The sequence below is a fragment of the Symphalangus syndactylus genome, chromosome 4 (genome assembly GCF_028878055.3).
Source record: "Symphalangus syndactylus isolate Jambi chromosome 4, NHGRI_mSymSyn1-v2.1_pri, whole genome shotgun sequence".
Classification (NCBI taxonomy): Eukaryota; Metazoa; Chordata; class Mammalia; order Primates; family Hylobatidae; genus Symphalangus; species Symphalangus syndactylus.
In genome coordinates, this window is record NC_072426.2 from 72,288,584 (window position 1) to 72,410,479 (window position 121,896).

Sequence of the window (121,896 nt, forward strand, 5' to 3'; positions counted from 1 at the left end):
TTAAATGTGGAGTGAAGGGATGAGGGAGGAAGAAAATTATTGAAAGGTTTCATGGTACAGGGAAATGTTCTCAGAATTAGGACTCTGAGTGCCAGAGAAGCCCAGAAAAAAATGTGGGTTGGCATAAAGGTGACTCATTAGCGACAAAACATGATGTAGACAGGCAGATGCAGATTTTGTAAGGACTGTAACTTAAGATTACCTTGAGAACGTTGTTAAGAACAGCAGTCCAAAGTTAATATACAAAATTGAGTAGGAATGTGAGTTTTTTAAAGAACAGAAAATCACAATAAATCAAAAATTGTGCAGCCTGGGCAACATGGTGAAATGCTGTCTCTACAAAAAAATATATAAATACAAAAAATTAGCTGGGCATGGTGGCACATCCTGTAGTTCCAACTACTCAGGAGGCTGCGGTGGGAGGATGGCTTGATCCAGGAAGGCAAAGGTTGCAGTGAACCAAGATTGTACCACGGCACTCCAGCCTGGGTGACAGAGTGAGATCCCATCTAAAAAAAAAAAAAAAAGAAATCATAAATTGTGAAAAGCTGACAAATACCGCAAACATATATGCTCTAAAAAATAACATTCTTTTATTAACTGCCTGATGCCACTTTATGATGCTGTCATTCTGATTTCATGTCTGTATACTTTTTGAACACCTCTTTGTAAAACAATTTTATAGTATTTTCTACAGCATGAAGAGATGGCTAATTCAGTCACGTCCTCTAGCATGATGGATCAAAATGTGGTTTCGTAATTGATAGTTTAGAGAGGTTTCTTTCATCTACGCAACCACTATTGGCAATATAGGCAATAATACTATGTACATTTTTAGGATAGGTGTCAAATTTGAAAAAAATCCTCTTTCAAGTTTCTTTCATATATGGACTATTAAAACTGTATTTTCTCCCTACTTACAGCACCATAATACTAAAACTAAAACTAGCCCTGAAACTACAGGAATTTTGATCATCTCTATTTTGTGCAATTCTCATTAAAAAAGAACAAAATGCATGATGCACTTATCATTGTATATGCTTCATTATCAAGTATAAATCCTGACGTGAGAGACCTTCCATTTGGGTTCAGCAATTAGGAAAAGCTAATTTTTCACTGACAGTTTTATATATCTGATGTTTGAAATAATTTACCTGCACATGGCTCAGAACATTTCAAACCTTATTTATCCTGCTAGATAGTGTGGGACTCAGTTATATCTCCTTCATGTCATGATGGTGGTGAGTTTCTACACTGGGTGGTAGAAGTATTCCCTGCAGTATTCTCATACGGGGATGACTAGTAGTAACTTAGCTGTACTCAAAAGAAACCACAATCTACATATATAAGCCCCTAAACCAAAATGAAATGTATCCCCAGTTCAACTTCCCCTTAACCGGATGCCCAAAATGTCCATGAGCTCTTTAAAGCCATCCAAAACAAGGGGAAGTATGATAGTAGAAAGAGGCAGTTGCCTTGACAGACTTTAGTTAAAATATCTTACTTTTGAAAAAAAAGTATGACCACATTGTGCGGATCCTTCTCAGGGCCTTGGAAGGAGCCGGGGTAAGTGAGGAGGAGCCAGGGTAAGCTCAAGGCTCATTAGCTTCTTGGTCAATTCACCCCTGTATCTAGGAGTCACTCAGATGTGAACCCTTTAAGGAGACTGCTCAGGAGAGAGAGCTGAGGGCAAAGAGAGACATGCTCTGGGCTAATGAGGTTTCCAGATCCAGAGCAAACTCTTACCACTCAGTCCTTGCTATTGCATAGCGAAAGCCCTCTTCTACATTTTTAATTTCATCTGTTTTTTAAAAAATCTTACAGGTTTGGCCAAGCGTGGTGGCTCACGCCTGTAATCCCAGCACTTTGGGAGGCCAAGGCAGGTGGATCACCTGAGGTCAGGAGTTCGAGACCAGCCTGGCCAACATGGTGAAACCCCCGTCTCTACTAAAAAAATACAAAAAATTAGCCAGGCTTGGTGGCGAATGCCTCTAGTCCCAGCTACTAGGGAGGCTGAGGCAGGAGAATTGCTTGAACTCGGGAGGTGGAGGTTGCAGTGAGCCGAGATCATGCCACTGTACTCCAGCCTGGGCAAAAAGAGCAAAACTCTGTCTCAAAAAAAAAAAAAAAAAAAAAAATCCTGCAGGTTTGCAATGGGAAACAGTTTGGTAGTTTCTCAAAAAGCTAAACAGAGAATTACTGTAGGGTCTGGCAATTTCACTCTTAGGTATATATACCCAAAGGAATTCAGAGCACAGACTCAAACAGATACTTGTAAGTCAATACTCATAGCTGTGTTATTCAGCATAACCAAAAGGTAAAAACAACCCACGTGTCCATCAACAGATGAATATATGAACAAACTGTGGTATATGCATGCCAAGAAATATTATTCAGCCATAAACAGAAAAGAGTTCTAAAACATGATACAATATGGGTGAACATTAAAAATATTACACTAAGTAAAATAAGCCAAATAGAAGAGGACAGATAGTTTATGATTCCACTCACATGAAATATCCATAATAGGCAAATTTATAGAGCTAAAAAGTAGATTAGATGTTACCAGGAACTGGGGAAAGGGAGGGGGGATGAGGAATTATTGCTTAATGATATCCAAGTTTCTATCTGGGATGATGAAACAGCTTTGGACATAAATACTGGTAATGGTTGTACAACATTGTGAATATAATTCATGCCACTGAATTGTACACTTAAAAATTGTTAAAATGGTAAGTTTATGTTCTGTATATTTTACCACAATCAAATAATAGAAAAAAAGAGCAAGGTAAGATTTGAGCATCAGAAATGAATTTGTCCAGATCAGGTTATTCATGCATAAAAATTTCTGACAGAAATTTTTGCATGAAAATATTTACCCAAGATGATCATAACAGCTGAGGGGTAGTGGCACGTGCCTGCAATCTCAGCTACTCAGGAGGTTGAGATGGGAGGACTGCTTAACTCCAGGAGTTCAAGATCAGCCTGGGCAACACAGTGAGAACCCATCTCTAAATTTAAAAACAGATATAAAATGATCACAATCTCTTGAATAAGAATTCTATAGACCTTACTTCACACCAACCACATGTATACCCAAAAAACTCTCGCAGATTACTGAGCCAATGAAAATGAGTATTAGGCTGGGCGCAGTGGCTCATGCTTGTAATCCCAGCACTTTGGGAGGCCGAGACGGGCGAATCACCTGAGGTCAGGAGTTCGAGACCAGCCTGACCAACATGGAGAAACCCCGTCTCTACTTAAAAAAAATACAAAATTAGCTGGGCTTGGTGGTGCATGCCTGTAATCCCAGCTACTTCAGAGGCTGAGGCAGGAGAATCCCTTGAACCTGGGAGGCAAAGGTAGCGGTGAGCCAAGATCACGTCATTACACTCCAGCTTGGACAACAAGAGCTAAACTCTGTCTCAAAAAAAAAAAAAAAAAAAAAAAAGAAAGAAAAGAAAAAAGAAAGAAAGAAAATGAGTATTCATCTGGGGTATATTCACCAAACCTCCCTACACTTGTCAACAATCTATTATGGGTGGATTACATGGCAGTGAACATGTAGTTTGGAGAGATGGTGTGGGTTGTATTTACCACTGTTTGCCTTCTAAAAAAGAACAAACTTACTTGATGGTGATTCAGCTGGCCTGATTTCCTTCAGACCCTGAGGTGCCTAAGGTCTGTTTAATGTGCCTCAATGTCTGTCTGTTTAGACACCGACAGCCAGCTGGAAAAGCAGGGAGGACCCAGCACCTAATACCGAAGCCCGGGCAAGCTTGCAGTTTCACCCTGAGCCTGAAAGCACTGATGATGAGAATCCTTAAGTGGATGGGAGATACATGTGCTACTAGGACATTTTGAGTCATCTCTCTAAATGTATATTCATTCGCCATTCCTGCCTCCCATTCCTCCTTTCCCCCAGATCCCAGTTACCTCTCAGTTCCTTTATCTAAGACTCAGCAGTGTCCAAGGGAGAGAATATAGTCATGAGTTCTATATTAGTCCGTTTTCACACTTCTATAAAGACATACCCAAGACTGGGTAATCTATAAAGAAAAGAGGTTTAATTGACTCACTGTTCCACATGGCTGGGGAGGCCTCAGGAAACTTATAATCATGGCAGAAGAGGGAACAAAGACCTTCCTCACACGGTGGCAGGAAAGAGAGAGCTAGCAGGAGCAGGGAAAACTGCCTTATAACACCAGCAGATCTCGTGAGAACTCACTCACTGTCACGAGAACAGCATGGGGGAAACCATCCCCTTACTCCAATGCTTCCCACCAGGTCACTCCTTAAAAACCTGCAGATTACAATTCAAGATGAGATTTGGGTTGGGACACAAAGCCTAACCATATCAGTTTCTTAGTTTCTGTTTCTGGTTGGGTCAGTAAATCCCCTTCCTCGTCCCTCTTTTCTGCTCATCACTAGAGACAGAAACTAAAACCATGGATTCAGGCTGCTGAAAGCCTAAAACAAAACAGAACAGAACAGAACAACAACAACAAAATAAGGTGAGTTGGACAAGTTTGATAGAGACTATATTGGGTAGGGTGAGTTAAGTAATGTTTGATTCTGAAACAAATTCCAAAATGGCTTAGCACAATAAAAGTTTTATTTTCATTCAAGCGAAATCTGATGTGCTGGTTCCTATTAGGCAGGTGGCTTTCCATGTAGTCACTCAGGCATCTGCACTCCTTCCATCTTGTGGCTCCACCATCTTGTAGGGCTTTCAGGTTCTCTGTTAGATTCAGTGTATGTGACCAGTAGGCAGGAGAGACAGATGGTGGAAAATGGCTGAGGTTGTTTCCTGGAGCCAGGCCTGGAAGGGATGCACATCACTTTTGCCTATATCTCATTGGCTGAGACCCAGTCACATGACCCCCACCTAGCTGCAAAGGAGTCTGGGAAATACGTTCTGGTGAGTGCATAACAATGTCTCTGCACGGGGAGTTTAAAAGTCACGTGACCAAATGCCTTTTCCCACCTTCTGTGCTATTTTATCCTCACTCCACCATCATAAGACAGGAATAGTCTTGCCTTACAAGAGGAGGAAATGGAATCACAGAAACCTCGAATGGAGGACTGAAGCCTGGGTAAGGAAGCCTGGGATGTCTTGACTCTGTGTGCCCCTCCACCTTCCTGGCTGGGTGCCTGTGGTGTCTTCTTTCGTGACCTGCTCTGAGTTTCAGGGCAGGCTAGGACAACCTCTTCCCAGAGGGAGATCAGCTTGGAACATCTGGGATCCATATGCTCCTGGCTTCCTTAATAGCTCTGAGTGCAATGCAAGGTATTGGTCTTAAGCCCTGAAATCCTGCCTGGTCTGCTTTTTGTCTCTGAGAGATCTTCTGTCCCCTTTTGCACTATTTGAAGGTGGATTTCAATGGACACTGCCTTCTATAACAGCTAACAGGGAATTCTCAGTGGAGGCCAGTTGATTTTGGAGCAATTCCTGCTGTCAGTCCTGCAAAGCCCAAGTTTCCTGACCTATGGGGCATGATGACAAACCCATCTGCTTTTGCAGTTAGTCATTTGAGGGGCTTAATTGTAAAACGTTTGTCTAACATTAAGCTGAGATGGTGCACAGAAAAGGATACATTTATTTGACCTATCATCCCACTCCCTGCCCTCTTGTGAGTCTGCTCCAGGACCAAGCAATGCAGGTTGCCAGGATATCCAGGACACATTTAGCAAGAAACGCCTTTTGCCCTCTGTCTGTGTAGATCTCCATCCAGCCATCTGTCTTGGTATTTTATTTTTCATGAAAGTGATCTTAGAGATGAAGTTGGCCTCCACCATGTGATCATAATTCATAAAGTGAAGAGCCATATTAAGACTTGGGGAGATTAATAAATGGTCAATTCATAACGGATTTCTATGGGAAACCAAAGTGTATGGTGTGCAACTTTAACTTTCTGAGGTTGCAATCAAGAACTGCATGCCTCTGAATGTTCTTTCCAAAGTATCCTTTAGTCGCACATAGTCCTGACGTAGATGGATTGTATGCTGACTCCCAGAAAGATTCTTTATGTTTTTACGTAGTTCTATTGCTAAAGTTGCCTTACAAATAACTGTGAGAAAGTAAATGTTACATCAACACAGCATATAAAAGCAAGAAAGCTAAAAAATACAATTGCTTTAAGGTTAGGGAATGTAGATTTCAAATGTTCAATGAAAGGGATAAGATGTGTATTCCTGTTTTCTATTTCACTATTTCTGAACATATGGGCATTTAGATTTGCTTTCTCTGTACCACAATGAAGAAGGAAGGGAGGTGCTTTGGGGGGGATGCTTTCAAATGTGCTCATCTGGCCAAAAATGGGGTTTATCTCCTCACATAGCCAGACATCCTGGAGGTAGGAGGGTGCCAAGGTTGGTTGATTCAGTGGTGCAAAAGACATGATTTTTTTACTCTGCAGTCCTCAGGCATTCCCCCCTCATAGCCACAAGATAGCTGCTGCAGCCCCAGACATCACATCCTCACACAACTATTGCTAAAAGCTTCAATGTCTTTTCTCCTCTTATCAGAGAGAAAGATCTTTGTCAGAATCTCCCAGTAGACTTCCACTTGTATCTCATTGGCCTGAACAAGGTCAATTCTTATTCCTAATAAAATCATTGACTAAAGGGAATGAAATTATCATAACTGATTTAGACGAGTGATTTTCAAACTTCAGCACGATTTGGAATGTACTTGTGGGGTAGATTGCTAAAATATAGATTGCAATGCTCCACCACCAGGGTTTCTGAGTCAGTAGATTCTAGTAAGTTGTCCTGTAATTCTGCTGTGGCTAGTCTGGGAATTATACTTTGGGAACCACTGGTTTAGATTGATTTGATTCATTTTCTAGTGCTAGGGAAAAGTCACCTTTACTGAAATCTGCTCTGAAAGCAGAGTCAAGGTTGGGGGAACTAGGAAAAAGCATTAGGATAAATGAGTTAGTGAGAGAAAGCTTATTAGGCAGGCACCCAGCTTCATCTACAATATATATTTTTAAATGTTTTCCTCCATTTTTTTGCCTTCTTTTCAAGACCACTGCAGATTAGACGGTTTTCATGAAATATTTTCATTAATTTGATTCCTACAGCACGTCCTTTTCCTTTGGGACTAACACAAATCCTAAATCCATCACTGTGTACTGCACACACTAAATTATGTAGAGCTTAAATTATTTCTCTCAATATCTATTACCTTTTGCCCTTCTCTGTAAAATGTTATCAGTCTTAGTGTTTGTTCAGTCAGCCAGCTTTATTAGATCCATCTTAGGTTTCTCACCATCCTCCTTAGCTCTCCCCAATCTAAACGCTTCTGTGTCATCAGCAAATTTTTCCACATGGCCATTCACTGCATCCTCTAAGTCATTAGCAAGTATATTGCACTAAATCACCGGAACTGCTAACTTGAACTTCGTGTATTAGCAGCATCTGAAACAACGATACCAAGACTGGCAGCACGCCTAGATCAGTGATTAAGTTTCTTGGGTGAAAAATAAAAAATATATAGCTCATATTTGATTCCATTCTTTCCTGCGCAGAGTTTGCAGTAGATTTATTGTGTTTGTGTTATTGTGATTGTAGTGTTATATGTAAGAAATCTTTGCCTAACCCAAGGCCAGAATTATTTTCTCCTATGTATTCTTTTAGAAATTTTCTAGTTTTTGTTTTTATATTTAGATCTCTGATCCATTTTGATTTAATTTTTGTATATAGTGCAAGGATTGAACCAGAATTAATTCTTTTGCATATGGATATCTATTTTTCTATCTCCACTTGTTCAAAACATTATACTTTCTTCCTTGAATGGTCTTCATACTTGCGTAGGTTTATTTCTGGATTCTCTCCTTTTTCCTCTGTTGATCTTGTTGTCTGTCTTAACACCAATATTGTACTTCTTTTAATTACTCTGTTCTTAATTACTCTGTTCTGCTAATCTATTTATCTCTCTTGATGCAATACTATAGTATCTTAATTACTGTAGCTTTATAATAAATATTAAAGTAAGATAATGTAAAATATTTCTTCCCTTTTTTTCCAAGTTGTTTTGGTTTTCCTAGTTCCTTTACATTTTCAAATGAATTTTAGAATCAGCTTGTCAACTTCAACAAAAAATTTCTACAAAATGGATTTTGATTGTAAATTTATGTTTCTGTAGATTAATTTGGGGGAAATTGGACATGTCAGCTAGACTGGGCATCTGACACATCAAACTGGTAAATCTATTTATTTAGATGTTTCACTTCTGTCAGCATTGTTTTGTATTTTTAAGTGTACAGGTCTTCTACATATTTTGTCAGATTTAACTCTAAGCATTTCACATTTTTATGCTATTGTAAATTAAATGTTTAAAAATTTAATTGGTAGTATACAGAAATAACTGATCTTTGTATATTAATTTTATATCCTGTGATATTTCTAAAACTGCTCATTAGTTTGAGTAACTTTTTGTAGCCTCCATAAGAGGTTTTACATAGTGTCATCAGGAAATAAAGACAGATTTACTTCTTTTTCTATCTGAATGTCCTTATTTCTTTTTCTTGCTTCATTTATCTAGTTAGAACCTCCAATAAAATACTGAAGAGAAATGGTGAGAGTGAACATCCTTGTCTTTTTCCTGATATTCAAAGGAAAGTATTCATTCCTTCACCATAAATGTTAGCTATAGGCTTTTCATTGATAACCTCTTTCAGTTGAGGGCATTCTCTCTGATTCCCAGTTTGCTGAGACTAGGAACTCTAATTATACATATATTGGGCCACTTAAAGATGCACTACAATTCATGGATGCTGGTGGAGGGGTTGTATTTTGGTTTTTGTTTGTTTGTTTGTTTTTTAGTGTTTTTCCTCTCTATTTACTTTTGTTTTGTTCCTACTGCTGTGTCTTTACTAATCTTTTCCTGCATAATGTCTCATCTGCTTTAATCCCATTCAGTGCATTTTTTAAAATCTCAGATATTGTAATCCTCATAGAATTTCACTTTTTGTGTTCTATTTTCCATGTCTCTACTTATCACACATGATCTTTCCTCCAATTTCTTGAACATAGCGAAACAGATGATAGTTTAAATACATTTGTCTACTAATTCTGTTATCAATGTCATTTGTGGGTCAGTCACTTGGTTGATTTCTTCTTCTGATTGTGTTTCTTGCCTAGTAATGCTGATTGGATGCCAGACATTGTAAATTCTACCTTTTTGGGTGCTATATATTTTTGTATGACTGGAACTACTCTTAAACTTTATTCTGAAGCACAGTGACATTACCTGGAAACAGTTTGAGCCTTTCAGATTTGCGTCTAAGGTTTGTTAGGCAGAACCAGAGCAATGTAGTCGGTGTCTAATTTTGCCATACCACTGAGGCAAAATACTTCTGAGTGTTCTACCTAGCACTTCATGAATTATGACATGTTTTGTTCTGGCTGGTGGGAACAGGAACTGTTTCTGGCCCTGTGTGATCCCTGGAAAGTGTTCATTTTAATCCTTTTGGGTAGTTCTTTCACTGAACTTGGACATTTCCTCACATCCACGTGCTGATCAGTTGTCAGCTGAAGCCTCATGGGAGACCCTCCGCATGTTTCTGGAATTCTCTCTCCATATAGATCCCTTCTTTCCTGCCAAGTTAATCACCTTGGCCTCCCCAGACTCTCATCTCTGGCTCTTCAACTTGGAAAGAATACCAGGATCTGCCTAGGTACCCTGATTATAATGCTCAGTTGCTTGGTCAAACACTAGTCTAGATGTTGCTACAAAGGTATTTCATAAATATGAATAACATTTATAATCAGTTGACCTGAAAGAGATTACATTTGGTATTATAGGCGGGTCTCATCCAATCAGGTGAGGCCTTAACAGCAAAAACAGGTTTCTCAGAGAAGGAATTCTCCCTCAAGACTGTAACTTAGAAATTCTGTCTGAGTTTCCATCCTTCCAGCCGGTCCTATGAATTTTGGACTTGCCAACCCCCATAATCATTTGAATCAATTCCTGAAATGTATCTCCATGTGGATAAATCTAGATCTATCTTATAGATAAATAATTCTTACAAATATGTTGGCAGTTCATCCTACTATAAACTTGTAAGTTCTCCAAGGAAAAAGACTATGCCAATTCTACTCACTCCTCCTCTAACTCCAGCATCTAAGCAGAGCTGGATGCATAGTAGGGGCTCAATAAATAATTTTAAAATATTTATAGTGGGTGAATGAGGGCCCTCAGGCTCTAATTATCTCCTAATTAATAGAGATAATTAGGAGTGAATGACAGCCTGAGGTCCCTCATTCACTCACCATAAATATTTTCACAGAGGCCTTCTGGGGACAATATCTCAAACCAGGCATGGACAAGTTAAATGTGTGACAGCAGATTCCCTGCACTAAGCAGGACAATTGTTATTAACAGTTCTTTTGTTCTCTCTCAGTTACTTTCCTGTACTCCCTACCATGTATTTACTTTACAAGTAAGTGTCGCAAACTATGTATGTGTGTATGATTTCTTTTAATCGCTTCCAGAAGGTTATCATTCATAAGCTGCAATGTACAAGTCCATCTTTTAAAATGAAGCACATCTTCTCCTAAAGTATGTTGGTGTTTATATTAAACGAATACATGCATGCAGCTTCAACAGTGGAGGCCATATGGACAAGTGACAGATATTATTTTCTCACCCACTTCAAGTTTGCACACTTCCTTTCTAAATAGGACTGCCCCTAAACCTTCTTCCCCTTCACCTTCTCCCTTCACTGAAGCAGACATTGGGCCTAGTGAAAAATTTAGGGGTCTGGGCCGGGAAAGTAAAGTTGGGAGACCAAAGCAGGGGCAGCATGAGGTTGGACTGATAATGAAGGAAAAATAAAGCCCCAATTTTTGGGGGAGGTTTTTGCTGGGTCTTTTTAGAGACAAGGTCTTACTTTGTCACTCAGGCTGGAATGCAGTCATGTGATCATAGCTTACTGCAGCCTCAGTCTCCTGGGCTCAAGCTATCCTCCTGCCTCAGCCTCTCCTGAGTACCTGGGACCACAAGCGTGTGCCACCATTCCTGGCTAATCTTATTTTTTTAATGTTTTGTAGAGATGAGTTCTCGCTGTATTGTTCAGGCTGGTCTCAAACTCCTGGCCTCAAGCAGTTCTCCTGGCTCGTCTTCAAAAAGAGCTGAGATTACAGGCATGAGCCACTGTACTCAGTCCCAAATTTTTTAGACTGAAAATCCAGGGCAATCTATACCCACCAGCCTGATTTACACTTTGCAAAGTGGGATTTAATAGCTATGCCTTTTCACTCCAGGGCTTAGAAAATTAAGAGAGTAAGAAAGGAATCTTTTCAACAAGGGGAATATCCTTTCGCTAAAAAATATTTGAGTTTTTCTTTTTCTTGCAGTGCTATTTACACTATCACCATTAACAAACCCTGGTATTTGTGGCAATGTGTTTTCACTATTAAGCATCTAAACAGAGATTATGAAGTGGGACTTTAAGCAGAAAATCTATGTTCACCTTCATTCTACCAACCTATTTGCTTGAGTAGATGTATGTATTAATTCAGTTATAGAAATAGTAACTTAAATAATGGATGAGCTCTTATCACTTTCTGTAGACAAAGAGATTTAAGCAACAGGAGAAAAGGCAATTGTATTCATTCTAGTAAACATTTATAATTTATAGTGAAGAGAAAGAAATTGAGAATAACAATAGGAAAATATTAGATATTTTAATTTATCCACTGTTCTGTTTCTTTTCACAGTGGATTTAGGAAATTGAAATGTGTAAGCCAAAGCAGCTGAAATTTTAAGTCCTCAGGTATTCTGACATATGATTATTTCAGTCACATAAAAATTTAAATTTCTTGCTTTGGAAAGAGGCAAGATAATGGGAATAAGAAAAAAGACACTCTTATAATCCAAGGATGAATTTTAATATGGTGCTTGATTTACTCACCTAACCATCATGATTTGATTCATGCTATGAAACTGGCACAAATAAACACTAAATGAGGCATTTTAGAATAAATTTAAGATTGAAAGCTTTGGTAGAGAGGGACCTATACTGTATATCATTTGGTAAATCTCATTTCCCTGAAATTTTTTACTTTCTTTACAGTTTTATTGGCTTTTTCTGGCCAGTTTTTATTCTCCATAGTTGAATCATTATGACTGTTAAAAAGAAAGCCAAAATTCATGAAAAAACATATAAAAGAAGACTAGATTAATTTTGAAATTATGGACACCCCAGGAAGCAGTAAAGTTAGCACACCTGGTATAAAACATACTTGGACTATTTTCATATTTAATGAAAAATATATTCCACTGAGTATTAACACTAAACAACACTACCTAGAAATCCATTAATAGTTTTCCAGTTTATTGGAAGATTGAGGTTTTACTATTCCCAGTATTCAGAGCATTATATAAAAATGCCTTTAAATTTCAACAACTAATCCTGAAGTCATGCCAAATTACTTCTTGCCCCCAATTAGTGGAGTGTACCATTAAATGAAAATATGAGAATTTCAAGAATATCCACAGAGACACTACAAATTACATAGATATTCAATCATCTAATATAAGATGGATCTATGGCCAGAACAGGAAGATTCTCTAAAGAAAGTGAAATATTTATTTAAAGGGCCAGTGGATCATGGGACACATGATGGGTTTGTAATGTTCAGTGAAATGTTATGTTCTCACTTCAAGGAGTGTGAACTGTCCAATTTCCTCTAAACAGAATTTTCATTGTTCGACAAAACCAACTATTACACTATACCAAGAAATAACAACCTAATAAATAGCGATAAAGATGGATTTTCCCTCCACCCTGTGAAACTTCGCTGGAATTTCTTGCTTCTCTTTTATGTAAGGGATTTCTTTTTTCCACCATTCTTCTTCTTAGTGTGATTGGTTTGTATCATTTTTGAACATGCATTTTTTAAAGAAATATCAGATTAAAAAATTCTCAGCCATACATTGTCTCATAAAGATTGCACTATGATGAAAACCAGACCCAGATTGTAGGTCTGCTTTCTTTTTTTTTTTTTTTTCCTGAAACACAAACAAGAACAATTTCAATAAAAACATTCCACTTCCCACCAGGGACACTGACGATGGTAATTCAGGTATTACCCTATCTGCAAATATGCATCTAACACACGGGGACTGCATGGAAGTATTTTAAAAGCTTAACCTAAGATTTTCGTATTAAGAATGGAATGTCGTATCTTTTGATTCCATAAAACCCTAATTTTGAAGAAAGGCACCTTTTAAAATGGTCTGGGTAATGACCTGGGACTGCTAACAGGTATCCTATTGAATAATAAGCTCACTTGTTCCATGTTTAGCAGTAGGGAGATGGTACTCAAAGATAAATGGAAAAGGCTGATCGCGGCAGCATTGTTAATAATAGCCACCAACTGCATGCAGCTTGACTGTCCACTGGGGGAAACTGATGAAATAAGTTGCAGGATGAGGGGAGGCTGGTGGAGGGGTTAAGAGCACAGAGGGTGGAAACCAGCTGCCTCATCATGGATCCTGGTCCCACCACTTACGAGTCACACCTTAGGCAAGTTACTTGAACATCAGTTTTCTCATCTGTAAAACAGGGATAACAATAGTGGCAAACTTGGCCAGGTGTGGTGGCTCACGCCTGTAATCCTAGCACTTTGGGAGGCCAAGGTGGGTGGATCATGAGGTCAGGAGTTCAAGACAAGCCTGACCAATGTGGTGACACCGTGTTTCTACTAAAAATACAAAAATTAGCCGGGCGTGGTGGCACGCGCCTGTAGTTGCAGCTACTTGGGAGGCTGAGGCAGGAGAATCACCTGAAACTGGGAAGTAGAGGTTGTAGTGAGCCAAGATCATGCCACTGCACTCCAGCCTGGGCAACATAGCAAGACTCTGTCTCAAAAAAAAAAAATAGTGGCGAAGTCTTACAGTTGAAGTGAAGTGTGAGATACAGTTTCTAGTGTCGCTAGTGTTCAGAACAGTGCCTGGCACATAATAGATACATAATAGATATGTGGAACAGGTGCAGTGGCTGACGCCTGTAATCCCAGCACTTTGGGAGGCAGAAGCGGGTGGATCATGAGGTCAAGAGATTGAGACTACCCTGGCCAACATGGTGAAACCCCATCTCTACTAAAAATACAAAAATTAGCTGGGCATGGTGGCGGATACCTGTAGTCCCAGCTTCTCAGGAGGCTGAGGCAGGAGAATCACTTGAACCCAGGAGGCGGAGGTTGCAGTGAGCAGAGATTGTACCACTGCACTCCAGCCTGGCAACAGAATGAGACTCTGTCTCAGAAAAAAAACAAAACAAAACAAAAGATATGTGTTGAATAAATATAAAGAGCTGGCCAGAGTGTCCAGCCTATAGATGTCATGCAGATGGTAGCTATTATTATGGTACATCCATGCAAAATGGAATATTAGACAGTAATTGTAAAACTTTATGTATCACTATGTAAAAATAGGTTAAAATGAAAAATAAGATAGAAAAAAGCATGTATAAGCTGCTACAAACTTTATACAAAAATGGCCAAAATGGGTATAAAATGTACAAGTATTTTAATATACATGTATACACACACGCATGCACACACACACACAGCCTGGAAGCATCCACAGGTGCTGGTATGCCTATTTTCCTTTGCACACTCTTTTTACTGTTTGAATTTTGACCACTTGCCTATGTGGGAAGATCATCTTCTAGGAAGCAGATTCTGAGTTGAGACTAGTGTGTCAGAAAATTATTTGCTCTTGAAATCAAAACCTGTGGAGGGGAAGAAAAGGAAGCAGGATTGGGCAGATGGAGAAGTTGATCTACTATGGATTCCCAGCCAAGGCCTCAGGGAGCTCTGAAGCTGGGATAGCCCCTTGGAGTTGTCCCAAGATGGGACAAGGGGCCAAGCCCTCCTACCTCCAATTGATCAGTACTGGCTGCAAGCTGTCCCTGGAAGGGGGCAAATCCTCAGAGAGATTTTCTTCAGCTAAGGCAATGCCCAAAGAGGGTTGACCATCCAGAGCCTGTTCCAGCAACACCCCCAGCAACTGGCAGGTAAACTCTTCCTTCCTAAAGGGAGACCATGTGGCACATTACAGAATCTACTACATCATTCATTCTTTCAATAAATGAACAACATAGCTGTCAATTTATTTATTTATTTTATTTACTTATTTTTTTTGACAGAGTCTCGCTCTGTCGCCAGGCTGGAGTGCAGTGGTGTGATCTTGGCTCACTGCAACCTCTGCTTCCCAGGTTCAAATGATTCTCCTGCCTCAGCCTCCTGAGTAGCTGGAATTACAGGCATGTGCCACAACACCCAGCTAATTTTTGTATTTTTAGTACAGACAGGGTTTCACCAGGTTGGCCAGGCTGGTTTCGAACTCCTGACCTCAGGTGATCCACTTACCTCGACTTCCCAAAGTGCTAGGATTACAGGTATGAGCCTCCACTCCCGGCGCTATCAAATATTTAATTTTCAGTGTCAATGGTGAAAACACAGAGGTAGCCCAATTATGGGGAGCAGGTAGCCTCTGTGATGTGATTTAAGGGGTGCCATAGGGCTACCTGCCCTTCCCCCAAGTTTTTTCTGCACTACCCTGCCAAAAGCACATGAAGTTTTAACAGTTTGTTAAGGGATGGCTTAAGGCAGTGCTTCCTGGAGAAATTTATTTGTGTTCATTAACTGCCTTAATAGGTTACTCAATAATTGTTTCTTATCTATCAACAACTCAGAAAAACATGGACTTGGCTAGTAGAGAACAAAACATTGAAATTGTCCAGTTTTCCTAGCTTAGACGTTACTACTATTAGTAGGAGTTTAGGGTCGATTCTCTGGACAACCAAAGGAGCATGAATAGAATACAGAGAAATGTTCTACAAAATGGGTTGTGTGCACTTGATGGGGCGCAAAAGACATCTGCTGGCTCTTTCTTGGTAGTATAGACGTTTGCAATGGAAAAGAAATTTGAGACCCTCTACACACCACATTTTGCCTTTAAAAAAAGAAAAGCAAGGAAGAAATAGATTTTCTAGTATCATATTTAATAAACATATGGAGGCTCCCTTATTTGGTCTGTAAGCCAGACAGTCTCATTTCAAGGACAGTACAGGAGAGCTGCAGTGAAAAGCCCTAACACCACAACAGAGATGGAGGGGACAAAGGTAGCTTCACTTTTAGCTTCTTGTAATATTTTGCCCTTCACTCATTCTTGGAGAACTACATTGCCAAAATTATTTAGTTTTTTAGATTTTTTTTTTTTTTTGAGACAGAGTCTTGCTCTGTTGCCCAGGCTGGAGTACAGTGGTGCCATTTCAGTTCACTGCAACCTCCATCTCCCGGGTTCAAGCAATCCTCATGACTCAGCCACCCTAGCAGCTAGGATTACAGGTGCACGCCACCATGCCCAGCCAGTTGTTGTACTTTTAGTAGAGACGGGGTTTCACCATGTTGGCCAGGCTGGTCTCAAACTCTTGACCTCAGGTGATCTGCCCCTGTCTTAGCCTCCCAAAGTGCTGGGATTACAGGTGTGAGCCACTGCGCCTGCCCCCCAATTTTTTTTTTTTTTTTTTTTTGAGATGAAGTCTTACTCTGTCATCCAGGCTGGAGTGCAGTGGCGCGATTTCAGCTTACTGCAGTCTCCACCTCCTGGGTTCAAGTGATTCTCCTGCCTCAGCCTCCCAAGTAGCTGGGACTACAGGCTTAGTCCCACCATGCAGGGCTAATTTTTTGTATTTTTAGTAGAGACGGGGTTTCTCCATGTTAGCCAGGATGGTCTCGATCTCTGGACCTCAGGTGATCTGCCTGCATTAGCCTTCCAAAGTGCTGGGATTACAGGCGTGAGCCACCGCACCTGGCCTATTTAGTTTTAGCTAGACAAAATGATTATGTGGCATTGACTATTTGGTGACATGGTATCTTGGATTGGATCCTGGAACAGAAAAAATATATTGATGGAAGAACTGGAGAGATACAAATTAAATCTGTGGTTTAGTTAACAGTACTGTACTGGTGTCAATTTCTTAGTTTTGATGAATATACTATGGTTATGTTTTGATGAATATACTATGGTTATGTTAGTATTCGAGGAAGCTGGGTGAAAGGTGTATGGGAATTCTCTGTTCTATCTTTGCAATCCTCTGGTAAACCTAAAATTCTTTTGAATTAACATTTCTTTTAAAAATATATTTGAAATATAGCTTTTTAACATGCATTATTGTTACCAACAAACATTGAGCCATGGATAGTGTTGCTTTGCAATATCATAAACTAATTTGAAATGAAGAACCCACAATATTAAAATTAGCCTCTGGTGTTGTTTCAAGTGTAAAGTCGTGTGAGTCTCAGGCCAGTATTTTAAAACTTCTTATGAAATATTTATACATACTTAGCAACCACTTTTGAGATTTCTTATCTAATAGCAAAGCTACTGTTGAAGAAACTGTTGCAGTATAAACCAGTGAAATCATTTACATAAAAGCATAGTAAAAAATTAAAGTGCCCTCTTTAGTTAGAAAAATCTTTTGGACACAAATCACAAAATGTTAGTAAAAATGATAAACCACAGGGTGGTTGCTGAATGGGTTGTTGCTGAATGAATAAAAGTTGAGATGCTTCCAACATGATTCCATAACTGAGCTGCTAGATTCTGTTTGAATAATGAAATACACGAAGAAATGCTTTTATATGGCTTGCCAAAGAAAAGATGTACCAGAAAAAGATATTCTCAACAGTAAATGACTTCCTTAATTTAAAAAATGGGGAAATGGGGAGGAGGGGTTTACTCACATGAGTCTACCCACTCAGGGAGTAGCTTCTTTGATGGAATTACAAAAGAAGAGACACCAGCTGGGCACGGTGGCTCACGCCTGTAATCCCAGCACTTTGAGATGCCCAGGTGGGCAGATCATGAGGTCAGGAGATCGAGACCATCTTGGCTAACACGGTGAAATCCCATCTCTACTAAAAATACAAAAATCAGCCAGGCATGGTGGCAGGCGCCTGTAGTCCCAGCTACTCGGGAGGCTAAGGCAGGAGAATGGTGTGAACCAGGGAGGCGGAGCTTGCAGTGAGCTGAGATCTTGCCACTGCACTCTAGCCTGGGCGACAGAGCAAGACTCCGTCTCAAAAAAAAAAAAAAAAAAGAGACATCAAGGGGAAATCCACAGGCATGGCTCCTCCTGAAACATCCGTTCGCTGCATCATCAGCTATGTGGATATCATTGCTGCAAAAAGTTGAACCAGAAATCCACAAAATGTTACAGGGTGTCATCAGTGTGTTTACTTGATTGAAAAATAGAAGTAGAATCTTAACGAGATGGGGAATAATGGTGAAAATCTTTTGTGCCCTTGGAGGGTTAAAAGTTATTTCATGGCAAAGCACTTAAAAGTATTGTTAAACTTGAGACAGATACGCGTTATTCTTTTATATATACAAAGGTTCCAATTTGGCTGGCTTTTTCTGAGGCCAATACACTATTCATCAGATATTTCCAAAACTATGTTTAATCTGTCCATTTGAGATAAAGGAGAGGAGAAAATAGTGTTACAATGAGGGAGAAAGTAATAATTGTTGAAAGAAATTCATGATATGGAAAGAGCTCTTTGGAAATGGATGCTTGGAAATATTCTCAAATACATGCGGGTTTTGTTGCCAAAAACAATGTAAAAACTCATATCTGTAGACATTAAAAACCCCGGAAATATAATTTTCTAACCTGCCCCAGTTTTTTTTCCATGTGAAGAATTTTATCATGTTTTGAAAATGTTTGTTGGAAATATTAAAAATGTCAAATCTTCCAATTAGTTTGCAACAACCACTCTTTGATATCTAGAAAAGCAGAAATTTACCAGCTCATAAGACACTTTGGCATAATTAGTGGATGGAATTTAGAAATCAGTCTTATAAGTTAGTAAGGAGAGTCTTCTAAAAAGATACTTCTTGTACGTGAATCTACATACAGTATTTTTGTGAAGCATATTTGAATCTATTATGACTATTAAAATATACTGAACTTGGCCAGGTGCCTCATGCCTGAAATCCCAGCACTTTGGAAGGCCGAGGGGGGCAGATGACTTGAGCCCAGGCATCTGAGATCAGCCTGGGCAACATGGTGAGACCCAGTCTCTACAAAAAATTCAAAAATTAGCCAGGAACCGGGGCGTGCGCTTGTGGTCCCAGCTACTCGGGAAGCGGAGACAGGAGAAGGCAGAGGTTGCAGTGAGCCAATATCCTGCCACTGTACTCCAGCTTGGGTAACAGAGTGAGACCCTGTTCCAAAAAAAAAAAAAGAAAAAGAAAGAAAAATATATATAGAGAGAGAGATAATTCAAAATCAAGATCACAAATTGTGTTTGATCTTGCTATGCCACAAAGTGCTACACCAAGATTTTCACTAATCAAAATTTTTAAATCTTATTTCAACTTTTTTCTTTAAAAATATTTATTTTTTATATTTTATAGTGTTCATAATACGTTAATATTTAATATTTAACATAAAATAGTAGCTATTAAAGCCTGGTGACATATGTAAATAAATATAGATGTTAGATAAGAAATATTTTAAAAGTAAATATATTAGAAACACATGCTCAAAAGTGTTTTCTGATGGAGCACGTGATATGTAGTCTTTTATAGAGAATAGCCAATCAGAAACAGCAAAGAAAACGGGTTAGTTTAGTTCTTTATAAAATCTATCAGAGAAAATATACATAACACACCAACCCTAAAGTATACATTGATCCTCTGTTGCCAAGGAAGCCAAATTGGGAAGCCAATTACATAAACGTTTTTAGAACTGTTCAACAAAGTCGTCCATTTACCTTTGGTTAAAAGTCAAATTCTTGGAGCACAGCCCTAGAGACGCTGATTCAGCAAGATGAGTATAGACCCAAAAGTCTGGATTTTTCACAGCACTGAAATAACTCCTCATTTTGAAGATGAGGAGAGTAAGATTTAGAGAGTTAACATGACTTGGCCAATGGTATGTGGGGAGTTCACCAGCCAGAGCCAGGGCTAGAGCCTCCCCAGCCCTGTTATTTCGCTGTGCAGTGCCCCCCTTTGGCACATCCTGCTCCTCAAATGAAACTCTGGTGCCTGACTACTTAGATATTAGCAGATTGGAGGAAAGCAATCAAGGGACTCCAATTTCAGCGCTTCAGCTAGAAATCACTCGTCACTTGCAAAATATCCTTTGAATTTTCTGATGAGACTAATGGCCACAGCACTTTATAGAGCTAAAAACAAAAAGCTATTGTTAGGTTTGTTATTGTTGCCATGTTGCTAGGAGAGCCTCTGCGATGGAATGTGCCATTTAATACAAGCTTTGCTTCTCTGGTACAACCCTACCATGTTCAAGGGCCATGGCCCAGGTGCAAGGGGAGTGAGACCATACATTGCAAGGCCAAGGCCAGAACAGCAAGAGAAAGGGGAGATTTCCTCTTGGGCTTTGTGGGAGAAGAATCAAAGACTAGCACACAAGTCCTGAAATCACAACAGAGTTCTTCAAATTTAAGAAATAAGCATACATGAAAATTCCAAATGTTATGCTGCTTTGCTTTTGTGGTCCCTAAACCTGCCCATTGCTCATCTGGTTATAGCAAACAGCAGTAAAATGGTCCTGAAATGTATAAGACCATATTTTGTTGGAAATAGGCCATGCGCTGGCCCCAAGTTTGATTTGCTGCTCTTGGAAATACTCCAAGCATGGTGGTGGTATGAGAGTGGGATATTCACCCAAACACCTAGTTGATCAGATCAGCAAATACAGGCAAAGAAGGTGGCAGATGAACAGAACTGGATACACGTGTGTAAGACAAGTGACAATGTCCTCAATTATATGCTGGAATGAAAAGCACATGTCCACCTCTTCAAGCACCTGAATTCCAAATGCCATCACTTTCCTTTGTTATTTGCATCCTAGAAAATACACCTCCAAGGATAATGTGTGCATATATATACATATATTTCCAGGGTGAGAGAAAGCATGAAGAATAAAGGGAGAATTGACATACCATTTAACATTTTTGAAATGTTTTAAAACTGCCATTGGGAAAATCGTATACCTCTTGCTTAAAAAATGACACATTTTATTTAAAAATATTCCTGCATTTTTTATTTCAGGGGAAGGGGAGGTAAGGGCTGTTGTTTTGTAAAACCTCCCAAGGCTGAGCATGGCTGTCATTTCTGGAGTCTTTCTGCTGAGGCCATTTCTCCTGTGACCATGGGCGAAAGGGCACAGCCGCGTGCCCCCACACCTGCTTCTGAATTCTGAGCACAGGCCAGAGGAGGGGAAGGGCAGGTTGTTTGCAGAAGCAGAGCCGACCCTTGGGTAAAAATGGGAAAACAAAAAGTGGTCAGGATAGATTCCAGAGTAGTTGGAGTTATAGGGAAATCTTCACTGCCAGTGTTCTCTAGATCCTCAGCACTACGCCCTGGCCAGCCCCTAGGTCATGGAGCCCCCTCTCCTGCCCTGGGCTGGCCACCTCTCTCACTGGATGAATGATGTGCTCTGGCTCAAAGGCTGAGGGGGCAGGTGGAGGATGCCTGCCGCGGAACGTGGGTGCTCCCTCCATCAGAATCTACTCACTGGGAGAGGATCTGCGGCCGTCACCTCCAGCCCCGGTCCTGGTAGGGCTGTTGGAGAAAATGGTAATGTTTGCATGGTCACTGGGACCACAACTCAAGCGTGGAGGGGACTGGAACAGGATGGGGTGAGGGGTTCCAGGTTCCACTCAGCTGCCCAAGGGCTGGAGGGATCTATGGCCCTATCCCTAAGGGAGGAATGAAAGCCTTTGCCTTCCATGAAAGGATTCGAGGGGTCTTAGGACCTTCTTAGTGGCCCTGAGGTCATGATGCTAGTTTGTGCTGTGCTGTGTAGGCTGCCATTGTATTTTGCTATTGTGGGAAAACAGAGGCAGTGCAAGGACTAAGGAAGAAGAATGTAATTCTGTTGGGGGCTTGGAAATCCCCAGCAGGGGCCACCCGTGGAAGAGGACACCCCAAGTGCCTGCCCTGGGCCAGGGGAGAAGAAAACAGTGCCCAAGGCCTCGGCTTCTCCACTAAGCACCTGTTCCCTCTGCAAGGGGAGAGGGCCACCAGCCGAACCAGCGTCACCTTCCTCAGATCCCAGAACTTGGGCTCCAGAAGCAGCAGTCAGAAGCTTCTGGAGCAGCTCATAGACCACTGGCCCAGGCCTCCTGCACTCTCTGGTGTCCTGTAGCAGCCTCCCGCTGAAACTGTCCTCTCACTGCTTCTGTAGAATTATGCCACAAGGGAGAAGCATCTGGCAATGCATGCGACTGGATTTTTCTTTTGTTATAATGAGAAAGTGAAGGAATACTCATGGGCCAATTTGTAGAGAGACAGACAGAGAGAGAGAGAGAGAACATATTAAATGAGAGAGAGAGAGAGAGAACATATTAAATATGCTATAAGGAAGGTGGTCTCTCATTTCACTGCACATTGTTTGGCAAAGATGATGTCATTTCATTCACATGTCGAAAGTAATTGGTCCCTTACCAACCACCTATGAAATTAAGAGCATTTCACATAGATAGCTGGAAGATTCAGGGAGCACGGTTTTCATTTACAATTATTTTCAAAGTGAAATGTTTGCCAGACTAAACAACAAAGTTCTTTGCTTGTTTCAAGAGTCCTTTGAGTGTGAATCATGCCTTGATAGACTATGTTTTTTCATTTGTAGTCTTCACTGAGTCTCCGAATGATGGTGCACCTAATTAGTCATCACCAGCACGTTATTACTGGAGATAGACAACCCAAATCCAAAGTCTTCATGCATAGTTTTCTGATGGAGTTCCTCAGACACTCTTTATTTTTCCAGTTCAGCTCACAGTCTTGGGCATCAGATGCTTTTTCTCATCCTCTAACTTTGTCCCCATCTTTTCTAACAAAAACACAATTACTTTTTGCTCTCAATTCAAGATTCCGGGACTAGTAAGATGATACCAGGGTTGGATATCCACTGAACAGGAATAGCCAGAAAGATCCAGGAACTGAAATTGGGTTAGCAGATTAGAGCTTCGGTGACCCTGAGAAGTTGAGCCCCCAAACCATGGCTGTACCCTAGGAGAGGCGGAGCCAAGGAGTTTGGCATCAGGCAGATATTGCAAGCCCGAGAAGGCAATACCCACAATCCAGGAGCTCAGAAATGAGAGATGCAGCTAGGTAGCAAACACAGGGTGTGGGAGCCAGGAATAAGCCAGAAAGAGGCTGGGGAAAGGCCCCATGGCTGTCACATGCCTCCCACCAGAGCCAACTGGAATCCTACCTGTGGAGGCTGGGCCCACTGGGGACCCCAAGCAGCACCCACAGCCTGGAGTGTAAAAGTGTGTGGAAGCAGCAGGCACCTGACAGCAATTGCAAGGGAGCAACTATTCCACGTTTCTTGACGCATGCAGCAGTTCCGAGGTGACGTGTGTAAGCATTCTCAGCCTCATTGGGTTCTTCTGTACATCAACTGTAGTGACGCTTGCATTTCACAAAACATGTGAAACTCAAGGTGGCTGTGTACAAACATGAAGAAGAAGGGATGCAATATTCAGCTCATGTAGACGAAGTATCGTTTCATGTGGTGACAGGGTAGCTGGCAGTGATAAAGAGTCGTGAACTTTCGGGGAGGCATGACAAAAAATTATTGTACATAGAGCAGAAAGTCAGAGAGCAAAATGCAAAGATCCCAGAAGCTCTTTTAGAGCAATGCTTCCCAGCCTTTTTCTAATCCATGGCATTCAGAGAAATTATCATTTTTCTTTTTTTCTTTGACATTTATTTTAAATTCCGGGGTACATGTGCAGGATGTGCAGGTTTGTTACATAGGTAACTGTGTGCCAAGGTGGTTTGCTGCACAGATCATCCCATCACCTAGGTATTAAGCCCAGCACCCATTAGCTGTTCTTCCTGATTCTCTCCATCTTCTCGTCCCCACTCACAGGCCCCAGTGTGTGTTGTTCCCCACCATGTGTCAGTGTGTTCGCATTGTTCAGCTCCTCCTTATAAGTGAGAACATGCCATGTTTGGTTTTCTGTTCCTGGGTTAGCTTGCTGAGGACAAAACGTGGCATGAGGATAACATGTAACAGAAGCATAACATGAGGCTTCTCGCTCCATCCATGTCTCTGCAAAGGACATGATCTTATTCCTTTTTACGGCTGCATAGTATCCATGGTGTATGTGTACCACATTTTCTTTATCCAGTCTATCACTGATAAACGTGGCATGGGTTGATTCCATGGAGAAATGAATATTTTTCTAAGGCCCTCTTGGATAAAGATTTGCTTGCAGCCGAAGGCAAGAGGTTCTGGGTTTCAGCCCTTGGGCACTTGCCTGGATGCCCTAAGGGTTAAGTTGGGGGTTAAGGGCAGTCACTTTCTCCTCACACTTGGAACTCATTCAAGGCTCTAAGTTGAGAAGCTCAATTTTAGAAGACTGGGACGGAATAAACAGAAATGAAGCACGTCCCAACGGACTTTGGATCAATCTACAAAAACCCATACCTGCTGTGGGCCAAACTACATTTACACTAGGTGTAAGTTCCTGCTCTCAAGGAGCTCCCAGAAGAGGGAAAGAATGGAGACAGAAAAGCACTTGTTATGATGAACTAACCATGACCCACGGGGTGCGATGAGAAGGCGAGTTTATTCTTACCTCCACCTCCTTTTAGAGTATTTGCTAAGGCCCACCCTTTCGCAGTCCTGGGGGAAAACTCAGGGGCCCATAGCTTTTCTGGTCACCTTTAGACATTAAAAGTGTCCCAGTTGCTTAAATCTCAAAACATCAGCTCTTTCCAGTAATTAATACGTTGAATCAAGTGTAATAATCAAAAGCGTCATGCTTCATTTAAGGGTAAAACTTCTCCTGGCCCCCACCCCCATTGCATTGAGGTTGGAGTGCAGTGGTACAGTCACGGCTCACTGCAACCTCAAAGTCCCAGGCTCAAGCGATTCTCTGCCTCAGCCTCTACAGGCCTAATGGCTGCCACAGCCAGGTGCTCACTCCAGCTGGTTTCTGAGTTCCCCCAGCATCAGATCGGAGAGGAGAGAAGGAGGATGAGCAAAGGCCTGGAGGCCAGGGTCACAGCAGCTAGAGGCCAGGGTTGCAGCAGCCCTTCTCTTGTGTGGTGCCTTCACAGGTTCTTCTGAGACCCTCCAACTCTCCATTCCCTACTGGGCCACGATCCTGGGGTTGTCTCCCCTGGAGCCCCTTGGGTCCCTGAATGCATCTCTTCTGGCTGCTTGCTTATGGCTCTTCCTCAGCCCAGGGGAATCTGAAGTCACTTCCTACTGGGGCTGCCTCACTCTCTGTTCCCTCTTACTCCCTCCTTCCCCTGAACGGCCCTCACCATTCATGGGAAGCATGATGAGTCGTTTGTACCCAACTGTGAGTGCAAGCTGACCCCAAAACCACAGAGCAACCAACAAGCCAGGCTCCCCACTTCTCAGCCAGACACCAGCCCACTGCGTCCCCCGGGCGTCAGGAGGCACCCCTACACCTTGGCTTGAGGTAGGGCAAGTGACCTCATTCTTTCTTCCAGGTGAGGCCACAGCAGAGCTTTCCTCCAAAAATTCCCTACTGTAAATCTCAATTCTTTTCTTGGCCTCCCTCTCATCTTTTATAGTCTGGAGGTGGGTGGTTGGCTGAGACTACAAAACTGGTTTCCATAAGCACTTTTTGCAAATCTTGCATCTCACTTTGGAATGTTCTATCTATTTCTTTGGGGCCTCACTTGAAACTGAGACGAAAATAATTCCAATTTAACACCTAGTACAGATAGAGCATCCCCCCTTTCTGTTTCAGAACATAGCACATATAGAAAATGATGATATTTGTGTGGTGCTCTTGGGTAACTGGATGTGCTGTTCATGGTGAGAGCTAACTGGCCAGGAGCTCCACCTGCTCCAGTTGCCCAATGTGGACAACTCAAGGCCTAGGGGTGCAAGCACAACCTATTTGCAACATGCCAAGTGCAGGGTCTTCACAGGTTCTCTTGAGACCTTCCTATTCCCCCTCCCCACTGGGCTATAATCCGGACCCATGGCTGTGTTGCTTGTTGTTGGTTGGGAAGCTGTGTGGCTAGGCTGTGGACGAGGCTGGAAGTGATGCAGAAGGATAAACGATTCATTAGAGCTGTAGCATCAGGCTACCTAGAGGTGGTGATGCCTGAGTGGGGTCTGGGTTTTGAAGTATGAATAGGAGTTCTCTAAGCAGCTGCCTTAGTCTGTTTTCTGTTACTTAAAACAGAATACCTGAAGCTGGGTAATTTATAAAGTAGAGAAATTCCTTCCTTCCCTCCCTCCCTCCCTCCCTTCCTTCCTTCCTTCTTTCCTTCCTTCCTTCCTTCTTTCCTTCCTTCCTTCTTTCCCTCCTTCCTTCCTTCCTTCCTTCTTTCCCTCCTTCCTTCCTTCTTTTTCTTTCTTTTTTCGAGACAGGGTCTCACCCTGTTGCCCAGGCCAGAGTGCAGTGGTGCAATCATGGTTCACTGCAACCTCAAACTTGCAGGCTTAAGCAATCCTCCTGCCTCAGCCTCCCAAGTAGCTAGGACTACAGGTGTGTGCTACAATGCCAAGCTAATTTTTAATTTTTTGGCAGAGAATGGGTCTATTATCCAGGCTAGCCTTGAACTCAAAGCCTGAAGCAATCCTCCTGTCATGGCCTCCCAAAGTGCTGGGATTACAAGTGTGAGCCACCATACCCGGGCAGAAATATATTTCTTACAGTTATGGAAGCTGAGAAGTCCAAGGTTGAGGGGCCGCCCCTGGTGAGAGCCTTCTTGATGCTAGGGTCTCTGCAGAGTCCTGAGGTGGCACGGGACATCACGGCATGCTAGATCAGGTCTCTTCCTCAGGGACCAAGGTCCCACATGAGTTTCGGAGGGCACAAACATTCAAACCATAGCAGTAGCCACCCAGAGCAAGGACATTCTGGGGAACACAGTGTTTGGTGCAGGGGGAGCACTCAAGCATGTGATGGGAAGGAGGGAAGTGGCTGGATGGGAGGCTGGAGGCTCCATCCTGGGCAGCCCTTTCTTTCAAGACCTCCTCACGGCTGTGCCCTGCAGCAATTTCACCTCAGCCTCATTCACAATTCTTTCTCCTTCTTCTCACATCTAATTAATTACCAGGTTCTTGTTTTAGTCTTTTAACTATTTTCCCATCATCCCATTCCTTCCAGTCCCACACTCACTGCTATGGTCTTCATTGTCTTACTATTGTGAAGGCAAACATCACACACGATCCACCTTGCCCCGTTCCCCTCCGCCAATCCAATTTCTATGCTGTAGCAGCAGTGATGTTAAAATATCAGGCCAGGATTAACCACCCCCTCCAATCATTTTACTTCTCACTCAGTGAACTCTCCTTCCTTCCTGTAACCTGCCCAGGCCCATGCACTTTCCCCAATGACTTCATCAGATCTCCACTCAAATAGCACTCTATCAGAGACCCTCCTATAAACGACAGCACCCTACCTCCAAGACCCCGTTTCCTTACCTGGCAGCATTGATTGTCACTCGACATGTTGCATGTTTATTTCACTGTTTGCCCCAGAAGAATGTGAGCTCCTGCTGGAGGGAGCAGGGATTTGATCTTGTTGCTTGATGCCTCTCCCATGCCTCATTGGTAGGAGGCCCTCAGTGATAGTTGTTAAATAAATGAGTGCGTAATCCCAGCAGTGAGGCCGAGGCAGAGGATTGCTTGAGGCCAGAAGTTCAAAACCTGCCTGGGCAACATAGCAAGACTCCCGGCTCTACAAATAATTTTTAAATTAGCCAAGCATGATGGCTCACACCTGTAGTCTCAAGTACTTAGGAGGCTGAGGCAGAAGAATCACTTGAGCCCAGGAGATAGAGGCCGCAGTGAACCATAATCACGCCACTGCACTCCAGCCTGGGTGACAGAGTGAGACCCTGAGTCTATAAACAAACAAATAAATAAGTGAATAGAGTGAGGTGTGAGAAGACAAGCAAACTCCGGCTCACTTTATACTTACAGTTTCTTTGTGACATATAAAGCCATCCTTTTTAACAGCAACCATTCAATATTTATTGAAGATTCACTCTATGAGCAGTGCAGTGCTAGCTATTTTACGTGTATTATCTCAGTCTCCACAATAACCTATGAAATAGGTTCTGTTTCTAGCATCCCTTTTCATGTAATGTGGGTCCTTATAGTAAATGAAAATATGTAATAATACATTAAAACATCAGTAATGTACACTTTACATTGCACACACTCTGGCAACTTGTTTATTTTTTCAGACCTTTTGCTGTGTACACATACACATACATATAGTTGACCTGGAGTTTGTGTATGTTTTTATTTGCTTCTTTCTTGTTTTTGCTATTTTACAAAAATGAGGTCTCATGATATATATTGTTCCACAAGGTGATGTGTCTCAGAGATTTTTTTTTTCATGAAATTTACTGACATGGACCTCATTGTTTTTTTTGACTTGCATATGTAGGATACACTATGGTGCATTTAATCTCTTCCTACTGATTGACATTCACATTGGTTTTTTGGTTTTGTTTTGGCTGTACTGTGTTACAAACAATTTTGCAATCAATCAGTCTTTCTATATTGTTGATTGGGGCCCAGGTATGTAAGGACGTCAGGAGGGAGATTCCTAAATGTGAAATTGCTAGGTCAGCAAACGTGCACGTTCTATTTATTTATTATAATCTGATACTAGGGTTGTGGTCTCTGTAGCAGACATGCCTTGCGGCCAACCCACATCCATTCCCAGCTCCTGTCTCCTGCGTCTGTCCCAGCTCTTTGCCTGAGGCTTTCTCGGGCTGCAGAGCTTGTTCTGTCTGTGTCTGAGCCATGGAGTTAAGGCCTCCCGAGCAGCCTTCAATCAATGACCCACAGGAATTGATGGCTAAATACCTCCTTGGCTGGGTGGGTTAACTCAGGTGCATGTTTCATGCTGGATCACAGTTTCCAGTTGCCCACAGTGGTAACTTGATTGACAGCACGCTCTTCATTCACTCCCTCTCCTGCCCAGTTTCCCTTCCTTAATACCCCACTGATATTTCTTAGGATGACCCCCCAAACAAATGCTTACACTCAAATCCTTGTCTCAGGGTCTGTTTCTGGGGAACCAAAACTAAGAAACTCTTATTTATTTATGAAAAAAAGTAAAGTTTGTTCTTTAAATAAAATTGATGCATATACTTTGTTTTTTTAAGTTTATACTTAAAAAAGTCTTTGTTTTTATAAAGAAAGAAAATTGAAAGTAAACATCGTCTTCTAACCCAAAGGTTAATAGTGTCCTTAACAGTTAATAGTGTCCTTCATTTCTTCCCAGAGACATGATTATACAAATAAATATACACACATCCTTTTACATTTACATAAATGGAATAGCGCTAAACACGATGCAGCTGGCCGAGGTGGCTCACACCTGTAATCTCAGCACTTTGGGAGGCCGAAGTGGGCGGATCATGAGGTCAAGAGATTGAGACCATCCTAGCCAACATGGTGAAACCCCTGTCTCTACTAAAAATACAAAAATTAGCTGGGTGTGGTGGCGCTTGCCTGTAATCTCAGCCACTCGGGAGGCTGAGGCAGGAGAATCACTTGAACTCAGGAGGCGGAGGTTGCAGTGAACCGAGATCCAGCTACTGCACTGCAGCCTGGCAACAGAGCGAGACTCCATCCCAACAACAACAACAATAACAACAACCAAAACAAACACGATGTTTGGCACCTTTACCCACTTAATGATACATCTTGGAGAATGTTGATACTTACATAGACAGAGCTTTTAGTGGCCTTGCATTTTAGAGCCACACCACATGGTTTTTAATCAGTCCACTATTAGAGAACATTCAATTGTTTCTAATAGGCAGTTACCACCATGCTGTGACAAATATTTTTGTACATATATTTTAGGTCATTTAAAAAAATTTTAAATCATAACAGGATTGCTAGGTCAAGGTGTATGTGCATTTTGTTTTTGTCTTTTAGACATTACTGTCTTTTCCTCTTCAAGTAGGCTGCACTGATTCATACTTCTACCAACAGTGTCTGAATGCCTGTTTCCCCATACCTCCTCAACAATGGGTTCATCAAACATCTTAATATTTACTAATCTGTTAGGTGAAATAAGTATTTAATTATTTTATTGTGTGTTTCTTTGAGCATCTGTTCATATATTTATTGTCATTTATGGTTCATCCGTGAATTATCTGTTTCTATCCTGGACCAATTTTTCTATGGGATTTTTTGGTCTTCTTCCGTTTGGTTTCCAAGAGCTTTTATATAGGGTATGGCTATTAACCTGGTAGGTATGGTACTTATATGTCCTCCCATTCTGTGACTTTTCTTTAAGTTTGTTTACTAATAATGAAATATTCTCTTATACAAGTGTTTTACATTATTAAATCAAGTCTATTCATTTATTTTCTTGGTTTCTGAATTTTATGTGATGCTTGAGAAGTCTCTTCTCCAATTTTATAAAAATATCCATCTGTGTTTCTCTTAGCTCTTTCATTTTTACATTTACATCATTAATTCATTTCGAGTTTATTGGTGTTTGTTGTGTTTGAAGAAACTACAAAGAAACGAGAGTGAAGCAAAGAAGATAAGCCTGGCTTAAAAGTGCTGAACAACAGTCAGTGGCTTATGCCTGTAATCCCAGTGTTTTGGGAGGCCAAGGCAGGAGGATCATTTGAGGCCAGGAATCCAAGACCAGCCTGGACCATAAACCAAGACCTCATTTCTTCAAAAAATTACAAAATTAGCTGAGTGTGGCTGAGGCGAGAGGATCCCTTAAGCCCAGGAGATTGAGGCTGCAGTGAGCTGTGATTGCGCCACTGCACTCCAGCCTGGGCAACACAGAGAGACCCTGTGTCTTAAAAGAAAAAAAATGTGCTGAATGCTTGGGTGGTGGTATTGGGGAGTTGCCATTGATCAGGACCTGCTAAGGGGTTTTCTGTCATGGGGAAGGTGGTCCAGGGTCATTTTCCAGGGCTATTATCAGTGTGTGCCAGAGCTAGCATGTACTGGCTCATGAGTGCCAATTTATGATGTGTTATATGTTATACAGCCATTCTTATAAGTTAAATCCTATTACAATATAATTAAATAAATAATATTTTCCAAAAAGGTAAAAACATTTAAAATCTACCACTTCCAAATCATTTTACTATGTTGTCTTCTTACATATGCCTCTGAGGTTATTTACTGCCATTGTATCTATGCAGTGGAAATAGTACATAATGTTGATATAACATTTGTTGCTTGAATTGGCCATGGTGGGAGTATTTACACCTTGGATCTTGGCAAATGCTACCAGTCAGGGTCCTTTTTTTTCGTTGGAGATTAGCTGATAAGCATTTACCAGCACACCCCTGACTTCGCCTGTCTCCAGATATGCTTATTCAGGGAAGAGGCAGGTGTGCTGGAGAGGAAACCCCAGCATCCGTTAGAGAGTCAGACTTGAGAACAGTTAGGTTCTGCCCAGTCCTACCACTCTACGATTCCAGGATACTCGTGATTATTCTGCATGGCTACATTGCCAAGGGGAATTTAGCTCAGAAAAACCTGCTTTAGGGGATTTTTCCAGAGTCTCCACATTCTTAACCTGGATCTCATTTTGGTGTAATTCAGCCCTCCGATGAGTCGTGCACAGGATTTTCCCTGCAATGTCTCAGATTTAGATTCCAACATGGCACCTCAGACCTATAGATAGAATTATTTATCATCATTCATCTGTTTTCCATTTAATATTAAGTGTTCTTAAAACATTTGACTCTCTCTAAATGCTGTCCAAGTAGCTGCAATGTATTGACATTTTTACTTACTCTCTTCCACATGGCAGCTTACATTTTGCAGAGAGCAAAAGAAGGTTGGGAAAAACAGGGTTTGGGATCTCACACCCACTCTTGAAATAAGGGAAGCATTATTTATCCCAGTTATGAAGAAGAGCCTTTGTTTTATCTTCGTAAGTCGGTTTTTTTAAAGAGCTAAAAACATGTAAAATACATAAAAATCACAGGAAAAAATGTATGGTTCAAGTGGCTGTTATATAATTGTATGAGAACCTTCTCACTGAGAATATGAGAAAGTTACTTTTTCTGCTTCAGTATTTTATTTTAAAGATAGAGAGACCTTGTAAGTGTTAGCATAAATTTAGAAATTCCTACTAAATCAATTATAATAATAATTTTATGTCTTGCTCATCCTGAAACAGACCCATGTACTATATTAATAATGTTTTGAAGGACACATTTCATCAAGAGCTTTAATTATTTTTTACAAATATACCTTGGAAGTCATTTTTGCCCACATTTCACAGATGGTTAAATTGGTCTATTCACTGGCTCTGAAACATTCCAAACTAATTTCCAGCTTCTCTCCATCTTCCTACCTTAGATGCCATCCCTCCTCTTTTCCATGGAATCATCTCCTGTCTTCAAGATTCTACAGTTTTTCCATAATTATTCCCAAGTTGTATGATGCATTGCTTTTCTGGACTTATAACAATTTTCCATATCACCCATTTGGCACCTGATTATTATACTTTCTCTTGTAACTTACACTGTTAGGCAATTTCTACTGTCTTTACAGTTGACCCTTGAACAACATGGGTTTGAACTGCATGGATCCTATTATATGTAGATTTTCTTACATCTCTGGCACCCCTGAGACAGAAAGACCAACCCTTCCTCTTCCTTCTCCTTCTCAGCCTGCTCAACGTGAAGATCAAAAGGATATAGACCTTTATGATAATCCACTTCCACTTCATGAATAGTAAACGTATTATCTTCTCCTTATGATTTTCTTAATAACAATTTATTTTCTCTGGCTTCTATTATTGTAAGAATACAGTCTAGAATACATATAACCTATAAAATATGTGTTAATTGACCGTTTATCGGTAAGCCTTCCAGTCAACAGTAGGCTATTAGTAATTAAGTTTTTGAAGAGTCAAAAGTTATACATGGATTTTTTATTGCAGCGGGACTCAGTGCCCCAACCCCAGTGTTATTCAAGGGTCAACTGTAGTTTTACCTCAACATTCAGACAAGAGGTTCTGATTCTGAGATGTGTAGACTCCCTTGGGACTTTAGAGAAATTGGTGATATCATAAAATTATATGTAAAATTTTGTGTGTGCTAATGTGCCTTTTTAGGGGCAAAATTCATTATTGTTATCAGATTCTCAAAGGGATTTTTGACCCAAGAGTCTAGTCTCCTGGAGGAATGTAATTATATGATATGCTTCATTATATTCTTCACAATATCTTCAATAACTCAGTTGAGTAATTAAATGGGCACAGGACAGATCTAATGTTTTCACTTACTTGCCATCAATTAACATCTTATTTTCCAAACCATGGAAGAGGGACAAAAACTTTTCTATTTCCATCTCACAGATGTAATGAACATATATGAAGATAATAGACGTGTCAAAGTTTTGAAAAGTTAAAAACAATACCTTATGGTTATGATAGCCCATGTTGAGAGATGCTCTTGGCCTTCTGCACTTCCAGAATTCCCCATGATTTTTGTTACCTTTTCTGAATCTTCTTCTAGAGCAGCAGAACTTGGAAAATGTCTTCTCCCTTGACTCCGACTTCAGCAGCATTGATCTCCAATACCACCTCTCACCTAATAGATTGTTAATAAAAATTTCTTTATCCCCTGTTCATTACTCTCCATTCTTTGACAACTTTAAGTCCTGATTAATTAACACTGTCCACAGTACTATTCATATTATAATTCTTGGCGGCTGCAATATTCTTGCAGATGCAGCTTCTAATATCCTGGCTCCTTATTCCCGGACCTTCACTTTTCCAGTGATGTCCTCCACTCCACTTTAGCCACCACCTCCCATGGTCAAACCTAGACCTTGTCTTTACCAATAACTACAATCCTTCTGTTGTAGGCAGAATAATGGACTCCCTGCCCCACCCCACACCAAAAATGTCTACTTTCTAATCCCCAGAATCTGTGAAAATGTTACATTACATGGCAAAGGGAAATTGAAGTTGCAGATGGAATTAAAGTTGCTAATCAGCTGACCTTAAGTAAGGAGACTATGCTGGATTATTCAGGTGGCCCCAGTATAATCACAAAGGTCCTTAAATATGGAAGGCAGAAATGGAAGAGGTCAGAAGGGTGTTCTGGATAACTCTACCCGCTATCACTGGATTTGCAGATGGAGGAAGTCTGCCACAAGCCAAAGAATGTGGTTGGCTTCTATGTCCTGGAAAGGACCAGGAAATGGATTCTCCCTAGAATATCCAGAAAGGAACACAGCCATGTCAACACCTTCATTACAGCCCAGTGAAATCCATTTCAGAATTCTGATCTCTAGAACTACAAATCACACATTTGTGTTGTTTTAAGCCAATAAATTATGATAATCCATTACAGCAGCAGGAGGAAACACATACACCTTCCTTTCATTAGCAGATGAGGCCAAGGTTGCCTTCATGCAACCCACTCTATTTTTGCAATTTACTTCCTCTAGTACCCAACTCTGATAACATTTTGATCCCACTACATCCTGCAACCCATTGATCCTATAACCTTTTTACTGCCTCTCATTCAACTCCCCTCTGTTTTTCCTACTTGAGCAGCTCAGATTCGATGACCAAGTGCTGGAATCACTCACCTGCAGCTCTCAACTGCAGAGTAATTCAATTAACCCAACCCTCTTCCTATCTTGTACTTGAATCTGCTAGTTGAATATGGTTGGAAAAAAACACACAGCCAATCTGATTGGTCTTTCAGTCAATGACTCTAATATCACTTGGGACCTTAGTGTGCCAGGAAGTCCTTGCTGGGAATTCATGATCCTTCCCTCTGTAACTTTCCTAGGAGACTATTTCACAAATTGTCTTCTCTCTGGAAATATCCAAATTCTTTTTCTCTACCTTCACTCTCTGCCGATTTTGTGTGTATGTAACCTTATTTCTTATTCCACTGAGAAAACAGATGATCAGAAGAAGATTTCCTTAAATCCCCACCACCCTACACACCCACTGACCCACATACACGTCTTCCCTCCCATAGCTGTGAACCATTGGTGAGGGCATCTATGGAAGCTCTGCCCCCCCCCCGCTCCATTGCAGGGAAGATTCACCAGTCACATCTCCTGCTTCTGTCTCCTTTGGTCCCACGAAATCACTTTTCTCACTCTCCACTGGATCACTCTCATTGGCATACAGACATCCTGCTATTTCTCCTGTCTTAGAAGAACCCTCTCTGGGCCCCACATCCCCCTCTGTCCCTGCCCTATTCCTCTGCCCCCTGAGAGATGTCTGCACCCCTCTCCTCCTCCCATTTTCTCTTGAACTCACTCCAGTAGGGTTTTTGTCCTCTCCTCTCCCCTGAAACTGCTGTTGTCCAAGTCACCAAGGCTCCCCCAAGGCTAAATCCAGTCATCAGTTTCCAGCCCTCATCTTACCTGACCTATCAGTAGCACCAGATACCATCTTTGGTCTGGATTCTTGCAAAACGTCTCTAACTGGGTTCCCATCTCCTGCCTTTGGGACCGTGCAGTCTATTTTCTACTGGGCAGTGGAGGATTTCTGTTTCATTTTGGTTTTAGTGAGTCACATTAAGTTGCTCCTCAGCTAATCACACTCTAATCACTTCTCAGCTCCCTCAGGTAAAAGCCAGACTTCTCTCAGGGGCCTTCAAGTGCTGTATAAAATGGCCTGAGGCCCCTGCCCTCATCTGCAGACACGCCGTGGGCTCACTCTGCTCTAGCCTCGGACCTCCTGGTGGCTTCTCAAACTCACCAAGCACCTTTCTCCCTCAGAGCCTCTGTCCACTGACTGTGCCCTCTGCCTAGAACAGTCTTCCCCAGAGGCTGGTGTGGCTTGTTCGCTTCTCCTTCCAGATTTCTGATCAAGGTGGTGTTCCTGACATCCTCCAACACGAAGAAAAAGCACCTTCTGCTCTGCCCCACCCCTGCTTCTTCACTTTATCTTATATTTTTTCCATGGCATGTATCATTATCTGAGTTTTATATATATAATATTTATATATATAATGTTATTCTGAGTTTTATATATATAATATTATTCATATAATACATTATATACTAGTACAGTCCTATGTCCCATAATGACATTCTGGTCAAGGACGGACACATATAGGACATTAGTTCCATAAGATTCTTATATCATTATTTTCCTGTACCTTGTCTATGTTTAGGTATGCCTAGATACACAAATATTTACCATCGTGTTCCAGTTGCCTAATGGTGTTTAGGACAGCTACATGCTGTGCAGGTGTGTAACCTGGAAGCTATGGGCTACACCACACAGCCTAGATGTGTAGTAAGCTAGACCATCTAGGTTTGTGTGCACTCTGTGATATTCGCACAATGACAAAATGGCCTAATGATGCATTCCTCAGAACATATCTTCATTAAGTGAGCTGTGGCTGTATATAATATATTGATGTAATATATAATATAATATATAATAATTATGTAACATATATATATATTAAATGTACGTATGGATACATACAGTATATATATATGTATGTGTGTATTTGTATGTGTGTCTGTCTACATACGCATGCATAATTATTTCCCTCACCAACTAAAATATAAATGCCATTGAGGCAGGGAGTTTGTTTTGTTCCTGGCTACACCTCCAGCACCTAGGAAAGTGCCCTGTGTAGCATTTAATAAGTTTGTTGAATCAATAAAAGAAAGAATAATGAATGAATGAATTTAAGTAAAGTTGAACACACACTCAAATGGATCATAGCTTGACTGTAGATCTTTGCTGTCATTGTTTTGCAGCCAGGCAGGCAAGATGAGCTTCTCCTAGCTTTGTGTGTGTCAGCTTCAGCACTTATCAAATATTGATAAGTTTGATCTTGGGAGTTAGTCTATCTAACTAATGTATTTCAAACCTCAAGAGGCATCTTCTCTAGGGAAGTCCTAGAGTCCTGTGATGTCACCACTACCTAGATTTCTTTGTTGTCTTTTGACAATCTTCCCTTAAATGCACCCTTCTCAGGGGATAAAAAAAAGGAATAGAAGTTAATTATTGATGTTGTCAGTGAATGTTTTCTTGGATATATGTGAAAATCATTGCCTTTTTTCAGGAGAAGCTTACCAGGGTAAAGAAGTACTGTGTTCTCCACAGTGAAAGCGAGAAGCTCAATTCTAAAACACCATTTGAAAATCACGTCTGTCCAATAAACAGTGTATAATGATTGGGATACCCTAATACCATTCTTATATATACTAATGGATGTGCAGAAATACACACTCCTAGAAAAATTAAATTAAGTTAAATTTTTCTCTTTCATTTTTAACTTCTTTAAGCCTCAAAAACCCAAGAGTGTAGGATACATTTATAGCTGGGTTATTATAGCTATTTTCAGTTTTAACTATTCCATGTTTCCATCCTCTCACAAGGAAATGTTAGCAATTCATGGTTAATCTGGGCCATGAGCAGAAAGAATTTTTTCCCTTTCTCTTATTTTGAGGTAAAGGAAAAATTTCTGTAGAACCATATGTTTTTGGAAACACTGGACTTAGAGAACACTTTGCGGTGCAGAACTATGAAAGCTTGAACAGACCAAACACTGCACTACTTATATCCATCCCTCCGAATCAAAGAGTAGATACAGCACACGTAATAGTGGGAAACTGAGGTTTGCCAGGGCTTGGACAATGTGTTTATGACCAATTCAAGGGATCTTAAATGGTGGATAAGTTATTTTCAATGTTTCTGTAACTCTTAAGTGCAGGAATGATGCTGCATGATAGTTGACCAACAATGGTGAGTGTTAAGAATTCCATTCATTGGGTATTAATAGCACCAGGATTATAACTGTCTTACACCCTTGCTTATTTCATAATCTATTTCTGGAACTGGAGATTTGGAGGTTTGCCAGGTCTGCAATCCTGTCAAATTTGACTTGATCAGTGGGAGCCAAGCGCATTAACCCAAAAGATTCAACTGAGAGGCAGGGGTGGAAAAGGAAAACTTTAAGTCTAAGTTTGTTGGAACCCTGCACAAAAGGAATTGTACAGTCTAGACAACTATCTGGGAGAGTTGCTAACAACTTGAGAATAGCTGAATGGCCTGATATGGGAATTCAGAGAAGTTTATGGCAAAGTGAGTGTTAACTAAAACTATATCATTCATTCATTTATTCATTCACTAACAAAGCTATAATAAGCACCTACCTTGTGTTTGGCAAATGGCAGAGAGCAGGTGTGTATGTCAAAATTATTTTGGGGTATAGAGATTTAAGAGGGCCACAAGTGTGATGAAAATGTTATCCAAAAGGGCCTGATTCCACTTTTTAGCTGCTTGACCTTGGATAAGTTGCTTAACTTTTCTGAGTCTGTAGAATGGGAATAATAACTCTCAGGTTAAAAGACTTCCGAGGATTTAGTGAGACAATTCTATGAACAGTAAGACAATGACTTGGAAAGCATCTCACATGGTTCATGGTCCATGAAAGGCATTCAACAATGTATGTTTCTGTCCTCTTCTCCCAAGAAAGGTGTGTTAGTCTGTTCTGCATTGCTATAAAGGAATACTTGAGACTGGGTAGTTTATTTTAAAAAAGAGGTTTATTTGGCTCTCAGTTCTGCAGACTGTACAAGAAGCATGGTGCCAGCATCTGCTTCTGGTGAGGGCCTCAGGAAGCTTCCAATTATGGCAGAAGGTGAAGGGGGAGCAGGTACATCACCTGGTAAGAGAAGGAGCAAGAGAGATGCCATGTGCTTTTAAACAACTAGCTCTTGCGTGAACTAACTCATTAGCACAGGGAGGGCACCAAGCCATTCATGAGGGATCCGCCCCCATAACCCAAACACCTCCCACTAGGCCTTATCTCCAAAACTGGAGGTCACATTTCAACATGGGATTTGGGGGCAGGACAAAAGATCCAAACTATATGAAAAGGAAATGGCTCTGAGCAATTCCCAAGGGAGGTAGGAAAGAGTCCTGGGAAGCAGGTCTGGCTCTGAGAAATGGCACTCCTGGATTCTGTGTGGTGTATATAGAGAAACACCCTATGCTCCCCATGAAATGCACAACTCAGTGTTTGGGTTGAGGTCCTTGGACCTTATAGGTTGACAGTGGTGCCCAAATGCTTCCCTTTGCTCACAGCTGAAGAGGAAAAATTTGAATTGTGACTGAAGAAAATGTCAACTGTAAATGCAGCCTTTAAAATTGAGTCATATGAAAGAAGTCATTATTTGAAAAAGATACTTGCACACGTGTGTTTAAAGCAGCACAATTCACAATAGCAAAATCGTGGAACCAACCCAAATGCCCATCAGTCAATGAGTGGATAAAGAAACTCTGATATACATATCAGTATATATATATACATATATATATACACATAAGTGTATATATATACACATATATATACATAAGTGTATATATATACACACATAAGTATATATATACACATAAGTATATATATATATACACATAAGTATATATATATACACACATAAGTATATATATACACATAAGTATATATACACATAAGTATATATATACACATAAGTATATATATATACACATAAGTATATATATATACACATAAGTATATATATATACACATAAGTATATATATACATAAGTATATATATATACACATAAGTGTATATATACACATAAGTGTATATATACACATATGTATATATATATCAGTATATATATATCAGTATATATATCATATATATCATATATATCAGTATATATATATCATATATCAGTATATATATCATATATATCAGTATATACATGTATCGTATATATATCATATATATTATATATATATCATATATATCAGTATATATATCATATATATCAGTATATATATATCATATATATCAGTATATATATATCATATATATCAGTATATATATATCATATATATCAGTATATATATCATATATCAGTATATATATATCATATATATCAGTATATATATCATATATATCTATATATATCATATATATCAGTATATATATATATGATGGAATACTACTCAGCCATAAAAAGGAATAGATTAACAGCATTTGCAATGACCTGGATGAGATTAAAGACTATTATCCTAAGTGAAGTAACTCAGGAATGGAAAACCAAGCATTGTATGCTTGTTATGCATCGTATGATATGTGGGAGCTAAGCTATGAGGACGCAAAAGCTAAGCTATGAGGATGCAAAAGCGTAAGAACAATACAATGGACTTTGGGGACTTGGGGGAAGATTGGGGAGGGGGGCGAGAGATAAAAGACAACAAATATGGTGCAGTGTATATTGCTCAGGTGATGAGTGCACCAGGTTCTCACAAACCTCCACTAAAGAACTTACTCATGTAACTAAATACAACTTGTACCCCCAATAACTTATGGAAAAATAAAATTTAAAAAAATTGTGTCGTATGTAAAGTGACATGCTGGAGAAGGATGTGCTTTGGTCATTTCTGAAAGTCTCCACCAACTGCAGGTTCAGGAAACATTTTTTATTGGCATCAGGGAACTCCCGGTCTCAATAGGACGACATTACCAAAGCTGGAGTCTCTGTTTGGTCCCACAGTATAGCACAAAAGGCGCTAGAAACAGCAGGCGAGGCTGCCAGCAGCTGGGGCTGCCAGCAGCACTATCAGCAAAGCAGGTGTTTATATTGCCCTCTTGCCCAGTTCCATAAGCAGCTTCCCAGTGGCTTCTGGGGCTGGATCAAGTAGATTCTCTTTCAAGTTCCTGCCAGAAGGAACCAGGACCTCAAAAAATAACCAAAAAAAAAAAAAAAAAAAAAAGAAAAAGCAATCCAAATAGTGTCTTGTTTCTAAACTTCTAGGTATTTTTTTTCTCTTTTTGGAGACAGAGTCTTGCTCTGTTGCCCATGCTGGAGTGCAGTGGCACAATCATAGCTCACTGCAGCCTCAAATCCCTGGGCTCAAGCCATCCTCCTACCTCAGCCTCTCAAGTAGCTAGGCCTACAAGTGCACACCATCACATTTGGCTAATTTAAAATTTTTTCTGTTAGATGCAGAGTCTTGCTGTGTTGCCCAGACTGATCTTGGACTCCTGATCTCAAGCGATCCTCCCACCTTGGCCTTCCAAAGTGCTGGTATTATAGGTATGAGCCACTATACTTGGACCCAAACAGGTATCTGTTAAACTGGCTTTACCTTCACTTACCTTTTGAGCCTGAGAGTGAAAGGAGAACTGTTACCTGCCAAGTCTGCAGCAGAAGGAGTGAGTGTGGTAGCTGGATCACCAGCTCTGGGCTCCAGCCCACCCTTGTGGCTGGTACACTGGGGCAGGTTACACAGACTCTGCAGGTAACGAGGCTGAGCCTGAGGCTGAGGCTCAGCCCGAGGCTGTCTGCCTATATGATGGGGGAGAAATGATAATCGCTCATGGTTCATTGAGCTGTTGAGGGCTAAATGAGCTAATATGTGAAAGGGATCAGGACAGTCCTCGGCGCCTCTTTGGCCTTCCTAAGTTAACTCTCACTGCTCCATTGGCTGAGGAGTTCACTTATCACCGCCTGAGAAGAGGTGGCTGCCTGTATGGAGCGACTTAGATGCCTGAGGCCCTTTATGCCATGAATGGGACACAGCAAAGGGTGGGGTGAGAAGTGCCCTGGTGAGATTGGCCACCTTTTGGCTTTGGGACCTTGGGCTTGGTAATTAACCAGGCGTTAGCTTTCGTATCTGTGAATGGGGATGATGATATTACTTAAATCATAAGATTGTTGAAAGGCTTTGAAAAAGTGCTTACAACTTGCTTATCTTTGTAACTTGGCACATGCTCAGTGAGTATGCATTCTTTGCACTCTTCATCATCTTATCATCATCATCATCATCTTTCCCATCTGGAAATCACTCTGCACATTAGAACCACCTTGGATAAGACAGCCTACATAGGGACAAGTGAGGGTGAACACCGTTCCTTTTCCTATTAATATGTGATGACGGGTTTGTACTGTAAGATAGTTGTTTCTCAGACGACCCCATGAAAAACTGGGCAAAGGATATCAACAGACACTTCCCAAAAGAAAAAATACAAGTGGTCAATAAACACATGAAAAAATGCTCAACATCACTAGTCATCACAGAAATGCAAATTAAAACCACAACGAGATATCCTCTTACACCAGTCAGAATGGCTATTATCAAAAAGTCAAAAAGCAACAGAGGCTGGCATGGATGTAGAGGAAAGGGAACGTTTACACACTGTTGATAGGAATGCAAAGTAGTTCCATCTCTTTGGAAAACAGTGTGGAGATTTCTCATGGAATTTAAAAAACAGAGCTACCATTTGACCCAGCAATCCCACTGCTGGGTATCTACCCAAAGGAAAATAAATCATTATATAAAAAAGACACCTGCACTCATGTGTTCATTACAGCACTATTCATAATAGCAAAGTCATGGTGCCAACCTAAGTGTCCATCAATGGATGGCTGGATGAAGAAAATGTGGTCTACATACACCATGGGATACGATACAGCAGTAAAAAAAATAAAATGAAATATGGACCGGGCACGCACAGTGGCTCATGCCTGTAATCCCAGCACTTTTGGAGGCCAAGGGGAGTGGATCATGAGGTCAAGAGATCGAGACTACTCCGGCCAACATGGTGAAACCCCATCTCTACTAAAAATACAAAAATTAGCCGGGCATGGTGGCACGCGCCTGTGGCACTCAGGAGGCTGAGGCAGGAGAATGGCTTGGACCTGGGAGGCAGAGGTTGCAGTGAGCTGAGATTGCACCACTGCACTCCAGCTTGGTGACAGAGTGAGACTCCATCTCAAAAAAAAAAAAAAAAAAGAAAGAAAAAAAGAGAAATCATGTCCTTTGGAACAACATGGATGGAGCCGGAGGCCATTGTCCTAAGAGAACTAACTCTGAAACAGAAAATTAAAAATTAAATACCACATGTGCTTACTTGTAAGTGGGAGCTAAACGATGGGTAAACATGGACATAAAAATAAAATAATGGACATTGGGAACTCCAAAGACAGGGAGAGTAGGAGGAAGGCGATGGTTGAAAAATTAACTATCATGTACAGTGTTCACTGTTTGGGTGATGGGTGCACCAGAAGCCCAATCCCCATCACTATGCAATATATCCACGTAACAAACACGCACACGTACTCCCTGAATCTAAAATTAAATTAATTTTAGAAATATAAATTTAAACAGACACAAAAATAAACATAGAAATACAGTGGTTTCTGTGGAAGACCTGGAGCAGGGCGCTAGAGTGAAATGGGAAGAGCCCTAGGTTTGGAGACAAAAGCCTTGACCTTGAATCTTGGCCTTGCCCCTGCCGGCTTCCCCTGAACAGCTCACAACCTCTCTGTCACCAGCGAGATGTCTGAATGCACGGGAAAGGAGAAGGAGCAGGCAAGCTTTCACGATGGGGCAATAACAAGGCCCAAGACATCAGCAGAGGTGGGAAAGTCCAGCCCAGGCCAAAGAGGTGCCCTGGGTGTGGCTGCCTGGAGAGAAAATGCCTCCTGAACGCCCTGAACCCCGGCCTGTGAAGCGGTGCTGAGGCGACTGTCCTCAGCAGTGGCATCCCTTTGCCATTCTTTTTGGGGAAACCCCATTTTGTTCCAGCATCAGCTGTGGAAGGAGTGGAGTGGCTTCTGGGTAGCTCCAGATAAAGGACTCTGCAGACAGGAGGGCAATCCCTGGGCACACACAGCCTCACAGAGGGTCCAAGAGAAAGACAAAAAATGTTGCTCTTCCTTTCTCCCTCTCTGCTGCTAGATTAAGTAAATGGTCCTAATTATCAACTCATTCACTGAATTCCTAAACAAGGAACATAAAGAATCCCTTTACACACCACTCTCTTGAAAGGTTAGAGGGGCAAAACTAAACTCTATGGTAACAGCCCCAAGACAATCAAAATGTGCTGCCTGCCCCGCCCCCGCCCCCGCCCCCGCCCCAGCAGCTGTTGAAATGCCTCAGCCTCCCACTTCCCCAGCCTGGCTGGCTTCCCCTGCCCCGCATTCCTGGCAGGTCTAGGAGTTGAGAGAAAAATACACCAGAACAAGAAGTGCCTGGGTGTTCTCCAGTTCCTAGCAGGTGGAAGGTGGGGCTGTTCGGATGAAAATGGTTTTTACAGACGTGCAGAATTCAAGGGTGTTTCCCATTCAGCAGGCAGGGCTGTGCCAGGCAGTTCCTCAGAAACCCTGTGTTATGTTCTCGTGGGGACGTGTTTCTCTTTTTTTATGAAGTCCTCACTCTTTTCACCTGTGTTGGCCTCTGCCAACACCCTTGGCCGCCATGACGGTAGAAAGCCTTGTGTGTAGCCCTCTCTTTTAATTTGCTCTGGAATGATTCCATAGAGAAGCCCTGAGTCAAGGGCATTTCTCTCCCCATGTAATGCTGTTCTAGGCCTTGGGAGCTTACTTTCGTCTCTCCAAAATGTACTGTGAGGCACGAGGCACATGGCTTTTGCTTTAGATTTTTACCCAGAAATTATGGCATCGAATTTAGATACCAAATGACAAGTGCCATTTACCCTTGTAAATGAATTGGGCCATGGCTTATGTTTTACTTTTTCGCCCCGCATTCAGTCTCCATGGGGGAGAATATTTTTTAAAGGCTTGATGGTACTGATACTGAGTTGTAGAGTCATTCGCAGGAACGATTGGTAAGCGACTCAACTACAGTGGCGGCAATCAGCAGCTTCCATGAGTCCACTTTACTAGATGCGACAGCTGTCTTCATGTCTTTACAAAGTATTACAAGAATTAGGAAGTAGGTTTTGTAGGAATTCTAAATTGGGCAAGGCATTGTGGTGGTGCAAAAAGAATTCTTACTCCCCTCTATTAAAAAAAAAATCATGCTTATGGTTTCCACAGCTTACCTTTCTACTTGCTATAAAATGGATGAACTGCAGGGTGCCGATGCTTTTGTGCTGGCCTTCAGCCTCTAGATGCTTGTTGTTCCTAATCACACCTGAGGTCCCTCCTTGTCACCTGCAGCTGTCGGTCCCGTGGCTGTCTCTTGGGCCCTGCACGGGGCAGGCTAGAGATAAGAGGGAGCTGATGCCCCATAGCTCAGCAGCTCTTTGCAAATGATAATGGAGTTCAGGGAGACAACTCTGAGGTTGTTCCACGCCATTTCCCGCAGGTCCCTGCCAGACTAGCCCAGTGCCTGCAGTGTTTTCCCCCTCATTTATGCACCAATGTCAGCTTTCTCCCCTTCCCTGTCTCATTTCCCACCCCCTGCTGCTCCCTGGGATGATCCCAATGTGTCATCAGCCTCAAATCCTTGGTCTCAGGTGTGCTCCCAGGGGATGCAAACTAAGACATGAAGCTCCGCCTAGGACAAGTAGGGGAGGCCCTTGAGAGCCAGCAAACCCTCCACTGCTTGACCCACCCATGCTTTGAGACCCTGCTCCAGAGCTTCCCAGGGCCTCCCTCACCTGCCTCTGGAGGAAGCACTCTCGGTACTGGCTCCTCCTGTCTCCCCACTGCCCAGCCAAGCCAGCCCCCTCTCCTCCTCCAGAATGCTCTCCCAGACTACTACTGGGAACACTTCCTTTCTGGAACTTACATTGCATTTACAGAAGGTACCAAGAATTTAGCACCCGATGCTATGGTAATCCCCTCTATGTTAGTTCTACTTCCCTAACTAAACTGTCAGGTTCTGAAGGGCTGGGGATCATGGCAAATAATTTTTAATTCCGTTTAGTTTTGGGTTTGTATTATCCCATTCCATGCCTAGCATAGTTCTCATGACAGAATAGTTACTTAATTAGTATATAGATTCACTCAACATTCAGCAAATATGTATTGAGTACCTGCTATGTGCTAGAGGCTGGGGATATATTTCTCCCAGATTAACTGCTAGTTGGAATACAGACAATTAGGAAAAATAAATGACTAATGACATGGTATGTTAGGAAGTATTAGCAAATATCAAGAAAATACAGTAGGAAGACTAAAGAGATCCTCGGCTTGGAGGCATAGGGACGTTGTGATTTTATTTTTATGTATGTGTCTATATTAACAAAAATTGTTTATATTTCAGGTGTACAATGTGATTTTTGGTATGTTGATACATAGTGAAATGATTACTACAATCATGCAGATTAACATATTCATGTCCTCACAGTTTCCTTTTTGTGTGTAGGCAAGAACGCCTAAAATCTCTCTTTGCAAATTTCCAGTACATAATATAGTATTGTTAACTATCATCATCACAGTGAGCATTAGGTCTTTAGACTTACTCATCCTATATAACTGCAACTTTGTACCCTTTAAACAACTTCTCCGCATTTCCCCCACTCCCCCACCTCTGATAGCCATCATTCTACTCTTTGTTTCTCTTTGTTTCTATGTATTAGACTTTTAAAGATTCCACATATAACTGAGATCAGGCAGTATTTTTTTTCCTGTGTCTGGTGTATTTCACTTAGCATAATATCCGTCCTGTTCATCCATGTTGTCAAAAATGGCTGAATCTCCTTTTTAAAGGTGTAACAACATTCCATTATGTGTGTTTATATATATAATCACAATTCTGTTATAATATAAAGGATAACAAGTGTTGGCGAGAACGTGGAGAAAAGGGAAGCCTTGTGTACTGTTGGTGGGAATGTAAATTGGTACAGCTATTACGGAAAACATTATGGATGTTCCTCAAAAAATTAAAAATAGAACAACCATATGATCCAGCAATCCCACTTCTCGGTATATATCCAAAGGAAATGAAATCAGTATGTGGGAGAGATATCTGCATTCCCATGTTTATTACAGCATTCACAATAGCCAAGATATGGAAACGACTGAAGTTGTGATTTTAAACAGTTTCTGCAAAAAGCTGCATTGAAGAGATTACCTCTGAACAAAGACTCAAAGGAGAAGAGAGAACCAGCTCTACAAATATCTGGAGGGGCCAGGCAGCATGAACAGCAAGTACCAAGACCCTGAGATGCGAGCATGTCAGATACATTAAGGGGATAGCAAGGAGGGCAATGTAGAGTCCACAAGGACCATGGTAATGGGAGGCTGGAGATGCAGGAGCCAGACCCTGGGGGCCTGAGACCATTGCAAGGACTTGGGCTTTGCCTCTCAGTGCGATGGGGCAGGAGCAGGTTTTGCTGAGAAGTGACACCACCTGACTCACATATTAACAAGATCTCTCTGGCTGCTATGCTGACAATAGATTCTAGATCCACAAGGGGAAGCAGGGACACCCTTGACAGGGGTGAACTGCGACCTCTTCTTGAGAGGTGAGGGCAGTTTGGCTGGATATGTTTTGAAGATGGAGCCTACAGGATTTTCTATCGAATTGACGTGGAGTGTGTTAACTTAAATGCCTTGGTTTAGGTGGTATCTGTCAGGTTTTTCCATGGTAAATGATTGCTTTTCCTTCTGTAATTAATAAGTAATTTGCGGGGAGGCATGTTTAGATGATATAAATATCCTTTTCCTCATCAAACTTTTACTTGCTATCCTAAGCATACATGGAAACTTTTGCTTGAATCAATTATTACTATGATAGTTGTCAAACAGGGATTTTACGGACCCTGTGACTCATTCCACATTCATTAATTGGTACTCCATTGTAAGGAAGCTTTGTCCTCGCCCTTGATATTTATTTATGTGAATGTGGACTCATGTGTTCCTGTTTTGTTCACTGGGTTATCATCTATTAATGTCATTGTATATTTTGATGCTCAAAAATGTCCCAGATTTTTGGTCAGTGGGACACATTTCAAGCTGGTTCCTGTGTCCTTTTTGACATACCTCCATCATTCTTTAAACACAATACTATGTTCCAGGCTCATGATGGGCTCTTTTTGTCCTGTACCTGGAATCAACTGTTTCTCCAAGGATCCCTAGTTCCTTTTAGTGGAGAATGGTATTTAGAAACCAAGATCTGGGCATATTATGTATTTTTAAATTATGGAGTCTTTTTAGTCCTCCTTGCTACTGCTAAAATAAGAATTCTTATATCTTCATTTTAACAGTTAAACTTTACCTGAGCCCAAAAGAAAAAACATGAAATGTTAGAAGCTGTCAGCTTTAAGATGTTCTTCATATTGAGACACAAAGTGATGACCATTGTAAAATCCTAAGTGAAGCCTCTTGACACACCTGAACACATTTTGTGATATTTAACTATGGCAAGACACCGTGGTATTAACACTCTGTACTTATCCTAGGGTCATTCACTATCTAGAAACAATAGAATATGTTTAAAATCTTGTCCACAAAGGGGATCTAACTGTTCTTGGTTTTATTTTCTCCATGCATACATTACCTTTTATACTTCCACTGGTGTGCAAAAATGAAAGAAAGAGGCCTGAACAAGGCCACTTTTGCTCCATGATACCCGTTTTCATCACAATGATTACTTAACTTTCTTTGTGCTTTTCTCTCTCTTTCTAGGTACCAAGAAATACATAATCATTATAATAATTGCATGATGCAATCCACGAATGACTTTGACCTACGCTTTCTCAGCTGACCTCATGACAAAACCTTTTAAAATAGGCAAGGTCATTGTTCTTATTCAATTTACCAACGGAGAAAGTAACAGAAAGCCTCATTGACTTTCCTAAAGTTGCATAAATGGCAAATATGATCGGACCACTTTTTCTGACTAACACCCAGCTTGCTTTCCTCTGTGTCTCCAACCCTGACGGCATATTCGAATTAAAAGACTGGGGCCCAAGCCCCACCTTGAGAGGTTCTGCATCAACGTGTGGGGTGGCAGGCCAGCCTCGGCAGTTTTCACAAGCTTGCCGCCATGCCCATGGGCAGCCGGAGGTAAGTAGAGGTGAACTGTGTGGTGCACAGGTCCCCCACTGGGTCACAGAACAGGCAAGTCCAAAACCTCACACGTGTGACAGGTTGAACAAAGGGAGTGACTGTGACAGGGCCAAGGCTGGGCGGGTCTCAAAAGAAAAGGCTCCAAGCCTGGAGAGGCATAAAAAGGGTTCTGGGGACCTAACTGTGGCCCAGGCCCATGTGCCAGGGGCCTTCTCACCTGCTTCACTCATCCTCAGACACCACCCAGGTGCCTGGTTAGAGCAGAGCGGGGAGGTGGGTGCCACACTGCAACTCTTGTGCTCCCGGAAAAAGGAGCCATTGCTGAGTGGGGGCTTGCTATGTCCTTTCCTATTTTAGGCCTCATCCTGCTTGACGATGTGGGATTCTATTTCTCCACACTAGATGTGGAGAATATTCTCCTAAGTGTGAAGAGGGAAGTAAAACAGGAATGGGCACTTCCATCTGTATCTGCTTTCTATATCTTCTGTTACTCTTACTCCTAGCCACAAGCAAAGAATCCGTCCCTTTGTTATTTTTCTTGCTGTTATGGCTTTAAATGCCTTTGTCATACCTTTGGGATCTTTGCAGGTCTGAATTCAGACCGAACCTTTGCCTTTCTTTGACTTTTGTAGGTTTAGGCCACTCTGTCATATTCATTTTTGGTCAGGTTCCCTTGCTTCCATCCTTTACGCCTGCCCACTGAAACTATGAACTTGTAGATGAGCTACGTCTCTAATCACATGGTTTCTTTAGATCTCTTCCCTCTTTTGTCCTTTACAGGTTCATTTGTGGTTATATTGTTGGCTAAGTCCTTCCACTTCTCCTTTTAGAACTTCTAGTCTTGGCATGGAGCATCTTTGTGTTCAATCTTTGAACTTTCTTTTCCTAAATCTTGGGCCCAGTGGAAACTGGGTATTGTGAACTGTGGCCCACAGCCCCAGGCTGGGCTCAGCTTACACACATTTGATTTGGCAGATGTGTTATTTACAAAACTTTGAATCTGAGCTCCCTGTTTGCTCCCACCTCTTCCTACCATCGCATACATCTGCCTGCTTCATGCATTTTCTGTACCTGCCTGGCCGTTGTAGATATTTGAGTTTCTGATCTCTGCCTTAGGCAGTGACTGGTGTTCTTCCCTCTGTAATGATGTGCCTGATTTTCTGACCCTACTAAAGGCCCACTTCAGCAGCGAAGGTTGCAGAGGTCACACCGAGCCTTTGCAACACTGGCAGGGAGCATTTCAGACAAGAGCACAATGTGGCACAAGCCGCTACCCCAAGGCAGGCCTGACTCTTCACTGTCCTGGAAACTGACTGTATTCATGATCACTCGTTCATCTGCTCCCACTGGGCACCTTCCTAGGAATGTACTCACTCCCTGGCACTTCGTATCACGCTGGTTGACCCCAGCAGTGCCCCTTCCACCAACCGTACTCCTTTCCCAGGGTTGCCTCATGCTTGCATCTGTGTCCCAAAACCTGGCCAAGTGTCTCTGCTCCTGTCCTCCCCTCTCCTGTCTGGGAGGCTGGAGCCTCCAGGGTCTGGAGCCAGGCTCTTAGATGGGCCCCACTAAATATCCAAATTTCCACGTTTCTCCTTGTAGGATGCTCCTGGGGCCCTGACTGCTCTTCCACTTCTTCCACAGCCTTTCCCTGGGAGCCCCCTGGCATTCCTGCTCCCCTCCTGTTGTGCAGCTTCCAGGCCCTGACTTCCCATCCCCCCACTCTCTGGAATGGCTTGTTCCTTTGCAAACTGCATCCTGTTCTTGCTATTATGAAATCTAAGATGACTAGATGACTGATTGCTTTTCTCCAAGATTCCCAAAATGTCTCCCTCATCAAATGATAGTTTCTTGATGACCTCACTAAGTTCTGAACAGTCATGTACCTTCTTGCATTGGCCGACTCCCCACCTATTCTCGTGTGCAATGACAGCTGCTTTTCACAGCAAGCTCCTCAAACACTTCTTGATTTTATCCACAAATGGTTGCATGGTTTTTGACACAATTTTGCTATGTTTGGAACCCTGATTCTTTGAAAATTGGTTCAAACGACATTGCCAAACTTATTTTCTATCAGCCTTTCCCAAACCATTGCTTGTTGCCAAATCCTTGTGTTATTATCTTCGGCAAATAATTTACAAATTAGGGTATCCCAAAGAAAAACTCTGGCACCTTTTCCTAAATGGAAGGTAAAGCTATCATCAAGGGACACCATCGTGTGCAGACAGAACTTAATTAATAAACCTGGGATAATGATACTGGTAAATGGAAAGAGAACATTCTATGGCACCCCTAGCCTTAGCACATCTCAGCAGCAGAGCTTTGCTCAGTGGTGAGAGAAGCTTTCTAGAGGTACAACTTCCAGCGTACATTTCAGAGAGAACCCGCACACCATGCCAAAAGCAGTAAACTTGACATATTCAAAATGTTACATCCTTTAAGGTAAACCAGTTCTAAGTGGAGACCTTGGCCTCCTGGCTGCTGGTTGCTACAGGAAATCTTATTCACAGTGGAAAATGATGATACCTAAAGGACTAATAAAAAGAGGAATGAAAGTGGGAGTTTTTTCATGCCTTTAATCAAGGTTATTTTCATTTTCCTCTTCATGATTATTACCTTTCAGTAAATCTGCTCAGTGCCCAAGACCTCAAAATGACACAGCATATCTGAGAGTGCCTGGGTGACAGCGCCTGAGAAAAATCGAACACAGAGAGGACTGCAGCTCCCTGCAGGGTGCTCACAGGCCGCTATGCAGCTTCTGTGCAGGGTCCACTGCATTTCAGGGGCTGCTTCACTCCCCATGGGCCCCAACCAGGGGGCAGGGTGGATAATGAGGTGGCCAGGGCCAGCCCCTCTTGGCCAGGTGGTTATTCATTCTTGGCCAGGTGGTCAGGCTGAAAGGAGGCAGGGAAAGGGCTCAGTCAATTAGTGCTTCAGAAAATGTTGCAGTGAATCAGTGCCAATTCCAGACTGATTACTGTTACCCAAAACTTTTCCTCCCTGCCCAATCATTACGTCCTCCCTGGGGGTGAGCTCACAAGGTCCAGAGTTCTTTCAGTGCCTGGTTGAATGGAGCTTAAAACAAATAAGCAACAATACTTGGTCCATTTCATCTTTGGAGGGGTGGGTGAGGGTGGGTGGGATGCAGGGAGTCAGGAATTGGGGCTTCATCCTGTCCTCAGGGTCCCCTGAGCCTGCCCGCTGGTGTATTAGACACCCACTGCCCACAGCAGCACCCAGCTGGGATGCCATCACTTGCCCCCATGATATTCCTACATCTGTCAAAGCTCCTCGTCTCTAAAGGTTTTCAGGCTGAGTCCAAAGGCTTGTCAGGGAGATTGTAAAATGACTTCCTTCAATGGGAATGGGGGTCTCTTCCACATTTTATTTTTTTGGAGACAGGGTCTCTGTTGCCCAGGCTGCAGTGCAGTGGTGCAATCACAGTTCACTGCAGCCTCAAACTCCTGGGCTCAAGAAATCCTCCCACCTCAGCCTCCTGAGTAGCTGGGACTACAGACACATGCCACCAAGCCTGACTAATTCTTAGTATGTTTTGTAGAGACAGGGTCTTGCTATGTTGCCCAGGCTGGTCTCGAACTCATGTCCTTGAGTGATCCGATCTGCCCACCTCGGCCTCCCAAAGTGCTGGGATTACAGGCATGAGCCACCACGCCCAGCCCCCGCCCTCCAACCTTAAGATTACAAACTGAACAACCTGAACCTCTCTGGCCCCAGCTCCTCCTTTGTAAGATGAGGATAATAGCAGCTGCCTTTTCTGGTTGTTGCGAATAGAAAGAGAGAACACTTAGGAAGCGAGGTAAATGCTCAGCAAGTGTCGATCATTAGTATGATTCTCACTCAGCAGAGAGCCAGGCATTGCTATTTACCTCTAAACTGTTAGGAAATCAAGCCAAATGTGGAAAATTCACTGATACCCAGGATCCCTAAGGGGCATTGTCTTTTAGTTGCAAGAGTGGATATTCAAATAGCAAACGCTAAGAGGACATATCTCCTACAGAATAACTTTGTGATCATTTCCAAAGGAAAGAGAAAATCTAAGATTCCTCGTCTTCCAGGCCCAGAATTTAGGTCATGAGTTTATCTCATTCAAGTGCAGGAAGGCACATCTTCAACAGGGAGGAAGAAGTCCGATCCCAGAGACTTCACGAAGCTTGTCTGTGGGAGTGCAACAATAAAGGTGCTTATGTGAGACTTTTCATCATCAACTGGAGAATTTTCAGCAGCCAAACATTGAAGCCGTACTCAGAGTATTAGGCTGAATTTACTGAAGATTATTTGTTTTCTTTTTTGATGTTGCCCATGCAGCATTGCAAATAATAGAATCTCATTGTTAAACACAGCTCATTATTTTCTTCAATGAGCTAGAATCCAAGTTATGAGTAATGGGTTAGTAGTGATTTCACAGGCAGGCAGAAGAATAAAAAAGAAAAAAAGGATCTAAAAGAATACTATTAGCATTAATTATGTCTGTGCATTTCCCATTTGCAGAGACTTACTATAAAATATTTCTTTTTTTCCTTTTTCCTAATCGGATTGCCTACTAGATTTATAATCATAGAAGAGCTGTTTAGAAACCAATTCTTTATACAAGAGAAAATTCTAATTCTGAAAAATAACTATCTGGGATGTGTTATTTTATCTTTCTTGACTTATGAATGTGGTTATTGATCTCTAAATTGAATTTCCAAATCAGTGCCTTTTATAAAAATATGATATACTGTGGAAAGAGGTAGGAAATAAGCAGGAGGGAGGGAAAGGAAAGACAATTTGCAGAACAAACTCGAACAATAACTTTAATGGTCTTCATCCGTCCCTATAAACCAACAAATCATTTTCCCACAAGTCAGACTGTTACAGTAGAATTTGGACTCATTCTGCTCATTTTGGAGATGGTTACAAGTGCTCGGACTGGTGCCATGTTATGCATTTGGAAGAATGATTGCATTATAAAACCCATTCCAAGCTTCCCACTGTTTCAGCAATGGAAATAGTGAAGAACGTTTGGACTGATTTAAAATGTGAAGATCTAATTCCAGTATTGTAGAAGCTTTCTGCCACTCAAACATTCCCCCAAATAAATCTCAGTTGTGTGCCTAATTAAATTCTGATGTTAGGTTAAAAAAAAAAAAAAAAGAAGGGATCATTTTTTCTAATTGTAAGTAGTAACTTGCATATAGCTTGTAGAACTAGTCAATATTTAAATTACACCATTATTAAAACGCTAGGCTTAGCACCTAGCAGAAACTAACTAACTTCTATGGAATAGATTTGGGGACTCCATTTCCAGAAGTGTGGCTCTAAGATACCCTAAGTGACCCTCATGACTAAAAATAAACAAATACCAGATTAAATGTTGAAAGAACATTAGTTTAAATGCATTACTGAGCTGGCACCAAATTAAGAAATGTGCAGAGCCCCAAAGGGAATGAACACATGAATCTTGGAAGGTAGGCTAGTGTAAGAGTCCACTTATGTCCCCAAAGTGTAGCTGAACCCTGGAGATGCTAAGTGTCTTCTTTGATAACTACATAGAGTTCAGAGGACAAAAGATTAACCTTAGGGTCTGCCCAAAGGGGGATCTCATAGGAGACCCCATAATTGTCTGGACTGCTAAAGGCCCTAGTCCCAAAGCAAGGATGAACGAGCAGTAAACCATGATATTCAGAAGGAGGCAGAAAGAAAACTTGCTTGTCTCTACGCTGAACTGGAGGTGGGGAAAAATAAATCCCTTTCCTCCTTCTGAGGATTCGAAAGCACAAGCCAGCAGTCTAAATTCACGCTTCTTGAGTGGCACAGAAAAACTCAACCTGGAAGGCTCATACCTGTAACCCCAGCGCTTCGGGAGGTGGAGGCAGGAGGATCGCTTGAGACCAGGAGTTCGAGACCAGCCTGGACAAGATAGCAAAACTTGTCTCTACAAAAATAAAAAGTAAAATAAAGTAAAATGGTTCCAGGTTGGTGACTGAGAAGCAGGGGCAAATCCTCTCTAGAAGAATACCACTTCAACTTAGGCCTCAATGAATTCCCATATAGAAAATATTCCAGAACAATCAGGCAAAATTCACTAACATTCAAGGAAAACAGACATCACTGATGAAATTCATCAGGAAAAACAAACAGGAAACAAACTCACAAATACCTTATATATTGGACATATCAGGCACAGAATAACTTGTTTAATATGTTTAAAGTTAATATAATAATTGAAATAGAAAATTCAGTGGACTTTATAACAGATTAGACATGACTGATAAGAAAAAAGGTAATGGGAGATAAATCCAAAAGAATGAATAAAATCTGGAGAATAAAGGATGGGAAACATGAAAGAGAGGCTAAGATGCAAGAGGGATAAAGTTAGAAGGTTCAGGCCAGGCACGGTGGCTCATGCCTGTAATCCTAGCACTTTGGGAGGCCAAGGCCGGTGGGTCACTTGAGGTCAAGAGTTTGAGACCAGCCTGGCCAACATGGTGAAACCCTGCCTCTACTAAAAATACAAAAAATTAGCCAGGCGTGGTGGTGGGCACCTGTAATCCCACCTACTTGGGAGGCTGAGGCGAGAGAATTGTTTGAACCTGGGAAGCAGAGGTTGCAGTGAGCAGAGATCGCACCATTGCACTCCAACCTGGGCAACAAGAGCGAAACACTGTCTCAAAAAAAAAAAAAAAAAAAGTTAGAAGGTTTACTATAAACCTAATTTCAGTTCCAGAGTGAGAGAATACAGAGAATGTGAACTCTTCAAGGATAGACTTTTTTGGGTTGTTGAAAGACAATCCTTGGATGCAGTAAGCCCAATGAATTCCAACTAGGATACATTTTTGTAAAATCACACTAAAACCAAAGAAAAACAGAAGATCCTAATGGCAGCCAGAGAAAAAGACAGTTACAAAGAAGTGCAATTACATTAGCTGATGATTTCTAAACAATGATAGCTGGAGGAAAGGTGGAAGTCCATGACTTTTATCAGTATAAATTGTTTTTGCCTGTGATTGAACTCCATGTAAATGAGATCACACACTATGTAATTTTTTCTGTTTATTTCTCTCAACATTGTGTCTGTGAAATTCATCCCTGTGGTTACATCTAACAGTAGTTGGTATTTTCCTTTCTTTCTATGGAGTATCCCATTTCATGAATATACTATAATTTATGTATTTTTATCAAACTGCTGATGGGCATTTGAGTTATTTCCAGAATTTTGCTATTGTGAATACTATTATTCTATGACTCTGTTTTTTTTTTTTTTAAGTATGTCTTACATATCCTGCAATGTCGTGAACTTTTTCTCCATAGAAGACTAATACAGAGGGCAGCCGAAGCAGGTGGATCACCTGAGGTCAGGAGTTCGAGACCAGCCTGACCAACATGGAGAAACCCCGTCTCTATTAAAAATACAAAATTATCCCAGCATGGTGGCACATGCTTGTAATCCCAGCTACTTGGGAGGCTGAGGCAGGAGAATCGCTTGAACCCGGGAGGCAGAGGTTGCGGTGAGCCGAGATTGTGCTATTGTACTCCAGCCTGGGCAACAAGGGTGAAACTCCGTCAGAAAGAAAAGAAAAAAGAAAAGAAAAGATTAGATTTAAATGTTAACAAAACACCATTCTTATAACATTGACTTGATTTCACATCCAGGAAGTTCAAACCCTTAATAACATACCTCACTGCATTCTTGCTGTGGTTTAATAATTACTTTTTTCAACTCTTATTCCCTTGAAATTTTTTAGCAAAAGCTAATGTAGGGTTTTGTGTGTGATTCTCACTCCAGTTTGCTAGAGTGTGTGAAAAACCACACCTTGTCCACATTAAGAAAGTAAAAGGCAGTCAAATTTAGATCCTAATCGAAGCAAACTTAAAAGCATAGACAGTGCATGGAAAGCAAGTAGTGAGTACCTGCTGATTAAGAGAAGACAAAGAAGAAAAAACATGTGCACAATACTTCTAAGTTTAGGTCTTTTCTAAATAGCCATAGTTTGGTAGAATCCCTATGTATGCTTTGCTACATTTGCAAATCCCTTCTGGCTGCATGACACGTTTTCCCATCATGATCTCAAAACCAGCGTTATCATTCTTGCATGCCCTTTCCATAGCCTTCAGTGCTAGGCTGTGCTTGACCTGCTTGCAGCTGGAGTGTTTCATACTGTCCTATCACCTTTCTTCAGTTGTTGTCTGCATGTGTACTAACTCCCTAACTAGAGTGTAAATGTAATGATTATCCCTACAGACTCTTGAGTCCCTCCCAAAGTACCTATCATTTCTCACAATAACCAGATAACCTGCATGTGATAAGGTAAAAGGTAAACGAACGTTGATCAGAGTCAAGAATTTCCAGGCTGAGACATAATCCACATCATTAAGTTCTCATGATAAGCAAAAGTCTCAAGGAACTAGTTGAGGTAGAGAGAAGAGTGATTCTATTTCATATATGTTATATATACAAGCAATCTCAAGGCAATAGTCTAACAATTGTAATTTAGGAAAGGCCCCCACCTACAGCATGTTCAATGGCAAGTTTCTGCCAAGCATGTGATTTTATGGTTGCTTAACGGAGCATTAAAAATTGAGGTTTATGTATCAAGTCTGACATAGTATTGTCTACACTATAGAAAGAATAGCACCATAAGTAAAAGTAGCCTGGAAAATGGCAATGATATACTCATGCCATTAAAGATCAGCACACCTCCTGGCTTTTATTTAGGAGGCTAAAGCTGGAGATTTTTAGCATTAATAAAGACAGTGTAGTAACCATAGAAACATAGCATTTATTAATTTCCGTAGTAAAGAAAGCAATTCTTTCCATGGAATGATTTGAGGTGCTCTAGCAAGTACTTCTGCCTAAAGAGATCTCCTGTAGGTCTGAACTATTTAAAGCAATGGGAATTCTCTAAAATAATACACAACCCATTTAATAAGAGGCATGGCAATTTTGATTGAAAGTTAAAATATACCTACTATAAATAAATGTAGAAATATGATGGCAATGGGCTAAACAATCCATAGTAAAAAGGGAAAACAGCAAAGGACAAAATCAATCTTCAGATTGCAAGGAAAAGGAAAACTGACATTTATTGAAAGTCTACCCTTTGTCAGGCACTTGTTTTACTTCATTTCATTTAATCCTCATGACCATCCTTTAAGTATATATACATTTATTTCCATCCTTTTCTAATTGCTAAAGTAATACGTGCACATGGTGGAAAACTTGGAAAATACTAAAGAAGTACCAGCAATAAAAACTACACATCTTACCATGTAAAGTGACACTGGTAACAGTTTGATGTATTTCTCTTCTCTTTGCATACTCTTTCACGTAATTGAGATTGTAACAGATTCCTGTTTAGCTTATTGTTAAATATTCTTAGCATGTAAGCTGAATAAAGGCATAATTTTTCGTTTTTGCTCACTGTTTAATAATCATTGCTTCACACATAGTAAAACTCAATAAATACTTATTGAATGTGTAAATGCAATGGTTATGTTGTACTAACCATCCCTCTCTTATTCTAAACATTTTGATTTTTTTAAAAAAAAGTATAAATCTTTATCAGAATTTCTGATTTTTTCCTTAAGACTGACTTTCAGACATGAAATTCATAGGTTAAAAATTATAGATCTTCTTGAGTTCAAAACACATATTGACAATTTGCTTTCTTAAAAGTTTCTAGCTGAGCTTACCAGCATCACATGAAAGTCTCTATTTTATTCAATCCTCATAGGCACTGCATAGTTTCTATTTTAAATATTCTCTTAAATTTTACAAAGTAATTTCTTTATATATTTTTATTATTAATACACATTAGTATATTATCAAGGTAGTAAAATTTTTCCTTACTATTGCAACTGTTTCCGCACAATTAATTATTTCCTTTAATCCAATTTAGGCTTATTTTTCCAATAGCAAGGCTTTCAAACTTTATGTTGTCAATTATTTCCCTTGAATTATTTTTCATTGCTTCTATGCTTGGAAATTCCTTCTCCAAGAAGGAGAAAACAATCACTTTGTTTTCATCTAGCTTTTCATGGTTTCATTGTCACCTTTATTTCATTAATCACCTGAAATTATTTGGGATCATGGTGTGAACTGAGCATATTCAGTTGATAAAAATTGTTCCAGCCTCATTTATTTTAAAATTCCTTCTCTTCTTCTTTGTGATTTTTCTTCATATACTAGATTTTGACATAAACTAGCATTATTTTAGTGTATTTACCCATTTATTCTCATGCAAGTCTGGCTGTGTTTTTTTAATTAAAAACATTTTATTGTAATATAGGTGCACATTTTTAAAAATCAAATCGTAGAGACTATGTTCATAATAAAAATTAACACCCCTCTCCTTCCAATATTTCCTTTTCTACCCATAGTCCTGTTCACCGGAAACAATTTTAACCATTTCTGGTTTTTTTTTCTGATATTAACTCTATGTAGTTAAATAATAAAATATGGCCTTAGTCATTATCTATTGAATTCCTGCCAATGAATTCAATAGATAAATTCAATTTATGACTAGTAAAGACTTAGCACATTTGTACTATTTTATCTCCTTTTCTTCATCCCTCAATATTTGATAGTTTTATTGCTGTTTTTGTTCCTCTTTTGGTTATCTTTGTGATTTAAAACACCACACAGTATCTAAACTTCTTTTTCCTGTTCCATCTGTTTTTAACAGTGTATCTTGATTCCCTATTTTGCAATATGAGAATATTACTGCCACTACCCTTTGCTATGAATTTTAACGTTCTACCTTTTATAGATCTTATTTTATATTGTCAAAACATGTTATGTGCATTTTGCCTCTATGCACAGTTAAGTATGTTAAGGCTTGCCTATAGATTGATGCTAATATAGGAAGTCAATGAACAGTGTTAGTATTATCATGGCTATATAATTCTTCTTCATTGTAGGGTTAAATTTCTTCTCTCTTGTTCCAAAAACGCAATACCATTTTCCTTAAAAGAGAATGTGCTAGGACCAAGTAAGATCAAGTGGATTCTTTCTTAATTCTATCAATTGCTCAAAATAATAACAAATGCTTGATTGAATATATTGTTGACGCCCTATGGACATGATTTTATTTATGGGAAAAATTTAAATTACTGTTTCAATATCTTTAGAAACTACAAGACTATTCTGATTTTCTGTTTCTTCTCAGGTGAGATTTGAAAAGTTGCGGTTTTCTAGAAATCTTTTTTTTTTTTTTTTTTTTTTTTGAGACAGAGCCTTTCTCTGTTGCCCAGGCTGGAGTGCAATGGTGCAATCTCAGCTCACTGCAACCTCCACCTCCTGGGTTCAAGCAATTATCCCTCCTCAGCCTCCTGAGTAGCTGGGATTACAGGCATGCGCCACCATGCCCAGCTAATTTTTGTATTTTTAGTAGAGACGGGGTTTCATCATGTTGGCCAGGCTGGTCTTGAACCCCTGACCTCAGGTGATCTGCCTGCCTCGGCCTCCCAAAGTGCTGAGATATCTCTATTATCAAAATTTGGGGGACAAGTTTTTTCACAATGAAATACTAATTTTAATGTCTGGAATATCTGTAGCAATGTCTCCTTTTTCATATGGCAATGGCTAATGTCTATTTTTTAAATCAATCTTGCTAGATATTTATCAATTTAATTAATCTTTTCAAGAGGTAAAATGCTGGTGGATAGACAATGGTATCTTATGATTTAAATTTGCATTTACCTGACAACTAATAATTTGGGGCATCTGTTCACATATTTACTTGCCATTTGGATCTCTTTTTTGAAGCCTGTGTTTACATATTTTGTCCATTTCTCTGTTGGTTATGTCTCTTTTATTGTGCGAGTTCTTTACACATTTTAGTTATGTGTCCTTAATAGGTTATAGTACTACAAAAATTATCTTCTACCTTCTTGGCTTGCCTTTTCATTCTCTTCATGTTGTCATTAGATCAACTTTCTTAATTTTTTATAGTCTTATTTATCAATGATGATTTGTTTGTGTTTGTTTGCTTGCTTGTGTTCTATTTATCACTACATTTAGAGCTTTTAAAGTCTTTCCATACCCCAAAAACATGAGGATTTTTCTTCTGTTTTATTCCAGAAGTTTATTGGTTTTGCCTTTTATGTTTAGATATACAATCTGTCTGTAATTCATTTTGAGTATAATTTCTTTTTACAATATGGATATTCAATTGATCCAGTACCACTAAATGAAAAGATCTTTTCCTCATTGCACTTCAGTGTCATCTTTGTCATAAATCAAATTACTGTATGTTTGTTTGGGTCTGTTTCTGGACTTTCTATTATGCTTCATTGATCAGTATGTCTCTCCTTGTGCAAATAGCACACTGACTTCATTACTGAAATCTTATAATTAGTCTTGACATATGGTAGTGTCAATATTTCAAATTAGCTTTTCTTCAAGATCATCTTGAGCATTTCTGGAATTTTATATCCCATAAAAATTTTAGAATCAGCTTACTTATTTTCACATCCTCCCCAAAAAATGTTTGTTGAGATCTTAATTGAGATGCATTTACTCTATAGATCAACTTGTGGAGATGTCACATTTTAATAATATTAGTCTTTCAATCTAGGCTGTGGCAAACTTTATTTAGGTTTCTTTAATTTGCTTCCATAGTATTTTTAAATTTTCTCCATCGAAGTCTTGCATATTTTTTGTTAGATGTATTCCCTGATATTTGATTTTTTTGATGCCATTATAAGCAGTATACTTAAATTTTTATTTTAAGATTCTTTGTCACTAGTATATAGAAATACAAAAAAAATTCATATTGATTTTTTAATCTAATGTCCTTACTATGTTCACAACAAATAACAGTGTGTAGATTATTTTGAATATTCTAAGTCTAATGGCAGTTTTATTTCTTCCTTTCTAATCATTCTATCTTTTTGCTTTATTGTGCTGGCTAAGACCCCATTACAATGTTAAATAAAAGTAGAGATATTAAGTACCTTTGTCTCATTTTTGATCTGAAAAGGAAAACTTTTGATATGCCAAACTTAGGTGTAATGCTTGCTCTAAGTTTTTTGTACATGCTTGTACATCCAACTAAGGAACTTCCCTTCTATATCTACTTTGCTAAATTATTTCCCTTTTTAACCATTATTGAGGTTTAAATTTTATCCAATGCTTTTACTGCATCTATTGAGATGATAGTAATTTTTCTCTTATATTCAATTACAGTGATGAATTGCATTTTACTGATTTTTATAATGTTCAATCAACCTTGCATTCCTGGAATAAATCCAACTTTTACTATAATGTAACATGCAGGGGTGGAATGGGGTTGGAGGATGGGTGGGTAAATGTTTATCCTACTTAAAGCTTTTAGTATTTCTTAAATTTGTGGCTTATTTTGTTGGCTTTGGAAACATGTTTATTATTATTTCAATATTGCATTTCTCTCATTTCCCCGCCCCCTGTCATTCTGGAAGGACCTTCTGAACATGCCCCATATGGTTTTTACACTGCATTTCTACTCTTCTTGTTCTCTGTGCTCAAATCTGGTTATTTTCTATTAATATGACTTCCAATTTACTAATTCCTTCTTCAGTTGTATTTATGATAAAGTACCTCTAGTTACAGCTTATCATATTTTTTAGTTTTTGAATTTTTATTTGATTTTCTTTTAGATTTAATAGTCCAATACATTTTTCCATATTGATTTTAAATTTTTTTTTTGAGAAGGAGTCTTGCTTTTGTCACCCAGGCTGGAGTGCAGCGGTGTGATCTCGGCTCACTGCAACCTCCGCCTCTCTTGTTCAAGTGATTCTCCTGCCTCAGCCTCCCAAGTAGCTGGGATTACAAGCACCTGCCACCATGCCTGGATAATTTTTGTATTTTTAGTAGAGACATGGTTTCACCATGTTGCCCAGGCTGGTCTGGAACTCCTGACCTCAGGTGATCTGCCCACCTTGGCCTCCCAAAGTGCTGGGATTACAGGTGTGAGCCACCGTGCCTGGCCAATTTCATAATACATTATTTTAAAGTACATGTCTGATAACCCTGATATCTAAGTCATGAATGTGTCCTATTTTTTTGGTATGCCTGGTATTATTACCATTTTTTTATTTTTAGCTATTCTTTTTTATTTATTTTTATTTCATTTTACTTTAAATTCTAGGATACATGTGCAGAATACGCAGCTTTGTTACATAGGTATACATGTGCCCTGGTGGTTTGCTGCATCTATTGACCTATCCTCTAAGTTACCTCCCTTTGACCCCCTACCCCACAATGGGCCCTGGTGTGTGATGTTCCCTTCCCTGTGTCCCTATGTTCTCATTGTTCAACTACCACCTATGAGTAAGAACATGCAGTGTCTGGTTTTCTGTTTCTGTGTTAGTTTGCTGAGGATGGTGGCCTCTAGCTACATCCATGTCCCTTCAAAGGACATGATCTCATTCCTTTTCATGGCTGCATAGTATTCCATGGTGTATATTTACCACATTTTCTTTATCCAGTCTGTCATTGATGGGCATTTAGATTGGTTCCATGTCTTTGCTATTGTAAATAGTGCCAAAATAAACATATGTGTTCATGTGTCTTTATAGTAGAATGATTTATATTCCTTTGGGTATATACCCCCAGTAATAGGATTGTTGGGAGAAATGGTGTTTCTGTTTCTAGATCCTTAAGGAATCACTATACTGTCTTCCACAACGGTTGAACTAATTTACATTCCCACCAACGGTGTAAAAGCATTCCTGTTTCTCCACAGACTTGCCAGCATCTATTGTTTCTTGACTTTTTAATAATTGCCATTCTGACTGGCATGGTATTCTCATGGTATCTCACGGTATCTCATTCTGATGGTATCTCATTGTGGTTTTGATCTGCATTTCTCTAATGATCAGTGATGTTGAGCATTTTTTCATGTTTGTTGGTCATGTGAATGTCTTCTTTTGAGGAGTGTCTGTTTGTATTCTTTGCCCACTTTTTGATGAGGTTGTTTATTTTTTTTCTTGTAAATTTGTTTAAGTTCCTTGTAGATTCTGGATATTAGACCTTTGTCAGATGGGTAGATTGCAAAAATTTTCTCCCATTCTGTAGGTTACCTGATCACCCTGATGATAGTTTCTTTTGCTGTGCAGAAGCTCTTTAGTTTAATTAGATCCCATTTGTCAATTTTGGCTTTTGTTGCAATTGCTTTCAGTGTTTTCGTCATGAGGTCTTTGCCCATGCCTATGTCCTGAATAGTATTGCCTAGGTTTTCTTCTGGAGTTTTTATGGTTTTGAGTTACATTTAAGACTTTAATCCATCTTGAGTTAATTTTTATATAAGGTATAAGGAAGGGGTCCAGTTTCAGGTTTCTGCATATGGCTAACCAGTTTTCCCAGCACCACATATTGAATAGGAGATCCTTTTCCCATTGCTTGTTTTTGTCAGGTTTGTCAAAGGTCAGATGGTTGTAGATGTGTGGTGCTATTTCTGTGGTCTCTGCTCTGTTCCATTGATCTATATATCTGTTTTGGTATCAGTACTATGCTGTTTTGGTTACTGTAGCCTTGTAGTATAGTTTGAAGTCAGGTAGCATGATGCCTCCCACTTTGTTCTTTTTGCTTAGGATTGTCTTGGCTATACGGGGTCGTCTTTGATTCCACATGAAATTTCAAGCTTTTTTTTCTAATTCTGTCAAGAATGTCAATGGTAGTTTGGTGAGAATAGCATTGAATTTATAAATTACTTTGGGCAGTATGGCCATTTTTAGGATATTGAGTCCTCCTATCCATGAGGATAGAATGTTTTTTTCATTTGTTTGTGTCCTCTCTTATTTCCTTTAGCAGTGGTTTGTAGTTCTCCTTGAAGAGGTCCTTCACATCCTGTGTTAGCTGAATTCCTAGGTATTTTATTCTCTTTGTGGCAATTGTGAATGGGAGTTCATGCATAATTTGGCTCTCTGCTTGTTTATTGTTTGTGTAAAGGAATGCTTGTGATTTTTGCACATTGATTTTGTATCCTGAGACTTTGCTGAAGTTGCTTCCCAGCTTAAGGAGTTTCTGGGCTGAAAGGATGGGGTTTTCTAAATATAGAATCATGTCATCTGCAAACCGACAATTTTACTTTCTCTCTTCCTATTTGAATACTTTTTATTTCTTTCTCTTGCCTGATTGCCCTGGCCAGAACTTCCAATACTATGTTGAATAGGAGTGGTGAGAGAGGGCATCCTTGTCTTGTACTAGTTTTCAAAGGGAATGCTTCCAGAAATCAAGAAGTTCTTTGAAAGCAATGAGAACAAAGAGACAATGTACCAGAATCTCTGGGACACAGCGAAAGCAGTGTTAAGAGGGAAATTTATTGCACTAAATGCCCACATAAAGCTAGAAGGATTTCAAACTGATGTCCTAACATCACAATTAAACAAGCCAGAGAAGCAAGAGCAAACTAATCCAAAAGCTAACAGAAGACAAGAAATAACTAAAATCAGAGCAGAATTGAAGGAGATAGAGACATGAAAAACCCTCAAAAAAAATGAATGAATCCAGGAGCCGGTTTTTTGAAAATATTAACAAAATATATAGACTTCTAGCTAGACTAATAAAGAAGAAAAGAGAGAAGAATCAAATAGACACAATAAAAAATGATAAAGGGGATATTACCTCTGATCCCAAAGAAATATAAACTACCATCAGAGAACACTGTAAACACGTCTACGCAAATAAACTAGAAAATCTAGAAGAAACAGATAAATTTCTAGACACATACACACTCCCAAGACTAAACCAGGAAGAAATCAAATCCCTCAATAGACCAATAACAAGTTCTGAAATTGAGGCAGTAATTAATAGCCTACAATAAAAAAACGCCCAGGACCAAATGGATTCACAGCCAAATTCTACCAGAGGTACAAAGAGGAGCTGGTACCATTCCTTCTGAAACTATTCCAAACAATTGAAAAGAAGGGACTCCTTCCTAACTCATTTTATGAAGCCAGCATCATCCTGATACCAAAACCCAGCAGAAATACAACAAAAAAGAAAACTTCAGGCCAATATCCCTGATGAACATAGATATGAAAATCCTCAATAAATTACTGGCAAACTGAATCCAGCGGCACATCAAAAAACTTATCCACCATGATCAAGTCAGATTCATCCCTGGGGTGCAGGGCTGGTTCAACATATGCAAATCAATAAACATAATCCATCACATAAACAAAACCACATGGATTATCTCAATAGATGCTGAAAAAGCCTTTGACAAAATTCAACATCCCTTCATGTTGAAAACACTCAATAAACTAGGTATTGATTGAACATATCTCAAAATAATAAGAACTATTTATGACAAACCCACAGCCAATATCATATTGAATGGACAAAAGCTGGAAGCATTCATGTTGAAAAATGGCATTATTTTTTAATGAGGACATCTTGATGTTAAAAACTGATGGCTTTGGATGCTGTCATTATTTCCTAGTGAGAATTTATTGATCTTCTGTGAGGCATCCAGAATGGAGTCAGATTGGTTGGAGCCAATAACAAATTCAGTTAACTTAAGATAGAGTTGTAATCTTTTTGTAAATTGACATATAGTAACTGTGCACATTTATGGGGTACAGTGTGATGTTTCGGTACACATATACACTGGTAATAATCAAGTCACGGTAATTAGCATATCCATAAAAAAGGACAAAATCCTGTTATTTGTCACAACATGGTGAGCCTGGAGGACATTATGTTAAGTGAAATAAGCCAGGCAGAGAAAGACAAATATCACATGATCTCACTCATACATGGAATCTTAAAAAATTGATCTCATAGAAGTAGAGAGTAGAACAGTAGTTACCAGGGTCATAATGTTTATAAAGCTTAGTTTGTCTCCATGGTGATGTAGCCTCCAGGGTGTTATAGCCTCCAGGGATCTCAAGTGACAGCATCGGTATTCACTACCTCCCCTGACTCCTTTGAGAGTTTCTGAAACCCAACTTTTGTTCCCCAAGGACAAAGAGACTGCCGAAAATTCCATTCTGCATTTCAGTTGCCTCTGCTTAGTTTCCTAAATTTGCTCTGTATTCCTTAAGATTCATTAAATGACTTACAGGAAGCAGATAACCACACGTTAAATAGAATATATAAGGACGAACACTGGAATTCAGAAGAGAAATGAGAGAGACTCTTTGAGGCACAGAAACTCAAGATGGCAGCACAGAGAGGGAAGTGAAGCTGGCTAGGATCAGCTTGGAGCATCAGAGCATGGACAGATTCCCCATTGTGGGGAAACAATAAGCTAGAGATCCCCAACAGTCCACATTCCCACCACAGATACCTGCAATCCTAGCTACAGGAGAGCCCCTAGGCCCTCACAGGCCCTAAGCCTAGTATGGTGAGTTTCCTGGAGTTCACACAACTACATTGTCCCAGAGAGGGAACTGATGCTGGGTCCCACCCACCCACTAGGATTCAAGCTGCTGCTGCACAGCATCATTTTGATAATGGAGCCAACATCATACTGCATCTCATCCTGATGCAAAAATATCTACACTTCCACATCCCTGGGACCCCACTGACATCACCCTACAATCACTCAGAGGGCTACAGTGTCATAAAGCCAGCTAGAACCAGTGATGCGGCCATATCCCCAGTACCCAAGCACATGCAGTATTCCCTACATGGAGGAACAGGCAGTTCAGCATATAAGGGAGCCTGTCCACAGGACACAGAGAACTGAAGCATGCACTCTCTGGAGCCTGAGAGTCACTGTCCCTGGACTGCCACCAGTGACAGCGACCCCTCCCTTTCCAGTAACAGGGCCACTATATGCCTGCATGTGCTACCCAGGAAGCCAAAACTTAATTTGCTCAGGCCATGACCACTAATGCAGGTGCCTCCAACCACTTGGGGCCCCAAGTATTAGCCCTACTAGTTCAGCGAGCCTGCTGCCAATGCCAACGCATGCCACCCAGGGGCTTACAGATTGGCCACTCAGCCTGTGGAGGCTGTTGTTGCCACCAGCAGTGCTGGTGTGTACCATCCAAAGTCCCAAGGATCATCCTTCACAGACAGCCATCACCATAGATGAAGCCCATGTGCCCTACACAGGGAAAAGAGGACTGGCCCATCCAGGGCGCACTGCTGCCACCGCTGAGGTCTATGTGAGGCACTTAGGGCCCTGAGGACTGGTCCACCTAGCATCCCAGTCCCCAGTAAAGCTACCCGCAGCCTGCACAAAATACTGCAGCCTAAGTCACTGGGAAACTTGCACACACTACTGATGTTGATTATAGCTGAAGAAATCACATGCATGGAGGTTATACTACAGTGCCACTCAAAACCAGAGACAGGGTACCCTACCCAGCCAACACTATAGATACATCTATGGGAAATTCTTTATGAAAGCTGCTCCATAAAATTCAGTCAATCAATTGTTAATACCAGATGCACAGATATCAACATAAGGACACAAGAAACATGAAAAAGGAGAGAAACACAACACCTCCACATAAACAAAATAATTCTCCAGTAACAGATCCCAAAGTAAAGGAAATCTATGTGGTATGTGAAAAGGGATTCAAAATGATGATTTTAATGAAATTCAGTGAGATACAAAGAATGTAGGTAGACAATACAAAGAAAGAAAGAAGCCAATTCCTGATCTGAATGAGAAATTCAACAAAGCAATAGACATCATAAAAAAGAACCAAACAGAAATGTGGCAACTAAAGGATTTAATGAATGAAGTAAAAACTACAACTGAGAGCTTTAACAATAGACTTGATCAAGCACAAGAAAGAATTTCTGAAGTTGAAGACATGTCTTTTGAGATAACCCAATCAGAAAGACACAAAAAGAAAAAAGAATAAAAAAGAATGGGAAAAAGTCTATGTGACATATGGGACACCATAAGTGAATACATATTCAAATTTGGGGAGTTCCAGAAGAAAAAGAGATGGAAAAAGTCACAGAAACTCTATTTAGCAAAATAATAGCTGAAAACTTGCCAAGTCTTGGAAAAAATATGCCATATCCAGATGCAGGAAGCCCAAAGATCTCCAAATAGATTCAACTCCCAAGACGTCATCTCTGAGGGACATTGCATTCCAATTATCAAGAGTCAAAAACAAAGACAGAATTTTAAAAACAGCTGAAGAAAAGTGTCATGTCACACATAAGGGAATCTCCATCAGACTAACAACAGACTTCTCAGCAGAAACCTTGGAGGCCAGGAGAGATTAGAATGATGCACTCAGAGTGCTGAATGAAAAAAAACCTGCCAGCCAAGAATATTAGCCCCAACAAAACTATCCTTCAGAAATAAAAGAAATATAGTCTTTACCAGAAAACAAAGACTGATGAGTTACATCATCACTAGACCAGCCCTACAAGAAATGCTCAAGGGTTTTCTACATCTAGAAGCAAAAGAATAATATCTACCATTGTGAAAATACTCAAAAGTATAAAACTCACTGATAGAGCAGATACACAAATGGGAAAGAGAAAAGAATCAAATTTCATCACTACAGAAAACCACCAAATTGCAAAGATAAACAATAAGAGAGGAAGAAAAGAAACACAAAACAATCACAAACCAATTGACAAAATGACAGGAGTAAGTTCTCATCTATCAATAAAAATTTTGAATGTAAATAATTTAAATTCTTCAATTAAGTTATATAGACTGGTTGAATGGCTGAAAAACAAGGCCCAACTATATTCCGCCTAAAGAAACTGTTTAACCAGTAAGAACACAAATAGATTGAAAGTAAAGAGATAGAAGAGGAAAATCCACACAAATAAAAACTATGAAGGAGCAGCCATACTTATATCAGCCAAAATAAACTTTAAGTCAGTAAGCATAAAAAGAGGTAAAGAGGGGTCATTATATAATTATAAAAGGATCAATTTAGCAAGAGGATATAACAATTTTAAATATGTATGCACGCAACACCAGAGCACTTAGATATATAAAGCAAATATTTTAGAGCTAAAGAGAGAGATCGATCCCAATACAATAATAGTTGGGGACTTTAGTACCACACTTTCAGTATTAAACAGAATCATCTAGACAGAAAATCAACAAAGAAACATCAAACTTAAACTGCATTATAGACCTAACAGACATTTACAGAACATTTTATTAAACAGCTGCAAAATGCACATTGAAACTATAGTCTTCTTTTTTCTTGTCAGCAAATGGAACATTCTCCAGGACAGATCATATACTGGGCCACAAAAGAAATATCGGCAAATATCTAAAAATTGAAATTATATCCAGTATCTTCTCAGACCATAATGGAATGAAACTAGATTTCAATAACAAAAGAAACTTTAGAAACTTTACAAATACAAAAAAAATTGAATAACATGCTCCTGAATGATCATTGAGTCAGTAGATAAATTAAAAAGGAAATATAAAAAGTCTTAAAACAAGTGAAAATGGAAATGCAACAAACAAAAACCTGTGAACAGCAAAAACAGTACCAAGAGGGAAGTTTATAGCCATAAATGTCTATATCAAAAAAAGAAAATATTATTTTTAAAAACAACCTAATGATATAACTCAAGGAACTAGAAAAGCAAGAACAAAACAAATCCAAAATTAGTAGACGAAAATAAATGATAAAGATCAGAGCAGAACTAAATGAAATAGAGACTAAAAAATATAAAACATCAATGAAAATTTGGTTTTTTGAAAAGATGAACAAAATTGACAAACCATTAGCTAGACTAAGAAAAAGACAGAAGATTTAAATAAATAAAATCAGCAATGAAAAAAGGAGATATTACAACGGATATCACAGAAATACAAAGAATCATTAGAGACTATTATGACTACCTATGCACCAACAAATTAGAAAACCTAGAGGAAATGGATTAATTCCTGAACACATATAACCTACCAAGATTGAACCACGAAGAAACAGAAAACCTGAACAGACCAATAGTAAGGAATGAGATTAAATCAGCAATAAAAATTTCCCAACCGAAAAAAAAAGCCCAAGAGCAGATGGCTTTACTGTCAAATTCTACCACACATTTAGAGAATAAACTCCAATTATTTTTAAACTATTCCCAAAAATTGAAGAGAAAAGGATTTTTTCTAACTCACTCTATGAGGCCAGCCTTATACCAAAAAAGGACAAGGACAAAACAAAAAAAGAAAACTATAGGTCAGTATCTCTGTTGAACATAGATGCAAATATTGTCAACAAAATAATAGCAAACTAAATCCAACAACACATCAATGAGAAATACATGATAATAAAGTGAGATGTACTTCAGAAATGTAAGGATGATTCAAAATATGCAAATCAATAAAGGAGATACATCATATCAATGAATAGAGACAGAAAAAAAATTTGATAAAATTCAACATCTCTTTATGATAAAAACTCTCAACAAGTTAGGTATAGAAAGAAAATATCTGAACATAATAAAGGCCATATATGACAAACTCACAGCTAACATCATACCGAATGGAGGCAAGCTGAAAGTCTTTCTTCTAAGAACTGGAATATGACAAGAATACCCATTTTCACCAGTCTTATTTTCAACATAGTACTGGGAGTTTTTACCAGAGCAATGAAGGACATCCAATTTGGAAAAGAATAAGTCAAATTATCCCTCTTTGCAAATGACATGATCTTGCAGACAGAAAAACCTAAAGACTGCACAAAAGAAAAAAAAAAAAAACCTCTTAGAGCTAATAAGTGAATTCAGTAAATTTGCAGGATACGAAATCAATATGCAAAAACGGGTAGTGTCTCTACATAACAATAACAAACTAGCTGAAAAAGAAATCAAGAAAACAAGCCCATTTACATTATCTATAAGAATGAAACAAGGCCAGTCACAGTGGCTCACACCTGTAATCCCAGCATTTTGGGAGGCCGAGGAGGGTGGATCACAAGGTCAAGAGATCAAGACCATCCTGGCCAACACAGTGAAACCCCGTCTCTACTAAAAATACAAAAATTAGCTGGGTGTGGTGGCACATGCCTGTAGTCCCAGCTACTCAGGAGGCTGAGGCAGGAGAATCACTTGAACCCAGGAGGCGGAGGTTGCAGTGAGCTGAGATCGTGCCACTGCACTCCAGCCTGGCAACAGAGAGAGACTCCATCGCAAAAATAAAAATAAAATAAAATAAAATAAAATACTTAAAAATAAATTTAACCAAAAAGATGTAAGATCACTACAATGAAAACTACAAAAAAAAACTGATGAAAAAAATTGAAGAGGACAAATAAAATGGAAAGACATTCCATGTACATGAATTGGAAGAATTAATATTGTTAAAATGACCATACTACTCAAAGAAATCTACAAATTCAATACAATTTCTATCAAAATACCAATGACATTCTTCATAGAAATAGGAAAAACAATTCTAAATTCTTCATTAAACCAGAAAAGTCTCCAAATAGCCAAAGCCATACTGAGCAAAAAGAATAAAGCTGAAAGCATCACACCACCTGATTTCAAAATACACTACAAAGCTCTAGCAACCCAAACAACACGGTATTGGAATAAAACACATAGGCCAATGGAACAGAAGAGAGAACCAGAAATAAGTTCATGTATTTATAGCCAACCGATTGTTGACAAAGGTGCCAAGAATATACATTGGGGAAAGGACACCCTCATCAATAAATGGTGTTGAGAAAACTGGATATTCATATGATGTAGAATGAAACTTGACCTCTATCTCTCACCATATACAAAAATCAACTCAAGATGGATTGAAGACTCAAATGTTAAGACCTGAAACTGTAAAACTATTAAAAGAAAACATAGCCAAAACACTTCAGAATGTAGGTCTAGGCAAAGATTTTATGGGTAAGACTTAAAGGCACAGGCAAGAAAAACAAAAATAGAATATACCAAACTAAAAAGGTGCAGAGCAAAGTAAGCAATCAACAGAATAAAGAAACAACCTGTGGAATTGGAGAAAACATTTGCATAGTATTCATCCAATAAGGGAGTAATACCCAGAATGTAAAAGAAACTCTAAAAACTCAACAGCAAAAAAACCCAAATATTTCAATTAATAAATAAGCAAAGGATCTGAATAGACATTTTTCAAAAGAATATATACAAATGGCCAATAAATGTATGAGAAAATGATCAACATCACTCATCATAAGGGGAATGCAAATCAAAACCACAATAAGATAACACCCCAACCTAGTCAGAATGGCTATCATCAAAAAGACACACACACAAAAAAACAAATATTGATTAAGATGTAGAGAAAAGGGAACTCTTATACACTCTTATTTGGAATATAAATTAGTACAGCCATTATGGAAAACAGCATGGAGATTTCTCAAGAAACTAAAAACAGAGCTACTGTTCCTGCAATCTTGCTACTGGGTATTTATCCAAAGAAAAGAAAACCAGTGTATCAAAGTGATACCTACACCTCATATTTATTACAGCTCTATTAACAATAGTCAAGGTATGGAATCAACTTAAATGTCCATCAACATATGAATACATAAAGAAAATGTGGTCTATACACAATAGAATACTATTCAGCCATAAAAATGAAATCCTGTCATTCACAGCAACACAGATGAGCCTGGAGGACATTCTATTAAGTGAAATAAGTCAGATGCAGAAAGATAAATACTGAATATTCCCACTCATATGTCTGAATTTTTAAAAATCCTGGGCTCATAGAAGTAAGGAATAGAATTGTGGTTATTAGAGGCTGGGAAGAGTAGGGGTAGGAGAGGATAGGGAGAGGTTGGTTAATAGACACAAAATTATAGCTAGACTGGAGGAATGAGTTCTAGTGTTCTGTAACACTGAAGGGTGAATTTAATTGATAATAGTTTACTGTACATTTTTCAAAAAGCTAGAACAGAAGACTGAATATTCACAACACAAACAAATGATAAATATTTGAGGTAGAGGATGTGCTGATTACCCTTATTTGATTGCTACACATTGTATACATGTATTGAAATATCACTCTGAATCCCATAAATACTGCACATCAACTAAATGAAAATAAGTATTGAAGTCAATCAGAGGTTGTGACTCTCCACCTAAAGAGTTGGTGGTATTTGTTAAAAATTGGTATATATATATATATATATGATTCGTATTTTTAAAAAATCAACACATTCTGAAACGTAGATCAGCAGGGAGAAAATACACATAAGAATCCGAGCTAGGATTTTTTTAACCCTTCAAGTAAGAATTTTAAAGTTTATACAAAGCCCCTTTTAAAAAGGTAAGATTTCATCAACACCCTCTTTTAGTAAATTTCAATGTATTATTTATCAATTGATAAGTCATGGGCTATTTTGTTCTTCTGTGTCCTATCATATAAGATTGTTTTAGAAGGAAATTTGATAAAAATCAAATGTGGCTGGGCAACAAATGAATTCATTATATTGAAGGTGAATACATGTCTATATTTTAGAATAGATGATTTAAACCAAACATGACAGTATGGAAATTAACATTTTTTTGTCTCACTACAGAGAATACTGCACAGTGGTATTCTCAAGTCTTATTTCCCAGCTACAATAACATGAATAGATATTGATATAGCCTATTATCTCAGCAATAATGCATATTACAACAAGCGATTACTTATTAGCAGGAAAATGTTTCTCCAGGGCTTAATTTAGAATGCCTGAAATGAAATAACAAAATCTCAGTCTTGGAAGTATCCTCTGTATAGTTATTGTTTAGGGAAATTTTTATTGCTTCACAGCAGTTTAAGATCCTTAATTGGCCAGGTCTTTGAAATGAAAGCATGTGGCGAAGGACCAAGGTCTTGGACAGCTAATGTGAATGAACATATGCAATACTGTAAACCAGGTTTCTTGGAATTATTGGCAGGTTTTGACTCAGATGTAGAAGAAGATGTAGCTATCTCTTTCAAGCTCAGTGATTGCCCTAAGACTTCTGGATAGCCTGCTGCCTTAGCAACTTTCACCGATGCCTCAGGATTCTATGTGCACATGGAAGTTTGGACATGGATGGGTTAATCCACTAAACTCTACTCTTGCATGATCAGGATGCAGTCAAACATGAATTTAGGCAGACTGAGTTGAGGCTGGGTTGAGATGCAAAACCTGGCTGATTCAATGCCTGAGAGCAAGTTGTCCCAGAAAATTTCAGTACCGGGGGAGCTAAATCTACTTTACATTTGACAAGCACCAGAGGAGTGTGATTCTGCAAGTTCTTGTGATACAATGGTAAGCTTCCAATTTTGAAAATATAGAGGCAAGGAGGAGTTCAGGTGTTCAGGAATAAGATAAGGATGCAGGTCTGGAACTTCTGAGTCCCAAGGGAAAACCTGATCAAAAAGCATAAGGTAAGAATACATTTACCAGATATAGGCATGCTAGGTCAGAGTAGGTGCTAGCACAGGGATGACTTGATGCTAAGTCCCCAAACTAATACCTAAAGATTTCCTATATTTTCCCTGACCAGAAATGCAATTGATCATGGAGTCTGGGACAGAGCTGAATCTCCAGGTAGTCACTATATGGTTCCAGCTGTGGGACAGGAGAGCTTTAGGAGCAGGGAATTTCCAGGTCATTATACCCTTCTATACTTTAGGGCCTTTTTTGTGGACTTATTTATACTTTTCCAAGCAGCTTAATTTTTAGAAATTGATCATAATCTGGAGGCAGTTTTTGCCTTGATTACCAGGTATCTTTTTTGTGATCACTAATGGATGCCCAGAGCTGGAGCGGAGACCTAGGCATCCTCTTCCTGGAACGGCTGCAGCTGTGCTTAGGTCTTACAGATGGCCCACGGCCCTGGGTTTTTCCTTCTGAGCTTCCTTTAAATCTGCTGACTGAGGACTGAGTAATGGCTGGATATGTCCACGACTGAACTAAAATCTCCACCCTTCCAAAACACGAAAATAAATTTCCTTAATGGAACTGCTGGCTAAAGGAAAAGCATCTATAGACTTTTGACTTGTACTTCTCTCCAAAGCTTTTTTCTATGATTCCAAACTCCAGGCTCTCAGTAAATTGCTTAATCATTTGGAAAGGTGCTGAGCCAGCAGCAGGTAGCCTTACTCAGCCCAGATCTAACCACACTGCGGTAGTATGTTGCCCCCATTTCCTAAGCAAGTCTACTGAAATGTAGACCACTCACTCAGATAAACACATCTCTCATGTTCAGCCTCCTTAGTGCAGAATATCAGGATTTTACTTAGAAAGTAAAGGTACAGGCAAGTGAGGAGAGCCTGGAACTCAATGACTAGACACATGAAACACAAAAAGAATGATCTGGTGGGCAGGTGAGGATAAGCATCTTCCACTGCAGGTGAAGAGAAATCCAGCAGAAGAGTGGATCTGATGTTCAGCTGATAGATGCAAATAGCAGGAAGCCAAGAGTAGCACAGTGTAGGGGGAAAAGAGTGATCTTTAGGTTTTTGCAAACTCTAAATAAAATTTTAATACTTCCATTGATTATCCATTCATTCATCCATCATATATGTGTGTGTATGTGTGTGTGTATCTATATACATATATATGTATGTATATGTATATAGATACACACACACATATATATGTATATACACACACCACCATGCCCAACTAATTTCATTCATCCAATATTTACTACAACCTACTATGCGTTCCAGTGCTGTCCCAGACGTATACCAAGTTCAACTTCTGTTAGAGGAGCCTGGTTTTCTAGGCAGAGGTCAGAATAGGATGAAATAAAGAAACTGCCATTTGTTAAGTATCTACTACGTGCTAGGCACTTTCATATTGATGATTTAATTTAACCATCAAAATAATCCTGTGGATATTATTATCTCCAGTTCTGAAGAATGGCAAGAAAAACTTGTTTCATGAATGTAGAATAAAGAGGAATCAAACCAGAGAAAAGACAGGCATTCATGTGACCTACACAAGGAACAACTTCTCAGTCTCTGTTTACTTATCTGTGAAACCTGTCTTGGAGGATTAGTTGTAAAGAGGAGATTGCATTAAGGAGCAAATATGCCAGTCTTTCCATGGGCTTTCACACCTGGGGAGGGTTGGTAAGTGTGTGTATTCCAAATGCCCATCAGAAGTCTTACAGGAGGATGCCTAGGGAGATTGGCAGAGGGCCCGAATGACAGCCTTGGCAGGATGACATACAGCAATCCTGGCTGGGAAGTGCTGATACTGGACACCCTAGCCATAGGCAACATGGCTTAAGAAATCTAGAGCTCAGCCCCCAATCTGGAGGGACCTGGAAAGCCAAGGCTGGAGTGAATGGAAACCGGGACATTAGTCATAAGCACAAAGCAGAAGCCGGTCACTCTATCTGAGGTTAGGGAAGAACTGGTCAGATGACAAGAGCACTGCTGCATTTCAGCAGGGCCTGTAGCATCAGCCCCCTGCACGGAGAAAGTCATTGTCAGAAGTCATTGCTCCCCCATTCCCATCTCTAGGAGTTATTATTCTCAGTTCTTCCTTCCATGACTCAGCAACTACTCAGCTCTTTCCACCTGTCTCAGACTTGCTTCTCAGATCCCAAGGGCTGACCCTCTGTGTCCCTGATACTGTCTTCTCCCAGCTGATGTGAGCTTGGGTCATAGTAAGCTCACTGGGTGCTGAGTCATCCAATGTCAAGGGCCCTTTGATCTGCCCACCAGACCTGGGGAAGGCTGAGTCACCAGACCTGGGGAAGGCTGAGTCTGCCAGTGGAATAAGTGGTCCCAGATGGGGAAGGAAATGACTGCAGACACAGAGCACCAGGCACTTCCTTCAGGGACCTCCACCCTTCACAGAACATGGTCAGTCCCTGTTGCTGTCCTCTCTCTCTCTCTCACACACACACACACACCATTCTTTCTCTCTCTCTCTGTCTCTCTCTCTCTCTCTCTCTCCAAACAAGTTATAGATATGGTGTAAGGGTACCTTGACAATATTGCTCCATAGGAGAAACCATGCTTGGCTTCTGAATATTATGACTGTTTCTTTCTCACGAGTGAATGAAGGTGAGTGCAGCATAGAACTTAAAAATAGGACTTTCTCTGACTCTTGCTCACTAATTACACGATAATTGAAGAGCAGAGAAGAAAGTTTGTTTTGTTGCCACATAATTAATGTAATAGGTTCTGGATTACATGACAGAATTGTCACATTTCTCCTGGTTTGAACCCCTACCCAGAATCCATACTGGGAAATTCTCTTCCTTGAACACCCAGCAGGTTTGCACTAATTTGTTGCTTGAACCCATGGCCACAAAACTTCAGCAGAAAAGGTTTTTAGCTATGAGAACAGAAAGAAATATGCATGTAGAGATGAGAATGTGTCAATAATAGAGTATTTGAGTGAGTAGATTCAGGGACAGAAATTATTAAAATGTTATGAAGAATTCCATTTTTCATTGAGAGCATCATTTGCCATATCTCTGAATTCAAGTTCTTCCACTCAATCATAACTTAGATAAACCTTTCCCTGATCATCTCTGTAACTAATAATTTCTTCCTTCTCAGAACTCCCAAAAGCCCTATTACATTTCTCTTGTATCACAGTCATTACTTCGTACTGGGGTAAATCCAAGTTATGTGGGGCTTGAAGCTTAAACAATTTGGGGGGACCTCTTTAGGGAAAATAATTGAAAGTGATTAATACAAAATTAGGCATGCAAATGAATATTTATTTAGAATTTGAAAAGTATCTGTAGTTCTAGCTTGTAAGGAGGCTGAGGTGGGAGGATCACTTGAGCCCAGGAGTTCAAGGCTGAAGTGAGTTGTGATTACACCACTGCAGTTTAGCCTGGGCGACAGAGTGAGACTCTGTTTCTAAACAACAACAACAACAACAATGACAACAACAAAGAAATTACAACGAAGTCAAATTTTGAAAAAGTTAACAGATACAACAGACATTCCACAATCTAAACAAATAACATTTGTATTAGTCAACTACCTACCACAGTTACTTAACTGTAATATTTTCTGTACAGGACATGGAAAGATAGTTCAGTCTTCCATAATGGTCATAATTTTTTACTGTCGATAATTGGAATGAATAAAACATACAACTTCACACACAGATGCACTTATTCTTTGAAATACTGCTACAGGTTTGTGCCCTAGAAATCCACACATTCTATTATTTTGTGTAATTACCAACAAAAAGAAAACAAACGGATAGTGCATGTATAATTGGAACTGCTTATGCTGTGTTATTGAAAGTATTCCTGAAGTCAGAGAATTCTGGGGTTTTTTTCAGAGAATTGTTTTGACCAGGCACTGATGGGAACAAAATCCACTGTTCAGTTTTATATGTCTGATTAGAAGCATTCTTCCATAGACTAGCTCCTGGCTCCATGCACTTCAAACCTTATGTCTCCTCCAGCATTCACCTACTTCCTGTGCTGGGTGCAATAACTTTTTGTTTGGCAGCAAAATATCTGTGAGCCCCAGACATGTATTTCAATAAACTCAACTGAATGTGTCTTCAATACTTTGCCTCTTTTGGACCTGAAAAATGTCCTTGGCCATTCTAACAGTAGGGAAAGTCAGAGGAAAAAGAGACAGTAGTTTAATTGAAGATTTTTTAAAATTTTTCACTTTTTCAAATTTTACCAGAATATATGACCACATAAGTATATGTATAGGGTCTCTCCCAGAGTGTTGGAAAGGGCCCATGTAAGTGAGGGGCACCGATGCTCGAGTTTCATTTGCTTCATGGAAAATCTGCCTCTGCATTTACTTTCTATTATAATAATTTATGTACTCATATAATTATGCCTACTATATTTGAGAGCATTTTTACATTTCCAGTTCCAGATAGAGTTCTTTTTACGTGGAAGCTGCTCAGTAAATTTTGTTGCATTAACTAAGAAATTCATATACATTCAGGGGCAAGTGCAGTTACACGATCTCTCTCCCCACATGACTGAGTGTGCAGAGGAATTCCATGCTGTCCACCTCAAGGAAAATTACAGTTGTGTTTCTCCTTAGAGAGGGCACCAGTCAGTAGCTTTGGTCTTGAGTTTTTCTGGAATCCCAGGGGTTTTTTCCCACCAGTCTCAAGAAAGTCAGAGACTTCTTGGTGAGGATTTCTGAAAGGATCATAAATTTATTAGTTTAAATAAGACTAACAGTATTTTGTCACTATGATTTAAAATAATTATAGGAAGAGATTGGTTAAATTATGTTACATCTATAAAATGGAATACATTATTAAAATGCATGCAATGGAATATTTCTTTTGAAATGGAAAAGCATTCATAGTATCCCATCAAGTGGATAATAATGCTCCACTTCAAAACCCTCACCAGTTCAAACCTCTACAACCAGTTTTTTGTTGTTGTTCTTCCAGCGTGCCTGCTCAAGAACCACATGGCACTCTCTCTTCTGCAATTTCAGTGGTACTTCCACCCACTCATCTCCCCACTTTCTACTTCCCTCCTATCCAGGTTGGATTCCATGGTCCATTACTCCAACTACTCTCTTGCAAATACTCTAAACTCCCTTGGCCCCTCCTTGTACCTTTACTCTTTTGAAAATATTCACTTTAGGCCGGGCGCGGTGGCTCACGCCTGTAATCCCAGCGCTTTGGGAGGCCAAGGCAGGAGGATCTCGAGGTCAGGAGATCGAGACCATCCTGGCAAACACAGTGAAACCCCATCTTTACTAAAAATACAAAAAAATTAGCCAGGCGTGGTGGCGAGTGACTGTAGTCCTGGCTACTCAGGAGGCTGAGGTAGGAGAATGGCGTGAACCCAGGAGGCAGAGCTTGCAGTGAGCCGAAATTGCGCCACTGCACTCCAGCCTGGGCAACAGAACGAGACTCCGTCTCAAAAAAAAGAAAGAAAGAAAATATTTACTTTATTGTGGCAAAATACACATAAAAAATTTGCCATCATAACCATTTTCTAGTGCACAGTTTAGTGGTATGAAGTACATCCATGTTGTACTTGGTGGCAATCATCACTACCGTCTACCTCCCAAACTCTTTGCATCTTGCAAAACTGAAACTCTATACCTATTATTTATTTAAAATTTCAATTTGTATTTTAGATTCAGGGAGTTCATGTGCAGGATTGTTACAAGGGTATATTTCATAATGATGAGGTTTGGGGTAGGACTAAACCCATCACCCAGGTAATGAGCACAGTACCCAATAAGTAGTTTGGCCTCCCTTGCCTCTCTCCTTCCTCCTCTTTCCTGTAGTGACCAATATCTATCATTCCCACCTTTATGTCCATGTGCACCCAATATTCAGCTCCCACTTATAAGTGAGAACATGTGGTATTTGGTTTTCTGTTTGTGTTTTAATTTGCTTAGGATAATGGCCCCTGGCTACATCCACGTTGCTGGAAAGGATATGATTTCATTCCTTTTTATGGCTGTGTAGTATCCCATGATGTATATGTAACTTTATGTAAATATGTCAATTTATGTAAATTTTCTTTATTGAATCAACATAGGTTGATTTCTTGCCTTTGCTATTGTGAATAGTGCCTCGATAAACACAGGAGTGCATTTGCCCTTTTGGTAGAACAATTTATTTTCCTTTACGTATATACCCAGTAATGGGATTGCTGTTGTGAAATGGTATTTTATTGTAGTTTTGATTTCATATTTCTGATGATTAGTGACGTTGAGCATTTTTTTGTGTTTGTTGGCTGCTTGTGTGTCTTTTGAGAAGTGTCCATTCATGTGCTTTGCCCACTTTTTAATGGGGTTTTATTTTTTGCTTAATTGTTTAAGTTCCTTATCATTTCTGGATATTAGACCTTTGTTGGATGTGTAGTTTGCAAATATTTTCTCCCATTCTGTAGGTTGTCCATTTACTCTGTTGATAGTTTATTTTGCTGTTCAGAAGCTCTTTAGTTTAATTTCGTCCCATTTGTCAAATTTTGTTTTTATTGCAATTGCTTTTGAGGACTTAATCATTAATTCTTGCAAAGGCTGATGCCCAGAAGGATATTTCCTAGGTTTTCTTCTAGTATTTTTATAGTTTTAGGTCTTAAATTTAAGTCTTTAATCCATCTTGAGTTAATTTTTGCATATAGTGATAGGTAGGAGTCCAGTGAAACTCTGTACCTGTTACACAATAACTCCTCATTCCTTCCTCCTGCTAGCCCCTGACAACCACTATTCTTCTTTCTGTGTTTATAATTTTGACTACTGTAGATACCTCATATAAGTAGAATCATGCAGTATTTGTCTTTTTTGTGACTGCCTTATTTCACATAGTGTAATAACCTCAAAATGTACCTGTGTTGTAGCATGTGTTAGAGCTTTCTAACTTTTTAAGGTTCTGTGATATTCCACTGTACATACGTATATACCATATTTTGCTTATTCATTCATTCGTTGTTGGACATGTGGTTTGTTTCCATGTTTTAGCTATTGCAAATAATGCTGCAATGAAAATGCATATACAAATATTTCTTTGAGACCCTGGTTTCTTTTTTAAAAAATCTTTTAAGTTTAGGGGTACATATGCAGGTTATATAGGTGAACTTGTGTCATGGGGTTTGTTGTACAGATTATTTCATCACCCGGGTATTAAGCCTAGTACCCATTAGCTATTTGTACAGATCCTCTCCCTCCTCCCACCCTCCACCCTCCATTCTCAGATAGGTCCCAGTGCTGTTGTTTCTCTCTATGTGTCCATGTGTTCTCATCATTTAACTCCCACTTGTAAGTGAAAACATGCAGTATTTGGTTTTATGTTACTGTATTAGTCTGCTAAGGATAATAGCCTTCAGCTCCATCCATGTTCCTGCAAAGGACATTATCTCATTCTTTTTTATGTCTGCATGGTATTCCATGGTGTATATATACCATATTTTATTTATCCATTCTACAATTGATGGGCATTTAGGTTTATTCTATGTCTTTGCTATTGTGAATAATGCTGCAATGAACATACACATGCATGTGTCTTTGTGATAGAATGACTTATATTCCTTTGTGTATATACCCAGTAATGGGATTGCTGGGTCAAATGGTATTTCTTCTTTCAGGTCTTTGAGGAATCACCACACTGTTTTCAACAATGGCTGAACTAATTCGCACTCCCACCAACAGTGTGTAAGCATTCTTTTTTCTCCACAACCTCACCAGTATCTGTTATTTTTTTGCCTTTTTAGTAATAGCCATTCTGACAGGTGTGAGATGATATATCATTGTGGTTTTGATTTGCATTTCTCTAATGATCAATGATGTTGAGCTTTTTTTCTTATGTGTGTTGACCACATGTATGCCATCTTTTGAAAAGTGTCTGTTCATGCCCTTTGCCCACGTTTTAATGGAGACCTTGCCTTCAGTTCTTTGGGGTATATACTAACAGGTGGAATTTCTGAATCATAAGGTAATTCTATTTTCATTTTTTTTAGAAACAATCACTTTTTTTTACAGTGACTATAGTATTTTGCATTCTCATCAACAGTGCACAGGGTTCCAGTTTCTCCAAATCCTTACCAACACTTGATATTTTTGGGGTTTTTATACTTTTAAGTTCAGGGATACGAGTGCAGGTTTATTACACAGGTAAACTTGTGTCATGGGGGTTTGTTGTGCAGATTATTTAATCATCCAGGCATTAAGCCTATTTTTAATAGATGTCATCTAAATGAGTGTGAGGTGTCACCTCATTGTGGTTTTGATTTGCATTTCCCTAATGATGAGTATGTTGAGCATCTTTTCATGTGCTTATTGATCACTTGCATATCTTCATGGGAATAATGTCTATGTAAGTAAGTCTTTTGCCCTTTTGGAATCAGGTTATTTTTTAGATTGGGTTTCAGAAGTTCTTTGTATGTTCTGAATATTAATCTCTTTTCAGATATATGATTTGAAAATATTTTCTCCAATTGCCTGTGTTGCCTTGTCACTCTGTTGATAGTGTCCTTTGATGCACAAAAGTTTTTAGTTTTTATGAAGTCCAGTTGGTTTTCATTTTATTGCCTTGCCTTTGATGTCACATGCAAGAAATTCTTGCCAAATCCAAGACTGTGGAGTTTTACCCAATGTTTTCTTCTAAGAGTCTCACAGATTTATCTCTTAGCTTTAAGTCTTTGATCCATTTTGATTTAATTTTTGTATAAGGTAGATAAGGGTCTAACTTCATTCCTTTGCATATGCATATCCAGTTTTCAAAAATTTGTTGAAAAAATTCTTCTTTCTCTGCTGAATGGTCTTGACAACCTTATTGAAATCATTTGACCATATAAGCAAGAGGTTATTTCTGGGCTCTCTGTTATGTTTAATTGGTCTATGTGTCTGTTTTCAGGCCAGTATCATGCTATTTTGATTGCTATAGCTTTGTACTAAGTTTTGAAATCAGGAAGTGTGAATCCTCCAGGGATTTTTTTTCTTTTTTAAGATTGTTTTGGCTATTTGGGGTCCCTTGAGATTCCACATGAATTTTAGGATGGATTTTCTATTGCAGACAAAATGATCATTGGAATTTTTATAAGGATTGCATGAATCTCTAGATGGCTTTGGATAATATTGACAGTTTAATAAAATTTTCTTCTTATCCATGAACATGGAATGTGTTCCATTTATTTATGTCTTTTTAAACTTTTTTTGGCAATATTTTGCAGTCTTCATCATACAAGTCTTTCATTTCCTTTGTTAAGTTAATCTCTAAGTATTTTATTGTTTTTCATGCTATTATAAATGGAAGTGTTTCCTGACTTTTTAATGATTGCCATTCTAAATGGTGTGAGATGGTATCTCATTGTGGTTTTGATTTTCATTTCTCTGATGGCCAGTGATGATAAGCATTTTTTCATGTGTCTTTTGGCTGCATAAATGTCTTCTTTTGAGAAGGGTCTGTTCATATCCTTTGCCCACTTTTTGATGGGGTTGTTTTTTTCTTGTAAATTTGTTGGAGTTCTTTGTAGATTCTGGATATTAGCCCTTTGTCAGATGAGTAGATTGCAAAAATTTTCTCCCATTCTGTAGGTTGCCTCTTCACTCTGATGGTAGTTTCTTTTGCTGTGCAGAAGCTCTTTAGTTTAATTAGATCCCATTTGTCAATTTTGGCCTTTGTTGCCATTGCTTTTGGTGTTTTAGACATGAAGTCCTTGCCAATGCCTATGTCCTGAATGGTATTGCCTAGGTTTTCTTCTAGGGATTTTATGGTTTTAGGTCTAACATTGAAGTCTTTAATCCATCTTGAATTAATTTTTGTATAAGGTGTAAGGAAGGGATCCAGTTTCAGCTTTCTACATATGGCTAGCCAGTTTTCCCAGCACTATTTATTAAATAGGGAATCCTTTCCCCATTTCTTGTTTTTGTCAGGTTTGTCAAAGATCAGATGGTTGTAGTTATGTGGCATTATTTCTGAGGGCTCTGTTCTGTTCCATTGGTCTATATCTCTGTTTTGGTACCAGTACCATGCTGTTTTGGTTACTGTAGCCTTGTAGTATAGTTTGAAGTCAGGTAGCATGATGCCTCCAGCTTTGTTCTTTTGGCTTAGGATTGACTTGGCAATGCAGGCTCTTTTTTGGTTCCATATGAACTTTAAAATAGTTTTTTCCAATTCTAGGAACACTTTTACACTGTTGGTGGGACTGTAAACTAGTTCAACCATTGTGGAATTCAATGTGGTGACTCCTCAGGGATCTAGAACTAGAAATACCATTTGACCCAGCCATCCCATTACTGGGTATATACCCAAAGGATTATAAATCATGCTGCTATAAAGATGCATGCCCATGTATGTTCATTGTGGCACTATTCACAATAGCAAAGACTTGGAACCAACCCAAATGTCCAACAATGATAGACTGGATTAAGAAAATGTGGCACATATACACCATGGAATACTATGCAGCCATAAAAAATGATGAGTTCATGTCCTTTGTAGGGACATGGATGAATCTGGAAACCATCATTCTCAGCAAACTATCACAAGGACAAAAAACCAAACACCGCATGTTCTCATTCATAGGTGGGAATGGAAAAATGAGAACACATGGACACAAGAAGGGGAACATCACACACCGGGGCCTGTTGTGGGGTGAGGGGAGGGGGGAGGGATAGCATTTGGAGATATACCTAATGTTAAATGATGAGTTACTGGGTGCAGCACACCAACATGGCACATGTATACATATGTAACTAACGTGCATGTTGTGCACATGTACCCTAAAACTTAAAGTATAATTAAAAAAAGATAAACAACAAATTTTATTTGGATTTTAAAAAATAAATAAATAAATGGAATTGTTTTCAAAAACTTCCCTTTCAGATTGTTCATTTTTAGTGTATAAAGATGAAATTTATGTTTGTATGTTAACTTTGTATCCTACTTTGTATTCCGCTGCTTTGCAGAATTCCTTTATTAGTTCTAACAGGGTTTTTTTTTTGTGGTGTGGAATCTTTAGAGTTTTCTACATATAAGAGCATATTACCTGCAACAGAGGTAATTTTACTTCTTTCTTCCCAATTTAGATGCTTTTGATATTTTTTCTTCCCTAATTGTTTTGGCTGTGGCTTCCAGTACTATATTGAATTATTGAATAAAAGTGGAAAAAGTGGGCATCCTTGTCTTGTCTTTGATATTAGAGAAACAGCTTTCAGTCTTTCACCACTGAGTATGATGTTTTCAGTGGGGTTTTCATATATGGTCTTCGTTATGTTGAGGTAGTTTTCTTCTATTTTTTGTTTCTTGGGTGTTTTCATCATATAATTGTGTATAATCTTGTCAAATGCTTATTCTGTTTTAATTAAAATATCCATGTTTTCCTCCTTCTTTTTGTTAATATGGTATATTAAAATGATTGATTTTTTATATGTAGAGCCATCCTAGCATTCCAGGAATAAATCCCACATAGTTATGATATATAATCCTTTTAATATGCTGCCAAATTCAATTTGCTAATATCTTTTTGAGGATTTTTGCAACAATGTTCATAAGGGGTATTGTTCTGTAGTTTTGTTTTCTTGTAGTGCCTTTTCCTGTCATTGGTGTCAGGGTAATGCTGGTGCCAGAATGAGTTATGAAGTGTTTTCTCCTCTTCAATTTTCTGGAAGAGTTTGAGAAGGATTGGTATTAGTTCTTTAAATGTTTGGTAGAATTCACCAGTGAAGCCATCAAGTCAAGGACATTTCTTTGTTGAGAGATTCGGATTACTGATTCAATTTCCTTACTAACCATAAGTGTTTTTTGATTGTCTAAGTCTCTGTGATACAGTCTTGGTAAGTTTTGTGTTTCTAGGTTTTTTTATCTAGGTTTTTATCTAGGAATTTTATCTAGGTTGTCTAATTTGTTGGCATATATTGCTCATAGAATTCTCTTATAATCTTTTTTATTTTCACAGAATCAGTAATAATGTTCCTATTTTCTTTCTGATTTGAGCAAATTGAGTCTGCTTTCTCTTTTTTTCTTAGCCTAGCTAAAGGTTTGTCAATTTTGTTGATCTTCTTAATCATGTTTTGGTTTCATTGATTTTCTCTATTATTTTTCTATTTACTTATTATTACTATTTTCTATTCATTTATCTCTGCTCTAATATTTATTATTTTATTCCTTCTGATAGCTCTGGGTTTAATTTGTTCTTTTTCTTCTAGTTACTTAAGTTGCAAAGTTAGGTTGTTTATTTGGGATCATTCTTGCTTTTTAATGTAAGCACTTATAGTTATAAATTTCTCCCATAGCACTGCCTTCCCTGTATCCCATATGTTTTGGAATGTTGTGTTTTGTTTTCATTTGTCTCTAAGTATTTTCTTTTTTTTCTTGTGATTTCTTCTTTGATCCATTGGTTGTTTAATAGTGTATTAATTTTCACAAATTGGTGAATTTTCCGGTTTTCTTTCTCTAATTGATTTCTATCTTCATCCTGTTTCGGTCATAAAAAATACTTCGTATGATATCATCTTTTAAACATCTGTTAATACTTAATTTGTGACCTAACTAACCTATGGTTTGTCCTGGAGAATGTCCCGTGTGCACTTGAGAAGAATGTGTATTCTGTGATTATTGAGTAGAGTGTTCTGTATATGTCTGTCATAACATTTTGCTTTATTGTGTTGTTCAAATCCTCTATTTCTTTACTTTATCTTCTGTCTGATTCTATCCATTATTGACGATGCTAAAGTCTCTTTATTGTGGAACTGAATTATTTCCTTGTGTCCACTTATTTGTCTTTCTTTTATTGTTTTTTCCCTTTTCAAAAAATGTGAAGTTTTAAAAATACCCACTAGAATATAAGCTCCATGTAGCTGAAGACTTTTGTCTATTTTTCAGTGCTCTATTTGTAGTTCAGTGCTCTATCTTTGGTGCTAGTAGTTTGGGATATACTAGATACTCATTTTGAATGAATGGACATGGGAAAGTACAAAATTAATATAGAAAACACATTGTACCCAATGCTTTATCAAAATTTGTGATATTACCATATTTGTCCCAGGTTTGTCTTTTAAAAAATTAAATATTACAGATAAAGTTGAAGCCCCCTAGATACCCTTCCTGGATCTTATTCACCTCTCTCCATCCCCAGTGATAGTTGCTGTCAGTAATTTGGTGTTTATCTTTATCATGTAAATTTTTTTACTTTTCTACATATTTAGAAATCTCCATAATAATGTATAGCATTGTTTTGAAGGATTACAAACTTTATATAAATAAATGACATATTTTACATATTGTGATTTTCTATATTATGTTTTATGAAATTTTTCCTTCTATGTTATATTTATGAAATTAATCCATGTTGATACATGTGGCTCCAGTTCATTCATTTAAATGGTATTTGTTTTTTGGAGTTTTTTACTTGCTTGTATCAAAATTTGTTTATCTATTCTCCTACTGATGGACATTTAAGTGGTTTCCTGATTTTTGCCATTTCTAGCACTGCTACAATGAACATTCGTATAAAAGTGTCCTTGCACAGCAATCTTCAAATGTTCCTCTGTGAAGGATTTTTGTTTAGGGCTGGAAAGCTGGTGCACAGGGTATGCAGAGTTTCATCTCTAGTAGATATTGTCAAATTATTCTCCAAATATTTTGTACAAATTAACATTCCCAACAGAAATATTTGAGAGTTCACCTTGCTTCACATCCAAGCCACCATTTGGTATCATCAGGCTTTAAGTAATTTTTTTCATCTTATGATGTGAAGTGGCAACTTACTTTTATTTTGCATTTCTCTGTTTACTAGAAAAACTTTAACAATGTTTTGTATGTTCATTGGTCATTAGGCAATCCTCTTCTATAGACTGCTATCTAATATAACTCTATTTTTTATTGAGTGATTTCTCTCTCTCTCTTTTTAATTTGCAGGCAATCATTATATACGCTGGCAACTAATCCTTTGTCAGCCATATGCATTGTAAATACCTCCTTTTGGTCTATGTTTTATCTTAACATTATTTATAGTATCTTTTTTGTAAAGAAGTTTTATATTTTAATGGAGCTAAATTTATCAGTTTTTTTTCTTAATTGCTTAGTATATTGTTCAAGAACTCTCTCTCCACCCTCAGGTCTTAAAGATATTCTCGTATGCTATTATCTAAATTTTTAAAATGCTGCTCTACACATTTAGTTTTTAATTCGGTCTGGGGAATGAGGTAAGAATTAAATTTCATCTTTTTCCATATGGACAACTAATTGCTCCACCACCATTTTATTACCCCACTGATTTGTAATGTAGCTCTTGACATATTACATTTCTCTGTATGCATGGGACTGAGCTCTATATTCTATTCCACTTGTCATCTTGTCTGTCTCTGTGCCAAAATCACATTGTAGTAATCACTATAATTTTACAAGTTATTTGTCTCTTTCTCACCTTGTTTGTCTTCATTTTTTTTTTTTTTTTTTTTTGGCTATTGTTGTCCTTTTCTCTACCATTTAAATATTAGGGACACTTGTCAAGTTAAATATAAAACTCTGATGGAATTGCATTGGATTTATAAATAAATTTGGAGAGAACTGCCATCTTTATTATAGTGAATCTTCCCATCCAAAACCATGGTTTTTACTCGGGACTTCTCCATTTATTTAGGACTTCCTTTACTTCAATAATGCTATATATTTTTTCATTATCTTATACATCTTTATTAGATTTCTTCTTAGGTAAATTATAGTCTTTGTTGTGATTGTGAAAAGTATGTTTTTTGTATTGCTTTTCTGGTTACTAGAGTGTCATTGATTATGCTACGCTTTGTATCCAAAAATCTAGATCAACTCTCTACTTTTAGAATCATATATTGGTTAATCATTAGAAATAATACCTCTTAGATTTTATGTGTATGTAAATATGCTTCATATTTCTTTCCAATTCTATACCCTTATGTTTTTTTTTTTTTTTTTTTTTTTTTTTTTTTTTAATTATACTTTAGGGTTTTAGGGTACATGTGCACAATGTGCAGGTTTGTTACATATGTATCCATGTGCCATGTTGATTTCCTGCACCCATTAATTCGTCATTTAGCATTAGGTGTATCTCCTAATGCTGTCCCTCCCCCCTCCCCCCACCCCACAACAGTCCCCGGAGCGTGATGTTCCCCTTCCTGTGTCCGTGAGTTCTCATTGTTCAATTCCCACCTATGAGTGAGAACATGCGGTGTTTGGTTTTTTGTCCTTGCGATAGTTTACTGAGAGTGATGTTTTCCAGTTTCATCCATGTCCCTACAAAGGACGCGAACTCATCATTTTTTATGGCTGCATAGTATTCCATGGTGTATATGTGCCACATTTTCTTAATCCAGTCTATCGTTGTTGGACATTTGGGTTGGTTCCAACTCTTTGCTATTGTGAATAGTGCCGCAATAAACATACGTGTGCATGTGTCTTTATAGCAGCATGATTTATAGTCCTTTGGGTATATACCCAGTAATGGGATGGCTGGGTCAAATGGTATTTCTAGTTCGAGATCCCTGAGGAATCGCCACACTGACTTCCACAATGGTTGAACTAGTTTACAGTCCCACCAACAGTGTAAAAGTGTTCCTATTTCTCCACATCCTCTCCAGCACCTGTTGTTTCCTGATTTTTTAATGATGGCCATTCTAACTGGTGTGAGATGGTATCTCACTGTGGTTTTGATTTGCATTTCTCTGATGGCCAGTGATGAGGAGCATTTCTTCATGTGTTTTTTGGCTGCATAAATGTCTTCTTTTGAGAAGTGTCTGTTCATGTCCTCTGCCCACTTTTTGATGGGGTTGTTTGTTTTTTTCTTGTAAATTTGTTTGAGTTCATTGTAGATTCTGGATATTAGCCCTTTGTCAGATGAGTAGGTGGCAAAAATTTTCTCCCATTGTGTAGGTTGCCTGTTCACTCTGATGATAGTTTCTTTTGCTGTGCAGAAGCTCTTTAGTTTAATGAGATCCCATTTGTCGATTTTGGCTTTTGTTGCCATTGCTTTTGGTGTTTTAGACATGAAGTCCTTGCCCACGCCTATGTCCTGAATGGTATTGCCTAGGTTTTCTTGTAGGATTTTAATGGTTTTAGGTCTAACATATAAGTCTTTAATCCATCTTGAATTAATTTTTGTATAAGGTGTAAGGAAGGGATCCAGTTGCAGCTTTCTACATATGGCTAGCCAGTTTTCCCAGCACCATTTATTAAATAGGGAATCCTTTCCCCATTTCTTGTTTTTGTCAGGTTTGTCAAAGATCAGATAGTTGTAGCTATGCGGCATCATTTCTGAGGGCTCTGTTCTGTTCCATTGATCTATGTCTCTGTTGTGGTACCAGTACCATGCTGTTTTGGTTACTGTAGCCTTGTAGTAGAGTTTAAAGTCAGGTAGCGTGATGCCTCCAGCTTTGTTCTTTTGGCTTAGGATTGACTTGGCGATGCGGGCTCTTTTTTGGTTCCATATGAACTTTAAAGTAGTTTTTTCCAATTCTGTGAAGAAAGTCATTGGTAGCTTGATGGGGATGGCATTGAATCTATAAATGACCTTGGGCAGTATGGCCATTTTCACGATATTGATTCTTCCAACCCATGAGCATGGAATGTTCTTCCATTTGTTTGTATCCTCTTTTATTTCATTGAGCAGTGGTTTGTAGTTCTCCTTGAAGAGGTCCTTCACATCCCTTGTAAGTTGGATTCCTAGGTATTTTATTCTCTTTGAAGCAATTGTGAATGGGAGTTCACTCATGATTTGGCTCTCTGTTTGTCTGTTATTGGTGTACAAGAATGCTTGTGATTTTTGTACATTAATTTTGTATCCTGAGACTTTGCTGAAGTTGCTAATCAGCTTAAGGAGATTTTGGGCTGAGACAATGGGGTTTTCTAGATATACAATCATGTCATCTGCAAACAGGGACAATTTGACTTCCTCTTTTCCTAATTGAATACCCTTTATTTCCTTCTCCTGCCTGATTGCTCTGGCCAGAACTTCCAGCACTATGTTGAATAGTAGCGGTGAGAGAGGGCATCCCTGTCTTGTGCCAGTTTTCAGAGGGAATGCTTCCAGTTTTTGCCCATTCAGTATGATATTGGCTGTGGGTTTGTTGTAGATAGCTCTTATTATTTTGAGATACGTCCCATCAATACCTAATTTATTGAGAGTTTTTAGCATGAAGGGTTGTTGAATTTTGTCAAAGGCCTTTTCTGCATCTATTGAGATAATCATGTGGTTTTTGTCTTTGGTTCTGTTTATATGCTGGATTACATTTATTGATTTGCGTATGTTGAACCAGCCTTGCATCCCAGGGATGAAGCCCACTTGATCATGGTGGATAAGCTTTTTGATGTGCTGCTGGATTCGGTTTGCCAGTATTTTATTGAGGATTTTTGCATCAATGTTCATCAAGGATATTGGTCTGAAATTCTCTTTTTTGGTTATGTCTCTGCCAGGTTTTGGTATCAGGACGATGCTGGCTTCGTAAAATGTGTTAGGGAGGATTCCCTCTTTTTCTATCGATTGGAATAGTTTCAGAAGGAATGGTACCAGTTCCTCCTTGTACCTCTGGTAGAATTCAGCTGTGAATCCATCAGGTCCTGGACTCTTTTTGGTTGGTAAGCTATTGATTATTGCCACAATTTCAGAACCTGTTATTGGTCTATTCAGAGATTCAACTTCTTCCTGGTTTAGTCTTGGGAGGGTGTATTTGTCGAGGAATTTATCCATTTCTTCCAGATTTTCTAGTTTATTTGCATAGAGGTGTTTGTAGTATTCTCTGATGGTAGATTGTATTTCTGTGGGATCGGTGGTGATATCCCCTTTTTCGTTTTTTATTGCATCTATTTGATTCTTCTCTCTTTTCTTCTTTATTAGTCTTGCTAGCGGTCCATCAATTTTGTTGATCTTTTCAAAAAACCAGCTCCTGGATTCATTAATTTTTTGAAGGGTTTTTTGTGTCTCTATTTCCTTCAGTTCTGCTCTGATTTTAGTTATTTCTAGCTTTCTGCTAGCTTTTGAATGTGTTTGCTCTTGTTTTTCTAGTTCTTTTAATTGTGATGTTAGGGTGTCAATTTTGGATCTTTCCTGCTTTCTCTTGTGGGCATTTAGTGCTATAAATTTCCCTCTACACACTGCTTTGAACGTGTCCCAGAGATTCTGGTATGTTGTGTCTCTGTTCTCGTTGGTTTCAAAGAACATCTTTATTTCTGCCTTCATTTCATTATGTACCCAATAGTCATTCAGGAGCAGGTTGTTCAGTTTCCATGTAGTTGAGCGGTTTTGACTGAGTTTCTTAATCCTGAGTTCTAGTTTGATTGCACTGTGGTCTGAGAGACAGTTTGTTATAATCTCTGTTCTTTTACATTTGCTGAGAAGAGCTTTACTTCCAACTATGTGGTCAATTTTGGAATAGGTGTGGTGTGGTGCTGAAAAAAATGTATATTCTGTTGATTTGGGGTGCAGAGTTCTGTAGATGTCTATTAGGTCCACTTTATGTAGAGCTGAGTTCAATTCCTGGATATCCTTGTTAACTTTCTGTCTCGTTGATCTGTCTAATGCTGACAGTGGGGTGTTAAAATCTCCCATTATTATTGTGTGGGAGTTTAAGTCCCTTTGTAGGTCACTGAGGACTTGCTTTATGAATCTGGGTGCTCCTGTGTTGGGTGCATATATATTTAGGATAGTTAGCTCTTCTTGTTGAATTGATCCCTTTACCATTATGTAATGGCCTTCTTTGTCTCTTTTGATCTTTGTTGGTTTAAAGTCTATTTTATCAGAGACTAGGATTGCAACCCCTGCCTTTTTTTGTTTTCCAGTTGCTTGATAGATCTTCCTCCTTCCCTTTATTTTGAGTCTATGTGTGTCTCTGCACGTGAGATGGGTTTCCTGAATACAGCACACTGATGGGTCCTGACTCCTTATCCAGTTTGCCAGTCTGTGTCTTTTGATTGGAGCATTTAGCCCATTTACATTTAACGTGAATATTGTTATGTGTGAATCTGATCCTGTCATTATGATGTTAGTTGGTTATTTTGCTCCTTAGTTGCTATAGTTTCTTCCTAGCCTCGATGGTCTTTACAATTTGGCATGTTTTTGCAGGGGCTAGTACCGGTTGTTCCTTTCCATGTTTAGTGCTTCCTTCAGGAGCTCTTTTAGGGCAGGCCTGGTGGTGACAAAATCACTCAGCGTTTGCTTGTCTGTAAAGTATTTTATTTCTCCTTGACTTATGAAGCTTAGTTTGGCGGGATAGGAGATTCTGGGTTGAAAATTCTTTTCTTTAAGAATGTTGAATATCGGCCCCCACTCTCTTCTGGCTTGTAGAGTTTCTGCTGAGAGATCAGCTGTTAGTCTGATGGGCTTCCCTTTGTGGGTAACCCGACCTTTCTCTCTGGCTGCCCTTAACATTTTTTCCTTCATTTCCACTTTGGTGAATCTGACAATTATGTGTCTTGGAGTTGCCCTTCTCGAGGAGTATCTTTGTGGCGTTCTCTGTATTTCCTGAATCTGAATGCTGGCCTGCCTTGCTAGATTGGGGAAGTTCTCCTGGATAATATCTTGCAGAGTGTTTTCCAACTTGGTTCCATTCTCCCCATCATTTTCAGGTACACCAATCAGACGTAGGTTTGGTCTTTTCACATAGTCCCTAATTTCTTGGAGGCTTTGTTCATTTCTTTTTATTCTTTTTTCTCTAAACTTCCCTTCTCTCTTCATTTCATTCATTTCATCTTCTATCAGCGATACCCTTTCTTCCAGTTGATCGCATCTGCTACTGAGGCTTCTGCATTCTTCGCGTAGTTCTCGAAACTTGGCTTTCAGCTCCATCATCTCCTTTAAGCCCTTCTCTCCATTGGTTATTCTAGTTATCCATTCTTCTAATTTTTTTTCAAAGTTTTTAACTTCTTTGCTATTGTTTTGAATTTCCTCTCGTAGCTCAGAGTAGTTTGATCGTCTGAAGCCTTCTTCTCCCAACTCATCAAAGTCATCCTCCATCCAGCTTTGTTCCGTTGCTGGTGAGGAACTGCGTTCCTTTGGAGGAGGAGAGGTGCTCTGTTTTTTAGAGTTTCCAGTTTTTTTGGTCTGTTTTTTCCCCATCTTTGTGGTTTTGTCTACTTTTTGTCTTTGATGATGGTGATGTACAGATGGGTTTTTGGTGTGGATGTCCTTTCTGTTTGTTAATTTTCCTTCTACCAGACAAGACCCTCAGCTGCAGGTCTGTTGGAGTTTACTAGAGGTCCACTCCAGACCCTGTTTGGCTGGGTGTCAGCACCGGTGGCTGCAGAACAGCGGATTTTCGTGAGACCACAAATTCAGCTGTCTGATAGTTCCTCTGAAAGTTTTGTCTCAGAGGAGTACCCGGTTGAATGAGGTGTCAGTCTGTCCCACTGGGGGGGTGCCTCCCAGTTAGGCGGCTCAGGGGTGAGGGACCCACTTTAGGAGGCAGTCTGTCCGTTCTCAGATCTCCAGCTGCGTGCTGGGAGAACCACTACTCTCTTCAAAGCTGTCAGTCAGACAGGGACATTTAAGGCTGTGGAGGTTCTCGCTGAGTTTTTGGTTGTCTGTGCCCTGCCCCCAGAGGTGGAGCCTACAGAGGCAGGCGGGCCTCCTTGAGCTGTGGTGGGCTCCACCCAGTTCGAGCTTCCTGGCTGCTTTGTTTACCTAAGCAAGCCTGGGCAATGGCGGGCGCCCCTCCCCCAGCCTCGTTGCCGCCTTGCAGCGTGATCTCAGACTGCTGTGCTAGCAATCAGCAAGACTCTGTGGGCATAGGACCCTCCGAGCCAGGTGCGGGACACAATCTCCTAGTGTGCCGTTTTCCAGGCCCGTTGGAAAAGCGCAGTATTAGGACGGGACTGACCCGATATTCCAGGTGCCGTCTGTTTTCCCTTTCTTTGACTAGGAAAGGGAACTCCCTGACCCCTTGCGCTTCCCGAGTGAGGCAATGCCTCGCCCTGCTTCGGCTCGCGCACAGTGCGCTTCACCGACTGTCCTGAACCCACTGTTAGGCACTCCCTAGTGAGATGAAACCGGTACCTCAAGCAGAAATGCAGAAATCACCCGTCTTCTGTGTCGCTGGGGCTGGGAGCTGGAGACCGGAGCTGTTCCTATTCGGCCATCTTGGCTCCACCCGTACCCTTATGTTTTTATTTGTCTTACTGGATCGACTATAACCTTTAGTACATTACTGAATAGAAGTGGTGACATAAAATATCTTTATCTTGTCTCTGACTTTAATGGTAATGCTTCTAAATTCTCATCAATAGGCAGGATTACATAGATTTTGAATATTAGGTAAATAAAATTCACTTCTATTCCTAGTTTAATTTTTTTTAATTATGATGAATATTAATTTTTCGTCAAATGCTTTTTCTGGAGTTACTGAGATAATTATAAGGCTTTTCTTAACGTCTAAATATGGTATACCATATCAAAAGATTTTGGAATCTCTTCTTGAAACCACCCTTCCATTCCTGATATGAACCCAACTGGAACATAAACACTGCTGATTTTGGTTTGCTACCATTTGAATTAGAATGTTTTATCTCTCTGCTGATAAATGAAATGAATCTATAGTTTTCTTCTCTTATATTTTTTTCTGATCTCAAGATTACACTAGGTTTGAAAATGAGCTCTGTGGCTTTTCCTCTTTTCCAGCTCCCTGAAATAATGTACATAAGTTAGAGACTATCCATACTTTGAAGATATAACACCCAGCTGTAAAATCATCAGTACCCAGTGGCTTTTTGGTGGGGAAGAGTTTTGGTTACTGACTTCACTTCTTTAACAGCGATTAGACTATTCATATTGTCAAATTTTTCATTCGATTAATTTTTGTAATTTATTTTTAAAGAAATTATTTCATCTAAAATTTTAAATTTGTTACTAGTAGTATTTTGTGGTTTAAAAAAAATCTCTATCTGGAAAAATAGTGGTTCCCATGGTGGGGTGGGGAGAGGAAGTGAGGAGATGTAGGTCAAAGGATATAAAATAGCAAATATGTAGGACGGACAAGTCTAGAGATTTAATGTGCAACATGAGCACTACAGTTAATAAAATTGTATTAGGATTTTTGTTAAGTAGATTTTAGTAGCTATGTGAGATGACAAGTATGTTAATCTGCTTCACTATAGTAACCACTTGACTATATGTATCCTACAATATCCTGTCGCAAATCTCAAATATACACAATAAAATGTATTTTTAAAAAACACATAGATCCATAGGAAAGTCCCCTATTTAGATGCTAATATTATACATTTGTGCCTTTTGTATTTTTTCTTGATTGTTCTCTTGTTGTTTTTTTCACATAAAAAGCTTTTGGTTTTATTTATCCTCTCTATTGCTCCTTTGTTTAATTAATTTCTATTCTTTATTATTTCTTTTCTTCTACATTTCTTGTGTTTATTTTGCTTTTCTTTTTCTAACTTTTTAATCCAATTGCTAATTTATTTTAACATATCTTCTTTTCTTCCCTCCCACCAAGACGGAGTCTTGCTCTGTCACCCAGGCTGGAATGCAGTGGTGCGATCTGGGCTCACTGCAACCTCCGCACTCCCGGGTTCAGGCGAGTCTCCTGCCTCAGCCTCCAGAGTAGCTGGGATTACAAGTGCATGCCACCGCGCCTGGCTAATTGTATTTTTAGTAGAGATGGGGTTTCACCATGTTGGCCAGGATGGTCTCAAACTCCTTGACCTCGTGATCTGCCCACCTTGGCCTCCCAAAGTGCTGAGACTACAGGCGTGATCTACTGTGCCGGGCCAATATATCTTATTTCCTAAAAATGTCATTTTGTGCTATAAATTCACCTCTGACTACTATAACTTTAGCCATTTGCTATGTAGTACATTCATTACTGTTTAATGCTACATGTAATTTCTATTGTGATTTCCCTCTTTAACCTGTGTTATTTAAGTTTCCAGGCATATTTTTTCCTGCTGCATCAAATGGCGGTTCTACTTTTAGTTCTTAGGGAATCTCCACACTGTTTTCCATAATGTTTGTACTAGTTACATTCCCATCAGCAGTGCAGAAGTGTTCTCTTTTCACCGCATCCTCGCCAACATCTATTTTTTTATTATTATGATAGCATTCTTGCTGGAGTAAGGTGTTATTGCATTGTGGTTGTGATTTGCATTTCCCTGATCATCAGTGATGTTGAACATTTCTTCGTATGTTTGTTGGCCATTTGTACATCTTCTTTTGAGAATTGTCTATTAATGTCCTTAGCCCACTTTTTGATGGGATTGTTTGTTATTTTCTTGCTAATTTGTTTGAGTTCCTTATAGATTCTGGGCGTTAGTCCTTTGTTGGATGTATAGATTGTGAAGATTTTCTCCCACTCTGTGGGTTGTATGTTTACGCTGCTGACTGTTCCTTTTGCCATGCAGAAGCTCTTTACGTTCATTTTTAAAAGAATATCCTGTAATGACAGTTTATGATTGGTTACTTCTCTAAGTCTTTGTGATTATAAAAATGTCCTAATTTTATGCATTTTAATAGTTTTGCTTGGTATAAAATCCTCGATTGAAAGTTAATTTCTCTCAGCCCAGGAAGATAATCACTGTCTTCTTACATCTTAAGTCCACTGTCCATCTATTGAGTGTTCCTTTGCATGGAATCTGTTCTTTAGTTCTGATAGCTTTTAATATTTGCCTCTTTTTTGTTGTTGTTCTTCAATTTTACGATGTTGTACATTTATTTTTATTTATCCTGCTTGCTACTAGTGTGCTTTTAATCAGAGTACTCCTGCTATCTTACAATTCTGGAAATTCTCTGCTTTTATTTTATCATATATTGCTCCTCCATCCCCCTTTGCTGTCACTCGTATTAGGCACATATTGTAGAACTTACATCACTCTATCAAAATCCCTACTCTTGCCCACAAGGTTGTACCAATAATGTTTTGCCATCATTCTAAAAGGAAAATTAAAATAAAATGTAATGAAATGTTTATATTTTCTTAACGAAAAATGCTAATTCAGAAATACAATGTGTCACATTTGTATTTCAAACCAAGGAAACACTATAAGATTACTGAAAAATCCTGTGTACTATATTACACTACAAGGCTAAAAATATAATTACACATTGAATTTGATAAACAAAAAATCAGAAAGATTCTTGAGACCTGAAATTTATAAGTGACAATAACATCACTTATCTCTAACTTCAAACTAGTTATATGACATTTTTAATTGTTGAAACCTGAAGTCACTAAAAATTTGTTGGTACATATTTATAGAAGCATGTATTAATTCTATTTGTGTTTGTCTATGGGTATATGTATATATATTTGTGTATACATATATATATATAAATCTTATATAAAATAACACACTCCAGTTAGGACACTCCAGCAGTCCTAACTTAAGTTTTCTTTATAACCATCATTATTTCATACCAATTTTTAAATAACAATGTTAAAAAACAATATATTGCCATCTGATATATTGTTTGTCTATTTTCTTCCTCTAAAATGTCAACTCCATGAGGGTAGGAACTTAATCTTTTTTGGTCATTACTGTATTGCCTGGAACACTTCCTAACATGTAGTACTAATTCCTTAAATATTTATTGAGTGAATGGTAACATTTTTATATGTTCCAGACGTGAATTTGAGTTAAAATTGAGCAAGAGAGAGACTTCCATGAAATATGTTAACTAGAAGGGTTACAGGTAAACTGTGGGTCCAGATGGATCGTAAAGCTGAGGAGTGTGGAGTGTGTGGCTGAGAGAGGTGGAACAAATTAGGCAATGCCACAAGTCAGAGGACTCAAAGAGTGTGTAGTTCTGGCCACGACCGAGGTCAATTGAGGAAAGCTAGGAGAGGAAAGCCGGCCAAATGTTTGGGGGTGTACAAACTTGTTCAAGATTAAGCCTGCAAGCTTAGATGCAAGTATATAAAGAATCTGATGGATGGCTGCTCCAATAGAAACACCCTACATGGGGTCTGCAGCCATACCACCCTGAACGCAGCGAGTCTCATCTGATCTGGGAGGCTTAGCAGGGTCAGGCCTCAGTAGTACCTGGAAGGAAAATGAAGCACACAGGATGTGTCCTTCAATAGGTCCCATTGACATTCAAACTCCTTAGTGTGGCACACAAGGCCCTTCACATTCTGGTCTCCCTGTCCAGCCTCCTCTATCATCACTCTATTATTGATCTAAAGTCGGCTCCATCCAATTTGGACTAATCACACGTCCCTGAACTGCACATTCACGTTTTTCACAGGCTTTGGCCTCTTCCTTTCCTCCTGCACAGAATATTACACCTGGTCTCTTTACCTTTGTTTTCCCCTTAAGTCCCCTGCCTATCCTCTCTTTTCTTTCAGGTCTTCGCTGAAACATGGGCACTCATGGGAAGTGCTTTCTGCTCCCCAGGCTCAGGTATGGTGCCTTTCTGATGTGTCTCCATAACACCACTCACTCTTATGTAACAATCGTCATGCAGTTCGGAAATTGCCATTCTTGAGGTCTGTCTTTCCAACCAGTCAATATGCTCCTCAAAGACAGGGATTGGGTTATGTTCCGGCACCTGACACAACAATTTTTTTTTTTTTTTTTTGAGACAGAGTTTCACTCTTGTTGCCTAGGCTGGAGTGCAATGGTGCGATCTCGGCTCACTGCAACCTCCGCCTCCCAGGTTCAAGCTATTCTCCTGCCTCAGCCTCCCAAGTAGCTGGGATTAAAGGAACCTGCCACCATACCCAGCTAATTTTTTTTTTTGTATTTTTAGTAGAAATGGGGTTTTGCCATGTTGGCCAAGCTAGTCTTGAACTCTTGGCCTCAGGTGATCCACCTTGGCCTCCCAAAGTGCTGGGATTACAGGCGTGAACCACCATGCCTGGCCTGGCACAACAATTGACACATAGAGGACACTTGGTCAATAGTATTGAATAAATGATGAGTGAAACAGTATGAATGAATGAACGTGGACAGTCCAATAAGGCTGTTGGATCATAGGCAGTGTAAACAGGCATGGTTATTTAGCTGGTTAAGTCTCAAGCCCACCAAAGAAGAGTATGTGTTTGTTGCAGGAGTCAAGGGAGCTTTAGGGAAGACTGGGTGGCCTTGGTATCCCAGCGGAGTTGCTTTGAGCAAGGTTAAATCAAAGGTAGGTTAAGGATAAGGCAGGGCAAAAACATCAGGTAGCCAGAGTTTGTCTCTGGAAATTCCAGCCTTTCTTTTCTGGTGATTTCCCCAACCCCTGCTGCAGCAGTCTCTTATTTACTTTTGACTCAAACACCAAATTCCCTCCTACTACTCTTTCTCCTTTCTACAACACCAGCTCTCTAGATATCTTTGTTCCTAATTTAATTTTTTTTTTTTTTGTAGAGACTGAGGTCTCCCTATGGTGTTGCCCAGGCTGGTCTTGAACTCCTAGCCTCAAGTGATCCTCCTGCTTCAGCCTGCCAAAGTGCTGGATTACAGGTGTAAGCCACCTCCGGACATCTTATCTGTGAAATTTTAGGCACTGATCAGTGCAGAAAGAGCCATGAACTGCAGGATGTTCTCAGAGACTCTGACATTATGGCCCACAAGAAGCTGCCCACTCAGCTTCTAGTCAGTTAGGCGTGGACTTCGTCAATCACAAAATGAAGACTCAGAGAGCCTCCCAGGAGGACACAAAGTCAGCCTCAGAGAGGCATGGAGGTGTTAAAGAGGGAAGTGCCTGCTAGAATTTCAGTGGGTTAGGTATGCTCTTTAACGATGCACAAATTCATAGGTATACATTTTCTGACAATTGGACTCTATTATTACTCTCGAACCAGCTGTTCTCCAGGCTGTTTCCTATAATGGAAGGGATACTTTGAGTTTATATCCTTTCAATCCTACATCCTCAGAAATCTACGCTGATACTAATAAAGGGACTCATTTCTCCTACAAGAACCCCTATGCGAGAAAAGTATGTTTGGCTATTGCCTAATGCACTCATAATAAATATACACCGCCATTAAACAGAGCAAAAGTCCTGGTAAGCCTGCTATTTGGAGTAATTGTAGATTGTGAGTGGACATTTTAAAGAGAAGCTTACAAGTTAGTTGTACTTTCTGGTAGTAATTACCTCCCACAAACATGACTCACTTCGGCAGTTTAAATGCAAGAGTTGGGTGTCCCAAAATCAACAGTTTTATAAATAAATCTCTGAATCATGAACTGAATGCATAAATGTTTAAATATTTCTCCTCCTTAATTTCAAAGATAGCTTTAGATTTAAGATATTGCGCATATTTTAAATACCTTAGGGAAAAAATAAAAACAAAAAAAAGCAAAAAAGGTGATAGATGTCTCTCTACACTGTAGAAAGGCTTTAACTTGGAAGTTGATATCCTCTTTGCAGGAATGAACCTCCAGCAACCAGAGTGTTAAGTGGATGTTTTCTTCAATCCAAGAGGGGAGGCTGCTATCAATGTGTTCTAATGTGGCCCATTTGTTTGTTTTTTAAGTAATACTCGCAGGGCAGACTTTTATGGTAATGTAGCAACATTAATGCTTTTAGGTGGGACTCTCCTGCAGTCTCATGGGTAATAGAACATATAACGGAAGAAATGTGGCTGTGTCAGCTTGGAATGCTGCAGAAAGAACAATTCATGCCAGAAGGAGACATTCGGTTTTTTGGAATGCTCACTCAAAGACATTGTGTATCTCAATGAACTTGAGCCTTCCAATCAGTGAAAGTTTTTTTTTTAAACCTGAAAAAAAGCACACTCCAAAATTATTAACAGAAACATCATCCACCCCACTAGACTCATTTTTTTGTGAAGTTCTAAAGTTTTATTTATGTCTGGTTAAAAAGGGAACTGTATTAGAAATCTGTTCTATTCTTGTATCCATGTTTTTCAGAATTTACAATTAATCACCCACATGGATCTAAGAGTAAAATCTGGAGTCAGAATTCTATATCTGTGTTTAAAATATAAAATCACATGTCGATCTACCTATGTTTTTCCCTCTGTCTAAAATAGCAATGTGACAGCCAACTTAGCACTGAATCCTATAGAATGTTCAGTGTCGAAAAAGAACTGCTTCTGCTGGTTTTTTTTTTTTTCAGTCCTTTTTTGAATTTGATGTCTATTTTGTTCCCAGTTATTTTCATATGCTCAGCTGCTGCTATTACATTCCCATCTCTTGGAAGGAGCCAGAGCCAGAGAAATACAGGGTTCCTCTGTGGCCAAGGGAAAAATGCTTGCCAAGAATGCTGAACTTCTGGTGAAGGTCACTAAATACTACAAAATGGACTAAGTACAGTAAATAATAATGTTGGTGCACACAAATGAATAGCCAATTGCACTGGCATTTTGTGGGGAAATCTGATATTGTATAATAACACTAGTACATCTAGACATGGAGAAGCTAGTAAAATACCTCCGAAGGGCATGCAGCAATTCTGTGGTTAGACAAGGACCAACCCAAAGCTCAGCGTGTCCCAGAATAATCATCCTGACAAATAACTGGTATCTTTGGTTGCACATATTAGACCCCTCAGTATCATAGGCCAGAAACTTTTCACCTGGATCTCATTAAAAGTTTTTTGTACAGGACGGAAAAACCAGGCTCATGGAGACCATTCTCTTGAGTGCAAAACGATCACCTGTAACTGACTTTCAGACTCCTAGCATGTCAAAAGATGGGGCAAGTTCCTTCCATATAGCTCACTGGAGGTACTTACAGTGCCCAGGATCTTATATATGGTCTAGGAAGAGTTTGAGTTTTTGGTGGCAGGCAGGGGAGTATAGTTTGAGGGAGATGCATCACATGTCTTTTTCGACACTGAACATTCTATAGGATTCAGTGCTAAGTTGGCTATCACGTGGTTCTCAAGCCACGTTTTGAACAAGAGTAATTTACTGCTAAGTACAAAACTGTAGGGTACCTTAATAAGCATCTGGGGAGGATATAAGTTGCCCTGATGATGATCAGAAGTGGCTTGGGAGAGGCAGGAAAATGCTAACTGATCCTCTAATCCCCAGGCTCCTATGCCAAGGAATGAGTGAAGTCTTTCCCCCAAAGGCAATAGCAAATCCCTTTGACTTTCAAAACATATCATACTGTCTGCATTTTCTCTTTAATTAAGTTAGGTTACCTCACAGGACTGGTGGTTACATCAGGAGATGGCATTTCTTCATTAAGTTAAGGGGTCCCACCCTCTCCCTTTTATAACAAAGCTTTTTGTTAATCTGATCCTAATGGAAGCAAATCCAAGAGAACATAAGGAACATACCTTTAGGAGTAAATGGGAGAACTTCCTTTTCAAATATTATTGCTATGTTCTAGAATGGGAAAACTGGAGAACAGAAAGAAGGGAACTTATTCCATATTTACGTTCCCTCGGCATCCCTTACATTGCTCTGCCAACTGTCCTGAGCTGGCTCTGCCTGGGATCTGACCAGGACCCCGTTTGACACCTGGGCATTACACACCATGGAACACTAGGCTCTGAGTCATGTTCAACCCTGAGGTGTGTGGAGTGAACTCCCTATGGGGTGAAACTTAAATATAATGAGATATAAGAGCCAGTGAGTGAAACTTAAACCAATGAGTTATGAGGGCCCCCTCTTCCTTGTGGATTGACTGGCTTGAGACGCTGTTCAAATTCTCAGAGGACAGCCCTGTAGAAAGAAACAATCAGGTGCACAGAGAAGCAGCCAGTGAGCTAGCACCTTCTTGTATAGGCTCTTCTTTCCCTGCTTCATTCTCTGGGACCCTCCTGGGTGTCTCCTGGGGTTGCACTTCCTAATAACATTAAGCCTTTTGTCTTGGCCTCTACCTTCTGGAGAAGCTAGGCTGAGACACAGTTTCAGAAGGGGAAAAAAATTGCATAGTAGTTCACCTGGAAGAAAAAGCCATCTCAAAATGTGTTTATTTTATTAAAAGAAGACTGGATAATGTTGTGTCAATGTAGGTTCACAGAGGTAACAGATGCATCATTCTGGTGGGAGATGTTGCGGGAGCTGTTGGCAGTAGGGGACGCTGGGTATATATAGGGACAGGGGATATGGGAAATCTCTGTGCCTACCACTCAAATTTTCTTTCAACCTAAAACTGCTCTGAAAAAATAAGGTACATTAAAACAAACAAATGAACAAACAAAAAAGAAAATTGGTAAAAGACTAGCCCAATCAAATATTAAAGTATATTATAAAACCACAGTGATTAAATCAGTCTGCTCCTCATGCAAGGAGAATCAGGCAGGAAATTCGATGTGCCTGCTGTGTGTTAGGCCCTCTATTATGCACTCTACATGAATAATCTCATTTCGTTCGCATAACAGCCCTGCTTGGTAAGTATCATTTATGCCATTATTTTATAAATAAAAACAAACCAAACAACCTGAGGCCTAGACACTTTCCCAAATTCAATCAACTATTATGTTGCAAAGACAGGATTTGAACTTTTTAATGAGAGACGTAGCCACAAGGCAATATATTCACCAACCATTTCCCTCTCACCCTGGGCACATAAGAAGACTACATTTCCAGGTGCACCTCTAGGTGTGGTCATGCGACTCACTCAGGCCATTCAAATATGGTAGAGGTGTGTGTGCTGCTTCTAGACCTGACCCCTAAATCTCATGAGACCCTCTGTTCCCCCACCCTCCTCACTGGCTGCAGAAGATCTAGCAGATGATTCCAAGATCCCAGACAACTCTAAGGTCCCAGAAGGCAGTGGATCTGCTAGATGGAAGAAGCTAGAACCCTAATTGCTGTGGAAGGACAGCAACCCAACCTACCACCCAGAGAGGCTGTCACAGATGTGAGAAATACATCTTTTATTCTGTTTATTTCTCAGTTAATCTACTGAGCTTTGGAGTTGTTTGTATAACAGTCATTGTAAATTATCTTAATTGAAACATATACTTGCCAAGTTTTAAAAAAAATAAAAAGGACTCTAAATAAAATAAAGCTATGTTAGACTTTTTTGGGGGGCTCAAGAATTCCAAATTTAATCAGTGATTTTTTAACCCCCTTGAAATTCTGTGAACCCCACTCAAGACAATAATAACAACAGCAGCCACAATGATAATAACTAACTCACTGTAAGTGTTTTCAATGAGTTTTGATAATTGTATAGTCACGTAACCACAATCAAGATGTCGAACATTTCCATCACTCCAAAAAGAGTTTCCTTGTGCTCCTCAAGACCTAGGTCTCAGGCAATCATGTTCCTGCTACGCTGGAGTTTCGCCTTGCCTTGAGTTTCATACATACGGAATCCCACAGGATTAGGGTTTTTTAAGTTTTTTAAAAACTTTAAAAAGCAATTCTTATTATATAGGTACCATTTTTACAAATTATTCCATTTTCTGTACTTTTTACATTACCAAGGGCTTTAATTTTAGGCATATTATGGTATGCCAACACCAAACCAAGTAGGGCCTCTTTTGTTCGATGCTATTTAAAAAATAAAAGTTCTATGGGATTCTAAGTTTTAAAATATTTCTCTCAGGGCTAACATTACACATATATGAATTTGTTCATTCATTTATTTGATATTCATCCCAATAAACAGCCACTGAAAGTGGCTGACTTTCAACTTCTTGTGACTGACTTCTGCTTAGCATAATGTTTTTGAGATTCTTCCATGTTGCTACATCTGTTAATAATTCAATCTCTTTATTTGCTGTGTTCTTCTTCTTTTTGGTAATGAAATCTCTAAATTCTAGCAGGGTACCTGGCTACCCAGTTAGAGATTACATTCCCAGGATAGCTGTGGTACAAAATTCATTCCAATGAGATGTGGGCAGAAATGATATACCCAATTTCCAGGTCACTTTGTTATTGGCAAGTTGCTGGCCCTAGGGATTGCTATAATGAGAAGAGACATGCATCTGTTAGGTTGGTGCAAAAGTAATTGCCATTTAAAAGTAAGGGCAAAAACCGCAATTACTTTTGCACCAAGCTATTATCTTATTTAAGCCATTGTATTTTGAATTTCTGCAAAGTAGTTAGCTCAATGAGTGTACTCCCCATGGAGCAGGGCTATATTTTATTCATCTTTGTAACCTCATCACGACTTAGCTCAGTGGTTTATAGTGAATAAGCTTTCAGTGGCTGTTTATTGGGATGAATACCAAATAAATTAATGAACAAATCCTATATATGTGTAATGTTAGCCCTGAGAGGAATATTTTAAAATTTAGAATACCATAGAACTTTTATTTTTTAAATAGCATCGAACAAAAGAGGTCCTACTTGGTTTGGTGTTGACATACCATAATATGCCTAAAATTAAAGTTGGTAATGTAAAAAGTGCAGAAAATGGAATGATTTGTAAAAATTGTACCTACATAATAAGTAATGCTTTTTTAAGTTTTTAAGCAGTATAGAATAATAAAATAATCAAGGATGAATTATAGATTAACTATTTAAACTAATTTGACATTCAAATTTATACTTTTATAGTTTCAAAAAGAAAACTTATCAACTTCCAAATTAGCTAAAACATACCTATAACAATTAACTGGAAATATGTGTTTCATAAAAAGTAAGCAATATGAAACAAAGAGTACAGCTTGATCCTCCATTGAAAGAAGCCCAATTTATCGCTGACAAACCTGGTCAAAACAATTTGTAAATCTATCCTGCATCCCTTGGAAAAATTAGCTGTGTGAAAAAATATAATTACTTTAAAAATGTTATTTAACTCATCATCTGGTTGCTGCAATTAACTTAAAGACCTAGGTCAATCTTTTTACAGCAGAAAAATCAACAGAATTTCATGCCGCCTCACAAATATGATTTCTAACAAGTTGTGTGGCTGCTCATGGCTAGCCGACTTCTACTTTGATGTCATTCTTTCTGCTGTCAAAGCCTCAGTGAAAAGTCTTCTGTTTCGCAAGTCCAGAGAAATATAGAGTCTAGATGTCAGTAGATAAACTTTGCGTTTCAGGGCTTACACTGTGATACAGCATCATTGTCTTTGCTTGTTTGTTTGTTTAACAGAGGCAGGGACTTGCTTTGTCACACAGGCTAGAGTGCAGTGGTGCATTCACAGGTTACTGCAGCTTCAATCTCCTGGGCTCAAGCAATCCTCCTGCCTCAGCCTCCCAAGTAGCTGGGACTGCAGGCCCATGCAACCACACTGGAATAATTTTTTAAATTTTATTTTGTAGAGACAGGGGTCTCGTTATGTTGTGCAGCCTGGTTTTGAACTCCTGGCCTCAAGTGATCCTCCTTCCTTGGCCTCCCAAAGTGCTGAAACTACAGGTGTGAGCCACCATGCCTGCCTGGCCCATTGTCTTGTGTATACCAATGGAGTTAAACAATTGCCAGCCCATCTATAGGGAACTTCTACAAAGAGTTCTCAGCAGGTCCCACTCCACTCAGCAATAAGGGTACAGTTATTTCCTAAAGTCAAATTTGATCAACTATAATTGTGTATTCTTACCACTAATTTACTTACATTCTAACTCTAAAAAATAATTTTTTATCTCAGCAAATCAGTTTCCTTCCCCAGTGGGTATTATTTTCAATATAATAACTAATTAGCATCCTTTTAGTTTAATAAAGTATGAATAGGATACCTGCATTGCACTTACATTGATATTTCAAACTACTTACCACTTAGGATAATGAAAAATCACTCCAGCCATTTACATAGCTGGCATGCAAATTTAAAGTAGCTATCCATCACAAAAATATTATATGAAATTATGAAAATGGCATTTCATTGTACTTAAAGTAATTGGTCTAGTGTAAATTTTAGGTACAGTGAGTTAAATACATTCCCCAAACAATTTCTCTTAAAAAGCCTTTACATACCGTTATTTGCAGAAGAATTTCAACAAATAACAATTATTTGCCCTACAATAAAAACTAGAATGGCCATTTGACATTTAGAATTGAAAATGGAAAGTTTTTTTTATCCCCCCCTTGCCTACCTTTGGGATTGCATTTTTCTTAGTATTTTATTTTCCTGTGAGGGACTCAGCCAGTTTTCCTGACTGGGTCACAGGGACTTGGCAACAATTGTGTAATTTAATAAATCACAGTAGGAAAGGATTTGCCAGAGAATCTGTCTTGATTTGCTTTTGATTCTACTGCCCCTTGGATGGGGAAGAGGAAGAGGAAGAGGAGTAAAAGTTGGAAAGAATGGGAATGAAGAAGATATGCCGGGAAGGGAGGTGTGACATCAAGGTGAAAACATCCATCTTCCCTGTCCTCCAAGCCAGGGCTGCTCTGGAGCGGCCTGAGAGGGACAGATCATCTCAGGGGTAGGACACACCACCTGGAACTGACAAAAGGGATTCAGAGCAATGATGGGTGGCTCTTGGCTCTCAGACTCTTGCCCGTATATCTTTGTAGAACCAGATGATTTCTTGGATTGGCCAGATTAATTCCAGGCCTAAGGAGCAAAAAAATCCTAAAACAGAGACAGAGGCTGTGAGAAGCGAAAGGCACTGTGGATGTTGCTGCCCTGGCGTTTGGAAGCCCGAACATTCACATGACTTGCTTCGATCTCATAGAGAGCCAGCAGCTGAGCTGTGGGTCCAAGTGTCAGGACACCTCGCCCATATCTCTGTGTGCGACAGGATGTGCATGATGTGGTCCCAATCCTCAGGCCCAGTGCTACTTCTCTATTCATGCCGAGAGCAGCTGGCTGGGGAGGTGAGAGGGACACATAAGCATGGCATTTTTTGCTCCCTGGCTCTGGCCTTCTTAGGAAGGTTGTTGTGGACTTTGTTTTGTTTTGCTTTTATTGAGACGGACTCTCACTCTGTTGCCCAGGCTGAAATGCAATGGCGCAATCTCAGCTCACTGCAACCTCCACCTCCCGGGTTCAAGCAATTCTCCTGCCTCAGCCTCCCAAGTAGCTGGGATTACAGGCGGACGCCACCACGCCTGGCTAATTTTTGTATTTTTGATAGAGATGGGGTTTCACCTTGTTGGCCAGGCTGGTCTCAAACTCCTGACCTCAAGTGATCCACCCACCTCGGCCTCCCAAAGTGCTGGGTTTACAGGGTTTACAAGAGTGAGCCACTGTGCCCGGCCATTCTGGACCTTTGAGCATTCATCTCCTCTTCCCCAAGTCTCCTACCTCCTTCCCTCTTTATAGTCCCTCCCCTAGGCCAGAAAGCAGGTGAGACAGAGAAATCTTCAGGCCCATGAAAAGATGATGTGTAGAGATTACAGCCACCAAATGGCTTCAGAATTATTCACTGAGGTGTGTTATAATCAATGTTATAATGAAATAAATCAATCAAGCCAGGGGGATTTTGTTCAAAATGTTCTTGCAGTTGGGAGGGTAAAATCTCACAGCACCACTACAGCAGGTCCTCATAAATGGGGCGCTCCAGGGGCCCTTTATTTATTTATTTCTTGTTTTCACAGCTTCCACTGTAGTAGTGCTGCCTTGCTGAGACCTGCCCACATTTACCAGCTTGGAAATTCTTTGAAACGGGTATCTTTTCTTATGAATAAACGTACATAGTAACCAGTCATATTAAAAATGAGATTATTGGCCGGGTACAGTGGCTCCCACCTCTAATCTCAGTGTTTTGGGAGGCCGAGGTGAGAGTATCACTGGAGACTGGGAGTTCAAGATCAGGCTGGGCAACAAAGCATGACCTCCTGTCTCTACAAAAAGTTAGAAAAAAATTAGCCAGGCATGGTGGCACACACCTATAATACCAGTTACTTGGGAGGCTGAGGCAAGGAGAATTGTTTGAGCCCAGGAGTTTGAAGCTGCAGTGAGCTATGATTACACCACTGCACTCCAGCTTGGGCTACAGAATGAGACCCCATCTCAATATCTATCTATCTAATCTATATTTATACTTCCATATATATATGGAAGTGTATATATATATATATATATATGGAAGTATATTTAAATATATGTGGAAGTATATATATTTATATATTATATATGGAAGTAATACATATATGGAAATATAAATATAGATATATATGGAAGTATAAATATAGATATATATAACACACACATGCATGCACACACACACACACACACACACATATATATGGAACCTAGTTCCTTATGACTGCTTGTGTATCCTTATCCTAGTTTGCAATGAGAAAGGGATGATGTAGAATAAGGAAACAAATTGACCAGCATGTAAAATTTCATTGTATATTTTCGTTTCGTCTATTTCCATAGCCTCAAAAATCTTACAATGTTTATTCTGGGTGGTTTCCTTTCTATGACATATGCTTGGGGCCACAAGAATAACACAGCCCACCACCTCCTCCAGTGCTTGTTCTTATTTTCAATTTATCAAAAATTGTAGTTGATGTTGGATGATGAGAAAGGCAATGGTCTTTTTCTACTCAAGCCAATTTCTGTCATTATTCCTAGTTCAACGTTTGTCTAGTGCAATAGACCTGTCGAAAAGGGTGTCCATGTTTGTCAAAAAGGAACACTTTCCAGCTCCAAAATTAGAGGTGAAACCTGTTGTACCCAGCTCTGCCGAACATTCCACACTCCTCAGTGGAGGAAGGAGTTGGCTCCATCCAGGCGAGGTCTGAGGATCTGGAAGGTGTTCAGCCCCCACAGCTCTTGGCACGGTGTGGGGATATTTCAAGAGTGCTGCAAAGGACTGAACTTTGTGTGACTGACTGGGAAAATGTTCTGCCTGCACAATCACACATGAAACCTGTTCTTTTGGGAAAGTGTCATAAATAATACAGACAGCAAATCTGTTAACCTCTTCTGGACAGGACAACGTGTCTTGCTTATTTTAACACACGCTGCATGTATCAGTTAGCAAAGCTCTTATTTCACCACTAACTGAACATCACCGCAGCCTTAATTTGAACCAACCCTAGACTTTCCATGATGTCATGGAATATCACATGTGGAAAATGCATTGTTCCAGTTGCCGCCTTCACACAGGAGGATTTAACTTACTCAGGGCAGAGTATTTTTTATGCATGACTTGAGTATCTTCAAGGAAGTCCATGATCTCCAGTGTTTGTGATCCAACGTTGACCTTGCACACTATTGTGATTTATATTGTGCTAGAGTGAGTTGTGTACATGGGTAGAAAAAAGAGACATGGAAAGAAAGACAGCAATGCCTTTTGTATTAGTCTGTTTTCACGCTGCTGATAAAGACATACCAGAGACAGGGTAATTTATAAAGAAAAAGAGGCTTAGTGGACTCACAGTTTCACCTAGCTGGAGAGGCCTCACTATCATGGTAGAAGGCAAAAGGCACATCTTACATGGTGGCAGGCAAGAGACAATGAAAGCCAAGTGAAAGGGAAACCTCTTATAAAACCATCAAATCTCGTTAGACTTATTTACTACCATGAGAACAGTATCGGGGAAACCTGTGACTTTATTAACTCCCACTGGGTCCCTCCCACAACACATGGGAATTATGGGAGCTACTACTCAAGATGAGACTTGGGTGGGGACACAACCAAACCATATCATCTTCTCTGGCAGTGTGGCAGAACAGAAAGACCATGGACTGAAAGCCAGGCAAAGCAGGTTCCAGCCCTGGCCCTTACTTGCTGGCTGTGTCACCTTGTCCAAGTAATGTAACCTCTTTGACCTCAGTTTCCTCATCTGTAAAGTGAGGATAATACTAGCCTGTTTAATTGGATCATGAATAGTGATACAACTAGCTATTATTTATTGAGCACTTACTATATAGAGTTTTGGCCCCAGCACTTTATGTGTTATAACTCACTTAATATTCTCAACCACACTAAGAGATAGGTTCTATCGTGATCCTGAAGAACCTGCGGCACAGTAATAGCCATAAAGGGAGCCATTATGATCAATTATCATGATGGTGCTAATATTGTTGTGACAGCATTGACAGCTAACAATGAAAGGAAGTAAAACTAACAGGAATTTCTTCACTTAAAAATATTATAAAAGCAAGATTTATATGAAAAAATACTGAGTAGGAGAAAGACACGTCATTCTTTAGATTTACACTTGAATTTTTACCCCATGTGTCTTTCTCCAGATTGAAAGGGACTAGCACACCAAACAAGAAAAGACCCATCCCAAGTCACAGCATCAAGGAAATTTAGGTACACCAAAAAGCAGACAAGATCCCAGAATCTGCCCAAAAGGGATAAACAAGCCAAGAAAAGCTGCTTACATACAAAGAGATGTCAAATAGCATTAAACTCCCCAAAAGGAAATTAAAAGAAAATGGAGAAATGTCTTTGAATTTTTGAGGCAAAATTATTTCCAACTTACAATATTAAAACTGGATAAATTATCAGTTAATCTTGATTGTTATAGGATATTCAAAGGCTCAAAATTTTACCTCCTATACTCTCTCTTAGAAAAATATTGGAGAATGTGCTCCAGAAAAAAAGAGGAAGTAAATGAAGAAACAGGAATACTTGAGATACAGGAAATAGAATATGTAGCAAACTAAGAAAATTCCCAGGAGATAGTGAAGGAATGTTCCAGAATGACAGCTGTGCAGCCGCCCTAGATAGCACATTCATATTTGACCAAGTGGGGCAAAAGCTGTAGGAAAGAAATCTCCAGAGAGGGGGAAAATGGAACTGATTGATCTGCTGTCTTTAGGTGTGGGGAAAGTTATTTTTAGTTGTTTGACAGTTGTTTAATGTTACAGCATTAGAAAAAAATATATACTGATAGATACAAAGAAACTAAGCAAATAAAAATATAAAGAAAGCAATTATTAATTCTAGGAAGAATAAAAATTATACAAAAAGTAAACAATCGAAGTATACTAACTGAAGGAGAATAAAAAATATTTACCTAGCCTTACTAACATAAAGAATGACTGCTGTTTTTGCCAAAAACTAAAATCTAACTCTATTGGGCAGATGGGATGTGGAAGGTAGGGCATAAGACAATGGCAGCCTCACCTACCATAATATGAAGCTTACATTGTCTAAAATTCATAAATCAAGACACTATACTGTAAGTATTACCTAAAATGTGGAGAAACAGCTGAAATAACTGAACATGGCTGCTGCTGGGTAGTCTGTTTGGGAAGTAAAGAGGGATGGGAGGACGACTGCTGGTTTTCAACAATAAGGCTTTTAGATTTTTTAATTTTAAAATATGTACAGGCCAGACGCAGTAGCTCATGCCTGTAATCCCAGCACTTTGGGAAGCCAAGGTTGGAGGATCACTTGAGATCAGGAGTTCAAGACTAGCTTGGCCAATATGGTGAAACCCCACTTCTACTAAAAATACAAAAATTAGCCTGGCATGGTGGCATGCACTTATAATCCCAGCTACTGGGGAGGCTGAGGACTACAGAGTGAGAATTGCTTGAACCTGGAGGCAGAGGTTGCAGTGAGCTGAGATCGCGCCACTGTACTCTATCCTGGGTGACAGAGTGAGACTCCGTCTCATAAATAAATAAATAAAGCAATGGGAAGGGAAATATTTAAGGCAGCAAATAACAAATCATTTTTTAAAAAATTACTGGTTACTGATTTGAAATGAGTTCCTAAAAAGACTTATTCTTTCTCTTTGAGCCTTAGAAAGGAAACCCATGAAAACATGCGCCTAAAAGAGAGGAAAGAACTAATATGTTTTGAGGAGGAAACAGAACATTTCCAAACAGGCTGAAAGCTCTTCCTGGTGTGCATAACAGGGACTCACAGGCTGGGGGTCTGTTGTCTTCTTTGGGACAGGGGAGGATTTAGGGCAAATGAAGAACATGGAGAAAGAAAAATGTAGGGTTCCTTCTTTCCTAATTGGAGACAAGTTTGTCTCTGAATTAATACTCCTTTCCTTCTTCTATACTTTAATAACTATTTGTGCTACATATGTTTCCAAGCGTTCTGAGTCTCTGGGTAAAATGATATTTAAAGCCTCATTTCCATTTGTCCAATGCATTGTGAAATTTGAAGGCTCGTGCACCACTGTGGAAACTATGGGTCACAGGTAGATTGTTCTGAAGCAATGGTTGCCATTTTGATATCACCATTATTTATGGTACCAGAAGTTTGAAGTCTCTTCAACCATGAGAAAAGAAGAACAATACACTAGCTTTTCTGTAAGACAAATATAGACACTGACTCTTTATTCCACAATTTATACAGCCATTTATTTTTTAATCATTTCTAATTATATTAACAAGAATTCTAGGAATAAAGGAGCCCTGCTCTACAGTATTATATTCTCTTAAGTTCTAAGTCTGGGTTTCAGCTTCTGTCCTCTGAAGTGGAAGAGCAAGGCATGAGTCTTTCCTAAAGTTCTCCTCACCCAGCTTGTCTTACCATTGCTTTTTACCAGTCAGCTGGCTCTGTTGGCTCATCTCTTCCAATGTCCTGCTGGGGCTAACCACTGCAAAGGGTACCACATAAATTAACTATTTTTTGTAAGAGACAGGGTCTTGCTCCATGACCCAAGCTGGAATGCGGTGGTGCGATCACAGCTTGCTGCAGCTTCAACCTCCTGGACTCAAGGGATCCTCTTGTCTTAGCCTCCTGGGTAGCGGGGACTACAGGCATTCACCACTATGCCCAGTTAAAAAAAATTTTTTTTAGATATATGGTCTTGCTATGTTGTCCAGGCTGCTCTTGAACTTCCAGCCTCAAGTAATCCTCCCCTGTTGGCCTCCCAATGTGCTGGGATTACAGGGATGAGCCACCCCACCTGACCACTAATTTTAGTTTAATGTGATTGAAAATAAACGTGAACACAGAAAGTGTATAAAATGTATTTCCTTTATATACACACCCATACATGCACATACCCTGTGGTATACACTTCTGCATTAGAAAACCTCTGGTTCCAAGTAAAGAAGCTTGGATTAAATTTTGTAAATTCAGTTTAGCATGTAATCTACATTGTTGAGTCATGAATAAGACCCAGGCCATGTTTAACAGAGAACTGGTTTTTACAAAAACAGGCGGTGGTCCTCACTTGTCATAGAGGATGCTCAGGCAATTTGGTCCATTTTATCATTTATACATAGGAAGAATTCACTAATAAAATGATAGAAAAAGCATATTCATTCAACAAATATTTGTGAGCACCATCTTCAAGGTGCTGAGGATTCAGTAAGAAGCCAAAATGTACAGAAAGCCCTACCCTCCTGAAACCTACCTTGGAGTGGAAGATGACATGAGAAGGAGAGTTGATGGCAAAGCAGATTTCCTTTTATAGAAATGTCCTGGCGAGCCAATTTGTAAGATGCTTCTCATAAAATGTCAAAAATGTATGCAGATATTTGCTAAGTAAAATATTTCTTGATTTAGAAAACTTCTGGTTAGAGATTGGTTAACTTTTATGGTTAAAATTTTATTGAAGTATAATAAAATGCTGTTATTCAGCAACTCAACTATACTATAGATTTGATTCTAGTGCAAACACATGCAGTGTTTACATTTAACTTCTTATACCATGCAGAACCTACAAATAAAGTGCTGTACCCCAATTCTTATATTGTAACATGGTTCTACTTAGATGTAGCAAGATCTCTGTTTCTGTAACATGGGTTTTATATAATTTCAGTGGTAATGTCTGAGATTAATCAACTACTATCAGCCTAAGGAGGTGTTATACTTAGTACATGAAAATCCTCTACTTTCCCCACACAGCAGCAGTGATAATAGCAAGATATAGAACAATAAACCTGGAGGAGTCAGAATAATCATTTCGATCTTTTAAATGGGGCAAAGATGTGGGAAAAGATGGGTGAAAAACTACCCAATTAATTCAGTTGACATGTTATACACAGCATTACTACTGTGCCTCTTCTTGTAAGGCAAATGGCAACCAGGATAAGAAGGTGGAAGCAGGGGCTGCCAGGGAGTCACAGTCAATATGGGAGAGCCCCCAGCATGACAAGTTTCGGAAACTATGTTCCTCCTGAATTGCTCATCAACTAAGGATTAAGACAGCTAGTGGAATATGGTTAGGCTATTTTTTTTATTGTGTTTGTTTTAACCAAGGCAGAGAATAGAGGAAGTTACTTATAGTATGGTACTAAAATAAAAGACCCATGGGTGAGGCAGTGGCTTTTAAATTTTGGTGTGCATCAGAATCACCCAGAGGGCTTGTTAAAACACAGATGATTGGGCCCCCAGAGTTTCTGATGCAGTAGATCAGGTGTGGGGCCTGAGAATTTGTTTTTCTAACAATTTCCAGGTGATGCTGGTACTGACAGTTGAGGGATCATATTTTGACAACCATCTGGGTGAGTAGATATACAAAAAAAGATGGAAAAAAAAGGGAGGAGGAGGTGATAGGCAGAATTCTATGATGATCCCTGTTATCTGTGTGTCCTTCCCCTTGAGCACGGGGAAGCATCCCTGTAAACATGATGGCATATCACTACCACAATTAGGTTAATAATAAGTTGACTTTGCATAATCGAAAGAGAGATTATCCTGGTTGGGTCTTACCTAATTATGTGAGCCTTTAAACAAAGGTACAAGTCAGAGGCCAATCCAGCTGGCTTGGAAGAAAATAAATATCCATGTTGTGAACTGCCTTGGGGAGCCACATGTCACCTATATTTAACTGACCAAGTATTTATTAACTGACTAGTGTTTGCAAGATGCTGTTGGGCCCAGCTGTGGAGTTAAAAAAAAAGTTCACAGTTCTTTTCCTCAAAAAGCTGCCTATCTACTAAGAAGGATAACATAAGAACACAAACAATTTTTCTTCAAGGCAAATTACACTAAAAGTCCTAGGAGAGACATACGCAAAGTGTTGTAACATTTTAAGGAAGAACAGGTCACATCTGGCTGGGAATGGAAATATTTAATAAAGAGGCATGGGAGAAAGTATTAAAAAATAAGATTACCATAGGCAGAGAGATAGCGAAGAGAAGAACAGAGGGGTTGGATAAAATGGGATCATATATTCCAGAGAGAGAGATCAAATAGACTAAGGCTTGCAGGTATGAAAAATACAGAGCATATTTGTGGAATTGCAAGTAGTCCAGTATGGCTACAGTACCAAAACCAGTGGTGGAGCAGGAGGAGGATAGGACCAGAAAAGTCACTAATAAGGGTTTCTAAATGTTAAGGGAGGATCAGTGATCAGGAGACGCAAGCAGGAGTGGGTGATGGGGCCTGTCCATAGAAGTCAGTGGGACTAGAATTCACTGACTGGACATTAAGTTGATGATTTACCAAACTCAAATCCTTCTTTTCTGCTAACAGGTCCAGGATTGCTCCTAGAGCCTTATAGTGCCTTGACTTTATTTATTTATTTATTTTTATTTTTTGAAACAGAGTCTCTCTCTGTGGCCCAGGTTGGAGTGCAGCAGCACAGTCTCGGCTCACTGTAAATTTGCCTCCTGGGTTCAGATGATTCTCCTGCCTCAGCTTCCCAAGTAGGTGGAATTACAGTCATGTGTCACCACACCCAGCTAATTTTTGTGTTTTTAGTAGAGACGATGTTTTACCATGTTAGCCAGGCTGGTCTCGAACTCCCGACCTCAGGTGATTCACGTGCCTTGGACTCACAAAGTGCTGGGATTACAGGCGTGAGCCACAGCTCCCGGCCACTACCTTCACTTTATACATGTGTGTTTGGGAATATTAAGAATAGCAGTGATGGACCGGGTGCAGTGGCTCACACCTGTAATCCCAGCACTTTGGGAGGCTGAGGCCGGTGGATCACCTGAGGTCGGGAGTTTGAGACCAGCATGACCAACATGGAGAAACCCTGTCTCGACTAAAAACACAAAATTAGTTAGGTGTGGTGGTGCATGTCTATAATCCCAGTTACTTGGGAGGTTGTGGCAGGAGAATCGTTTGAACCCGGGAGGTGGAGGTTGCAGTGAGTCGAGATGGAGCCATTGCACTCCAGCCTGGGCCACAATAGCAAAACTCCATCTCAAAAAAAAAAAAAAAAAAAAATAGCAGTGATATGAGGCACAGGACTCTATTGCACTTAGAAAGATAACCTTCATGGCAAATTGGAAATCTCCTCTGTATTTCTCTTGCTGTTTACGTGTAATAAAAACAGCTTATCATAACTTTATCACTTACACATAAATTTAATGTGGTATCTATATCCCAGTAGCTTATCTTCACTGCCAATTTGGTGTTCACTGAGAGCGGATTTTTATTTCCTTGGCTTTCCTTTTCTAAGGACAGCAAATTCTCATTGCTTTTCCTATGCTGGTCATTAGAAATATGGCTATCTCTATGAGTCAGCAGAATTCCTTATCTTTCTGGAACTGGTCCGATGTTTCCCTGTCCCTAATCCTAGGAAGTATCACATGGAGGAAAAGAGATAACGTGTTTTCTGTATGTTGAGTAGCACCTCCTTCCTGTAACATAGACTTTCTTACCTTGTTTATAATTTCACAGACTTTTCTCAAAAGGCCTTGTTACAATTGCAAACATTAACAATATTATAATCTCTCTTTAAGCATCACTTCTAGAATTCTTCTAAATTACATATAACGTATCTGACAGAAAGTGCTTAGTATTTAGTAGTGTTACTGACCTTACTCAGCAATACATGGAAAACTGGGTTTCGTAAAACATGGCTTAATTGCAAAGTGTAATGTGAAAAATCAACTTCCATTTTAGGATATAATGGAGGAGCTTAGCATACACCAATGCACCCACGGAGAAAACACAGAAAAAGCTAATGAGATACACAAAATATCTGTTCCAGTGCATCAATGGTTTGCTTCCTGAAGCAACCAGGAATAAGGGCGCCCAAGATTGTGAAGATTCTGGAGAAGAGCCAACAGTGGAGAGACTAGCTTGGAATCTGCAGCTGCTTTTACCACGGGTAAATTTGCCAATTTTGGATTCTAAAATCTGAGAATTGCCTGGACAGAGGGCTACTGGGAAAGAAGGACACTGGGAGAGTTTTTGGTAGTCTTGCAGTACTGGGGCTAGAAAACTAGAGATATGAAGGGCTAGTGTTTGATTGAAAGGAATGAGTGAAGCACTAGAGTTGGCACAAGAAAGTTTCCCCCACGATATGTGCTGAATTCTGAAGCTGCATGAGATGGAAGAATAAGAAACTAAGAACAAACCCCCAGAAAAAGTCTGCATTTCTGATTCAGGACAATAATAATAATAAAGCTAAGAACTAGCCAAGAGAAGCTCCAGTGTACAGTATAGATTTCCATGTGGAAGCCTTAGAGAGCCACACTCTAGAGAGAGGTAAATAGAGTCTTTACCTGTGTGAATAAAGCTTAGTCCCTGGTTGTATTTGTTATCAGTCTTCATTCTATCTACTCAGAAAGGAAAGATGAAACTTCTCTGGAGAAGATTATGTGATCTGGAACCTCTATGATTTTTTAATGTACAGTGTCCAGAATTCACTTTTTAAAATTACTTAACATGCCAAGAAAAAGATCATAAAATCAAGAATCAGTAGATAAAAAAGATCCCTATATGATTTGGTGATGGGATTTAGCATACAAGGACTTTGAAATAATTATGATTAATATGTTCAATGAAATAGAAGAAAAGGACAAAAATATACTAAGATACTAAAAAGGGCAAGAATTGAAATTAGAAACTCAGCATACGGATTTAACAACAGATTATATATGTGAGATTAAAAGCATAAGGAAACTCAAAGTGAGGCCAATTCAACACTGAAGAACAGAGCTAAAAAAAAAAAGTGTAAGACAAAGAAAAGAGTATGAAATAATACATGTGAAACATAGTGAAAATGTCCAAGAAACATGTAACTAAAGTCTCAGAAGGAACTGGAAGAGAGAATGTAACTGAAGCAATATTTGAAGAGATAAAAGTGACTATTCCAGAAGATGAAAGACATCAAACACAAATCATTAAGCTCTGAAAGCCTTAAAAGGAAAAATACAAAAAAGGATAAATATTCCTGGCACACTAGAATAAAACTGCTTTAAAAAACACATAGACAAAAAGAAAATTTTAAAAGCAGCCAGAGAGAAACTTTACTTTCAAAACATCAGAGCTGATTAGTTGATGACTTTTCAACAGTAATAATGGAAAACAAAAATCCATAGTATGACAGAGCTAAGAGTGCTTAAAGATCGTAACTGCTGATCAAAAACTGTAATCCCCAAAGTCCTTCAAAAATGTAGTGATGTAAAGACGTTCCAGGAATACAAAAACTGACACTTAGATAATTTGTTGCCAATAGACAAGCAGTTCAAGAAATACATGAGTTCTTCAGAGAGAAAGAAAATGATCATAGACAAAAATATCAGTAAGTTATAAAAAGCAATAGAAAAATTAAAAATTTTTGATAAATATATTAATAATTGAATATTGTCTGAATAAGATGATATTCTGGGTCTTTACAGAATAAGATGATGCTGGGTCTTTACAGAGTTTAAACTACATAAAGAATTAAAAGGCAAGTAAGAATAAGTTTAAAAGTGGTCAGGGATAAACTGAATCTAAAAGTTATTAGGTCTTAGCATTATCTGGGAAGTGTTAAAAGTAACTATATTAGCTTATAATAAGTCAAAAATGTGAATTGTAATCTCTAGGGTAGTTACTAAAGAAGAGTTAAAGAATAAATAACAAGATAACAGTTGAAACAAAATAATCAAATGATTAATACAAAAGTGGACAAGACGGGAGAAGAAAAAAACAAAACAAGTGGGTTAAATAGGAAAAAAAAGAAAGAGGGAACATTTAAACCCAACAATGTCAATAATTACAATAAATGTAAGTGAATAAAATATTCCAAGTAAAAGACTAAGATTTTCAGACTAGAGGAAAACAAAGAAAAACAAACAAAAAAATCTAACTATATTCCTTTTACAAGAGACATATTTAAATATAAGGACACAGGTTAAATGTGTAAGTATGAAAAAATAGTTGTTTTAGTTATACTAAGACAAGAGGCATTATAAGAGATAATGAAGAACTTTTCATAATGATCAAGGATTCAATCCACCAGGAAATATAAAAATTTTAAATTTGTATGCACTCAAAGATTCAATATGTATACCTCAGAAATTAATAGT

At 39.3% G+C, this 121,896-nt stretch overlaps 1 long non-coding RNA gene across 1 annotated transcript; it reads left to right on the plus strand.

The window, feature by feature from the left end:
• The first annotated feature begins 21,313 nt into the window (after positions 1-21,313).
• On the plus strand, positions 21,314-101,919 carry LOC134736356 (uncharacterized). Its single transcript, XR_010120317.1, has 3 exons — positions 21,314-21,631; positions 100,356-100,410; positions 101,359-101,919. It is a non-coding gene; the product is annotated as an uncharacterized lncRNA (long non-coding RNA).
• Positions 101,920-121,896: the final 19,977 nt, after the last annotated feature.